This window comes from Culex pipiens, chromosome 1, assembly GCF_016801865.2.
Source record: "Culex pipiens pallens isolate TS chromosome 1, TS_CPP_V2, whole genome shotgun sequence".
NCBI classification, from domain to species: Eukaryota; Metazoa; Arthropoda; class Insecta; order Diptera; family Culicidae; genus Culex; species Culex pipiens.
In genome coordinates, this window is record NC_068937.1 from 3,197,599 (window position 1) to 3,341,475 (window position 143,877).

Below are 143,877 nucleotides of genomic sequence, written 5' to 3' on the forward strand. Positions count from 1 at the left end.
ATTTAATTTGCTATCAAAAAACGCTTAATACATAATTACAGTTACATAATAATATTCTTTAAAAAAAATCTAAACATAAAGGAATTAATTTTTTTGTGAAAAATCTATTTAATGGGAATTAATGTTTTACTTCTTATTTTATCCAACATTTTCAAAAAAGAAAAATTCTAAAAACATTTTCATAACAGCTTAAATAAAAACTTCTTGACTTTTATTTTGTCCGTTAAGCTATTCAAATATATTCTTTAATGGTAAAAAACGATCCATTTTTTTCATTAAGTTTTTCCGAGAATCAAAAAAGGAGAAAGCAACTCGCGACAAAATTTTGAGGCTAGGAATTTTGACAGGTATGATTTTCATAAAGTATCCGCCTCCATTTGTCTCCACAGAAAACTGGGGACAATGTAGCTGTCAAACTAGGCCAAACTGTTAAAGACACTCACAAAATAAACTTTGAGTGATTTGAGTTCATTTTTGACGTCACGATTTTCTCCTCTATTAGAATTTGAATATCTAAAATATTCCATTAATTCGCAAATGTATCAAAATCTTGATTAAAATAGTGAAAGGAACTTCCAAATTTTGAGTTAATTTGAAATAGTTTGAAAATTTTACAAAATATTACAGAATCAATCAAGAGCAAAAAAATATTTTTTTCGGACAGGTATGCTTAAAATTCTTGACTTTTCCAGACTATTTGACGAAAAATCCCAATTCCCGAATGTTTCCCGATTTTTTTCCGAATTTTTACGAATTCCTGACTTTTTCCCGACTTTCCCGAATTCCCGACTTGAGTGGCCACCCTGCTTGAGTAGGATAGACTCTTTGTTTACACTTCCGCTTCAGCCCAATCACATTATGATACCAGATTTTTTTCCGGGAGAGATCAGTAATAATTTCTAGAGTTTTTTTATTAGGTCCTATAAACATATGAAAGACAATAGCTTATAGGTCCTTCTTAAAAAAAACTCCGGATTTGTACTAATTTGACGTTTGCTAAGGATGCCGAAAAGTTTGGTTATGTTACTGCTTGCAAAAAAATACAATGCAGTTGCTTCAATTTTAATTTCAATTTAAATTTTTAATTCAAAACCCAACATTAGTTACTTTCTGACATTTAATTTCATTACATGACTCAGAAAAGTGCACCCAACACTCAATTATTAACACCCCCCTCAAACGTCAATCCTCGACTTCTGCACCACCACCAGATGGCGTCCCGATGGCGCGCGCTTTTGCAACCTGTTGAGCCACGCCCCGTCGCCGGAATTTCCCACCAAATGCATCGTGGAGTTCCCGTAATGCACTTTCACGATTCGACAAGTAATTATCCGAGGTTGGCCTGCTTGGATGACGGCGGGGGGTAGACCTGCTCAACGCGGGAGAAATTCGGTCTTGTTTTGGGTTGTAATCAAGTAGTCATTAATTAATTATTCAGCGAAAGTTTGTTTTTCCCTTAATGTCCAATACTTATCCTAATGTCAGGTGTCATTAGCTGGAGGAATGTACGGCTTCCTCGAAATCAAAGTAGCCATCGGTGAACCGTTTCGCTGTTGAGTGACATCTGATAACATGTCGTCGCCTGCTGCAGTACTGCTGAAAAAAGAGGGATCGAGGGAAGGGAGAAAAACATTCTGGTGTACACACGGCTTGCTTCGATTCTACCCTTTTCTAATGCTATGCAGAGAATGCACGGTGTAAACAAACCAAATTAATATTGCATGGAACTTTTCACGACAAATTGTAGCCGTTGGAATTGGAAAACGACGCGATACCGTTGAATGAAGTGTGTTTTGAATTAATTTAAAATTCAATTTTAACTTCTAAGACAAATTCAGAATTTTTCATGACATTTCAAAGTAATGTTCAAACTACCCTGAAGCGACGGTTCAGAATCGTCACACCTCAACGTAATTTTAGTCCGATAATGCCCAACACCACGAAACTCCACCAAAGAGTTCGTACACAAAAAAAACTCCGTCAGTACACATTGGCTTACCCTTTTTCGAACAGGTACACATGCTATCAATACCGCTCAAGTAGACGCACCAGATAAGACTTCGGACGCGCGAAGTCCGATTTATGAGTTAGTCGCGGCCGGAACATCGCATCGAACCCATGCGCTTTGTTTTTTTTTGCCAGTCGATTAGTCATTTAGAAATAGTAGGCGTCGAAGTGCACTAGAACTCGGCAAATCTGAAACAACTCGAGATGCAGTAGTAGGCGGTGACGCGATCATTCTAGTCTCGAGCGATGTGACTCATCCAAGTGTGCCGATTTGATCACCTGCGTTCAGTGATTTCAGTCAAAGCCTACCATGATTAGGAGGATGAAGAGAAACCGAGTGGTGCTGTACGCGACAATTGCGGTGCTTTGCCTACTTTTGGGCGTTAGTTTCATAGTTCACACGCAGTGTCTTAGGCCGTCAATCAGTTATTATCAAATCTTGCGGGAAAACATCGCAAAAACTAGTCTGATGGAACCCCGCACGAAAACCATCCTACTCTACACCAACTTTTTCGACGTCAAAAATTGGAAACTCTCGGCGGAAACCGTCGGTCCGGACTACTTCCGCTCCCTCAACTGCCCGGTCACGGACTGCGTCCTCACCAACAACCGGCACCACCTGGACTCGATGACCGACTACGACGCGCTCGTGTTCCACATCGCCGAACCATGGGCGTACTCACTGTTCGAAAAGGTCCCCTCCCTTCGAACCCCGTCCCAGATTTACGTGGCCGCCAACATGGAGTCGCCGGCGCACACCAAGCACCTGCTGGAAGGGGACGCCAACTTCTTCAACTGGACCATGACCTACCGGCTGGACTCGGACGTCGTCTGGAACTACAACAACGTGGTCGAGCTGGACGCCGATGATCGCGCGTTTGTGGGCCCGTCCCAGCGGCCACAGTGGCGCCGCGGTGCGGACGACTATCGAAACGAGACGCTGGAGGAGCTGGCGCGGCGCAAGGACAAGATGGCGGCCCAGTTTGTGTCGCACTGTGAAACCTTTTCCGGTCGGGATCGGCTGGTTCAGGAGATTCAGCGGCTGATGCCGGTCGATGTGTACGGGAAGTGCGGAACCATGGAGTGAGTATGATCATCGAAGCAGGCTGACGGTTGTTAGCTTGCTGCGACGAATTTAGACGATTGTAAAACTGTTGTAAAACTTTTAACAGCTGAAAAAGTCAAGTACACGAGCACGAAGCTCAAGCGTTCAGACGGACAGCGGGGCGATCCCTCTTCGTTTCCGTCATAAGTGGCTCATAGTTTACCTTCGATAAGATATCGATAGTTTAACTTCAGATAAGGGGGCCGGAGTTAAACCCGATTTGCAACTCACATGACACTCAGTTGCACCGAAACGTCGGAGTTCACCTCACCGGTCGCTCGTGTTCTCACAGTCAGCCTACTGCGATGAAGAATACCCAACGCGGTCGATTCGCGATCTTGCTAACCTTCACACTCTCGCTGTTTCTCCTCGTTTTGACCTACCTCATCAACACCAACTGTCGCAAAACCTCCGTCAGTTACTACCAAATCGTGGACGCCAAACTCGCAAACAACACAACAACCAAGTTCATCCTCACCTACACCAACTTCTTCGGCAGCAACAACTGGGACCTCAAAGCGGAAACCGTCGGTCCGGACTACTTCCGCTCCATCAACTGCCCGGTTACGGATTGCATAGTCACAAACCGCCAAGATCTCCTACCCTCGATCGCACACTTTGACGCGCTGGTCTTCCACGCCGCCGAGCGGTGGTCCCAACCGATCCCGACGATTCGGTCGCCATCTCAGCTGTACGTGGCGGCCATTTTGGAATCGCCGGCGCACACCAAGCATGCGCTGGAAAGGGAGGCCGGCTTTTTCAACTGGACCATGACGTACCGAACCGATTCGGACGTGCTGTGGAGTTATGCGAGGGTTGTTGAGGACGGTGGCGATCAGAGGGTGGTTGCTCCGGCGGAGCGGGTGCACTGGGTGCAGAACGGGTTTCGGAATTACTCGAGTCAAGTGTTGCTTGGATTGGTGGGGAAGAAAACAAAGATGGCGGCGCAGTTTGTGTCGCATTGTGGGTCCATTTCGAGGAGGGATCGATTGGTGAAACAAGTTCAAAAGTTTATTCAAGTTGACGTGTTTGGAAGCTGCGGGACGATGGAGTGAGTTTGTTTGATGAATCAAACTAAGAAATTCTGGTCTTCTGGTATTAATTTGCTTAAGGGGATAAAAAACCTGCTATTTAACAAAAATTCTAGAGTTTTTTTTAATAGGTCCTATAAACATATGAAAGACAATAGTTTATAGGTCCTTTTTAAAAAAAAAAACTCTGGAATTGTTTTATTCATCGTCTGCATTAAGGACAACAGAAAAAACACTGACAACCACGTGCTTGTGGTTTTTTCACTAGAGAGCCGCGCGGGAGAAATGACAAATCTTTTCTCTGCGACGGCAGTGCCACTCTTCCCACTGTCGATAGGGACCATCCATAAACCTCGTGAACACGTAAGGGGGGGGGGGGGGGTTATGGCGATTGTCCACGCTCCATACAAAAAAGGTTTTTTTTGTATGAACAATTGTCCACGAAGTGGGGGGAGGGGGGGGGGTACGAGATTCCCAAAAAAGTGTCCACGTGGTTTATGGATGGTCCCATAAAGTCATTGCGGTTTTTTTTACACATGGTGGTTGTTGTTATTGCGCGAAAAAGGCGGAAATGGCGTTCGAAAGGTGAACGCCCGAAATGGCAAAATCACGCAGTGGTACCAACATTATGAAAAAAGTGTGCCATGGCATGACAGCCACTTTTTTTCTAATGTTGGTGCTACTGCGCGATTTTGACATTTCGGACGTTCACCATTCGAACGTCATCTTCGTTTAAAAACCTCGATAGGCTTAGAAAGGGTATAGTTCCCCTACATGGTGGTGATCGAACCAAAACGACTGTTGTCTTTGGTAGAAGTAAGGCCGTTGCAAATATTTTTTGAAATTTATGTCCCTCGACTATGATCAATGTCGAGGTGGGGGCAAAAAAATAAAAATAAATAAATTACAGGCTTCCGTATCAACATTTGAATGAAAAAAGTGTTTTAAAATGCATTATAGGGGGAGAGGGGGTAATATGCACCCCCGGGGCAAAATGCACCCCCTGCTTTTCTCGGTATTTGGAAGAATTTTTCGGGGAAAAAATCATAGAAATTGGAAGCTTAACACTGTAAAACTATGCTGGAAAAGTTTGAGCATGGTTGTATAAAAACAGCCAAAGTTATTTGCAAAACTTTAAAATGTTGTGTTTTGACGAGGGGGACGTCACTCCGCGATAATTCACTAAAACGCACAAAAACGAGCTCGAATAACATCAACGCTACTCATCGTACCGAGTTTTCACCTATCGCCACCAAAAAGCAAGTTATCGCAAGTTAACGCGCGTTAAAGCGAGTTAAAGCGGTCAGCGTCTGCTCGACTTTTGAACCAAACGAAATCGATCTTGCAACCTTGCCGTCTTGAATCGAGCAGTTTTTGATCGTGTTTGGCAACTCGTTTTTTTGTTTTGATTTTTTTCCTGCAGTTTTCGTGGAGAAAATAAACACAGCAATCTGTAAGTTTTTTTTATTGCTAACGATCGGAAATGTGGGAAATGTTTACTTCTGTGTGAATGTCGGTTTCAGCCCACTCGGTGGCAAAATCGCTGAAAATTTGTGCCGCTCCGCTGGGAGTCCCCTGGAGCAGATCAAGAGCAGGTGGAATCGTTCCGTTTGCTGGCACCGACGATGAACCAGTTAAGTTAAAACCCGCGGAGTGGAACTTGCAGAACCGGAACCGGAAAGACATACAGGGATTTTTGGACCATGAGGCAAGAACGAGGATGGCGAACTTGCGTCGAGGCCGAATGGGACCGAGCGGATTAAGATCGAGAAGATGATGTCCAAGAAGCAGTAGTGGAACCGCGTTAAGATCGAGGAGAAGTACGTGCTGCACATCAAGAACTCGGTCGATTATCTGGGTCGATCGTTCCTGCAACAGCCGTACGACGTCGGGGTCAATCTACGCAAAAGTGGTGCCACCGACCGGTGCTTGCTCCCGTAGGCTCACATCCACACCTGAACCGGTCACACCAAGGACATTTCTGCCATCCAGTGGTTCCTCAAAATCGGCCCACCTGTTGCTGTACTGCAGCATGGACGACCGGATCATAATCTTGAAGGTTTACTACCAGCGGCATTGCTTGCGAACCTGCTCGGGGCAGGTCGTGCGGGAGGACTCGGAATACAAGAGCTTCTGACTGGAAGACCAACTGAAAATAATTGGATAAGAAACCTCAAATTTCTTTCTCTTACAGTGGGACACACGCAGTTTGGGCTCGGTAATCACGATCACCTTCGTCGATGATAACCGGCGCTTCATGACAACCTCCGACCTCACCTCCGACAACGAATGCTTGCGAGACATTCCGGTGGACATGGACACGCCGATCCAACGATGTACTAGATGCCCGCAGGTCAGCCTATCCCCGAACGGCTAGTGGCTCGCCTTCCAGAGCTTGGAAAACAAGAATTGTCGTGCTTCTCCAGCTCCTCGCGCATACTGTTGGCCACACGGGTGCGTCCAATGGAGGTCCGCTGTTGAATCTGGACTTCCGCGAGGACATCACCAAAAGGAACAGCTTGTCAGCACCGGTGCTGGCGGAATTTAACAAGGGGGCCATTCCATAGCCACCGGCACTCATCGAAGGGACCATTCCGCGCAACAAAGATGACCCAAGTCCAAAGATCTGCAAAGTGCTGCTGCAGTTCCGTCTGTGCCAAGGTGCCGACCTTCCTAAAGTTAAACAGGGCCAAATAAATTCTGCACTTCACCGATCCGTACTTCACATACGGCTACCTCTCGCTCAAGACGATCCACAGTCCGGCTTCGTCAAGCACCGAAAATGCTGCAACACGATCACGGACAACTTTAAGATCAAGCGCTGGACGCACCCAACCAGCTGGGCAGTATTCCGAGAAAGAATCGAGCAGCTTTCAATAATGGTGGCAACTCCAAGCTGGACGTTCCCGAGTCACTGGTCTCGCGCATCAACTTTCGCACCCGATTCCGCTTCCGATCTACCACGGCCCCGGTCTGACCGGTTTTCTCCTCGAATAAAACTGATGTTTTACAAAATAAATCAAACCAATTATAAATGAAGAATTATTTATTTTATTTTATTCAGCAAATGATTAGTTTGTTAATAGAAAACGCACCATATCCATCATATCATAATTTACTATTGTCTGTTGCAATTACAATACTTTGTGGGGAGGGGAGGGGGCGTTAATAGCCACCACGCCCGGCAGTTCGATGCAGACGCTTCTTCCGCCGTGAACCTTCTGGTGTTTTTGCCGGATGTTGTTTAAGGAACATCCGCTTGGCCGATGTTTGAACCGAGCTTCACAATACCAAGAGAAGGTTAGACAGCAGCGACGGATTAATCAAATCCGCGTCCGCGAAAATTCTTGTGATTCTTGGGAATGTGGTACGAGGACACGTGCGGTTCGTTCAGCAACAGTTGACTGCCAATCGTATCTATCTGGTTCGCTCCAGGAAGCTTTGACAGGACATCCTATCCGATTTTTGGGCACCGTGCACCGTCCAGAACCCACTAACACAATCTGTGGCTTCAACTCCTTTCATGTGACCGGTGGGCTGCAGGTTTTGCCCTCCGCAGGTTCATCGTCGTACATCACCGTTGGCAGGCTCTTCGAACTCAACACCGGCCCCATCGTGCGAAACAAAGCACGTCAGTTTTCATTCATGTTCCGTCCGGAAGTTGCACTCGCTGAAGCCAGGCCGCTGGTGTCCCTCTTGACCAGCACAACCCGGCGAGAATCTTGCTTCCTCCACTCCGGGCGCCAACGTTTTTTTGACCACCATCCGTCCGGTGACGGAGAAAAATTGAGCAAAACAAACTGCTCGACTGATTTGACAACGAGAACTGTCATTTGCTCTTGACAGTTCTCGCTGTCAAAAAAATCGAGCAGTGTGAAGCGAGAACGCAAGAAAAGGTAAGCCAAAAAGCAAGTTATCGCGGTTAACGCGCGTTAAAGCAAGTTAAAGCGGAAAGGTGAAAGTGAACGCTGCAAAGGTTTGAAAAGGAAGCTTTATCGCTCGGTTAGCGCGGAAGTGACGTCCCCCTCGTGTTTTGATCTAATTTTTATTGAACTTTCAATATGATTTTAGAACAATACAAAAAGCATTTATTGATATTGTAAGTATTGAGGTGTATAGTTTTTGTCATAATTTTCATTATTCTGAAGATAGATGAGTCCAAAAACATAAAAAATGTATTTTTAATTGAATTTTCTGCAAAAAGCGTGGTCGGGACAAAATGCACCGCTGAGAAGCTCCTTTGTAAAAACAGCGGTGTCATCTAGTGGTGACTAGTGAAAATTGATTTTACCCAGTGCATTTTGCCCCATGTTGTGGTGCATTTTGCCCCAATGTTGCGGTGCATATTGCCCCGCATGGTTATTTGAAATGAATCAAAAATGTTTTTAGAAATTTGATATTTTCAAACAATTTTGAGGTTTCTTAAGACTTTTTTCATATGGATGACGAAGAATAATAGTTGTTTTAGAACATCGAACAAAATTCTTCCACAGTAATGCTGTAATGGTTGAGAAATAACAGTTTTCCCTTAGGGGGTGCATATTACCCCCTCTCCCCCTACATCTGTCCAGTTGTTTTGCAATAGGGGTGACCAAAGTATGGCCCGCGGGCCAAACATGACCTGCGAGGTGATTTTTTGTGGCCCGCGAACCCATTTTGAATGACCATGTAAAATGGCCCTTTGAAGCATCTGAAAATGATTTTATAATTCCTGAAAAAAAATTTGAGAACCTTTTTAGTTTATTATAATATAAAATCAATAATTTTTCCAAACATTGATCCCGATTATATGAAACAAATATTGTGTTGAAAAGTCTATCTAATTAAAACAATGTAGGTAACACATTTCAAAAGAGTAAATTTTGTCAGAATTTTTATCAAAGATTTTGCGAAATGACTTATAGATCGTTCAAATTTGATTTAAACAGGAAACTGTAAAGATAGCTAAATATAGGTAGAAAACAATTTAAAAACTATTACGTACGATTTTTTATTATCTGGGCCTCAAACTTATTTTGCACTTAAAAACCTTCAACCTAGTGATTTGAACTCATACGTGTGGGTTACGAAAACATCTGATTAGGGCAGAATTGAATATATTGAAATTTTATTGAAAATGGAGGAAATTTTTTAGAGAAAATCTCAAGCAATGATTTATTATTAAACTTGCACATTTTAAATGATAAAAAAATGATGCACTATTAAAAAGTCACCCCTTATAAAATATATTTTTAAAATAAATATAAAAATCAAATTAAATACAAGTGCATTCTACTAAATACTATTTGATTTTCAATATATTTCTGAATTCACGATTGTTTTCAGTCAAAAATAATTGTATTTATTTCAATGATTGTTGAGGCACGAAAGATGCAATGAAAAGCAGATGACTAATATTTGTGCGGCTATTTTTTTTTTTAATTTTTTAATTAAAACAAAATTTTGTACAAAACCCCAAAAGAAGAATAGTTATTGGTTTCTAATATTTAAATGACGAAAATGTTCCAAATATACCTGAAATTTCGAAATACTTCAACCGATAGATGTTTTTCTTATCAAAATTTTTTTTTTTGTTCGGCTGGACTCCAAACTCATGTGAGCTTCAAATTTACCCCCGCAATTCAAAAACTTTGAGCACCCCTGTTTTGCAATCATTAATTTCCAAGTTTTCTAAGTATTGACGAAAATTTTATTTTGCGAGAAAAAAAAGGTTTTGCGGTGCTTTTTTACCCGACCCTCTCCAATTTCAATGCGGGATGGAGAAACTCTCCTAGAAAATACAAAAATCAATTATTAAAATTATTTTATTTTTAAAAGTGGTCTAAACGAAAAAAAATGAAAAACAAAAAGCGGGAATAGATTCTCCAGAAAATTTTACATAAAGGTCTCCAGATTGACCATGGTACCAAGTTCAATTTGTCCCGCCCGTGTGGATCAATCGGACCGCGCAATGGACTCACAATCCAGAGGTCGCCGAGCCCAGGGCGGCGAAGTCCTTGTAGATAAAAAGGAAGACACTAGTGGTTGGTACTAGCAATGGTGGCCGACAGCTATAAAGTCAACTTCGTTTTACCAAGTTCAATCCTTGCAAAGATACAGAGGTTTTAAAAATAGAAATGTAGAAAAAACTGATATTTTTGCATTTTTTTTTGTTTTTGGCAATTTTTATAAGAGACTTGATTTTTCAGACTCGAAAATGATTCCACCGGAAAGCTCGTTCAATTACGCATAAATTTGCCTTTGACACCATTTAAATTTAACTCGTTTTATTATTTATGTAAGCTGATTTACTATCCAAGTTTCTATCCTCCAACTAACCACACTGAAATAAAATTCTTGTTTTCAGCTATGAGCAATTATGCTTATATATGAGCAATTCTCTACGAAATCGGACTTATTTTTTTAATTTTAATTTTTGCAATTTTTAATCCATCTGGATCTTTTTTTGGTGCCTTCGGTATGCCCAAAGAAGCCGTTTTGCATCATTAGTTTGTCCATATAATTTTCCTTGGCAGCTGTCCAAAATGATGTATGAAATTAAAAAAAACTGTATCTTTTGAAGGAATTTTTGATCGATTGAGTGTCTTCGGCAAAGTTGTAGGTAAGGTAAATGTAAGCGGCAAAAAGGTTGATTTTTAATTTAACTTTTTGTCACTTTAATTTGATTTGCAAAAAAACACTATTTCTAATTTTCTTTATTTTTTATATGTTTAAGTGGATGTCAAATGCCAACTTTTCAAAAAAAATCCAGGTTGTGCAAAACATCTTTGACCGAGTTATGAGTTTTTTAATCAATTTAATTAAAAAAAATCCAATTATTGGTTGCAAACATTTTTCAAAATCGTTTTTCGATGTAAAACGAAATTTGCAATCAAATAGTACCTTAGTGAAATTTTGATAAAGTGCACCGTTTTCGAGTTATATTCATTCTCAGGTAACTTTTTTGAAAATAATCGCAGTTTTTCATTTTTTTAAAATAGTGCACAAGTTTCCCCACCTTTGAAAAAAATATTTTTGAAAAGCTGAGAAAATTCTCTTTATTTTTTTTTGAACTTTGTTGATACGACCCTTAGGCCGATGCAAATATTTAAAAAAGTTTTTGTCCCTCGGCCCTGGCCGAGGTCAAGGGGGGGGGGGGGCAAAAAAATAAAAAAATATAAAAATTTTAATAACAAGCCATAGTCTTCACATTTAAATGAAAAAAGTGTTTTAAAATGCATTTTACACTAGTTCAGTTGTTTTGCAATCATTAGGTTTCAAAAAATCTAAGATCTGACAAAAACAAAAATTGTATCGAAAAAAAAGATTTTGCATCGAAAATTTTCAAAAAATATTAAGATTTTTTTAATAAACCCAAACATGCTAAAAATGATTTTAAACGCAGGAGAATGTATTTTAATTTGATTTCAGTTGGTTGCACTTGAATGTTCATTGAAATTTTGAAGTTTATTGTAAAAATATTTTTTTGCCCCCTGATTTTTCGGGCCAATTTTGAAGGGGGGGGGGGGGTGACAAAAACTTTTAAAAATATTTGTACCAGCCTTAGTTGCTAAGATATAGCCATGCAATGGTTTAAAAACAGGAAAATTGATGTTTTCTAAGTCTCACCCAAACAACCCACCATTTTCTATCGTCGATATCTCAGCAACTAATGGTCCTATTTACAATGTTAAAATATGAAACATTCATGAAATTTTCCGATCTTTTCGAAAACAATATTTAAAAAAAATTAAATCGAGATTAACATTTCAAAAGGGCAAAAGTTTGAAATCTTGTATCTTTTGGGTAAATTTTCTGATTGATTTGGTGTCTTCGGCAAAATTGTATGTTTTGATTAGTTCTTAGGTTAGGGTTAAGAAGGCCCCTTACAAAGTTTGAGCCAAACAAAAAAAAAATACAAATAAAATTCATTTCCAAAAATGAAAACAAGAAATTCTATGATACGAAATATAATCAAAATATATTTAAACTGCAAATTTCCTCTTCATTTCAGATGCCCCCGCGGATCTCCCCGCTGCTCCCGCATGCTCACCGACGAGTACCGGTTCTACTTCGCCTTCGAGAACTCCCTGTGCCGGGATTACGTGACCGAAAAGATGTACAACGCCATGGATAACTACATCATCCCTGTTGTGTTTGGCGGCGTGGACTACTCCAAGTTTGTCCCACCCCATTCGGTGATTGACGTTCAGCAGTTTGGCACGGTGGAGGAGTTGGTGGACTATTTGAAATTTTTGGCGGACAACCCGGAAGAGTACGTGAAGTACTTTTGGTGGAAGGAACACTATCGGATCACGGGGAGTCAACCGTTCTGTGAGTTGTGCCGGAAGTTGCACGATATTGGGACGCGGGAAAAGTCCCAGCACTATAGGGACATTAAGGCGTGGTGGTTTGACGGTGCGTGTCAAGCTAGGGCGAAAATTGAGTTTTAAGAAGTGTGATTTTTTGTGTGAAATATAGCTTTTTAATTCGCAACAAAATTAAGTGCTGATTCTTTGTTATATCACATGTCCGAAAGCACCAATCATTTGAAGCATCCATCGGTTTTGAAAATCTAAGCTTGCTGCGATGAACTTACCTGAACGTGACTATTTATCTCTTTTTTGCTGTGCAGTTTAGAAATTGTTTTCAATGGGGAACAACGATCGTGCTAGTTCAATGTTTTAAAAGTATGTTTTGATAACTGTGTTGAAAATTTTGTTCAATAAATATGCACAAGAATAAAACGTTTAGACTGTTAGAAAAGGTTAGCGACTTAAGAGCCTACTGCGATGAAGATCGTTCAACGTGGTCGATTCGCAATCGGGCTTGCCCTCGGAGTTTCACTGGTCCTATACTGTTATTACAATGTTGTTTTCGATAACTGTGCTGAAACTTGCGTTAGCTACGATCAACTTGTGGATGCAAGGCCGGAAAAGAACAACACCAAGTACATCCTCACCTACACCAACTTCTTCACCAGCAACAACTGGTTCCTCAACGAGGAAACCGTCGGCGAGGACTTTTTCCGCTACCACCAATGTCCGGAAACGGACTGCGTCGTAACGAGCCGCCAAGATCTCCTCCCCTCGATCGCCTACTTCGATGCGCTGGTCTTCCACGGCGCCGAGGAGTGGCGGCGACCAGTCCCAACAATTCGATCGCCATCTCAGCTGTACGTGGCGGCCATTAAGGAATCTCCGGCGCACACCAAACGCGATCTCGCGCAGGACGTCGACTTTTACAACTGGACCATGACCTACCGGGCCGATTCGGACGTGCTGTGGACCTACGGTCAGCTGAGTGAGATCGGTGGCGAGCGGAGGGTGGTCGCTCCGTCGGAGAGGACGTCGTGGCCGCAGGATGGGTTTCAGAATTATACGAACCAGGCATTGCTCGGGTTGGTGAGGAACAAAACCAAGATGGCGGCGCAGTTTGTGTCGCACTGTGGAGCCGTTTCCGGAAGGGATCGATTGGTGAAGGCGATTCAGAAGGCCGTTAAGGTCGACGTGTACGGGAAGTGTGGAACGATGGAGTGAGTTGTTTCTTAAAATTCTTAAAATTCCTAAAAAAAATTAAATTCTTAAAATTCTTAAATTTTTAAAAATTCCTAAAATTCTTAAAATTCTTAGAAATCTTAAAATTCTTAAAATTCTTAAGATTCTTAAGATTCTTAAGATTCTTAAAATTCTAAAAAATCTTAAAATTCTTAAAATTCTTAAAATTCTAAAAAATCATAAAATTCTTAAAATTCTTAAAATTCTTAAAATTCTTAAAATTCTTAAAATTCTTAAAATTCTTAAAATTCTTAAAATTTTTAAAATTCTTAAAATTCTTAAAATTCTTAAAATTCTTAAAATTCTTAAAATTCTTAAAATTCTTAAAATTCTTAAAATTCTTAAAATTCTTTAAATTCTTTAAATTCTTTAAATTCTTTAAATTCTTAAAATTCTTAAAATTCTTAATATTCTTAAAATTCTTAAAATTCCTAAAATTCTTAAAATTCTTAAAATTCTTAAAATTCTTAAAATTCTTAAAATTCTTAAAATTCTTAAAATTCTTAAAATTCTTAAAATTCTTAAAATTCTTAAAATTCTTAAAATTCTTAAAATTCTTAAAATTCTTAAAATTCTTAAAATTCTTAAAATTCTTAAAATTCTTAAAATTCTTAAAATTCTTAAAATTCTTAAAATTCTTAAAATTCTTAAAATTCTTAAAATTCTTAAAATTCTTAAAATTCTTAAAATTCTTAAAATTCTTAAAATTCTTAAAATTCTTAAAATTCTTAAAATTCTTAAAATTCTTAAAATTCTTAAAATTCTTAAAATTCTGAAAATTCTTAAAATTCTTAAAATTCTTAAAATTCTTAAAATTCTTAAAATTCTTAAAATTCTTAAAATTCTTAAAATTCTTAAAATTCTTAAAATTCTTAAAATTCTTAAAATTCTTAAAATTCTTAAAATTCTTAAAATTCTTAAAATTCTTAAAATTCTTAAAATTCTTAAAATTCTTAAAATTCTTAAAATTCTTAAAATTCTTAAAATTCTTAAAATTCTTAAAATTCTTAAAATTCTTAAAATTCTTAAAATTCTTAAAATTCTTAAAATTCTTAAAATTCTTAAAATTCTTAAAATTCTTAAAATTCTTAAAATTCTTAAAATTCTTAAAATTCTTAAAATTCTTAAAATTCTTAAAGTTCTTAAAATTCTTAAAATTCTTAAAATTCTTAAAATTCTTAAAATTCTTAAAATTCTTAAAATTCTTAAAATTCTTAAAATTCTTAAAATTCTTAAAATTCTTAAAATTCTTAAAATTCTTAAAATTCTTTAAATTCTTTAAATTCTTTAAATTCTTTAAATTCTTAAAATTCTTAAAATTCTTAATATTCTTAAAATTCTTAAAATTCCTAAAATTCTTAAAATTCTTAAAATTCTTAAAATTCTTAAAATTCTTAAAATTCTTAAAATTCTTAAAATTCTTAAAATTCTTAAAATTCTTAAAATTCTTAAAATTCTTAAAATTCTTAAAATTCTTAAAATTCTTAAAATTCTTAAAATTCTTAAAATTCTTAAAATTCTTAAAATTCTTAAAATTCTTAAAATTCTTAAAATTCTTAAAATTCCTAAAAAAAATTAAATTCTTAAAATTCTTAAATTTTTAAAAATTCCTAAAATTCTTAAAATTCTTAGAAATCTTAAAATTCTTAAAATTCTTAAGATTCTTAAGATTCTTAAGATTCTTAAAATTCTAAAAAATCTTAAAATTCTTAAAATTCTTAAAATTCTAAAAAATCATAAAATTCTTAAAATTCTTAAAATTCTTAAAATTCTTAAAATTCTTAAAATTCTTAAAATTCTTAAAATTTTTAAAATTCTTAAAATTCTTAAAATTCTTAAAATTCTTAAAATTCTTAAAATTCTTAAAATTCTTAAAATTCTTAAAATTCTTAAAATTCTTTAAATTCTTTAAATTCTTTAAATTCTTTAAATTCTTAAAATTCTTAAAATTCTTAATATTCTTAAAATTCTTAAAATTCCTAAAATTCTTAAAATTCTTAAAATTCTTAAAATTCTTAAAATTCTTAAAATTCTTAAAATTCTTAAAATTCTTAAAATTCTTAAAATTCTTAAAATTCTTAAAATTCTTAAAATTCTTAAAATTCTTAAAATTCTTAAAATTCTTAAAATTCTTAAAATTCTTAAAATTCTTAAAATTCTTAAAATTCTTAAAATTCTTAAAATTCTTAAAATTCTTAAAATTCTTAAAATTCTTAAAATTCTTAAAATTCTTAAAATTCTTAAAATTCTTAAAATTCTTAAAATTCTTAAAATTCTTAAAATTCTTAAAATTCTTAAAATTCTTAAAATTCTTAAAATTCTGAAAATTCTTAAAATTCTTAAAATTCTTAAAATTCTTAAAATTCTTAAAATTCTTAAAATTCTTAAAATTCTTAAAATTCTTAAAATTCTTAAAATTCTTAAAATTCTTAAAATTCTTAAAATTCTTAAAATTCTTGAAATTCTTAAAATTCTTAAAATTCTTAAAATTCTTAAAATTCTTAAAATTCTTAAAATTCTTAAAATTCTTAAAATTCTTAAAATTCTTAAAATTCTTAAAATTCTTAAAATTCTTAAAATTCTTAAAATTCTTAAAATTCTTAAAATTCTTAAAATTCTTAAAATTCTTAAAATTCTTAAAATTCTTAAAATTCTTAAAATTCTTAAAATTCTTAAAATTCTTAAAATTCTTAAAATTCTTAAAATTCTTAAAATTCTTAAAATTCTTAAAATTCTTAAAATTCTTAAAATTCTTAAAATTCTTAAAATTCTTAAAATTCTTAAAATTCTTAAAATTCTTAAAATTCTTAAAATTCTTAAAATTCTTAAAATTCTTAAAATTCTTAAAATTCTTAAAATTCTTAAAATTCTTAAAATTCTTAAAATTCTTAAAATTCTTAAAATTCTTAAAATTCTTAAAATTCTTAAAATTCTTAAAATTCTTTAAATTCTTTAAATTCTTAAAATTCTTAAAATTCTTAATATTCTTAAAATTCTTAAAATTCCTAAAATTCTTAAAATTCTTAAAATTCTTAAAATTCTTAAAATTCTTAAAATTCTTAAAATTCTTAAAATTCTTAAAATTCTTAAAATTCTTAAAATTCTTAAAATTCTTAAAATTCTTAAAATTCTTAAAATTCTTAAAATTCTTAAAATTCTTAAAATTCTTAAAATTCTTAAAATTCTTAAAATTCTTAAAATTCTTAAAATTCTTAAAATTCTTAAAATTCTTAAAATTCTTAAAATTCTTAAAATTCTTAAAATTCTTAAAATTCTTAAAATTCTTAAAATTCTTAAAATTCTTAAAATTCTTAAAATTCTTAAAATTCTTAAAATTCTTAAAATTCTTAAAATTCTGAAAATTCTTAAAATTCTTAAAATTCTTAAAATTCTTAAAATTCTTAAAATTCTTAAAATTCTTAAAATTCTTAAAATTCTTAAAATTCTTAAAATTCTTAAAATTCTTAAAATTCTTAAAATTCTTAAAATTCTTAAAATTCTTAAAATTCTTAAAATTCTTAAAATTCTTAAAATTCTTAAAATTCTTAAAATTCTTAAAATTCTTAAAATTCTTAAAATTCTTAAAATTCTTAAAATTCTTAAAATTCTTAAAATTCTTAAAGTTCTTAAAATTCTTAAAATTCTTAAAATTCTTAAAATTCTTAAAATTCTTAAAATTCTTAAAATTCTTAAAATTCTTAAAATTCTTAAAATTCTTAAAATTCTTAAAATTCTTAAAATTCTTAAAATTCTTTAAATTCTTTAAATTCTTTAAATTCTTTAAATTCTTAAAATTCTTAAAATTCTTAATATTCTTAAAATTCTTAAAATTCCTAAAATTCTTAAAATTCTTAAAATTCTTAAAATTCTTAAAATTCTTAAAATTCTTAAAATTCTTAAAATTCTTAAAATTCTTAAAATTCTTAAAATTCTTAAAATTCTTAAAATTCTTAAAATTCTTAAAATTCTTAAAATTCTTAAAATTCTTAAAATTCTTAAAATTCTTAAAATTCTTAAAATTCTTAAAATTCTTAAAATTCTTAAAATTCCTAAAAAAAATTAAATTCTTAAAATTCTTAAATTTTTAAAAATTCCTAAAATTCTTAAAATTCTTAGAAATCTTAAAATTCTTAAAATTCTTAAGATTCTTAAGATTCTTAAGATTCTTAAAATTCTAAAAAATCTTAAAATTCTTAAAATTCTTAAAATTCTAAAAAATCATAAAATTCTTAAAATTCTTAAAATTCTTAAAATTCTTAAAATTCTTAAAATTCTTAAAATTCTTAAAATTCTTAAAATTTTTAAAATTCTTAAAATTCTTAAAATTCTTAAAATTCTTAAAATTCTTAAAATTCTTAAAATTCTTAAAATTCTTAAAATTCTTAAAATTCTTTAAATTCTTTAAATTCTTTAAATTCTTTAAATTCTTAAAATTCTTAAAATTCTTAATATTCTTAAAATTCTTAAAATTCCTAAAATTCTTAAAATTCTTAAAATTCTTAAAATTCTTAAAATTCTTAAAATTCTTAAAATTCTTAAAATTCTTAAAATTCTTAAAATTCTTAAAATTCTTAAAATTCTTAAAATTCTTAAAATTCTTAAAATTCTTAAAATTCTTAAAATTCTTAAAATTCTTAAAATTCTTAAAATTCTTAAAATTCTTAAAATTCTTAAAATTCTTAACATTCTTAAAATTCTTAAAATTCTTAAAATTCTTAAAATTCTTAAAATTCTTAAAATTCTTAAAATTCTTAAAATTCTTAAAATTCTTAAAATTCTTAAAATTCTTAAAATTCTTAAAATTCTTAAAATTCTGAAAATTCTTAAAATTCTTAAAATTCTTAAAATTCTTAAAATTCTTAAAATTCTTAAAATTCTTAAAATTCTTAAAATTCTTAAAATTCTTAAAATTCTTAAAATTCTTAAAATTCTTAAAATTCTTAAAATTCTTAAAATTCTTAAAATTCTTAAAATTCTTAAAATTCTTAAAATTCTTAAAATTCTTAAAATTCTTAAAATTCTTAAAATTCTTAAAATTCTTAAAATTCTTAAAATTCTTAAAATTCTTAAAATTCTTAAAATTCTTAAAATTCTTAAAATTCTTAAAATTCTTAAAATTCTTAAAATTCTTAAAATTCTTAAAATTCTTAAAATTCTTAAAATTCTTAAAGTTCTTAAAATTCTTAAAATTCTTAAAATTCTTAAAATTCTTAAAATTCTTAAAATTCTTAAAATTCTTAAAATTCTTAAAATTCTTAAAATTCTTAAAATTCTTAAAATTCTTAAAATTCTTAAAATTCTTAAAATTCTTAAAATTCTTAAAATTCTTAAAATTCTTAAAATTCTTAAAATTCTTAAAATTCTTAAAATTCTTAAAATTCTTAAAATTCTTAAAATTCTTAAAGTTCTTAAAATTCTTAAAATTCTTAAAATTCTTAAAATTCTTAAAATTCTTAAAATTCTTAAAATTCTTAAAATTCTTAAAATTCTTAAAATTCTTAAAATTCTTAAAATTCTTAAAATTCTTAAATTCTTAAAATTCTTAAAATTCTTAAAATTCTTAAAATTCTTAAAATTCTTAAATTTTTTAAAATTCTTAAAATTCTAAAAAATTCTTAAAATTCTTAAAATTCTTAAAATTTTTAAAATTCTTAAAATTCTTAAAATTTTTAAAATTCTTAAAATTCTTCAAATTCTTAAATTCTTAAAATTCTTAAAATTCTTAAAATTCTTAAAATTCTTAAAATTCTTAAAATTTTTAAAATTCTTAAAATTCTTAAAATTCTTAAAATTTTTAAAATTTTTAAAATTCTTAAAATTCTTCAAATTCTTAAAATTCTTAAAATTCTTAAAATTCTTAAAATTCTTAAAATTCTTAAAATTCTTAAAATTCTTAAAATTCTTAAAATTCTTAAAATTCTTAAAATTCTTAAAATTCTTCAAATTCTTCAAATTCTTAAAATTCTTAAAATTCTTAAAATTCTTAAAATTCTTAAAATTCTTAAAATTCTTAAAATTCTTAAAATTCTTAAAATTCTTAAAATTCTTAAAATTCTTAAAATTCTTAAAATTCTTAAAATTCTTAAAATTCTTAAAATTCTTAAAATTCTTAAAATTCTTAAAATTCTTAAAATTCTAAAAATTCTTAAAATTCTTAAAATTTTAAAAATTCTTAAAATTCTTAAAATTTATAAAATTCTTAAAATTCTTAAAATTCTTAAAATTCTTAAAATTCTTAAAATTCTTAAAATTCTTAAAATTCTTAAAATTCTTAAAATTCTTAAAATTCTTAAAATTCTTAAAATTCTTAAAATTCTTAAAATTCTTAAAATTCTTAAAATTCTTAAAATTCTTAAAATTCTTAAAATTCTTAAAATTCTTAAAATTCTTAAAATTCTTAAAATTCTTAAAATTCTTAAAATTCTTAAAATTCTTAAAATTCTTAAAATTCTTAAAATTCTTAAAATTCTTAAAATTCTTAAAATTCTTAAAATTCTTAAAATTCTTAAAATTCTTAAAATTCTTAAAATTCTTAAAATTCTTAAAATTCTTAAAATTCTTAAAATTCTTAAAATTCTTAAAATTCTTAAAATTTTAAAAATTCTTAAAATTCTTAAAATTTATAAAATTCTTAAAATTCTTAAAATTCTTAAAATTCTTAAAATTCTTAAAATTCTTAAAATTCCTAAAATTCTTAAAATTCTTAAAATTCTTAAAATTCTTAAAATTCTTAAAATTCTTAAAATTCTTAAAATTCTTAAAATTCTTAAAATTCTGAAAAATTCTTAAAATTCTTAAAATTCTTAAAATTCTCAAAATTCTTAAAATTCTTAAAATTCTCAAAATTCTTAAAATTCTTAAAATTCTTAAAATTCTTAAAATTCTTAAAATTCTTAAAATTCTTAAAATTCTTAAAATTCTTAAAATTTATAAAATTCTAAAAATTCTTTAAATGGAACACTTCTATTCGAGTAGTTTTTGCTTTTTTCTACAATGAATTTCTTATGGAGCGAACTGTCAAAACTGCTCGACTGCGGGTGCTCCATTCTTAAAATTCTTTAAATTCTTTTTTTAATTCTTAATATTATTAACGTTTTTAAAATTTCATCAAATCTAGATGTCCCCCCGGATCCCCCCGCTGCACCCGGATGCTCACCGACGACTACCGGTTCTACTTCGCCTTCGAGAACTCCCTGTGCCGGGATTACGTGACCGAGAAGCTGTACAACGCCATGGAGAGCTACATCATCCCGGTAGTATTCGGCGGGGCGGACTACTCCAAGTTTGTTCCGCCCCACTCGGTGATTGACGTTCAGGAGTTCGGGACGGTGAAGGAGCTGGTGAACTATTTGAGGTTTTTGGCGGACAATCCGGAAGAGTACTTGAAGTACTTTTGGTGGAAGGAGCACTACCGGGTGACCCGGAGCAAAACGTTCTGCGAGTTGTGCCGGATGTTGCACGGAATTGGGGCAAGGGAGAAGTCTCAGTACTATAAGGACGTTAAGTCGTGGTGGTTTGAGGGAGCTTGTCAGGTTAAGGCGAAAATTGCGTTTTGAAAGATTTATTTTATGGCACAAATTAAAAAATATGGTTAAGAAAATAAAAAGTCTGTATTCACTTCTAAAATGTCTGCCATTTTCCATTCCAAAAAAGAGCGCGTCCAACAAACAAGTTGAACACCCCAACCGCAGACACAGCCTACTTTGTTTTCACGCTCAACTCACAGCAACAGACAGCAACAACTTGTCACTCAGTCAGTGTCGGCGTTTCAAGTGGCAAGACGCGTCTACCTCTTTTTTGCTTATCGCCTACTGTTCTGTTTGTATTTCTTATCGGAAGAACCCTCCAAAATTGACACTTTCTTTTCCAACCAGAACCGGTTGCGACCTTCACATTGGTTCCGATTCTTGACCAGGAAGGAAGATGATCTCCGCCAGAGCGCTGCACTATGTCTTTAAAATTGGAAATCGAGCGGCGAACATTAACTTTTTTCGCGACATTCTTGGAATGAAGGTGGGTAATTAGCTTGGATGACGAATCGTTTTGATCGTGAGTTAGCTAAGGTCGGATGCTGCGCACCTGTTGCTAGTTGATTGATTTTCTAATGTTTTCAATTGCAGGTGCTGCGTCACGAGGAATTCACCCAAGGTTGTGATGCCGCTTGCAATGGGTAAGTCATGCATAAGCTTTGCAAGGTTGAAATTTTCTTACATTGCTCCAGTTGTGGTGTAAGAAATTTTCTCTATAAATTGACAATTTGACAGATTGACAGAAGTACTTACCCTTACAAAAATCAGCTTTCACAATTCCACTAAAAACTTACCTTTGCCATAATAGAAACCACTAACACATCAAACCTCCTAAGAAACCCTCAAGGGGTACCTCGACTATGACGTCCGTAATCGGGAAATGCACTTTCTACCAATCTTCACCCCACAGCCCGTACGACAACCGCTGGAGCAAAACCATGATCGGGTACGGTCCGGAGTCGTCCCACTTCGTGATCGAGCTAACGTACAACTACGGCGTCAAATCGTACGAGCTGGGCAACGACTTTGGCGGCGTCACGATCGCCTCGGCCGAGATCGTCGATCGTGCCACCAGGCACGGCTATCCGGTGGTGGCCGGCGCCGGCCATTCCGTGCTGACCTCCCCGGACGGGTACAAGTTCTTCATCGTGAACGAGGCGACCGGGGAGTCGGATCCGGTGCGGAAGGTCACGCTGAACGTGACGGATCTGGAGCGATCGGTCAAGTACTGGCACGAGACGCTGCAGATGAAGCAGGTGACGAAGGGAGCGGATTGGGCGGAACTTACTTACGGAGGATTCGTGCTGAAGTTGGCCAAGATCGAGGGGGCGCTGGATCGCGCCAAGGCGTACGGACGGATTGCGTTCGCCGTTCCGTTCGAGGTTCAGCCGAAGATCGACGAGATCATTAAGGCTGCGGGAGGGACGATTTTGACGCCGTTGATTTCGCTGGACACGCCGGGGAAGGCCACCGTCAGGGTGATCATTCTGGCCGATCCGGACGGGCACGAGATCTGCTTCGTGGACGAGGAGGGTTTTTCGCAGCTGTCCCAGGTTGATCCGGAGAGCAACGGGCAGCTGGACAAGTACATCCAGAAGGATCCCTTCCAGGACAAGTGATATTTTAAAGATATTTAAAGATGTTAAGTTTTTAAAGAATAATAAATAACACACCTCCTAAAATTCAATCTTAGCCTTAACCTGACAAGCATCCTCATACCACCACGTCCTAATGTCCTCATAGTACCGAGGCTTCCCCCCAGAACCGTGCAACACCCGGCACAGCTCACAAAACGGCAGGTTCCGGACGACCCGGTAGTGCTTCTTCCACCAAAAGTACTTGACGTACTCTTCCGGATTGTCCGCCAAAAACTTCAACCGATTGACCAGCTCTTTCACCGTCTTGAAGTCCTGAACGTTGATGACCGAGTGGGGCGGCACAAACTTGGTGTAGTCCGCCCCGCCAAACACCACCGGAATTACGTAGTTGTCCATGGCGTTGAACAGCTTCTCGGTCACGTAATCCCGGCACAGCGAGTTCTCGAACGCAAAGTAGAACCGGTAGTCGTCGGTCAGCATGCGGGAGCAGCGCGGGGATCCGAGGGGGCATCTGGGGAAGGGTTAATTTTTGAATTCAAAAAAAATTGAAGCAGAAGAAATCCTAAGAAAATTCCAAGAATTGGCAGATTGAACCAAATTCAAAAACTGGCAAATCCAGCTAAAAATTTTGTTGAGTTTTTACATTTTCAAGCTGAAAAGCTGTCAGTTTTGAAAGTCTTTAATTTAGCTTGTTGTCCAGATATTTTTGCTAACAGAAATAAAAACAAATGACAAAAAAATACCACAATGACTGAAAAACAACAAAACTACCAAAAAGGCAAAACTGCCAAAAATAAAAACAAAACAAAAATGACAAAAAAATACAAAAATTACAAAATATGCAAAAAATACAAAAAAAAACTAAATTAGCAAAAATAACCAAAATTTAAAAAAAAAACAAAAACTGAAAAATAAATCAAATTTATAAAAACTGCAATAACACAAAATATACAAAAATAACCAAAATAAAAAAAAAAACAAAAATTTCAAAAATTGAAAAGAATACAAAATTACAAAAATAACTGAATTCGTGCTTGCCATTTCATTAGGGCACATAACTTTTTTAACCAAGGGTGTGTCCCTTTCACACCTTATGTAAACTGTCATTTGAGTGAAAGGGATACACCATTGTTTACAAAAGTTATGTGCCCTTTTGAAATGTTAGGCTCCAATTGGCCCTATGAAATGCCAAGCACGAATTGATAAAATCGATATAATTGACAAAATTTACAAAAATTACAAAAAATTACAAAATATTTCAAAAACAACAAAAATCATAAAAAATTACAACTCTACAAAAATTACAAAAATTGCAAAAAATTACAAAAACTACAAAAACTACAAAAATTACAAAAATTACTAAAAATTACAAAAACTACAAAAATTACAAAACTTACAAAAATTAAAAAAATTAAAAAAAACAATAATAACAAAAAATACAAAAATTACAAAAACTTCTAAAAATTACAAAAAAAAACAAAATTTACCAAATTAACTAGAACAACGGAAATAACTAAAATGAATAACTGAAAATACTAAAATTACTTAAAATTACTAAAATTACTAAAATTATTAAAATTACTAAAATTACTAAAATTACTCGAATTACTAAAATTACTAAAATTACTAAAATTAATAAAATTACTAAAATTACTGAAATTACTAAAATTACTAAAATAAATAAAATTACTAAAATTACTAAAATAACTTAAATAACTAAAATCACTAAAATTACTAAAATTACTAAACTTACTTAAATTACTAAAATTGATAAAATTATTAAAATAACTAAAAATATTAAAATAATAAAAAAAACACAAAAATTACTAAAATTACTAAAATTTCTGAAATTACAAAACTTAAAAAGTTTACTATTATAAGACAAATTTCAAAAATTACAAACTTTACAAAAAATTAAAAAAATACAAAAAGTTACAAAAAGTACAAATATTACAAAAAAAAACATAAAATACAAAAAAACAGAAAATATAAAATTACAAAAAATACAAAAACTTTGCCAAAACGACGAAAATGCGCAAATTCAAAAAAAACTTAATTAAAAAAACGACCAAATAACCAAAATGACGAAAAAGACAAAAATACCGAAAATGACCCAAAATCAAAATTACCAAAATCACCAAAATTACCAAAACGACCGAAATTACTAAAATGACCAAATAACCAAAATGACCTAAACTATGAAATTGAGCAAAATGACCAAAAAGACAAAAGTGACCAAAATTGTCTAAATTGTCATTATTGTCAAAACTGTCAAAATTGTCAAAAATATCAAAATTAATAAATTTGATAAAAATTGTCCAAATTGTCGAAATTGTCAAAATTGTCCAAATTGTCGAAATTGTCAAAATTGTCAAAATTCACAAAATTGACAAAAGTAACAAAATTGTCAATATAAGTAAAATTAGTAAAAAGTGACAAATTTGACAAAATTGTAAAAATTGTCTAAACTTTCAAAATTGTAAAAATTGTAAAAATTGACAAAATTGTCAAAATTGATAAAATTGATAAAATTGACAAAATTGACAAAATTGTCAAAATTGACAAAATTGACAAAATTGACAAAATTGACAAAATTGACAAAATTGACATAATTGACATAATTGACAAAATTGACAAAATTGACAAAATTGACAAAATTGACATAATTGACATAATTGACAAAATTGTCAAAATTGACAAAATTAATAAAAATTGACAAAATTGACAAAAATGACAAAATTGACAAAATTGACAAAATTGACATAATTGACAAAATTGACAAAATTGACAAAATTGACAAAATTGACAAAATTGACAAAATTGGCAAAATTGACAAAATTGTCAAAATTGACAAAATTGTCAAAATTGTCAAAATTGACCAAATTGCCAAAATTGTCAAAATTGTCAAAATAGTCCAAATAGTCCAAATTGTCAAATTTGTCCAAATTGATAAAAATAAAAAAATAAACAACAAAATTTTCAAAATTAACAAAATTGACAAAATTGACAAAATTTACAAAATTTACAAAATTTACAAAATTTACAAAATTTGCAAAATTTACAAAATTTACAAAATTTACAAAATTTACAAAATTTACAAAATTTACAAAATTTACAAAATTTACAAAATTTACAAAATTTACAAAATTTTCTAAATCGACAAAATTGACAAAATTGATAAAAAATAAAATAAAAACTACAATTTTTTTAAAATTGGCAAAATCGACAAAATTGACAAAATTGAAGAAATTGACGAATTTGACAAAATTGACAAAATTGACAAAATCGACAAAATTGACAAAATTGACAAAATAGGCAAAATTGACAAAATTGATAAACTTGTCAAAATTGTCAAAATTCACAAAATTGTCAAATTTGTCCAAATTGTCAAATTTGTCCAAATTGATAAAAATTTAAAAAAAACTACAAAATTTTCAAAATTGACAAAATTGACAAAATTGACAAAATTGACAAAATTGACAAAATTGACAAAATTGACAAAATTGACAAAATTGACATAATTGACAAAATTGACAAAATTGACAAAATAGACAAAATTGACAAAATTGACAAAATTGACAAAATTGACAAAATTGACAAAATTGACAAAATTGGCAAAATTGACAAAATTGTCAAAATTGACAAAATTAACAAAATTGTCAAAATTAGCAAAATTAGTAAAACTGTCAAAATTGTCAAAGATGTCAAAATTAAAAAAATTAAAAATAGAAAAAAAAAATACAAAATAAACAAAATTGACACACGATAAAAACACTTGACTGCTTTGTTGACAAACAATAATCTCACCTCATCGGTCCACAGTTCCCAAAAACGTCCACCTGGACGCTCTTCTGAATCTCCTTAACCAGCTTATCCCTCCCGGAAATGGCCCCACAGTGCGAAACGTACTGCGCCGCCATCTTGGTTTTGTTCCTCACCAACCCGAGCAACGTTTGATTCGCGTAGTTCCGAAACCCGCTCTTCAGCCAAAGCGCCCTCTCCGATGGACCAATCACCGCTCCGTTAATTTCCGCCAGCTGACCGTAGCTCCACGGCACGTCCGAATCCAGCCGGTACGTCATGGTCAGGTTGAAAAAGTCACCGTCCTTCTCGAGCACGTGCGTGGTGTGCGCCGGCGATTCCAAAATGGCCGCCACGTACAGCTGCGATGGCGACCGAAGGGGCGGGATCGGCTGGGGCCATCGCTCGGCGGCGTTAAAGACCAGCGCGTCGAAGGAGTCGATCGAGGGGAGCAGGTCCGGTCGGCTTGTGATGACGCAATCCGTGACGGGACACTTGGTGGAGCGGAAAAAGTCGGGGCCTTTGGTTTTCTTGCTGCGGTCCCAGTTGATGAAGTCGAAGTAGCTGGTGTAGAGAAGGATGTATTTGGTGTTGTTTTGTGACGGGGTTTCCTCTACAATTGGATCGTAGCTGGCGGGTGTTTTATCCGAGTTGGCGTAGTGTCTAACGAAAAGAAACGTCGAGATTCCGGAAGTGAGCAAGATTGCTAGACGACCCCGGTGAATGTTCTTCATCGTAGCAGGCTTCGACGAGAATTGCTTCTGTCACTAATCGCGTTTGATAGCTTGAAATTTGTACTCATTCATTTAAAGCGAATTTCTGAATTTGAAAATTTAAAGCTCAACCGATTTGTCACGATCGGTGTTCCCATTTTACTATCGAAAAAGCTTTTGTCACGATCAAAGCCAAGATAGCACGTTTCACAAAGGTCATTGCAACATGCTTCAGCTTTAAAAAAGTGGTTTTCGGAATGACAGCGGGAAAACGAAATTAATCAAATTTAATTAGAGGGGGCCTTATAAAAAAGGTGAAAAATGTGACAAAACATGACGTGCGTGCGCATCATAGTATCCATGATCCCCCCACGTGATCACCATGGAAACGCGCGGCAGTTTGTTGATTTCGAGTCAACAACTGTCACTCAACAAAAAATCAGGTTTTCTGAACTTGACCAAAACCCACACAAATTTTCGAAGAAAATGGCCAACAAACCGAAACGCCTGCTGGAAAAGTACGACCTCCTGCTGGAACATCTGGACTTTGGCTACATCGGGCGCTGCTCGGACGGCGTCGAACTGGAGCGCATCGTGAAGGTGCTCCGTTCCGGCGAGGAGGGCTTCTTCCCCCAGCTGACGGAGTTTGCCGAGCAGCAGCTGCGGCGGGTTAAACCGGGCAGTAAGCTGTTCCGGCGGGACACTCCGCTGGTGACGAGGGATAGTGTGGCCGGGTCGAGGTGGGAGGAGCACTGCCGGGAGATGGAAAATTGGGAGGAGTCGATGAGGAGCTTGAGGAAGGACATGCTGGAGGGGAGCAGGGTGGTTGTGGACGATGGGGAGGATCTGTTGCCACCGGTGAGGAGTGTTCCGACGGAGAGTTTCGGGGGAAGTTCGGGTAGTTCCGGAGGGAAGCAGAGGATCAAGTCTTGTGATTACGAGAGTTGGAGTCGGTACGATCCGGATACGGAGATTCTCAAGATGGATTTGGAAGAGGAACGGTACAAAGATTTTGTGAAGGAGCAAAATGAGAAGAATTCCAAGAAGGCGATCATTGAGGAACTTCCGCCGGATGGGACCAAGAACCTGACCGAGAGTGAGCGGAAGGTTTTGGCAACTAAGTTTAAAGAGAAGGGAAATGATCACTTCCGGGCTAAAGAGTACGAACTGGCACTGGCAGAGTACGGGAATAGTGTCAAAATGTGGCCGACGGCAGCGGGGTTCAACAATCGGGCCATGGCACGTGAGTTCAGAAATCAAATGTTGATGATACTACAGTGAAACAATTTTAATCAAAATTTCAGATATCAAACTGTTTCACTTCAAAGATGCCATTGCGGACTGTGACGAATGTTTGAAGTTTGAACCAGAGAATATCAAGGCACTTCTCAGAAAGGGACAGGCCTTATGTTCTGATGACAAGCGGCGGGAGGTTAGTATAATTTCTGAGCTTATTCTTCCGAACTTTTTTTTATTGCAAATAATATTGCAAAGTTTAAAGAAAAACGCTGCATCTTAGAAAGTTTTCTGTTTGGCAGAAGGTAAATGAGCCAAACAATCTGTCGAATTTGAAAATTGATTTAAGCCGCATAGAAGTTATTTAATGGCCGACGTCCAGGTTCATTTTGAAGGAGGCATTGTACTATGGCAAAAAAAACAAACAAACTCGCAATTTTTTGTGCTTTGCAAACTAATCTCGCAAACTTGTTTGCGGCAAACTGCCAAACTGTTACAAAATTTGTGTGTTTGTCATAGTCTAATATGTCCTTAACACTTTCAGTTGAAATTCATTCAAAAAATCACGTTGTTTGATACCTCAAATGTTGCGAATCATGAACGTATGAGATGTTTTTTAAATGTGAAATTTTTGAAATTTTTGAAATTTTTGAAATTTTTGAAATTTTTGAAATTTTTGAAATTTTTGACATTTTGAGTTTTTTTTTTAAATTTTGGAAATAATTATAATCACCACGATGAATATTTCTGGGGAACGGTAGGTACATTCTGGGGAATGGTTTTCTGGGGAATAATACATTCTGGGGAATGGTTTTCTGGGGAACGGTTCATTCTGGGGAATTGATTTCTGGGGAATGGTATTCGGTGGAATGGTTTACTGGGGAACGTGACACAATCCAAATTCTAAGATAAAGTACACAGCAGAAAAAAAAACCATGGTAATATTACATTTGGAAAGGGGTACATTTTTTATGTCAGAAAAAATGTGTAATTTTACCTCTAAAAATGTGTAATTTTACGACTATTCTGGTGGAATGTCGCATTTTCAGTCTGAATTCAGGTAAAATTACATCATAAAAGAGGTTATATTCAACCTTCTAAAATTACACCTTCCAAATTTACACTTTTTTTTGCTGTGTAATTTACTGAAAATGTATGCAAAAGTATGCTTTGTTTGACACAAATGTCTCGCAAAATACAGAAATTTTAGTATTACAAAAAATATCGGTACAGTCCAGGTCCAAACTCGGTTATCCATAAAAGGCCTTGAACAAAGTTCACTTAGGATAATAAAATCTTTGGCTAACCTAATCATGAAAAACAATTTTTTGTTATTATCTTATTTTTTTATTGCCGAGCACGTACTCTAAAATGATGTAGAATTTTTAAATCCAAAATGACGGTGATATAATACTGAAAAAATGCATTTAGTAATGTGATAAGGAATCAACTATTAAAATTTCACTAGCATATGTTGTTGTAAAAATTTGCATGACCCAATGACACCCCTGATAACGGTATCCACAGTCTAATACAAACCTTCGTGCAATCGAGTCTATTTAATATATTACACTTTAGAACTTAAATGTGTGAGTGTTGTGTATTTTATGAAAATTTTCAGTAGTTTAGAGTCGATTGTGAGCAGTGGGGCTGCGCGCTTGCCTTGCTGGTTTAATCGTGTTTTGAGCGTCATTTTTGTTAAGTAATTGGTGTTTTTTTGATTTTCAAAGCCCTTCCTATATCATCGTTGATCGAAAGGCACGGCGTCGTATAAATTGAGCATTCATATTTCGATTTTTTTCGGTGAAAAATTCCTTTCTATATCATCGTTGATCGAAAGGCACGCTGACGGTTTTAGTCGTCGCGGTAATCGTGGTTTAAAATTACATTTATATAGTTTTGAATTATTGTGTGCTAATTAGAAAGACCTTCGCATAGCATTGTAGCTCGGAGGGCATCTAAAATCATGTACCTTATCCTACTAAACCAAAAAAAAAAAATCAAACAAATTTAGCGTCGCTTTATGTTCTTAATGTATATTATGAAAATTTAATGTTTCAAAAAATACGACATTTTATGAATTTTTTAGTAATTCACATAGAAAAATCTAATGTAGAGACAACCTACAGAAAGGAAAAGGAATTGGTATTTACAAAAATAAAATATTTGGTGAACATTTCAGCTAATTATAAAAATGCTACTTCGTTATTGACCAGAACCTCCAAAAATTGCTCCGTGGACCATAGATGAAAAGTAGGAACCAATCATCACCTACTCGCAACTTTCAAAGGTCCCTATTATGCTGATCAATACCGACGCCGGCCACGACCAGTGGTAAGACACGGGGAAGTGGATGGGAATGTTAGTCCAATACTTTAGTGATGGGACCGCTAAATCGGCTGCGTCTCCGGTAAAGTATCATATGAGTTTTGAGGGTTAGTAAGATGGGTATGAGGTTAGGATTCACTTTAAAAATCTTAGGCAGCCGGCTGCGAAAGATATAAAATTAATTATTTAAAAATGTTTTTAATCGAACGCGTGCCAACTGAGCAGTAGTGCTATGGGATGGACTTATCAGTATATTCTTACTGTTTAGATGACGCGAGCAAATTCCAAAAATAGTAAATAAAAGACACTTTACGCTTCATAAAATGGATAGTTTGATGAGTTAATACTAAAACTGCCAGTTGGAATATTAAATTATTACGATCAACGAATTTGAACGCAAAGAAAACAGGGCACCGCGTAAACGTTTGTGATGAAATTAAAACAGTAACTTAAACGAACTAAACCGGCGGCGTGCCTTCCGATCAACGATGATTAAAGAAGGACTTATGAAAAATAAAGTATCAAATAAAAGGCTCCGAAAAACACGATGCAGAGTAACCGCGAGGTCCCGCTACTCCCAATCGAATCTCAACAGCGATACAACGAAAATATAAGAGATGGAAATGCAAAAACGAGCTTGGGCGTGCAAAGCACAGTAGTGGTCTATCCTAAATGGCAGCAGGTCTAACTTTTTCATCGTGAAAATTTAACACATTATTTGAAAAATTTATGCAAAATTTACCCGATGCCGTGCCTTCTAATCAACGGTGATATAGGAAGTGCGTTTAAAATCACAAAACAATTGATGTTATCTTAATTAAAGCACCAAAAACACCAATCATTGAAAAAAATGACGCTCGAAACACGAATAATCCTGCAAGGCGTGCGCGCTGCCCCACCGTCCACAATCGACTCATTAGTAAAAATTGGAGAATTTTACTCTGAAAACTCTAATACCTGGAATTTGACCAATTAAGAAATTTTTTGAAAAATGAGGTACTTTGGGAACTAATGCGTTTTTTTTTTTCAACATCAGGACAGATGCATAAAATTTGGCATTTATAACATTTTTTAAAAACCCATCAATTTTCTGCCATATTCAACTCTTCACCTCATAATTATTCTGCCAGTTAACCCACCGGCAGTCGCGTACGGGTACTCACTTTGCAAGGACGAATTGTAAGACACGCCAAAACACGCGGTATTAAATATGTCATTTAATTTTTCTACTGATCAACTTTCTGCCATTTAATTTTTCTGCTCTTTAGTTTTTCTGCCTTTCGATTTTTGGACCTTTTTGCCTTTCTTACTAGAGAAAGGTATTGGTTTTACTTTATGGCTGGACATCATTTTCATCTTCGTAAATATGACGATTCTGCATGACTTTTATTTTCTGCCGAGTGACCAATGCCTTCGACCTGTAAAGAAACCACTTTTAAGACCCGCAATCCCCTTTTCAGGCTTACCAAATCTACTCCCAGGTGCTTCTCCTGGACCCGTCCAACAAACTCGCTCTGAACGCCATCGCCGATCTGCGCCGCCAGCTGCCGGACCTTCCCCCGCCAAACTCGTTCCAGCTGCCGATCGAGGAGGTTGGCGGTTGTTGCAGCTCGGACGACTTTGCCGACCTCATCAAGCCGAAAAAGCTGGTCAAGGACAAACTTCCGGACGCGGTCAAGGCGCTCCAGACGGAGACGGCGCGGATCGTGAGGAACTCGTCGAAACAGGACCAGCAGGGCAGTTCGAAGAAGGTTCTGATTGAGGAACTTTGAAGGGGGTCAATTTTGTTTGAGTTAATTATAATCAGCAGACACAGTATAATGTATAAAATTATGATAACGGGGATGCTAAATAGTTACACATTTGACGCAGCATATATAAATTGGGTTTCTTTTTCTGGAATGACTTCCCGCCCCCCCATCATTCCTCGTGGGGCAGATTCCGGTTGTAGATGAGTGCCATCTCGCCGTCGGTTCCGCGCCGCCCGAGCGTGGCCAGCACGTAGATGATGCACACGAAGCCGATGCAGCCGCTCAGCACGAGGAACCAGGTGCGGCGCCAGGGCGGTTTCGACGAGGGCGCGTAGAAGCGGCGCGACCAGCGCGAGAAGATTTCCTGCGGGGTGCGGCGCTTGTACTTGTTGTCGTCGCGGTCGGAACCGCCGATGGGGGACTCGCGGGCCAGCAGTGGCCGCCGGCTGCTTGCTGTAAGGAGGAGGTTCAGTCTTGGTTTTGAGGAGTTTGACGACGCGTGGATTACCTTGAAAGTCTAGCGCCGAGGACGCGGCCGCGCCGCCTCCGTAACTGTCCATGTTGACGATCGAGTGGGGGCTCTCGGGTCGGCTGTTGTTGGTCGAGTTGTTCGTAGCGCTGCTGGCGCTCGCGGCCAGCAGCGTCGATCGGCTCTGGGCCATGCTGTTGGCGAAGATGTTACCGTTGTTGTGAACTCCGGCGCTGGAGCTGGTCGTCGTGGTCGCCGTTGAGAAGCCGGAATAGTCCTGTTTGTCCTCGAGTAACTGGAAGAATAACCATTTTTAGACTTTCTCAAGTTCAGAATCGACGAAAACGCCTTACCAACGGAAGTTCCAGCACGTTCCGTGCCCAGTTGGCCTGCCCGAGGCGCGTCCGCAGCACGTCGGCCACGGGCGAAACCAGATTCGCCGGCGGAAAGATCGGATCGTTGCAGCAGGGGCAGGTGTGCCCACCGGGGGCCGTATTCGCCGGCAGCGACTGCTGCCTCGCCGCTAGACACTTCCAGTGAAAGACATCTGAAGAAAATAACCGAAAACTAAGAAATGGTTCCCCCGAAGTAGATCCGAAACTTACGGTAGCAAATCAACCGGACGCAGTCCTCGTCGTCCAGCAGGCTCCCGCAAAGGGTGCACGACGAGTCAAAGTCACTGTCCTTGAGCCACTGAATGTAGGACTGAACGGTGCACTGGAAAGATGACCACACAAAAAAATCAATCCGGAATTCCTCCCCGAAAAAAACTAATTTATCTACCTTTGCGTGATTCACGACCATGCAGTTCTCGCACACGTTGACCCGGTGCTCGAAGCAGAACTGGGTCGTCACCTGGCGCTTGGGACACTTGCACAGACCCATTTCGGCAACTTGGTTTTGGCCGGAACAAAGTTTCCTAAAATTTAGCAACAGCAAAACATTCGCCACGTCCGATCGAAAAATAATCCAATTTGACAGATGACTAAACCCATAAAATACCCCATCAAGTTTAGCCGTGCACTACTGCGACTCGCGATGCCAGCTCCATCTAGATGTCGCCTCGGAATGTGAGACTGTGTGAGTGAGAATAAAGTTGGGTGAAAAAGACCAGCTTTATTCTCACGCACACCGCTAACTTTTTGTGGTGGGAGAACGGGCTGTGAGGTGAGTGCTGGTTAGGTGGTTTGCGTCTTGGGAGAGGTGAATTTTTGGGTGTTGCCTACACTGCGGAGTAATTTTAGGTTAATCCAGAGCTGATGTGACTGCATTAAATTTTGTATTGCTTTTCAACTGCCGACTTCACTTCCCTAGTTTCGGTGGAATTTTCACATGCTCTTCAAGTACTTAATTTAAATGCATCTTTGAGTCTTACGATAAGTTTTGTAAATTTAAACAAACAACATATATTTTTATTACAGAATCAAATTTTTCAACACGCTTTAAATTGGAGTCATGGGGGCTTAGTGGTCTAAAATAGACGATTTATTTTGCGTTCTCCATCTTCTTTTGCCTTAGCGAAACTTGTTGATTTTTCCAATAGCATTCAGCACGTTAAGAAAGCAGAATAGATTGAACCTGATCTCCAGCAAACTTCCCGAGTTTTGGTGCTGCGTTAAAATCCTATGTTATACAGAAAAGACGTTTTAATCTAACACAAAAATGTGCGTTGGCATTCAACGTACCGAAATATCCGAGAAAGTCGGATTCGGAAGGAAACATGCTGTTTGTTTGCTGGTAGAAATAGAAGTGAACGAGTTCCGCGCATTATTCATTTCCCTTGATTTACATGTTTAATAGTTAAAGTGAATAACACGATAGGATAGCTATATCATGTGGCTACATCACGTACTTGAAGTTCACGTCTGTGTTTGGGAAATGCGTTTTAGGAGGGATAGTTCTAAGATATTCGAGAAACTAGGAGTTCATGTCAACACTACCCTCCCCCCCCCCCCCCATCCATTCCTACCCCTTATAATTAGTTCACGAAATCAAAAGGGGAAAAAAACTTGATAATTTCAATGCAAATATAAGTCTAATTAACAGAAAATAATCTGAAATGCAATTTTCTGCATTGCATTGGGCTTAATGAAAAATATTTTGATTTTTTTTTTAAATGAAGTTCCAATGTATAGCAATCCTCAATACTTAGATATTTTGGAAACTTATGATTGCAAAACAACTCGACAGGTGCATAATGCATTTTAAAACTCTTTTTTTATTCAAGTGTGGACTGTAATTTTAATTTAAAAACCTTTTATTTTTTTTTCGAAAAGATATTTAGCATAAAGAATATATCGAAATAAACAAATGAATTGCAGAAAAATCTAAACATTTTCAAGTGTCACTTTGAAGCCTCTTTTCAACTTTAGATATTTCGTTTTAGATTGGTTCGATTTTTCATAATTATTATAGAAACATTCTAATCATACAATTACTGTTTCTAATTCTTCAAAAAATTAGGCATATTTTTGAAATTTTTAAATATATTTTTATTTAAGTGAATTGAAATTAAATAAAAATACTTTTAAAATATCAAACTTAACACATTTTGTGCATAAGAAATAGTAATTTTATTACTAGAATGTTTCTGTGTTTTTTTAATTTTTTGAATCATCAATTAATCAATTTATATTTTTAATTCTTTGGTACTTCAATTTGCAAAAATTTAAAAATTTATTAACCTATTTATTTTTATACATTTTAAATTCAGTCCAATAGTCCATTTTAGATTATCCGAAGTATTTTAAAGGACATGGGATACCAGAATCAGGAACAAAAAAAAATCTTATACAATTAACATTAAATTCGAGTTCTGCTATCAAATTTAAGTCAAATTTAATTGGTTGATTGCCTATCAAAATACCAAATACATTTTCTCAATATTTCACCACCGCCGTTTTGCCCGTCAATTTGAATCTAAAAATTTTGAAACACTTAATCGGACCTTCGGATAATCGATTCAGGACTTTAATTATAAATTCTCACAATCTTAAAATTCTTAAAATTCTTAAAATTCTTAAAATTCTTAAAATTCTTAAAATTCTTAAAATTTATAAAATTCTTAAAATTCTAAAAATTCTTAAAATTCTTAAAATTCTTAAAATTCTTAAAATTCTTAAAATTCTAAAAATTCTTAAAATTCTTAATTGAGCAATTCCATTCAAATAGGGAATCGGTTGTACCCGACCCTCTCCGATTTCAATGAAACTTTGTAGACATGTTATCCTAGGCATATATAAGCCATTTTTGTGTATATGGAGCCAGTTACACTCGATAATGACATTTGAGAAGGACGTAAGTGTTTTAAATATTTTTGTATTTCGTAATTTAAATATGGCTATATCTCGAAGCCGTTGCATCGTATCAAAAAGTGGTCAATGCAAACTTGTAGGAAATTTGACGGGCTTTCCGAAAAAATAAACTGAAAGAAAAAAACACTCCACTTTTATGAGATTTTTTGATTTTAAAGTTTAAAAGTCAAATTTGAAGGTGAGTCCACGATTTTTTTTTTCGTTCAAAATTTTTGTGAAAATTGCCTAAGATGTTACAAAAAGACTCACGAAAAATGCAGAATGGCTTATATCTGTAAGCCCATACATCCAATTGAAATGTGGTCAAAGACAAACTTATGGGAAATTGGACGAGTTTTCTGGTAAAAATATTTTCGAGACTGAAAAATCAAGTCTGTCATATAGAAATTGCCAAAAACCATCAAAAAACCTATTTATCCAACATTTTTATTATTAAAACCGCTGTAACTTCACAAGGATTGGACTTAGGACAATGGTTGATATGGAGATCTTTATGTAAAATTGTCTGGAGAATCGACTCTCGTGTTCGGTTTTTGAAAATTTTGACGTTTAGAGCACTTTTCAAAAAAACAGTTTTAGTAAATGATTTTTGAATTTTTTAGGGGAGTTGCTCCATCCTGCATTTTTCGTGAGTCTTTTTGTAACATCTTAGGCTATTTTCACAAAAATTTTGAACGAAAAAAAAATCGTGGACTCACCTTCAAATTTGACTTTTAAACTTTAAAATCAAAAAATCTCATAAAGTGGAGTGTTTTTTTCTTTCAGTTTATTTTTTCGGAAAGCCCGTCAAATTTCCTACAAGTTTGCATTGACCACTTTTTGATACGATGCAACGGCTTCGAGATATAGCCATATTTAAATTACGAAATACAAAAATATTTAAAACACTTACGTCCTTCTCAAATGTCATTATCGAAGGAAACTGGCTCCATATACACAAAAATGGCTTATATATGCCTAGGATAACATGTCTACAAAGTTTCATTGAAATCGGAGAGGGTCGGGTACAACCGATTCCCTATTTGAATGGAATTGCTCTATTCTTAAATATTCTTGAATCATCTTAAATATTCTTAAATATTTTTAATTTTTTAAAATATTCTTGAATATTCTTAAATTTAAAAAAAGATTGTTTTATTAATTCTTAAAATTTGAATCTTTTTTAAATTCTTGAAATTTTTAAATTTCCTGAAAAATTTCAAAATTTTAACATTTTTATTGCTTTGTAAATTCTTAAAATTTTTGAAATGTTGAAAATTCTTAAAACTTTTTAACTTTTTTAAAAATTTATCAATTTTTAGGAAAGTTCAATGCTGAAATTTTTAATGATTTTATAATAGTAGTTTATGCAACAAGTTGCAAAAAGAGGATTTTTTCAGCACGAGTCGGACATTTATCCAACGAGGTTCACCGAGTTGGATAAATACGACGAGTGCTGAAAAAATCAAGTTTTGCAACGAGTTCCATACAACATTTTTTGCAATTTCGAAAAACACCCATTGAGTGAAATTTTAAGTCGAATATTCATGTATTTTGTCAATAAATCGTTTAAATCAAAAAAATGTTGAAAAGTGTTACTTTTCGAAACAAGTGCTGAAAAGTTCAACTTTTCAGCACCCATTTGAGTGCTGAAAAGTAGAACTTTTCAGCATTTATTTTGAAAAGTGTTGCTATTCGATTCTGTTATTTTTGGTACAGAAAAGTAGGCTTTTTCGTCGTTCAAGAATGACAGGAAAAGTAAGTAGTTTCACGACGGAATTGCAAAAATATTTTTTTATAATTCCTTAAATTTCAAATTGAAACAAAGACAGTGAAACAAATTCCGTTTCATTTTAAGATATCGTTTATTGAAACACTTTATTGACAATTTCTAAATATTTTTCTCTAACGTTTAGCTTTCTTTAGCTCCGCCGACGTCGACCTAATACACTTTGTAACTCTTCAACAAGGCAGCTTGACTCAAAGGCCTCCACTTCTTCATCACTCTTTTTGCGAATTCTCAATCTACTGAAAGCTATTTTTTTAATTTCACATTTTAAAGACACTTGCGCGATGCTTGGCGGGCAGTTTTTTCTTCGCTTCTTAATTTCCTCTTCCTTGACACAAAATCCTAATTACGAGCTAGAATCGATTGACTCGATTTAAAATATATGGCAAATATGGTTCTTCCCTTACGATGCTAACTTCTTTGAGAAACACTTACCATTCTAACAGACTATTTCTCGTGGTAAAAATTCCGGGCACGCTGAGTGGAACGCACACACTCAGTTAAATTATTACGCTCGCTTGATGAAATAAAAGTTTCGTTTTGTTTAAATAAATACTGATAAATGGACCTAATTCGAACGGGTTTGCGCCTTTTTTAATCGCACGCGCACGCAAAATTACGTTGCGGGGGCGTTCTTTACCTACGTAACACAAATGTCATCACGTAATTGAAGAACGCTCCCTTGGTGGTACTTTTTTGGGTTCAACTAAATTTCTACATAAAACACAGCCAGAAAATCCGTTGTTTTGCGATTTTCAACCTCGAAATAATTGTCCGAAAGCGCGCCAAAATAAATTCTATTTTCTTTTTTGCTGCCTGCGAGGCTGGATTCGTTTGTTTTAAGGAAAGTCCCCTTTCTAAATTATCATTAATAGTGGGTTCATTAGTTAAAAGTAGTATTTACAGCATTTTACTCGATATTTTTTTTAACTATAACTTTTTGACTGGGAGTTTTTCTGCTTTCCGAAAGCGGCTTTTACATGTTCATGTGCAAATCCCGAATCAGCTGGTTGAGGAACTCCTCCAGCTTGTAGTACGATCGTGACCGCCAGTGGATGTTGTTGAGGATTTGCTCCTCGGCCAGGTGGATCGCCTTCTCGATCGTGCCGAGGCCGTGCTTGTGGGCCTTGCGCGCGAACCGGTCGAACTGTTCCTTGTGGTGCTTCTGGTTCATGAGCGACGTGACGGAGTCGATCATCTTGGAGAGGGTGGAGAAGCCATCGCCGAAGCTGGAAGGGGAGGGGAATGAAAAAAATAAAATTTATTCGCTAAAAATATCAAATTCCAAAAATCTTAAATTTCTTACGATTTTTCAAATATGTCAATATTTTCAAAATTCCTAAATATTCTTAAATATTCATAAATATTTATAAATATTCATAAATATTCTTAAATATTCTTAAATATTCTTAAATATTTTTAAATATTTTTAAATATTCTTAAATATTCTTAAAAAATTCTTGAATATTCTAAAATATTCTCAAATATTCTTAAATATTCTTAAATATTCATAAATATTCTTAAATATTCTTAAATATTCTTAAATATTCTTAAATATTTTTAAATATTCATGAATATTCTAAAATATTCTTAAATATTCTGAAATATTCTTAAATATTCTTAAATATTCATGAATATTCTTAAACATTCTTAAATATTCTCAAAAATTCTTAAATATTCTTAAAAAATTTTAATATTCTTAAATATTCTTAAAAATTCTTGAATATTCTTAAATATTCTTAAATATTCTAAAATATTCTTAAATATTCTAAAATATTCATTAATATTCTAAAATATTCTAAAATATTCTTAAATATTCTTAAATATTCTTAAATATTCTTAAATATTTTAAAATAATTAAATTCTTAAATATTCATAAAGTATTTCATTTTCTTAACATTTTTAAAATTCTTAGAATTCTTATTAATTGTTATGACTTGAAAAATTAAAAAATATTAAATAGAAAAAAAGACTATTCCCTCAAAAATCATTAGAAGAACTAGAAAAATGTAAATAGGTTGGAAGCTCGAAAACTTTAAAAAATAAATGGCAATTATAACAATATATTTAAATATTTATAAAAATCTTGAAATAATTGAAAATTTTGGAAGCAAAATGTCAAACTTATACAAATGGAAAACAAAATGAAGCTAAAAATCTTAAGCATTTAGAAACTTATGAAAAAAAATTACAACACATAAAGAAAATCTTTGGAAACTCAAAAAACATGAAAATTATCAAAAGAACTTAAAAAACCGAAAATCTTAAACATGAAATTTTGGCAAATTTTATAAACTTGAAAACTTATTCAAAACATAAGAATTCAAGCAAGAATTCCATGATATTCAATCATTATTAATTATCTTCAAAATGTAAGGTCACCAAAATTTATAAAATCAAGGAAAAAAATATTAAAATGAAAAAAAAAACTACGTCAATTATAAAAATCTTGAATATTTTCAAAACCTTGGATTATTTTAAAGGTAAAAAATTAAAAAATATCTTTCAAAAATAAAATTTCTGCATAAAATCAGGTCTATCTTCAAAAAACATGAAAATCTTTAAAATCAGAAAAACTATGAATATCTTAAAATTCGTCAAATGAGTAAAATCTCTAAAAAATCTCTAAAATTCATGAAAATCTTCAAAATATTTAAAATAGTTACTTGAAAATCTTCTAACAATCATAAAAATCATGAAAAGTTAAAAATCTCACAAATGTTAAGTTCTAAAAAATCTAAAAAATCTTTAAAATCTCAATATTTTTATTTTTTAATTTCTCACAAATGTAGAAAAACTGTGTTTTAAAATTTATGAAAACCTTGAAAATTATAAAAAATGATATTTTTGAAAATCTTCAACTTTTTTAATATCAGAAAATTTTGGTAAATCTCAAAATTTTTAAAAATCTTGTACTTTTTGAAAATCTTTTTATTTTTAAAAAGCATAAAAATTTTGAAATCTTGAAATTGTTGAAAATCTTTTAAAACTTTAATTTTTAAAAATCTTTAACTTTTTGAAAATCTTAAATTTTTTAAAAATCTTAAAATATTCAAAAATCTTTAAAATTTGAATTTGAAAAATCTAGATTTATTTTTAAATCTTAAAATTTAAGAAAATCTTTACAAAAAATTAAAATCCTGAAAAAAAAGTTCTTTTGAAATATACTGAAAAAAATTCATAACTTAAAAAATTTGAAGTGTTGAATTAATTATAAAAAAAAATATTTTAGAAGTATTAAAAATGTTGAAGAAATCCTTGAAAATCAAAAAATGATAAAAAGGGACTTAAAATTAAAAAATAGCCTTAGATCATAAAAAATCTTAAACATCTTAAAATATTGATCTTTTTTCTAATTCAAATCAAAACATTTTTTTATGAAATGCAGTTTGTTTTTTTAATTTAAAAATATAAAAAAAATGAGAATCCTTAAAATATTTTTTTTATATTAAATGTTCGCAAAAATATTTGAAAAAAATTATAAAAATCTAAAATGCTTGAAAAAGTATGATAATTTTCAAAAAAAAATTTTTTTTGAAATGTTGGAAAAACTTGACTTTCTAATCAAGCAAATCTTTAAAACCTCGAATATTTTAAAAATGTAAAAAAAAAATCGTATAGTTTAAAAGTTTTTAAAGCCTTGAAAATCTTTAAAACTGAACTATTGAAATGCAGTTTGTTTTGAAAATCTTAAAAGTGAATAATATTAAAAACTTAGAAATCTAAAAAAATGTTTTTTTTTTTTAATTTTGGATTCCTCAAAAATATTAAAAAGTCAATGTTACCTTGAAAAAAAATTTTTTTTTTATACAATTTTTTTAAATCTTAATAAGTTAAAAAAATCCTGATTTTTATTAATTTTTAAAACATCGAGAAATTTGAAAAAACTGGAAAACTATAAAAACTCGGAAATTTATTAAAATTGAAAATTTAACAAAATTTCAACCCTTGAAAATCTTAACGCTTAAATATATTATAGAATAACTTAAATAAAAAAAATGAAGAAAAGGCTTAGACATCTTGAAATTTGTAAAATTCTTGAAAATTTTGAAAATCTTAAAAATTCAAAATTCTTTACATTGTAAAAATATTACAAAGAAATTTCCAATATTTTTTTTTAATTTTTGCATAATTTCTAAAGACTATTAAAATCCAACTTTTTTTTTGAAAATTTAGAAAAAGAATAAAACTTTCAAAACTTACTATTTCGAAATCCGATCAATGTTCTCGTACAGGAAGTTGAACGCAATGTCGTTTCCGACGTAATTTTTCGCCACCGACTGGAAGGCCCGAGCACCGTCCTGTTTCAAAATTCCCGACGACGGATCCAGCGTCATGTTGAGGTATCTGAAAATTGAAAATTAATTACAAACAAATATTCCACAAGGAGTTTCAAAGTCCAACTCACTTGGACAACAACCACGGCTTCACCGTACACCCGAGCGCACTCAGAATCAGCTCCTTCTCGGACGCCGAGTCCGTCTCCTTGTACCGCTTGTACGCAAAGTTCCACTCCGGGACGCCTCCGTCTCGCAGCGAGGTGCAGTAGATGACTTGTTTAAGATTTGGTGGGATCTGATTGTCCCGGAAGTCGGTCATCCACCGGCGGTAGAGCGTTTGCGCCCGCACCGAACACTTGTCGATGCCGAACTTGCAGGCCAGGCCGACGATCCGCTCGCGGTGCATCATCTGGAGGTGGTCGTCTTCGGGCCGGTCTTCGAATCCGAGCTGCTCGAAGGATTTTCGCAGGATCGATCGCATGACGGCGAGGAAGGCTTCGTAGACCGGTTCGCGGGACATCATGTCGTTGAGGTAGTTGAGGCCACGGGTGAGGGAGGACCAGGCGGGGATGTCCTGGGGGTATTGGGAGACTAGGATGATCAGGGTTAGGGGGATGTCGTACTGGATGAACTCGGCCCGGGCTAGGTTGAAGGCGTCGTCGACCAGTTGGGATCGCGTCACTGGGGGAAGGTTGGGGAAGTTGTTGGTGAGCTTCTTCCAGGAGGCGTAGTCGTAGTTGACGCGGTAATAGCCGGTACGATCAACGTTCAGGTAGACGTAGTCGTCACGATCAGCCTCGATCTCCATCTCGATCGTGCGGTTTTCGAAGCTCAACCAGCGAACCTCAACGGGTTCTTTCGACTCTTTGGTAGACTCGGTGACCACCGTGATCGGAACGTACCACCTCGTCTCGTCAGCCGCGTCCTTCGTCGGCAGCATGTACCTCTCCTGGGTGATCCTGATCGTACGCTCGCCAACCCTCTCAGCCGTGATCACCGGATAGCCCGGCTGCAGCGTCCACGTGTCCATGATCTCCTTCACATCCAAACTCTCCGGCAACGTCCCGTACTCGTGCCCGTACGCCGTCAAGATCTCCCACAAATCCTCCTGCTCAGCATTGTCGTACTGATACTTCTCCAAATACCTCGTAATCCCCGCCTTGAACGCGTCCCCACCCAAGAAACTGTTCATCATCCGGATGATCGACGCCCCCTTCGAGTAGGAAATCGGATCAAAAATCCTCCGAATATCCGACGCGTGATCAACCGGAAACGAAATCGGATGCGAACTCTTGTCCGAGTCCTTCTCGAACGCCTTCTGCAGCTCGTTCTGGATAAACGTCTCAAACACCCGCCACTTCTTCTCCGCAAAGTTCAAACACTCGTAGCTCATGTAGGTCGCAAAGCCCTCCTTTAGCCAAAGGTCGTTCCACCACCGCGGAGTTACCAAATTTCCGAACCACTGATGAGCCAGCTCGTGAGCGACCACGAGGGCAACCCGCTCCGTATGCTTCGCTGACGAGCTCTTGTTGTTGTCCTCCGGAACCAGGAAGGCAGATTCGCTGAAAGGGAAAGTGAAGTTCAATAATAACCTTGGAAAAGCAAAAAAAAACTTATTCAGAGTAATTATTACTCATACACGTTTTACTCAACACGCAAAAACGTGGAAAAAGACATAAAATTAGAGGGGGAAACTGCGCGTCGCGTGTTTGAGGATAATTTATATTTTATGTCCTGAAAATAAGAAGGGGGAGAAAACTCCCCCCCTTCCGTTCAGACAAACATGTTGCAAGAGTGGTCGCCGACAAACAGTAGCGTTTCGTGCGACGGGGTCAAGAGGTCAAATCGAATATTTGTTTATTGTTAGTTGTTAAGTGAAATCTAAATGAAATTCATATTTCCAGAAAATAGTACCTTCTTCAAATAAATCTAATTTTTTTGCTCAGAAAACAGAAACGGAAAGGGAAAACCATGATTAAATTTCATGACAAAAAAAAAAACAGAAATGTCAAACCAAACAAAAATTTAAAAATTAAAAACGATTAAAAACTAAATCACTAATAAATTCACTATTATTTTTTATTCTAAAATATTTAAATCAACATCAAAAATTGAAAAAAAAATAAAAAAATTAAAAAACAAAATAATAAAAAAATCACCAAAAACAGTTGAATTACCAAATAAAATTTCAAAAATATCCACTGCTTTGGAAACTTAGAAATTCAGAATATAAAAATAAAAAAAATACATCAATTTTAAAGTTTAAATTTTTGAGCATATAAAAATACTAAAATTTAAAAAATCTAAAATTTTCATATAAAATTGTTTAAAAATTCATGATTTGTGAATCTTTGATTTAAAAAATAAAAGTTCATTGTCATCAATTTCTAAAATTTAGAATTTTGAAATTCCTGAATTTTGAAATTACTGAATTTTTTAGTTTTGTAATTCGAATTTGAAAATCCTTTTATTTTGAATCAAGTATAATTCCAAAATTTTATTTTTATGTGATTTTTTCAATATAAAATTTCTAAAATTTTAAAATACCTAGAATTGTATAATTAAAAATTTAGAAACTTTTAAAATCCAAAATTATATAAATTCTCAGGTTTCATGATTTTACACTTTCAAGAGTTAAAAAAAATCAAACAACAAAATTCAAATAAAAATTAATTTTGAAATTTTATAACTAAAAAACTAAAAATCAGTAATCCTGAAATTTGAAATCTCAAAAATCCTGACATTAATTTCTGCACAAATAAATACAAAAAAATCCAAAGAAAATTTAAGTTTTTTAAAACTTAAATTATCAAGAATGTACAAATTTTTAATACAGAATTAAAAAAAAACTTGAACTTATTATGAATAAAAAAAAAATCTGGAATCCCAAAACTTCGAATTAAAAACGACAGAAATTTATTGAATTTTTGATTATGATTTTTTTTAAATCTTTTGTTTTTGTTTTCTTTTTATAGAAAAAAATTGCTTTTTTCTATATTCTTAAAAATTGAAATTCAGTGACTCAAAAAATTTTGAAATTGGAAAAAAACAAGTCAAAAATCACTAATTCAAAAGTATCAAAATCATAAATTTAAGGGAATCAAAACATAAAATTTCAAAAATTCTAAGGATCGATAATTCTAAAATTAAAAAAAAAAATCACCGATTCAGAAACTAAGAAATTTGAAAATACAAAAAATTAAAAATTTGACAATTCAGAATTTCTAAAATTCACAATCTGTCAATTTCAGAATTAAAGATTTTTGAACCTTGAATTTAAAATAAAAATAAAAATTAAGTATGATGATTTTTATTTATTTTTTTTCCTAGTTTCAATATTATCGATTTTTTTTCAATATTAACTTGTATTTTGAATTATTGTTTCCAATATGAAAATATGAAAATTTTAAAAAAAATAGAACAACAAAATTTAAAAAAATCTTTGATATGGAATTAAAAAAAAAATCAAAATATGCAATTTCACAAATACATTTTAGAACAAAATAAAAATAACCTCTAAAATAAAATTAATTAGTATTTTCAAAAATTAAAGATACATGCGTTATTCCAAAAAATCTGTATTTTGATATTTAATAAATTTAAAATAAAAAAAAAATCGGGAATCCATCAATTTAGATATAAATTGAGAAGCTTATTTCGGAATCAAAAATTACCAATATTTTAAATTATTATATTTTTTTTTTAATATGAAAAAATTAAAACGCGGGATTTGAAATAGTCTTAAATGGAAATTATATAATTTAAAATTGAAAAAAAGTAACTCAAATTTTCAATAATTAATGAATTTAAAAACATAAGAATAAGTGGAATTTACAATTTAGAATTTCATTAAAATTTAAATTTTGAATGTTTAGAATTTTTGCAACTGTTGATTTTATTATTGTTCTCCGAATTTCTAAGTTTCCTAATCAGAGATTAGTTTAATTTCAGAATTCTTATTTTTTAATTTTATATTTTTTAATTTCTAAAAATATAGAATTTGGAAATTTATCATGATTTAATAATACAAATAATTCTAAAATTTAAAGGTTTCAGAATTTTAAAATTGAAAAAAAATCAAAAGTCCATTTTTTTAAGTTTAAGAAATCATTAAATAGTAATTAAAAAAATCAAGTTTTAGAAGAGTTTAATAATGTAGAAAATCCAAATGTAAAAAAATACAAAATTCTAAATTTTTAAAACTCATATTTTCAAGAAAAAAATCATGTATCAAAAATGTAGTTTGAAAATACGGATATTTAAACATTTCAAAATACAAATATTTGCCAGTTAAAAATAAAAATTTAAAAATTTTCTATGTTATTTAAAACTTTAAGAATTAAAGCATTTATAATTTTAAAAATGTCAAATTTAAAAAAAGTGAATTGTTAAAAATGGTAATGGAACAATTTAAAAATTCAACAATAAAAAATCGAAAATAAATCATTTAGATACTCATAAAATCAAAAATACAAATATTAACAAAAAATCTTGATTTTGAAAATTCAAAATTTCAAGCATTAAGAAACATATAAATTATTGAATTAAAATTCAGGAGATTAAGAATTTAAGGATTAGGAAAATTAGGAATTTAAGTAAAAAAGAATTAACGCTACTGTTTCCTCGCCACCACCATAATCCCTCATAAACCTCCCCTCCCTACCTCCCCATCCCCCACACTCACCGGAACGTAATCAGCCCCCAGTTCTCCATCGCGCTAAAGCCAAAGTCCGGCACCGCGACCATATCGATTTTCTTCATGTTGAACTTCAAATCAAAGTACCGCTCCAAGTAGGGCAAAATCCGGATCGTCAACCGCTGCACGTAACTCGTCATCCGACCCACTTCCGGCCTGCTCCAGATGTTAATCTGCGGCGTGAAGCCCTCCGACCGCTGAACCAGCTGCAAATCCGAAATGACAAACGCCACCAAGTACGTACTCATCCGCGGCGTCGTCTCGAAGTCCTCCCTCAAAAACCCGGACCGCACCACCGACGTCCGGATCACCTCCGTGTTCGAAAGCACGCTCTGCTTGGCCGCCGGATGGACCAACGAAATCTCGAAGGTCGCCTTCATGTCCGGACTGTCGAAGCAGGGGAACGCACGGCGGGCGTCGATTGGCGAAAATTGCGTGCTCGCGAACCAGCTTTTGTCCTCGGTGGAACCTTCCTCCAGGAAGAAACCCTTGTAGAAGCCCTGCAGCGTGTCACTGAGGCGGCTTTCGAACTCCAGCAGCAGGGTTAGATTGAGGAGATTTTCACCTTCGTCGCGTTCCTTGATTCGGAAGTGGTACGACAGGTTGTTGCGGCCGTAGTAGGCGTCGTACGCGATGTCCTGGCCGTCGGCGTCGAGGACTGAAGAAAAAGAAATTAATTGATTAGATCCGAGTAGGCGAGTGGATGGTTACTTCGAAATTACCTTGGGAAGTGAGGATTTCAATTTGGTTGATGTCCAGAATGATTGGAAGGAGTTTCTGGCTGTAGGACAGATCCCTCTGGATGTTGATTATTACGGTGCCGTTGTTGATTGACCGGTCAAAGTTGGGTTCGATTACTAGCCTGGAAATAATTTAAAAAAAAGGAAATTATAGAACAATGTTTTAAACCGCATGACATTTTTTTAAATTTTTATATGGTTCTAAAAATGTTACCAAAACTTGTTAAAATTGTTCAAATCGTTTAAATTTTTGTATTACCCGTTTTTTTTTTCAAAATCATATTTTTGATAAATCAAATCATAATTCAAAACGCCCCAAATATCATTACATTATAAAAAGTATTCCTGAAATATTTAAATCTAAAGATTAATCCCTATATTTAATAAAACGTATTAAAAAAATACATTATTTTTTTTATTCCTGATATTTTTATTTTTAACATTTTTTTTGGGAAAGAAAGAGGTTGAGAAGAGGGTTCGCTCATCAAAAAAGAGCAAAAAGAGGATTTTTTCAGCACGAGTCGTACATTTATCCAACTAGGTTCACCGAGTTGGATAAATACGAAGAGTGCTGAAAAAAATCAAGTTTTGCAACGAGTTCCATGCAACATTTTTTGCAATTCCAAAAAAACACACACTGAGTGAAATTTTATGTCAAATTTTAATGTATTTTGTCAATAAATCGTTTAAATCAAAAAATGTTGAAAAGTGTTACTTTTTGAAACAAGTGCTGAAAAGTTCAACTTTTCAGCACCCATTTGAGTGCTGAAAAGTAGAACTTTTCAGCATTTATTTTGAAAAGTGTTGCTATTCGATTCTGTTATTTTTGGTACAGAAAAGTAGGCTATTTCGTCGGTCAAGAATGACAGGAAAAGTAAATAGTTTCACGACGGAATTGCAAAATGGCTATTTTGAAGCGTGAAGTATTGTTTTCAAAAGGACCGAGGGTCTTTATTTGTTTGTATAAGCCCTTTTTTACCATGCCGTTTTTTATCCTACACAAGGGGACAATTTTGACAAATTGGGCATTAGCCTTGAAATATTTCGAACAATTTTGATCCTCAATAACAAATTTAATTACACAATTTCCACAATTCCAACAAATTCATCGAATTATGTTTTCACATTAAAAATTTAATATGTTTCCATTATGGAACGGATTTTTCAAAATAACAGCTCTTTTGAGGGGCTCGTTCTTTTTTGTTCCACCTCTAGTAAAATGCAATTTTTCAGCGTTGATAATCATATTTGGGTAATTCTCCGCCAACTCACACAGCAGTTGCCCCGACCCCTCTTCGATTTGCGTGAAACTTTGTCCTAAGGGGTAACTTTTGTCCCTGATCACGAATCCGAGGTCCGTTTTTTGATATCTCGTGACGGAGGGGCGGTACGAACCCTTCCATTTTTGAACATGCGAAAAAAGAGGTGTTTTTCAATAATTTGCAGCCTGAAACGGTGATGAGATAGAAATTTGGTGTCAAAGGGACTTTTATGTAAAATTAGACGCCCGATTTGATGGCGTACTCAGAATTCCGAAAAAACGTATTTTTCATCGAAAAAAACACTAAAAAAGTTTTAAAAATTCTCCCATTTTCCGTTACTCGACTGTAAAAAATTTTGGAACATGTCATTTTATGGGAAATTTAATGTACTTTTCGAATCTACATTGTCCCAGAAGGGTCATTTTTTCATTTAGAACAAAATTTTTCATTTTAAAATTTCGTGTTTTTTCTAACTTTGCAGGGTTATTTTTTAGAGTGTAACAATGTTCTACAAAGTTGTAGAGCAGACAATTACAAAATTTTTGATATATATACATAAGGGTTTTGCTTATAAACATCACAAGTTATCACGATTTTACGAAAAAAAGTTTTAAAAAAGTTGGTCGTCATCGATCATGGCCGTTCATGGTCACCCGCGACAGACACGGACGACGAAACAAAGAGAAACGCAAAAAGTAACTTTTTCAAAACTTTTTTTCGTAAAATCGCGATAACTTGTGATGTTTATAAGCAAACCCCTTATGTCTATATATCAAAATTTTTGTAATTGTCTGCTCTACAACTTTGTAGAACATTGTTACACTCTAAAAAACAACCCTGCAAAGTTAGAAAAAACACGAAATTTTAAAATAAAAAATTTTGTTCTAAATGAAAAAATGACCCTTCTGGGACAATGTAGATTCGAAAAGTACATTAAATTTCCCATAAAATGACATGTTCCAAAATTTTTTACAGTCGAGTAACGGAAAATGGGAGAATTTTTAAAACTTTTTTAGTGTTTTTTTCGATGAAAAATACGTTTTTTCGGAATTCTGAGTACGCCATCAAATCGGGCGTCTAATTTTACATAAAAGTCCCTTTGACACCAAATTTCTATCTCATCACCGTTTCAGGCTGCAAATTATTGAAAAACACCTCTTTTTTCGCATGTTCAAAAATGGAAGGGGTCGTACCGCCCCTCCGTCACGAGATATCAAAAAACGGACCTCGAATTCGTGATCAGGGACAAAAGTTACCCCTTAGGACAAAGTTTCACGCAAATCGAAGAGGGGTCGGGGCAACTTTTCCCGATTTCGTGTGAGTTGGTAGAGAATTACCCATTTGGCATCTATGGGCTGGCTAAAAAAATATTTTGAATTTTTATGAAATTCCGATGTACAGTACCGCAAAAACTTTGTCGCAAAAAAAAAGTTTAATATTTACTATGATATTTTGGAAGCTTATGGTTGCAAAACAACTGGGCTAGTACACAGCATTTTCAAACACTTTTTCTTATTCAAATGTAATTTAATTGTGTATACCTATTTTATTTAAATAAATAATACTAATAAAGTTAACTATTATAAATACATTGTATAACGGTTATTTATGCAATTTGAAACCGAGTAATGACTTTTGAACCTTTCTACAAATTAAATATTTAGGACCACAGGTCGGAAAAAGACATTAAACTTAGGCCATTGCATTTTTTTAAAATGTTTATGACTCTCGACTTTTAACACATCACAAGTTTTCAAAATATCAAAGTATTGGGGATTTTTTTCTGCCGAATATTTTTTGCTGCGGATCGAAATATTTTTTATTGAAAAGAGCAAAAATTTTCAAACAAATATTAAAACAAGAAAAACGAAGTTGACTTTATAGCTGTCGGCCACCATTGCTAGTACCAACCACTAGTGTCTTCCTTTTTTATCTACAAGGACTTCGCCGCCCTGGGCTCCTAAGTGTATGAAAGTATGGCACGGATCGACGGCGCCGAATACCCATATTTACACAAAGAATTTTAGAGCACCCGCCGCGGGATTCGAACCGGCGACCTCTGGATTGTGAGTCCAGTGCGCGGGCGGGACACAAGAGCACTATTTAAAAAAAATCTAAAAAACTGAGATTTTTTTTTCCAAAAAAGTTACTTTAAATTTGCTATATCTTCAAAACACTTCATAAAAATTTCACTAAAGTACCTTACAAATTGAAAACCTTCCTACTTCAAAATACATTACGTGGCTTAAAAAATGAAGTATTTTTCCCCCTTTTCTGGGTTTCACTATTTTTTCAAAAAAAAAAAAAAATTAATCGAAGATTTTTAACACTTTTTCAGATTTTTCAGGAAAGATGGCAGTTTATAAAAAAAACAAAGGTAACGGTTTTTTGGAAATATATTTTCTGGGACAGAAACTGACTTTAAAAATCAGCTCAATTTTTTCCTATGCCATGTCATAAAATAGATCATTATGTTTAATGCTTCAAATATTTGAATTTTTGTATGGACATATTTGTATGACAAATTATATGGACAAACTGATGATGCAAAATGGCTTCTTTGGACGAACGGAATGCACCCAAAAAGTTTTATCTGGTTTAATAATAACAAAAACAATATTTGAAAAAGACTTTGTTCGCAGAGAATTGTTCAGTTTAAGTTAAATATTGAAATTGGTTTTAAAATTTAGATCAAAATAAAAATTCCGGAAATCTAAATACAAAAAAATGGGGGTTTCTATACCAATTTTCATATAAAAATTGATTGAAATTTTGTGAGTTTTTTCTTTGCGGCCAAAAAAGGCATCCAAAAACCTAATGCTGTTTTGATTTTTCCATACAACGACGAGTCGGTCTAGTTCTGTTCATGTAGTATAATTTGTATCTATGTGTTGCGATACTAGCTTGCAAGGAACTATTTTCGGGAACAAATAGTTTTTCTCTGTTAATAGTCAAAATCGTTAGAAATGTTTGATTTTAAAACATGATTCCAGAAAATTCTCAAATCTCATCAACAATAATGTTGTGTGTGCTTCACATGCTTTTCACCAATACGAGTCTCCTTGCTGCACAAACACAGTATGGCGGGGCCTACTTTGATGTTTGGTGACATGGTAACTTGGTTGTGCCCTACTTGCATTCCGTCATAAAATTCGGCATATCTTTAGTAGTTTATTGCAACTGTAGTGAGTAGTTGTTTGTATGGCTGGGATAGGTTATGTATCAAACTTGAAAAAAAAAAAAATGTTTGGTTCAAGAAAAGTTTTGCTTACAAACATGGCAGGATCTAGGACAGTTTCCAAGTATCTCGAAAAGTTGGTGATGATTTTCGGGAATTTTTAATTTTGCAACTCCGAAGAGGAGTTTTTTTCTAGGAAATCTTGTCAAAACTTTTTGCAAATTTAAACATGGAAAATCGCATTGCGATAATAGATTTTGACGTAGGACTACGCGTATGTTTTGATAAACATTTACCACATTTTTTTGTTTGCTCAACAAATTACGCACACAAAAAATTCGAGAGCCACGTGGACCGTGGCCGTGTTTGCGCGTGCGCACTTACTTGAACTGATCAAATATCAGTTGTGAATGTGAGGACGCAAAATAAAAGATAAGATAAAACACCTTCTTCGCACTACCTGGTTGGGGTGGAAAATACCTCTGTTTAATTACTATAGTCAAGGTTTCCCCAAAAGCCTCTAAAGAGCAAACACTTGTGAACTACTTGAATTGGAATTTTCTGTTAGTTTTTCCCTTCTCCCTCGCCAATCAATTAATGCAAATATCATGTTGGACTGCGCGCGCATAACTCAGACAAGTGAGCCAGAGCAAAACTCACATAATCCATCACATTCAATTAGTGAGCGGCACTTGCTGCAGCACTCAAAAGTGCATTCGATCGTGCTTCGGCACTGTATGTGATGTCATGTCGTGTAATGTATTTGTTCAAAGGAGAGGGAACGCTGTTTATTATAAATTTCCCTCGAGCAGATCGAAACGGGGCGGCTTAACCCCAAGTGACGTAAACACCGACCGATTAAACCACTTATTAAAACAGAGGGAAATTTGTCTTGAAAATTATTTAGAAGTAGTTTACGCGTGCCATCGCCACCGAAGCTGAAGAGAAGCTATTTTTAACGACCTTTTTTATGTTACAAAGTGCATCAGATGAGCGATGATGAAATGCATCGGGCTCCCTCACAACTGAGTTGCAATGTGTCTTCAATTGTGTTTACTCTTCAATTGAATGGCTGTGGTGGCGCCAGCTTGACTGTAATCACGTGGCCGGTTTGTTGATGTTTGTTTTTGTTTCTTGTTGTACTTCCGTGAGGTGCATTTTAAATGTTTTTATGATTTTTGTTTACTTGGTTTAGATTTCATTTTTAAAGAAATAAAATCTGTCTTAAAAAAAATGACTTAACAAAAATTAACTAAGTCAATCAACAAGTGTTGAAAAATGTACACCAGATTGTATAACGCAACCACCCTTAAAATGACCTACCATAATTAAGTAGTAAAAATTTGAGCGATTTTATGACAAAACGCAACCAGGGCATGATCTAGTTACTGTTTCATCAAAGCAGACCGCTGAGAATGCTGGAGGGTGAAACTCTCGAGGAATCCGAGAAATCTCCGGCTCCAGATTGCTTGGATTGGATTTTGACAGTAAAACATGGATTTGGAAACAGTTTTATTTGGGTTTCGGTCAGATTTCGATTGCTCTGAAAGATTATCATATTAGCTGTGTTTCTTTTCATGATAATGTTAGATTTTTCAATGTTTTCCACTTTGGCCAGTCCATACATTTTTCTGAGCTTTAAAAAAGTTCAAATCCCATTTCACCTTTATCAATTTCTTTTACACTCCAGACTCGATTATCCGAAGCCTCGATTATCCGAAGGTTTGTATGGGACTTCGGATAATCGAATCACGAACAAAAAATTTTTCTTTTCGTTTATTCTTTTTCTTGTTTTAAACATCAAATTCGAGTTCTGCGACCCCATTTTAGTCTTATTAAATTATTAAAATGCATTTTTTATAATATTTCGTCACCGCCATATTGGCCGCCATCTTGGATTTAAAAAATGTAAATGTAAGCGTAGTTTAGGGGTCATACTTAAGCTCGACAATAAAAATAAGACAGCGAAAAAAAAAAAAATGTTTTTCGTGATTCGATTATCCGAAGTGAAATTTTTCCGAGGCCTTCGGATAATCGAGTCTGGACTGTATTTGGACTATGTATTAAGGTGGTATTCCATTATGAGAAACTTTGGTTTCAAACTAGACAAGGCACGAGCAATTCTTCACCGAAACCGGAAATGCATTTTATTTACATTTTTTATTATTATTTTATCTGTTGATTTTTGAAGTTTTTTTTTATTTTTAAGAAGTATGGACAAAAATTCCCCTCGCATTTTTTTTAATTGTGTTTTTTGAAAAAAATCCAATCGAAAAATGTGTCCAAAAATTAACTTTTTTGCGTTACATAATAAAAAAACGGTGCACTTTATAAAAAAATCTGTGAAGTACTTTCGACTGAAAATTTGATTTTACATTAAATAGAAGTAAAACAAAAATAAAACCAAAAAATTCTGAGAACTGCTCACACATCTTTGACAAAACAGTTTTGAATAAAATTGTAAAAAATAATACTCCAGTTTAAAAACTAAAATACCAAAAAATCATTTAAAATTTAAAAAATAAATAAATTTTTTGTTATTTTCTAAAAAAATATTGCATTCAAATATTCATATCTCAAGAAAGGGTTGCCAATTTTTTAATACTCATCAAATAGATGATTCAAAAGCATAGCAAAATATTGACAAAAAGACTATTCCGATTGTATTTTAAACCAAATTCATAAGGCTTTAAAAAGTAAGTTTTTCCCTATACGAGACGATATTTCATGGCCAGGGGGTTGCCAGATCTTCAATGTTTAAGGCCATATTATTTAATTTTGTTTAAATTAAACTAGTAACTAATTTTTAGAGATTTTTTATTATTAGTTTCTTTAGAGTTTTTTTTAAATTGTTATTTTGTTCAAAACAATTTACATCTTTGAGAAAAAAAAGTAAAAAAAAAATTTCTATGAGCTTTGCAAACTGCTAATATTTCTTTTTGTCAATAAAACAGTTTTGTAATAAAATCGATAAATTTCATATCCAATCAATGTTTGTCCCACTCAAAACAAAGCTCAAAAGCTGGGCAATAAAGATAAGAAGATAACATTGTTCCACTATCACTTCCATGACCTAACCGTTATTTTCCGTACTCGAAACGATAACTCTTGCGTTTTTTTATGAGACAGAAAATTGTGTTGGCTTCCAAGGTTGATATATCTAAATTTTAAAGAAAAAATTGAAAAAAAATGTTCCCTTAAAAAAAAATCTTTTACAAAAATCTCAAAACTCTATTAATTGTTCTATTTTAACCCCATTTTATCGCACCACCTCCCCTTCAAACACCATATCTAACATGCCCTTCATTCCAGTTGATTGACTTTTGCTATCATAAAGCACACATCAACGGTCCAGAATCCACGCAATTACGCAACTCTGCCCTGCAGGGGAACCCTTCGTCCACCCCGTCTTCTTGTAACAAAGTAGGAAGTCCAAGCAAATTTATTTAATCTTCCCCGCCTTATCTTGATGAGAACTCGACTTCTTTTGCCTGCGCGGCAGCAGCACTGGGAAAATTAAATGAGTTTCATAATTACATAACTTGCTCCTTTGTCTGAACGCCGCCCGATGTCGGAACGTCCCCCAGATTCAATAAACTGGGCGGATTTAATGCTCTGGAAGCGTAAAGTTTCCTGATGGAATGCACAGGCGTTCCTTTGCGAAAATAAAATTAAAATCGAGTGTTGAAAGACATAAGTTCAAAGTGACGATTTGTTTCAGTGTTGTGGTTTTGTATGAAACTACACTGAAACAAGTTGCCACTTTGATTTTATGACGTTCGCTCAATTATTAAAATTTAATTTTTTCATCAAATCCGCATCAAATTGGGGACGACTATCCACAATCCAGACCAACTGGCATGGCAGGAACGCGCTCGACAACATGTGAAGCGTAAGATATTGATCATAAAAAAGTCTGCCACCCTGGCGGTCGCCACCTCGCCGGAACGACGCGATCCGGCGAGGTGAAACATGGCACCAATTTGGAAGATTGAATGGAGGGGGGTTGTCTAGCCATAGAACTTGTGATAAAGAGCGAGTGATTGTCATCTTGAGGTGGAGCTGTCAAAATGATAACGAAATGTTGAGTAATTTGGCAACACGGAAATTGAAAAAATACTGTTTTTTAATGTTTGTGAAACGCTTTTTGAAGTTTAAGTTCCGCTACTCTCCGCTGCTTGCGCTGCAATCACTGAAGAATACTAGCCTACTTTATGATTTGCTTTTTTCAAATAAAATTTTGTTGGACGAATTAAATTTATGTTTTTTTTTCAAACAAAAAAAAAAATCAAATCAAATTGAAAAAATGTAACGTCTTCAACTCCGTCTATGACCCAGCATAGTTTTATTGGACGTGAGGCCACCCTCCCAGTCGCTCCAATTTACAAATTAGAGGCGTTTAATCAAAACTCTGTCCGGGGCGTTACGAAGCTGCAAGTATTTATAGCTTCCGTAATAAAAAAAAGAAGAAGAAAAAACCATATCTAATAGAGGAAGGGCAAATCAATCCGATTTGTAACGAATTCTCGACAGACATTAACCATTCACAAATCGGTTTTTTATTCACTTTCTTAGTTCTCCTCTCATCATGTTCAGCTTGAGCTTAGTCGCAGACGCGTTTGTAGGTGTTTATCTCGAGAACCCATAACTCAAACACACATCACACGTGTGCGCGATGCATCGTAAATGAGCACATAATTTGTATGCTTTTTATGCAGATTTCGCCAGAACACACCAGATCCGAGACAAATTTCCGGAGGATGTCACGTTTATTGTTTGTGTGTGTTGTTGTGCAAAAACAAAACATCGAGATTTGTGCAACAAAAATGTAAATTACAAATCGGCCTTTATGCTAATAATAGTCCCGCGGGAACATTGCTCAACGAAAACAACAGCGCAGCTAGTGTAGCAACTAATTGGAAATTGCTAAACCAAATTGTATAAAGAAACTAGAAAATTGAGGTAAAATTAGCTCACACAAGTCTTTTAATGCACTCACAAGGATCACACAAGTCTTTTAATGCACTCACAAGGATCACACAAGTCTCTTAACGCACTCACAAGGATCACACAAGTCTTTTAATGCACTCACAAGGATCACACAAGTCTTTTAATGCACTCACAAGGATCACACAAGTCTAAAAATGCACTCACGAGGATCACACAAGTCTTTTAAAGAACTCACTAGAATCACACAAGTCTTTTAATGCACTCAAACGATCACACAAGTATTTTAATGTACTCACAAGGATCACACAAGTCTCTTAATGCACTCACGAGGATCACACAAGTCACTTAATGCACTCACGAGGATCACATAAGTCTTTTAATGGTCTCGCAAGGATCACACAAGTCTTTTAACGCACTCACAAGGATCACATAAGAGCAATTCTCTACCAAAACCGGAAATGGATTTTATTTGTATTTTTTGATTTGACTCAAACTTTGTGGGGGCCTTCCCTATGACCAAATAAGCTATTTTGTGTCATTGGTTCACCCATACAAGTCTCCATACAATTTTGGCTGCTGTCCATACAAAAATGGTATGTAAATATTCAAACAGCTGTAACTTTTGAGTGAATTTTCTGATCAATTTGGTGTCTTCGGCAAAGTTGTAGGTATTGTTGAGGACTTTTGAGAAAAAAATTGGTACACGGAAAAAAAAATTTGCAGATTTTTTTATCAACTTTTTTTTCACTAAAACTCAATTTCCCAAAATACGTATTTTTTGATTTTCGAGATTTTTTGATATGTTTTAGGGGACTAAAATCCGCAACTTTTGAGCCATAGAGAAACATGGTCAAAAAATCTGCCGCCAAGATATGAATTCCAATGTAATATCCAATGTTTGGCCCTTTTAAAATGTTAGTCTTGATTTAATTTTTTTCAAAATATTTTTTTCGAAAAGATCGGAAAATTTCACGAATGTTTCATGTATTAACATTGAAAATCGGACCATTAGTTGCTGAGATATCGACATTAGAAAATGGTGGGTTGTTTTGGTGAGACTTAAAAAACTTCAATTTTCGTGTTTCTTTTTCTTAAAGCGGCTGTATCTCAGCAACCCGAGGTCCAATCTTCAATGTCTCTTAGACAATTTTATAGCAAATTTTCTGAAATTTTCAAAAAAAATATTTTTAGAAATGGTCGCTCATGGTCACTATTTTAAAAAATCGAAAAAATGCAAATATTTTGCTAAAATCAAACTTTCGGTGCCTATATCTTGAAAACGAAGCCCTTTATCAAAAAAATGTAAAGTACTTTTCGATTGCAAATTCAATTTTGCATTAAAAAATAACTTCAAATTTGTTTTTGCATGAAATTTGGATTTTTTTCCAAAAATCACTATTTTTCAAAAATTTATATCTTGGCGGCAGATTTTTTGACCATGTTTCTCTATGGCTCAAAAGTTGCGGATTTTAGTCCCCTAAAACATATCAAAAAATCTCGAAAATCAAAAAATACGTATTTTGGGAAATTGAGTTTTAGTGAAAAAAAAGTTGATAAAAAAATCTGCAAATTTTTTTTTCCGTGTACCTATTTTTTTCTCAAAAGTCCTCAACAATACCTACAACTTTGCCGAAGACACCAAATTGATCCGAAAATTCACTCAAAAGTTACAGCTGTTTGAATATTTACATACCATTTTTGTATGGACAGCAGCCAAAATTGTATGGAGACTTGTATGGGTGAACCAATGACACAAAATAGCTTATTTGGTCATAGGGAAGGCCCCCACAAAGTTTGAGTCAAATAAAAAAATACAAAAAATAAAAATGGTCGAAATCGGCCGATTTCGTAGAGAGTTGCTCATAAGTCTTTTAATGGTCTCGCAAAGATCACACAAGTCTTTTAATGAACTCACAATGACCACACAAGTCTTTTAATGAACTCACAAGAATCACACAAGGCTTCTTAAGCACTCACAAGGATCACACAAGTCTTTTAACGCACTCACAACGATCACACAAGTCTTTTAATGCACTCACAAGGATCACACAAGTCATTTAATGCACTTACAAGAATCACACAAGACTCTTAAGGCACTCATATGAATCATTCAAATCACATAATGCACTCACAAGTCTCTAATAGAACTCAATAGGCAAATCATGCGACATTTCAAATATTAGAAATTCAAGAATTTGTAGTAATTCAAATAGTTTGAAAAAAGCTGATTTTTTTAAGTTCAAGTAACCAATCCTTACCCCCTTCAAACCACAACCTTTCTCCAAAACCACAGAAAACCATTCAATCATTTGCATGTTTTTCGCACAGCCCATGTTCAACCGCAACTAACCATCCGTTTGTGCACAACCCGATACATATCTATGCTGGCAACCAACGACGTGACCTATTCATCTATTCCAGCGAAAACCAACAACAGTACAATCAGCCTTATTCAAGTTACACTCTCGCTTTTTTGCACCCTGCGTCTTGATTGAAAGATTGCTCGGCATTTCCAATCAGCCGCCGCTGGACGCAAATGTTTTCGAAAATATAGGTTTCGGGTGGCAGGTCAACGAACCGCTTCTAAGCCGACCTCTGGCTTAGAGGTGGTTTTGTTTATACTTGGGTTTAGATGCGTTCGCGTTGGTTTATTTTTAGAAGCCGATTGCCGAACAAGGTGAATCACTTTACGCCTGGAATTCCAAACAAAAATATACACGCAAAACCACCAATGCGAATTTCTTGAGCATTGGTACCAGAATTTTGAGCATCGAATGGTCATAAACGATCATGACAATTCGATGCTCAAAGCGCTCTGACCATCCGATGTTCATCTTTCTTTGTTCGAGATTTGACAGTTCGTTTGAATGTGTGCGTGTCGTCGCGCGCAGCTTTTGGTTGTTTTCACTATTCACCATGGGCGGCGCCACCGTACATTGCCGCTACTGGGCTAGTACCGCTTTTCGCCACTAGGTGGATTTATTCCCCCAGGACACAAACCAAGTATGTTGGAAAAATATTAAGATATTTTTTTACTGCTTGAACACTTTAAATAAAACATAGCTTAGCATTGAATACTGCAATTACGCTCAACTAAGTTTTATTTGGTGTTCAAGCAATAAAAAAATGTTTTGATTTCTAGGACTCCTCCTAAGAATATGGGAATAAAAAGCAAGTGGTATTTTGTTTTATTGCTTCAACAGGAAATATCGATTTGTAATGTTTTCCATTAATCTAAGTCTATTCTGTAACTGTAGAGTGTGGTAGGTTTTTCTAGCTCTGTGTCACCATTAAGATAAAGGCGCCAAGCCCGGACACTTTTTACTTCCTCTGTTTCTTCTCCTTCTTGGCCGCGCTAGAATCGCCGTCTCTGGCTTCCTCTTGGACACCTCATTCTCGGCTCCGAACGCTCTGTCCTTCTTCACGATCTTCTTTCTTTCTTGTCCCCGGCGGAATCCTTGCTGCCTCCTTCGAACTTCTTGGTGGTCTTGGCCTCGTGGGGTTTCTTGGCGGCTTCGGTCACCTTCTGGAGGAACTACTCAGCAGCGTTGATAACAGCCTTGTTCTTCTTCTTCTCGAATCCGACTGAGCTGTGCGATTCACGCATTGAAGACAATCGGGTCCGGCACCCACATATGCCCCGACGGCACAGGGCCAGAACCTGGCCAGACGATGTCTTTAGTGCTGCAGCACCACCACGCCGGTTGTTCTTGGGCGTTTTGGACTTGTCGTCCTTCTCCGGCAGTGTGGGCACTTCATCACAAACTGACGAACGGCTTCCTCCTTGGTAAGCTTCCTTGACATCCTTGCGGATGTTGGTCGCAAGCTTCGGTCCGAGACGGCGCGGCATAGTCGTAACCTTCAGTTCGGGAATGCTCTTCTCACCGTCCCGCCGGATGTTCAGCGCCAGCACTGACAGGAACAGTGGACCGATTTTTGCTCACCGGTTCACCGGCCCACAAAGCCGACTTTGTGCTTTCCTAGCGGTCGCCGCCCGTGCCAGTGTTATTCAGCATTCGTTAGCCGATTTAGTCCGTAAACTGGAACGGTTTGGGCGGAGTCTGCCAGCGATCAGCGTAGAGATTTTCGAAGAGTTGTCCACGTTGCAGCTACCAGGAGGTCGGGTTGATCTGGAATTAAATTTTGAAATCATTTTGAATAAAACTGCCATTTTTTTTGTTGATGTGTAACTGTAACATAAGATAAGTACATAATTGAAATAAGAAAGTCAAATTGAGTTGATTCACTGCAGTTAAGCGACTGGTGTGTGAATGTTCAGAAAGGGTTTGATCTTCAACGGATTCTCCGTGGATGGACATTTGTGGAGCGAGTGCTTGGTGTGAAATTTTCGAGAATAATCGAACCATCACATCATCCCGGACAGCGTCAAGGGACAGCGCTGCCGACGCCACGGAGTTCCCGGAAGGTGTCCCGCAGTTCCCAAAGAATCACACGCTGCAGGGTGCACTTTACAAGTACCACATGAACGCATCTGACGAACCTGCCGTGATGGCCAACGGATGCGTTCGAGACATTTGGGAGATCAGAAGAGTCAAGTGTACCTTTATGTGCTGAAACCGTTTGCTGCACGTGGGCTACTTCCAGAAGCACATCGCCGAGTACATGGAGTCTACTGTTTGTCCACCTGCGGCCGCTGGAGTTCGGTGGCACCATTCAGCACCAGAAAGATGTACAGTTGTTGGCCACTTGTACCAAAAAGAAAAGAAAACAAATCCAGAGGAATAGAAAACGATATTAGAGAAATAAATAATAAAATTACAAAAAGCTCACCTGATGCATTTCCGCCGCACCAACCAATGCACTTCTTCCATTTAGGCTTGTTGCAATATTCGAACGACACACGACAACGACAGCCGGAACAAAAAAGCCCCCAACTTCCTCAAATCTGGCGTGACACCGTGACAACTTTCACAAGTACGAAGTTGCGAAAGTCCTCGGGCTTGTTTCGGTGCTGTTTGACTTCCGGCTAAACTCTCAGTGGACGTCAGGAACAACGGCGGACAAGCCGGAAGATTAGCACATGCGTGCGTTGATGAGTTGTTCTGTACACGGGAACAAAAAAGATCGCATTATCTTGCAAATCCAACGCAGCCACTTCGTGGGGTATTCGGGAAATGGTCAAACTTACCTTGGCCGGCTTCTGTGGACCGGTTTTTCCTCAATTTTGGGGTTTTTAGCTGATAAAAACAGATAAAAACTATTTTTAAGGTAAATTCCCTGCGACAAAAAAAAAAATGCGCGAGAATAAAAACCAAAACAAACTGCAACTGTCAAGCGCTAGCGAACAAGTCTCGCTATTCAAATAATGTAAAAGAAGAAGCTCGCTGTTCAACGGAGCTCCGCATTCAAACACACGCACACTTTGAAAATTGTTGAGATGGTGTTAGTGTAAATTTCCTAATCTGACCATTCGATGCTCAGAGTTGTGAACATTGGATGGGACAAGCTGTTTGAGCATTGAACGTTCACCGGATTTTCTTTGCGTGTAGGGATTTTTCGCTGGAATTTAGAGTGGTGCGACTGACTTTGAATTTGACTGAATTCCAAACTAATTCTGACTAACCCCAAATCAGCGTGTCTTTGACAGCTCACAACCCAGTCGAGGAAATCAGCCCGAAATCCGATCTAAAGTCGCGCTCACCCCAAACTTACTTGTAATGCACCGGATTCCACCCGAAACTCCGCGTAATAATGTCCTGCTCGTCATCCTGCGCCCCCTCCCTTCCGCCGCCACTGTCATCATCAATGTAGTCATCGTTCCGCATCGATCCGGAAGGCTGCCGGTTCGTATTCAACCTTGGATCGTGCGAGCACCGATTCCGGTTCGAGTTCCCGTTGGCCACCGCCGGTTCCGGCGTACCCTTCCCGTTACTACTGACCGTGAAGATGGACCCCGTCGCTACCAAGCTGGAGGAGTTCCCATTTGTGTGGCCGTTTTCGCTGGTACATAACCTAGAAGACGGAAAAAAAGAGCAAAGAAGAAGAAACAATTTAATAATGATACATTTTTCGCGGCGCGAGCGTAACAAATTGAGACATGATAGAAATAGATCCCCCTCTTAAACTAACGAGAGACGCTTTGCCGCTGTCAATCAAGCTCGGCTTGACAAAGAACATTCTTCGTGCTATTGTGAGTTTTTGAGGTGGAGATGTTATTAGGCGAAAATGTTTGCAAAAATGATCGCAGATTGCGTTTCAGCGTGACTTCAAGGTCAAGTTTTGCTACTGTCCGCAGCAGCGCGCTGCTGTCGCTCAAGATAAAAAATCATTCTACATCGTTAAAATACTAGACTGTAATATGATTTGCACCTTTTCGATATCGCGAATTGAAGCTAACTTGTTATCATTAGTTCAGGTACTCTCCACCGCAACGCTGGCGTCGGTGAAAAGAAAAATCGTGAATCTTGGTAAAAACAATAAAAAAAGTCAAATTCAAGTTCTGCTAGTCTCCACAGCTGGCGCTGATGTCGCTCAAGAGAGACCATTTGGTCAAGTTAGTCATTCCAAGTCACTAGCCTACCTAATGATTTGCAGGCTTTGACGTTGCCATTTCATGTTTAAATCTGGGGACCATCCATAAACCACGTGGACACTTTTTTAGAAATCTCATCCCCCTCTCGAGTCGATCTGGCTCGAGACATTTTTTAAATATTAAAAAAACTGAAAATTTCAAAAATTTAATTGAAAATTAAAAATACATCAAAAGCATTAAAAATAAAAAAAAACATTTTTTTATTTCAATAACTTTTAAAAATCCCTATTTCAGAAAATCGAAAATTTTATAAATAATAATTTAATAATAATTTTTATGAACAAGCTGAGTGCCTTTAAGAAGAGCTTTTAGTGCCGATGCATGTCTGACTGAAATGTCTGTTATCTAATTTAAAAAAATGAGGCTTTAAGTTGTGTTTTAAAAAAATGCCTCGAAAATTCAGGGGGCTTAAAAATATTTCATTTAATAACTTTCGATTTTCAATTAAAATGCAAATCTTTTGGATTTTGTAAAATTCCTATGTATTTAGCCGCAAAAAGTTTATTTTAGGGAAAAAGGATTTCGTCTATACTTGGATGTTCAGGTATTTATAATCAAAAAGAAAATTAAAAAAATGGATTTCCAAGTTTTGCAAGAAAAATTTTAAAAGTTTTTTTATTTTAATTTTGTTATTTTTAAAAACTTTTTTAACTTTTTAAATTTAGGATTTTTAAATTTTCTTAAGCAATACTTAAAATAAATTCTAAATTTTGGAATTTTATTTTTTATGTTTCGAATTTTAAGTTATTAAAAATCTCTCAACTTTTAATCAAATATTTTTCTTATTTTTTGAAAAAAATTCAAGATCATTGAAGATCTTTAAAATTTTTATTTTGTGATTTTTTTTTAAATTCATTATTTTCAAGTTTTAAATTTTTATTTTTTTTGTTTCGATTTTTTTAAACATGCTTATTTTTATTTATTTGGATTTTTGTATTTTTGATCTAGGTTTTTTTTTTGACATTTTTAACTTTGAATTTTGTATTAAAAATTTTGGATTTTCAAGTTATGCAATTAAGATTTTTATAGTTTTTTTTTTATTTTGTTTTTAATTTTTTTTTAAATTTCAAACTTTTTAAATTTAAGATTTTTTGAATTTTCTTAATAATACTTAAAATAATTTCTGAATTTTGAAATTTTTTGCTTTATGTTTCGAATTTTAAGTTATTGAAAATCTCTTAACTTTAAAATTAGATATTTTTTTTAATTTTAAGAATTTTCAAGATCATTGAAGAATTTTCAGTTTAATTTTTTTTTAAATTTGTTATTTTCAAGTTCCAAATTATAAATTTCTATGTTTCGAATTTTTTAAACATTCTTATTTTTATTCATTAAGATTTTTATATTTTTGAACTAGGTTTTATTTGACGGTTTTGAACTTTGAATTTTGTAATAAAAATGTTGGATTTTCAAGTTTTGCAATTTAGGTTTTTATAGTCTTTTTATTTTAAATTTTATAATTTTTGAAATTTCAAAATTTTTAACTATTCAAATTTATGATTTTTTCAATTTTCCTTAATTATACTTAAACTAAATTCTGAATTTTGAAATTTTAAGTTTTATGTTTCGAATTTAAAATTATTGAAAATCTTTCAACTTTGAATTATATTTTTTGAAATTTTTGAGAATTTTCAAGATCTTTGAAGAATTTAAAAAAAAATATTTTTGGATTTCAAGTTGTAAAAAAATGTTTTTTGATTTTGTTATTTTCAAGTTCCAAATTTTAAATTTTTCTGCTTCGAATTTTTTAAACATTCTAATTTTTATTCATTTGGATTTTTGTAATTTTGAATTATTTTTTTTTACATTTTTGAACTTTATGAATTTTGCATTCAAAATTTTGGATTTTCAAGTTTGGCAATTTATTTTTTTTTATTTTAAATTTTTAAATTTTTGAAATTTCAATCATTTGATTTTTACAATTTTAAGATTTTTTAAATTTTCTTTTTCAATACTGTTTTATTTATTTATTTCTATTTGGAGTTTTAAAATTCTGAATTTTGAAATTTTTAGTTTAATTTTTTAAGTTTTAACTTACGAATTTCAACATTACAATTTGAAAATCTCTCAACTTTTAATAAGTTTTTTTTTAATTTTGAGAATGTTCAAGATTATTGAGGAGTTTTAAAAATGTTGTTTTTGGATTTTATGTTTGAAATATTTGATTTTTTAATTTGTTATTTTAATGTTCCAAATTTTAAATTTTTATGTTTTGATTTTTTTTAAACATTTTATTTTTTATTTATTTGTATTTTTGTATTTTTGAACTATGTTTTTTGTGTTTTTTAACATTTTTGAACTTTCAATTTTGTTTTTTGAAAGTTTTGAATTTTTATATTATTGAAGAGTTTGAATTTTTATACCTTTTGAACTTTTGTTTAACATACCAACAGATACAATTGCTACGAAGTATTGCATTGTTTTCAGTAGTTCTGTTATTTTCCAACGTAGTAAAAAAGAGAAAATCTGGAGTTTTTTTTTTAAAAGGTCCAAAAAAACCCAATTTTTAGTTTTTGCTTTTTGGGTGTTTTTTATTACCCCTAACTCAAATAGGTTTCAAAAACACCCAGAACGCAAAAACTGTAAATTTGGTTTATTTGTTTTTCAAAAAAAAAAACTTCAGAAATTATGTTCAAAAAAATCATAAATTGAGGTAAAAAAAATAAATTATCAAAAGTTTACAGAATTTAAAAATATACAGTTTAAAATAAAAAAAAAATTGTAATTTTTATTATTTTTTAAATTATTTTCAGTTTTGATAAATAAATTGTAAAATTTCAAAATTCATTACTTGGTATAACTTATTAACTTATAATTTTTTGATTGTTTATTTTCGTTTTTGCAATTCTGAGTTGAGATACCACATAGTTATGTTATTGAAAATGGCAGATTGTGTTATAGGGTTTTAGAAGACTTTTAGTTCAAGTACTGCTATTCTCCACAGGCTTTCTCCATGTCGCTGAAGAGAAAACACTTGAATCGATTTAAATACCGAACCAAAAAAAATCAAGGACAAATCAATTACCAAACTGTGTTAATGACAGTGTCGTCTATCGATCTATCGACCACTCTAGCCCGTACCTCGTCGGTAGTCATCACGTCGCTGCAATTGGAACATGATTCATCGCACGTTCACCAAATAAAATACCAAGAAACAGGTGCTTGACTCAAGACGCCGCCACCTATGTTTACTGAATGCCAATCCGCGCTTGAAAATCCGCCATGAATGAGACACGACACGGCACCGGCAACTTAAAAATAACCAATTGCAGAAATTACTCACCGCGGCTGGTTGAACAGCAGCACTATCAGCACGATCGCGAGCAGCAGCAGGGCCGTGACCAGGAAGATGGTAAAGTACCAGCAGAAGCTCGAGATGTACTTGCCCCGGGGGGCATTGTTGATGACGTACTTTTGGCCGTTTTTGGTTTTGAGCTGGCCACCTGGTGGGGAAAAAATTGAGAATTTTGGTTTAGAAATTGGAAGCAACTTTGTGTATTTTTTGGAGGTTTATGAGTTGATGGAAATGTTGTTAGAATATTGAATTCATGCAGAACAAAATTTCATGCAATACGTTTCGCGTTTAATTTAGTCTTTCTGGATTGATACTAGCCTACAATCTGATTTGCCTTTTTGTTATTTTTAAGAATTAAATAGACATGCTTCCAATAAGGCAAAACAAAACAAAATTATGATTAAAAATAGCCAAGAGCGAAATTTTTCATTGCATAAACAGTTTCACTATTCACCGCAGCAAGCGCTGCAATCGCTAAATAGAAAGCTTCTAATTTATTTAGTCATTCTTGGCTGGTTACTAGCCCGAAATATGATTTGCAGGTTTTCATGTTTGTTTTTTACGTGCAATAAAGCATAACAAAAATTAAGATTAAAAAAAGATACCTTTAATTAAAAATAACGTAGGACTACGTCGTTCAAAACATCTTTAAGTTTGAACAAATTGCTACAAGCATATTTTTTGAAGGTAAAAAAGGTAAAATAAATATTTTCGCTGCAGAAAAACAAACAAAACCCACCTGACCTGAAAAAATGTTTCTTTTTCCCTCCCTTTAGTCACCAGAAGTCATGTGAGGAAGGTCAGGACACATTACAAACCAAACAGACCGATGTTGTCACCGCTGTCAACGTTCGAAAATTCGCACCTGCTGCTTCTAGTTTCTGGCACGGCATGTTGTTAGATTGAACTACACCGTATTGCAAATACAGGTTGCCCTAGCAGTGTACTAACCACCTACGCAAACTTTGATTTAGGGGCACAGTTTGAAAATTTATTCGGAAATTTAGATTTTTTGTCGTCAAGTTATAAAAAAAAATATTTTAAATTTTTACAGTTGACATTTAATTTGTAAAATCTTAACCTAAATAACCCAATTTTCGATGTTGTCTCGTGACTCAGTCCAAGCAAATCGCCCCTTCTGTTAAGTCGGTTAAGTCTCCGGCTGAGCATGAATGAAATTTGATACGCGTTTTCAGGCGGGGGCGTCTTACTACAACAAATCCACTTAGCTTTACGCAGTCCGTTCAAAGAGAATACAGGTTTTCGCCTCAGAATTTATGAATGACTGTCGCGAGCGGGCTTTGTCACATGCCATGTTCGGGGAGGCCGGTTGATTCTCGAAAAAAAAAGATATACTTGTGATAACGCACCACGGTGCGACTTGAAGGTGGGAAGGTGTCACGTGTGGTGCTTTGGAGGGTTACTAAACGAAAAATCACGAAAAGAAAATTGTAATTCTTCTTGTTTCATTTAAAAGATCTAATTGAGCTACTTTTGCTAGTCACCGTTGAGAGCGCTGTCGTCAATGAAAATAAAACTTTTGACCCGTTAGTCTTGAAAAGTAACTTACTAGCCTACTACATGATTTGCCTTTTCGAAAAAAAAAACTTTGTTGATATTAGTTGCACTTTTCACCACAGTAAGCGCTACCATCAATAAAGAGAAATCACCTGTTAAGTTAGTCTATAATAGTAGGTTACTAGCCTACTAAATGATTTGCTACTCTTTGAACTTCAACTAGGTATTGTTATTTTTTGTTCCGCTCTTCACCACAAAAAGCGCTATCATCACTAAAGAGGAAGGGCGTGGTAAGTTAGTCTTTTAGAGAGGATTTGCAGCAAAGCTCAAAGACACATGTCGCCACCTATGAACAAATAGCGTAAACCTATGATTTTTTGAAAAAAAATGTGTTTTTTCCTTCATAATCAACATTTTTATAAAACTTATGCCGGATTCGGATGAGAAAAATTATTTCCAACAATTTGGTGTACAACTTTCCAATATTTGTTTGATTTTTCTATGAGAAATTTGTATATTTAGAAAAAGATAGTAATTTCGACTATTTGGCAAGAAAGTCTGTCAAAAATCAATAAAAATGGTTGAATATACACAACACATCTTTTATCAACTATATAACTGGTTATTTCATTGATATATACGGGGAAACTAATTTTTTCGTTTTCCAAAACAAGTTTTTTAAAGAAAAAGTTCACAATTTTTTGTGCGCCCAATAATTTGTGAACTTTTTATTTAAAAAACATGTTTTGGAAAACGAAAAAATCAGTTTCCCCGTTATATAGTTGATAACAGATGTGTTAGGTACATTCAACAATTTTTATTGATTTTTGACAGACTTTGTTGCCAAATAGTCCCAATTACTATCTTTTTCGAAATGTACAGTTTTCTCATAGAAAAATCAAACAAATATTGGAAAGTTGTACACCAAATTGTCGGAAATAATTTTTCTCATGTTGATTATGAAGGAAAAAACATAACATAAAAAATCATAGGTTTACGCAATTTGTTCATAGGTGGCACATGTGTTTTTTAACTTTGCTGCAAATCCTCTAAAGTTTACTAGCTTTAAACATTTTTACAATTAGTTTCACTACTCGCCGCAAAATGCGCTGTCGTCACCAAAAATAAAACTCGTGATCAATTAGTCCTAAATAGTAAAGTTACTAGCCTACTTCATGATTTGCCTCCTTTTGACATAAACTTCATTTTGATGATATTAGTTCCACTCTTCACCACAGCAAGCGCTATCATCACTAAAGAGGAAGGGCGTGGTAAGTTAGTCTTTTATGGTAGATTACTAACCTACTAAATGATTTGCTTCTTTTTGAACTTGACCTAGGTTTGATAACTAGACTTCTACAATTAGTTCCACTACTCGCCACAAAAAGCGCTGGTGTCGCTGAAGAGAAAATGCCTTCAATCGTTAATCTTAATCAGTAAAAATTAACCAAATTATTCCAAAAAATCAGAAAATTACTACCAACTGACCACCATGTCAACACCTCAATTTGTAAGCAGAAAAAAACCCAAGAAGAGACAAGCGTTTCTCGCGTAGGAAGATCCACTGAACCGGAATGCCTTGAATTAATCACCCATTATACGTGCAGCAGCGGCAGCGGCAACTTAAGTTTACACGCTTAATTTAAACGCGAGACACGCTGGGTGAACAGCGCGTTAAGAATTGGCAAACGCTCAAATCGCCACCACCAGCACACTAACTGTTTCGTATAGGTGGAAATAAATTCCGAAAAGATCACATTCTATGGTCACGAGAAACAGAAATTAAGTCGCGCTGAGGTAAGCGATTTAAAAATAGCGCAACGCATCAGTTGCTCTTATCACAAGCAGGGTGGAATTGGGATCGCGTTTTGTTTGTTTTCTGGCAGAGTGTATACAGTGAGTGAGAGGAAGGGGGGTTGTCCGTGAATTACGCGGTTGAAATTCTGCAATTTTTGAGCAAATCTCTTCCGATTTCAAAATTTCCTTGAAAAACTTTGAGAAGTCATCACGTAGTTCGGGGACGACCCCCCCGCTCAGCGCTCGGGAAAGGTGTTTTTCATTACAGCTTCATTGTGGTACTTGCGAGTTTGCACAAGTTACACGTTATCATCGTGTCGTGAGCTCGGTTCAGCAGGGTGCTGTGAAATTAAGATAAACGAGTGTGTTTTCTGTTTCCAAGGCAGCTGCTTCTTGAGATTTTTTTTTCGAATTTGCCTAAACCACGTCAGAATACGTATTTTGTTTCTTAAAATTTCAGATTTTTAAAAAATTAAAAAATTAATATCAGTAGCAAGTTTTAAGTTAGTCTTCATCGGTAGGATACTAGCCAACAACTTGATTTGCCTAATTTTTTTTATTTCGAAATTTTTAGCTCAGCTATCCACCACATTATGCACTGTCGCCACTGAAGCATTTTGACACTAATAGTTCTGCTTTTCACCACAGCAAGCGCTGCCATCTTCGGAGAGAAGTCACGTGATCAGATTAGTCTTGCTCAACAGCTTACTAGCTTGCAACATGATTTGCATCTTTTCTTAAAACAGTTTTGACATTTCTTGACAATTAGTTTGACTACTCTCCGCAGTAGGCGTTATCGTCTCCGAAGAGACAATTTGCAATTAAATAGCCTAATTATTGAAAAATATTAAACAATCTACAGGATTAGTTTTGTTTTTTTTTTAGTTTCAGAAAGTGTTACCTAATTTTCCTTAATTTTATGCAAAAAAAACTTGTTTCTGTTCTCGACAGAAGACATCATCGCGGCAAATCAAATGTGACCTTGTACCACAACAACTCACTGATTGCATTTTACGCCCCTCGCGCGTTTGTTGTCAAATAAAGCTCAACAGCTCGTATGGCGCTTATCGCCTAATGGAGTCTGGAGTACCTAGCCCTAATCGATTCTTCACACTGCTTACAGCAAAAGAACCATAAAAACCACTTCACCCAGATCGATCGATTCCGATAGGATTTGACCCACTCGTCACACTTCAAATTATATTGCCCAAGATGACGCTCAGATGCGACACCAAACGGCACTCTCTCGAACTAATAAGAACAAATGCGAAATTGATTATTAACACCCGGGTGATCTCTCCCCCTTGGGTTTAATAGCGCCCGGCTTCCTTATTGCCTCCAATAAAAGCGCTGATACGAGAGCTCGGACCATAAACGATCTCTTCGCGCTCATCTCGCTGCATATTTAACGACGATGAAACAACGGGGGAAAATTGAGGCGGAGAAAGTGGCTGGGTCAAAGTGTGTAACGATGCGTAATCGGTGGCGAGCCTCTTTGAGAAGTTGATTGGTGAAATAACCATTAATTTTATGGTAGGAAACGTAGTCCTACGTCAAATTTGGTCCAAAATCAATTTTTAAAAATATTTAATCATTTTTTCAAACATCAATAAAACGTAGTCTTACGTCAACTCATGTTCTAGGTTTTGAAATTGGAACGGTTGGTTTCACTACCCACCGCAATTGGCGCTGTAGTCGCTGCAGAGAAATCTTTGGGTAAGTTAGTTCAATTTTGTTTGTTACTAGCCAACTGCGTGATTTGTCAAAATTAGTTCTACTACTCTCCGCAGCATTCGCTGGCGCTCTAAAGAGAGTAGCGAAAAATTCGCAATTTATCAAAAAATTCCATAATATCTGCTTTTACATAGTTACAGCCAATGAATGGTACTTTTACAAAAATCTTGTATGGTTCTGAACGGTTCTCCGTCGAAACCTTCCTGCTCGGCCACAATTCACGACCAATTAAGTCCCAGTGAAAGGTTGACGAGCCGTCACTGCGCGTGATGCACCCGGCGAAGCCGGAATCTTCCCGGGCAAGACAAACAAGAAGAAGAAGAAGAAGATCAAACTGCCGTTAATCAACGCACCACTTCACCAATCAAATCCCGATCGACGATCAGACTATTGAGAAATCTGTGAAGCTGTAATTTCGAAAAATTGTTTTGTAATTTCCCCCTTCGTCTTCCCGCGACGCGGACCATTAGCAATCAACGGAACTATCATCGTCAGGGAATTCTAGAAGGAAATAAGACGGTCTGGACCAGCGCAACCAGCGCGGAATTTTCTCTATTTTGCCATGTGCGTTCCGCACAATGCAGTTGGGACGGAAATAGCTTCCCCCTTTTTAGGGTGAAAAGTGATAATATTGACTAACCTTAAAATTTAAATTCACTTCAAAAGACAAAAAATACTTAAAACTTCAAATCAAAAATATCAAGTCAACAATACGCCCTCCTACCCTAGGCTATAGTAGTTGCGCGCTCAACCAACCAAAGCCGAACATATGAGATGGCTTGATGTAGTGCCGAAAAAAATGTTTTCTTTTGCGCATACTTGAGATTACATGGCGGGGAAAGAAATATGTTTTTAAATGCTCCCACCTCCTGTCTTCCAAGCTGGGAGTTCCCTTCACCGCAACGCGTGAAACACACGTTGCGTTGCGCGCTTGTTGATCGATCGAGCTAGCAGTGATTGACTGGATGTTTGGAATATATTGCGAAATTTTGGAAAATTAAATTAAATTAAATTAGTGCTAGAGGCACTCAAAATGTAGATTAAATCGGTTATTAAATTGAACTAGTCCTACGTCAAAAAGGTTACATTATTTTTTGGGAACTATTTTCAAAATATAAAATTATATAATTATTCAGCAAGAATCAGTTTAGAAATCTCAGTATAATTTTTTTCACATTTTTGTCCCATTTTTTATTGCATCATAAGCAATCTTACTTCAAATAAGCAAGCATTTGATTTATAAATAATGACAATTTGTGTTTCAACAAATAAAAATTAAATTAGGCTTGAAATATGATTTTTTTAATTATAATTAAAAAAAAAAATGATTCGATTTTAAAATAATCTCTGAAGCGTAGTTCTACGTCAAACGTATTTATTTCCAAAGTTCAAGAATAGTTCCACTATTCACCACAAAAAGCACTAATGTCACTTAGGAGAAAGCACTTAAGGCAGGCTTCTTCTGTCAGGCCTGCTACATGATTTGCATCTATTTCAATCCCTTGTAAAGATTTCAGACTTGTTAAAATAACTAAAAATAAGGCTTTCTAGTCAGAGATTTACCAATACATTCAAAGTATGTTTACGTTACAGCTGGACGTTTGTTTGCATCAGGTTTCCTATCTCTTTCTAGCAAGTTCTAGTTTTTTGTCAGGCGACTTCTAGCTGGTTTTTTTGACTGGCCGCCCGATATGTCAGAAAACATACTTCACAGGGCAGTGACAGCTCGAGCTCGATCAATAATAACTATTTTTTATGACCACAGCTCGCAAAATACTTTATATTCAAAAAAAAACAGTGATTTAGTCCTAGCTTAGATAGGGTGGTCTCAAAAATTCAAATTCCATAAGAAAGTTACAACTCAAAATTTATGAATGTCCCTAATTTGGACAGGTGGATCCTTGGTCCAAATCATTAGACAAATATTTTTTTTTCAATTTAACTGTAAGGATGGTCCTAGCCAAGTTAGGGTGGTTCCCAAAATTTAAATTCCATAAGAATTAATCACCGACACCGACGTAACACTCAAGTAAAAAAGATGACCCTTCTTTACATCACCCCTCCAGTAAGTCCGGTGAGCTGTCAAACGGTTTTTCGAAAAATGTATTAGCAAGGCAACACTGATTCTATTTTGTTTGTAAAGACAAATCAGCTGATTCATTCATAAACTACGTTTTGTTTGCAAACAATGGGTTGAGCAGTGTTGCGAAATATATTTTTATCGGCAAGGGGTGATTACAAGGAAGTAATTGGGGTGAGTCGTGCTGGGACACATTTCAGCAGATTTTTTACATGGAGTGTTACGTCGGTGTCGGTGAATTAATATTTCCCTAATTTGGTCAGGAAGATGCGTGGCCCAAATCATTAGTTACATTTTTTTTTTGTTCTTGAATTCAAATCGAATATGAAATTTTGAAACACAAGAGGCCCAAATTATTAGACTTGTTTTTTACCAATTAGGGTGGTCCTATTTATGATAGGGTGGTTCCAAAAAATCAAATGCCATATGAAAGTTAAAACACAAATTTTAATATGTCTCCAAAATGGTAAGTAGGATCCTTGGCCTAAATAATTAGACAAGTATTTTTTTTTTAATTTGACCAATTAGGGTGGTCCTAGTCATGATAGGCTAGTTTAAAAAAATAAAATGCCATATGAAATTTAAAACTCAAAATTTTTAAATGTCCCAAATTTGATCAAGATGATCCTTGTCCCAAATTATTAAACACGTATTTTATTTGACCAAAACCAAGGGTGTTTAGATTTGCCAGATCAAATTAGAAAAAAATTGCCAAGCACCGAAAATATCCTGGGAGACAAAAATATAACAATTATGAATGGAGAATGGGAGATGGGAGATGGGATATGAATTATTCCAAAAGCTTACAAAATTCTGATTGTTGAATTGATTTTCGGCCTCAGAAAATCTGAATTTAAATTTTCATCATCTTCTTGATCATTTAAATCAAAAAGTTTTTCATAATTGTCAAAAAAAAAAAAATCTGTCGAGATCTGTCAAAATCTGGCACAGATAACGATAAACGATCTTTATTCTGACTGACACTTGAACAATCTGGCATTCCCAGATTTATCTGGCAACCCTGAGGATGATTCTAGTCAAGATAGGGTGGTTCCATGAATTCAAAGTCCATAGAAAAGTTAAAACTCAAAATTATAAAATGTCCCTCAATTGGTCCCGAGGATCCTTGACCCAATAGCTAGACATTTATTTTTGTATTATTTGACCAGGGTGGCCCTTAATTTAAATTTATTTAAGAAAAAGTAAAAATACTTTTTCGAAAAAAAATCCGAGATCCTGCAATATTTTTTTTGTGTTTACTCTATTTGGCTAAAATTTGTTTGTTATTTTCCCTACGGCAATAGAAGCCATTTAATGACAATGCAACATACAAGTCTTCTTAAAATTTTGACAATATAGTGGACTCTCTGGCTGTCGATCATCTCGATATCAATATTTCTCCAGCTGTCAATAAATTTTTCAGTCCCTTCACATAGATTGCTTTGATTTTTTGTTCTATAATTTGATAATTCCCGCTCTCGATGGTCCCTTCAATATTGACAACGAGAGAGTCCACTGTATTCGAAAATCTGTAAATTTTGAAGGAATTTTTGATCGATTTCGTATCTTCGCCAGAAGTGTAGATATTGATGACTGTTTAAATAAATTTATCGACCTGAAAAATAAAAAAAAAAGTTTAAATTTAATTTTCAAAATCCAAATTTCAATAATTTTTATTTATTTTTAATGTTTCAGGGAAAAAACGCGCACTTTTTAAGCCAAAGAGAAGCAGACGTTATTATTTTTTGGAAAAAAAAATCATAATTTTTTTGCGGATAATTTGATAAATTGAACCGCTTTCGTATATGGCCACTTAAACTCAACTGAAAATTAGCGTTTTTAGATTTTTTTAAATAGTGCCAATCACTGACCATTTCCGAAAATATTTTTTTTATAAGAGTTCAGAAAATTTGTTGTACCTATGTCTTAAAAAGATTGATTCGTTCAATGATTTTGTATTATTCTGACATTCGGAAAAGGTTACTTTTTGAAACTTGTCCAATTTTGTGACCTACACCTATTTTGGGTTCATTTCACCAAGTTTCGCCCCATAAAAATCCAATTCAAGCTTCTAACAAGTACCAATAACCATCTCCTATTTTTATTAGTCCACCCTCGAGCACCCATCTTAATTTTCTGTCTCGCCTCGAAATTTTTACGCACGATTTTATCGTTTTTCACATCGTTTTCGTTGGACTCCCCCATTGAGGTAGGTGCAACAGTCCGGCCGTCTGCCCTAAATATCGCGCAAACTGACTGTTTTTACAACCTCACACATTTTTGCGTCTCCTAACACCGAGCTCCCCTTAAGCAAACATAAGATTCACCTACAAGCGTCAAAATGGTCCTATGTAGAAGGTGTCAATTGGACTCGCCGGACTCGATGAACCATGGGACTCATTGTGCATGACCGGATCGCGCTACCGACGAACCTTTTTCCGAAATAAGGTTGGAGCATTGCAAATATAAAAACATGATGTCATCGCAGCAACCATTGGCCACTGTGTCACACACTTCTGTCAGAGTGTCAGCGTGGCGGCGTGGGTGAATAATAACTCTATGTAGGACGACAACGCTGTGACGATTGTTGTTTCTTGTTTTCGATGGCCCGTTTTGAATTAATTTTATGAATTGACACTATCTTTGTCGTATCTAACTGTCACCGTTTCGTCATTTCCGCGGAATTTATCGGCGGTTCCAAACTAGCTTGTTTGGGGAAACATCTCAATTACGGACTTCAGAATTGAGGTACCTCTTGGTGATCGTAGTAGCCTTTGCTGTGGATTTAGTGTTTTAAAGTGGATTCCAGTGTGACAGCAGGTAAGTACAATAGTGGTGATAGTGGTGAATCGGTGCCAGTGTGGTGAGTACATCTGTCAATCTGTCACTAGCCTAAGCAAGCTTCGTTTTTGCGATCAAACCGATTAGTTTGATCGCAAGTCGAACCTTTCCTGCCAGCCTCAAATTACGGAAAACTGTGTCCTCTTTCGTTTGATTGTGGTCGCCGACCATTTGAGTCCGACAACTCGGTCAGTTTCCCACCATGTGCCAGCTTGCATAAAAATATCACATGGCAAATGCACATCAAACACCGACTGGGACTGGGAAGAGAATGCATTTCTCTGCTCCGATCTGCCAGACGACCGGCCGGGGAAAAACGTTACCACGTTACGCATCGCGAACGTTTGTTGGCTTCTGGGTTTTGTTGGCTGAGCCGAGTTGGTCAGCTTAAATAAATGCAAACGGCGAGAGGGTAGTAAAAAACTGTTTAGTTCCTCGTTTTTTCAGCTGACTTGGTGGTGGCAGATTTGTGTGATGAATGCAAGGGATTAGGGTGGATCATCGTCTTGGGAGATCGAATAAAATGCTTGCTAAACGTTTTGGAATCACCTAATTATAAACTTTGTATCATTGGTACCGCCACACAAGTCTCCATACAATTTATCAAAAAGTTCTAAAAATTACCTGACATTCAGTCTAATAAACATAGAAAATTGAGCATCTAGATTATCAGCCATAATTTTGTAAATTTTTGTCAATTTTGCTAATTTTATGAATTATGTCAGAATTTGTCAGCATAAGTAGAAATCTGTCAGAATTTGTCAAAATTTATTAGAATTGGTCAGAAGATGCCAGAATTGGTAAAAAATTGTAAATTTTGTCATTTTTTTCAATTTTGTCAATTTTGTCATTTTTTTTCAATTTTGTCATTTTTGTCAATTTTGTCAATTTTGTCAATTTTGTCAATTTTGTCAATTTTGTCAATTTTGTCAATTTTGTCAATTTTGTCAATTTTGTCAATTTTGTCAATTTTGTCAATTTTGTCAATTTTTTTCAATTTTGTCAATTTTGTCATTTTTGTCAATTTTGTCAATTTTGTCAATTTAGTCAATTTTGTCAATTTTGTCAATTTTGTCAATTTTGTCAATTTTGTCAATTTTGTCAATTTTGTCAATTTTGTCAATTTTGTCAATTTTGTCAATTTTGTCAATTTTGTCAATTTTGTCAATTTTGTCAATTTTGTCAATTTTGTCAATTTTGTCAATTTTGTCAATTTTGTCAATTTTTTTCAATTTTGTCAATTTTGTCATTTTTGTCAATTTTGTCAATTTTGTCAATTTTGTCAATTTTGTCAATTTTGTCAATTTTGTCAATTTTGTCAATTTTGTCAATTTTGTCAATTTTGTCAATTTTGTCAATTTTGTCAATTTTGTCAATTTTGTCAATTTTGTCAATTTTGTCAATTTTGTCAATTTTGTCAATTTTGTCAATTTTGTCAATTTTGTCAATTTTGTCAATTTTGTCAATTTTGTCAATTTTGTCAATTTTGTCAATTTTGTCAATTTTGTCAATTTTGTCAATTTTGTCAATTTTGTCAATTTTGTCAATTTTGTCAATTTTGTCAATTTTGTCAATTTTGTCAATTTTGTCAATTTTGTCAATTTTGTCAATTTTGTCAATTTTGTCAATTTTGTCAATTTTGTCAATTTTGTCAATTTTGTCAATTTTGTCAATTTTGTCAATTTTGTCAATTTTGTCAATTTTGTCAATTTTAAGAATTTTAAGAATTTTAAGAATTTTAAGAATTTTAAGAATTTTAAGAATTTTAAGAATTTTAAGAATTTTAAGAATTTTAAGAATTTTAAGAATTTTAAGAATTTTAAGAATTTTAAGAATTTTAAGAATTTTAAGAATTTTAAGAATTTTAAGAATTTTAAGAATTTTAAGAATTTTAAGAATTTTAAGAATTTTAAGAATTTAAGAATTTTAAGAATTTTAAGAATTTTAAGAATTTTAAGAATTTTAAGAATTTAAGAATATTAAGAATTTTAAGAATTTTAAGAATTTTAAGAATTTTAAGAATTTTAAGAATTTTAAGAATTTTAAGAATTTTAAGAATTTTAAGAATTTTAAGAATTTAAGAATTTAAGAATTTTAAGAATTTTAAGAATTTTAAGAATTTTAAGAATTTTAAGAATTTTAAGAATTTTAAGAATTTTAAGAATTTTAAGAATTTTAAGAATTTAAGAATTTAAGAATTTAAGAATTTAAGAATTTAAGAATTTATAATTTTAAGAATTTTAAGAATTTAAGAATTTTAAGAATTTTAAGAATTTTAAGAATTTTAAGAATTTTAAGAATTTTAAGAATTTTAAGAATTTTAAGAATTTTAAGAATTTTAAGAATTTTAAGAATTTTAAGAATTTTAAGAATTTTAAGAATTTTAAGAATTTTAAGAATTTTAAGAATTTTAAGAATTTTAAGAATTTTAAGAATTTTAAGAATTTTAAGAATTTTAAGAATTTTAAGAATTTTAAGAATTTTAAGAATTTTAAGAATTTTAAGAATTTTAAGAATTTAAGAATTTTAAGAATTTTAAGAATTTTAAGAATTTTAAGAATTTTAAGAATTTTAAGAATTTTAAGAATTTTAAGAATTTAAGAATTTTAAGAATTTTAAGAATTTTAAGAATTTTAAGAATTTTAAGAATTTTAAGAATTTTAAGAATTTTAAGAATTTTAAGAATTTTAAGAATTTTAAGAATTTTAAGAATTTAAGAATTTTAAGAATTTTAAGAATTTAAGAATTTTAAGAATTTTAAGAATTTTAAGAATTTTAAGAATTTTAAGAATTTTAAGAATTTTAAGAATTTTAAGAATTTTAAGAATTTTAAGAATTTTAAGAATTTTAAGAATTTTAAGAATTTTAAGAATTTTAAGAATTTTAAGAATTTTAAGAATTTTAAGAATTTTAAGAATTTTAAGAATTTTAAGAATTTTAAGAATTTTAAGAATTTTAAGAATTTTAAGAATTTTAAGAATTTTAAGAATTTTAAGAATTTAAGAATTTTAAGAATTTTAAGAATTTTAAGAATTTTAAGAATTTTAAGAATTTTAAGAATTTTAAGAATTTTAAGAATTTTAAGAATTTTAAGAATTTTAAGAATTTTAAGAATTTAAGAATTTTAAGAATTTTAAGAATTTTAAGAATTTTAAGAATTTTAAGAATTTTAAGAATTTTAAGAATTTTAAGAATTTTAAGAATTTAAGAATTTTAAGAATTTTAAGAATTTTAAGAATTTTAAGAATTTTAAGAATTTTAAGAATTTTAAGAATTTTAAGAATTTTAAGAATTTAAGAATTTTAAGAATTTTAAGAATTTTAAGAATTTTAAGAATTTTAAGAATTTTAAGAATTTTAAGAATTTTAAGAATTTTAAGAATTTTAAGAATTTTAAGAATTTTAAGAATTTTAAGAATTTAAGAATTTTAAGAATTTTAAGAATTTTAAGAATTTTAAGAATTTTAAGAATTTTAAGAATTTTAAGAATTTTAAGAATTTTAAGAATTTTAAGAATTTTAAGAATTTTAAGAATTTTAAGAATTTTAAGAATTTAAGAATTTAAGAATTTTAAGAATTTTAAGAATTTTAAGAATTTTAAGAATTTAAGAATTTTAAGAATTTTAAGAATTTTAAGAATTTTAAGAATTTTAAGAATTTTAAGAATTTAAGAATTTTAAGAATTTTAAGAATTTTAAGAATTTTAAGAATTTTAAGAATTTTAAGAATTTTAAGAATTTTAAGAATTTTAAGAATTTTAAGAATTTTAAGAATTTTAAGAATTTTAAGAATTTTAAGAATTTTAAGAATTTTAAGAATTTTAAGAATTTTAAGAATTTTAAGAATTTTAAGAATTTTAAGAATTTTAAGAATTTTAAGAATTTTAAGAATTTTAAGAATTTAAGAATTTTAAGAATTTTAAGAATTTTAAGAATTTTAAGAATTTTAAGAATTTTAAGAATTTAAGAATTTTAAGAATTTTAAGAATTTTAAGAATTTTAAGAATTTTAAGAATTTTAAGAATTTTAAGAATTTTAAGAATTTTAAGAATTTAAGAATTTTAAGAATTTTAAGAATTTTAAGAATTTTAAGAATTTTAAGAATTTTAAGAATTTTAAGAATTTTAAGAATTTTAAGAATTTTAAGAATTTTAAGAATTTTAAGAATTTAAGAATTTTAAGAATTTTAAGAATTTTAAGAATTTTAAGAATTTTAAGAATTTTAAGAATTTTAAGAATTTTAAGAATTTTAAGAATTTTAAGAATTTTAAGAATTTTAAGAATTTTTAAGAATTTTAAGAATTTTAAGAATTTTAAGAATTTTAAGAATTTTAAGAATTTTAAGAATTTAAGAATTTTAAGAATTTTAAGAATTTTAAGAATTTTAAGAATTTTAAGAATTTTAAGAATTTTAAGAATTTTAAGAATTTTAAGAATTTTAAGAATTTTAAGAATTTTAAGAATTTAAGAATTTTAAGAATTTTAAGAATTTTAAGAATTTTAAGAATTTTAAGAATTTTAAGAATTTTAAGAATTTTAAGAATTTTAAGAATTTTAAGAATTTTAAGAATTTTAAGAATTTTAAGAATTTTAAGAATTTTAAGAATTTTAAGAATTTTAAGAATTTTAAGAATTTTAAGAATTTAAGAATTTTAAGAATTTTAAGAATTTTAAGAATTTTAAGAATTTTAAGAATTTTAAGAATTTTAAGAATTTTAAGAATTTTAAGAATTTAAGAATTTAAGAATTTAAGAATTTTAAGAATTTAAGAATTTAAGAATTTTAAGAATTTTAAGAATTTTAAGAATTTAAGAATTTAAGAATTTAAGAATTTTAAGAATTTTAAGAATTTTAAGAATTTTAAGAATTTTAAGAATTTTAAGAATTTTAAGAATTTTAAGAATTTTAAGAATTTTAAGAATTTTAAGAATTTTAAGAATTTTAAGAATTTTAAGAATTTAAGAATTTTAAGAATTTTAAGAATTTTAAGAATTTTAAGAATTTTAAGAATTTTAAGAATTTTAAGAATTTTAAGAATTTTAAGAATTTTAAGAATTTTAAGAATTTTAAGAATTTTAAGAATTTTAAGATTTTTAAGAATTTCAAGAATTTTAAGAATATTAAGATTTTTAAGAATTTTAAGAATTTTAAGAATTTTAAGATTTTTAAGAATTTTAAGAATTTTAAGAATTTTAAGAATTTTAAGATTTTTAAGAATTTTAAGAATTTTAAGAATTTCAAGAATTTTTTAGAATTTTAAGAATCTTAAGAATTTTAAGAATTTTAAGAATTTTAAGAATTTTAAGAATTTTAAGAATTTTAAGAATTTTAAGAATTTTAAGAATTTTAAGAATTTTAAGAATTTTAAGAATTTTTAAGAATTTTAAGAATTTTAAGAATTTTAAGAATTTTAAGAATTTTAAGAATTTTAAGAATTTTAAGAATTTTAAGAATTTTAAGAATTTTAAGAATTTTAAGAATTTTAAGAATTTTAAGAATTTTAAGAAATTTAAGAATTTTAAGAATTTTAAGAATTTTAAGAATTTTAAGAATTTTAAGAATTTTAAGAATTTTAAGAATTTTAAGAATTTTAAGAATTTTAAGAATTTTAAGAATTTAAGAATTTAAGAATTTTAAGAATTTTAAGAATTTTAAGAATTTTAAGAATTTTAAGAATTTTAAGAATTTTAAGAATTTTAAGAATTTTAAGAATTTTAAGAATTTTAAGAATTTTAAGAATTTTAAGAATTTTAAGAATTTTAAGAATTTTAAGAATTTTAAGAATTTTAAGAATTTTAAGAATTTTAAGAATTTTAAGAATTTTAAGAATTTTAAGAATTTTAAGAATTTAAGAATTTAAGAATTTTAAGAATTTTAAGAATTTTAAGAATTTTAAGAATTTTAAAAATTTTAAGAATTTTAAGAATTTTAAGAATTTTAAGAATTTTAAGAATTTTAAGAATTTTAAGAATTTTAAGAATTTTAAGAATTTTAAGAATTTTAAGAATTTTAAGAATTTTAAGAATTTTAAGAATTTTAAGAATTCTAAGAATTTTAAGAATTTTAAGAATTTTAAGAATTTTAAGAATTTTAAGAATTTTAAGAATTTTAAGAATTTTAAGAATTTTAAGAATTTTAAGAATTTTAAGAATTTTAAGAATTTTAAGAATTTTAAGAATTTTAAGAATTTTAAGAATTTTAAGAATTTTAAGAATTTTAAGAATTTTAAGAATTGTAAGAATTTTGAGCATTTTAAGAATTTTAAGAATTTTAAGAATTTTAAAAATTTTAAGAATTTTAAGATTTTTAAGAATTTTAAGAATTTTTAGAATTTTAAGAATTTTAAGAATTTTAAGAATTTTAAGAATTTTAAGAATTTTAAGAATTTTAAGAATTTTAAGAATTTTAAGAATTTTAAGAATTTTAAGAATTTTAAGAATTTTAAGAATTTTAAGAATTTTAAGAATTTTAAGAATTTTAAGAATTTTAAGAATTTTAAGAATTTTAAGAATTTTAAGAATTTTAAGAATTTTAAGAATTTTAAGAATTTTAAGAATTTTAAGCATTTTAAGAATTTTAAGAATTTTAAGAATTTTAAGCATTTTAAGCATTTTTAGAATTATGTTTATTTATTTATTATTTAAGTTATGAAAATTAAAGAATTTTAAGAATTTTAAGAATTTTAAGAATTTTTAGAATTTTAAGAATTTTAAGAAGTTTAAGAATTTTAAGAATTTTAAGAATTTTACGAATTTTAAGAATTTTGATCTCTATTACGGACTTCAAAATAATGATACCCAATGGTTATTCAGGAATTTTTTTGCGGTGTTTGTGTATTGTGAATTTGATTTAACGGTAAGTACAATAGAATTAAGAGTGTTCAAATGCAAAATGTCTGGTTTCCCGGATACGGAAGGTAATGTTAAGGTCAATGTGCAGTTAAGTGTTAGTGATTTTTTTTTGTGTTTTGGGAAGTACTTTAGACTGGTTAATCTGTCAACCTGTTAAGCTGTCAAATTATCATAAAAAAAAAGTTTCAAGAGAACTCTGTCATTTTTATAAGGAATGCTGCTTAAATTGCACTTCACCTAAGGTCGGTGATCTCTCCTAACGAGTTTATTTATAAACAACCCAACAAAAAAAACCGGCTCCCATCCCCAAAATCATCTCGACTGACCATTCAAAAACAACATTCGCCACCAAACAGTTTTTGTGTTGTTGTGCAGAACAAAACCGGCTGCAGAAGCAGCAGCAGCATCTTCGGCGGAGAGATTACGTTTAATGTTGCGATCGCGACTTCACGCTGGGCATTTTATTAGTCTTTCTGGTGCCTTCATTCTTTCGTTTCGATGTTTGTGTTGTGACTCCCAGAAGTCAAGTAAACACAGCGCACGACTTTTCACTCGAGAGTTGGCGTAACATAATAACTTGACATGGTCGGATTTTTTCTTGTGTTAAGGGAAAGGAACCGGTTAGGTCTTGGATCACCCACGCACGATCGCGTGTGATGATGAGGGCTACAAAATAAATAAATTACTACCGATATTGGTCGAGGGTGGAGGTGTTTTTCTCTGAAAATGTCAAGAACCGATTTCGAATCGAGAAAGAGAGGAACTTTCATTAATTAAACGCTTTGACTTGTCGAGGTGGGTGTCGTCTTCCAAGTTTGTCCAGAACTAGCCTTTTCTTCTGGGGTCTATATCTTAATGCGAATCGTCTACCGAATCGAAAAGCCATAATGTCTCGACACGACAACGACGAACGAGCAAATGACGCTACGATGATGGTTTCGAGATGATCTGAGCCGAAAAGGTGAAGGTGAGAACCTGTGACCAAGTGAGAAGGAATTTTTCGGTCGTAAAATGTTCTCATTTTCTAGAATTGGTTGAGCAAATTTGAAAAAAAATGAACAAAATTTGAATGTTTGAAAATTCAGCAAATCTGGCAACACTGCCAGAATAAAACTTGACCAAAATTCTTCACGAAAAACCATTTAAAAAAACAAAAATTGACAAATTACCCTTTTCCCCGAAGGTCGGAAATTTCCCCCCACCGAGAGAGTCGGTGTTCAACAAACACCTCAAAATCAGATTAAAAAAACAGAGCATAACAACATAAAAGGTGCCAACACGATCGGGCTAAACCGTGGATGATATCATCAGACACTTTTTTTTTCTTCCTCTGACTCTGTTTTGCCTTGGCAGCTGTGCAAAACGATGGGCTTAGAGGAGTTTCTCGGAATTCCATAACTCAAAAAAATATGGGATGCAGGTTGCAGCAGCAGTTCCCTAATGATTTATGGCCATTTTGTAAACGTTTCACGCAGTGGTGTGTTATGGGTGACTTTATTAGGATTACTCATCGCGGTAGTGGGATGCAAAAAGGGCACTTGGCGGATGTTTTGGGGACACTTGGGGTCAGATTTTTATTTTTTTTCAATTTTTTCTAATTTTTTTTCTATTTTTTGTCTCATTTTTATCTTATTTTCATCTCAATTTTATCTCAATATTATAACAATTTTATTATTATTTCGTCTCATTTTTGTCTTAATTTTGTCTCAATTTTTTCCCTTAATTTTGCCTCAATTTTGTTTCAAGTTTGTCTCACATTTACCTCTAATTTGTCTCAAGTTTGTCTCAATTGTGTCTCAAATTTGTCTCAATTTTGTCTAATTTTTTTCTTGATTTTGTCTCGAATTTGATTAAATATTTTTTCTAAAGTCTGTCTTAATTTTGTCACAATTTTGTCTTACTTTTGTCACAATATTGACTCATTTTTGTATCAATTTTGTCTTAATTTTTTCTCAATTTTGTCTCATTATTGTCTCAATTTTTTGTCAATTTTGCCTCAATTTTGTCTTAATTTTATCTCAATTTGCTATTAACACTCAAACGCTCGGGTAGTCATTTGACCCTTATTTTTTTTCTTAAAAATCTCATAACTTTTGGTAGAATTGACCAAATTAGATGCTTCCGGTTGCAAAAGATCCAGATTTGTCTATATTTTGAACTGTCAGATGGGGGACAAATATGGTCCACTTTTACCGGAGATATTCCGGATTCCATTGGGGTACCTCGGCCCTCTTATTTGGGGTTTTGGTCAATAGAACAAAAACCATTGCACAGAACAATGCCGGAAATGATGCAAAACTTCAAGGCATAATTCTAATACATCATCTAGCAAAAATAATGTACATGGTAAAGTCCTACGGGGCACCGGAACCGGTTTCATTTGGGCACCAATCGACATCAGCTCAGTAAACCGTTTCCGGTTGGAACCTGTTTCGGTGACCGAAGGTCTTGGCCATGCCATGTATCTATGCAGGATGATGTATTAGAATGATGCCTTGGCGTTTTGCATCATCTCCGGCATTGTTCTGTGCAATGGTTTTTATTTTTTTGACCAAAACCCCAAATAGGAGGGCCGAGGTACCCCAACGGAATCCGGAATATCTCCGGTAAAAGTGGACCATATTTGTCCCCCATCTGACAGTTCAAAATATAGACAAATCTGGATCTTTTGCAACTGGAAGCATCTAATTTGATCAATTCTACCAAAAGTTATGAGATTTTTAAGAAAAAAAATAGGGGTCAAATGACTACCCGAGCGTTTGAGTGTTAATACGGTTTATATTTTCTCTGTTTAATCTAAATTTTTCTCAATTTTGTCTCGATTTTGTCTCATTTTTTTAATCAATTTCGGCTAAATTTTGTCAATTTTGTCTCAAAGTTGTCTCAATTTTGTCCTTATTTTGTCTCAAATTTGTCTTCATTTTGAAATAATTTTGGCTCAATTTTGTCTCAAATTTGTCTTAGTTTTTACTCAATTTTGCCTAAATTTTGATTCAAATTTGCTTATATTTGTCTCAATTTTATCATAATGTTGTCTCGATTTTGCCTAAAATTTGTCTCAATTTTGTTTCAATTTGGTCTCAATTTTGTCTGAATTTTGCCTTAAATTTTGTCTCAATTTTGCCTTAAATTTTGTCTCAATTTCGTCTTAAATTTGTCTCAATTTTGCCTTAATTTTGTCTTAATATTGCCAGTTTAATCTAAATTTTGTCTCGATTATGTCTCATTTTTTTAAATCAATTTCGGATAAATTTTGTCAATTTTGTCTTAGTTTTGTCTTGCATTTTTCTTAATTTTGTCTCAATATTGGCTCAAATTTGTCTCAATTTTGTCTCAATTTTGTCTTAATTTTGTCTTAATTTTGTCTCAATTTTGTCTTAATTTTGTCTCAAATTTGTCTTAATTTTGACTCAATTTTGTCTCAATTTCGTCTAAATTTGTCTCTATTTTGCCTTAATTTTGTCTTAATTTTGCCAGTTTAATCTAAATTTTGTCTCGATTATGTTTCATTTTTTTTTTAAATCAATTTCGGATAAATTTTGTCAATTTTGTCTTAGTTTTGTCTTGCATTTTTCTTTATTTTGCTTAAAATTTGTCTCTCAATTTTGCCTTAAATTTTGCCTCAATTTTGCCTAAATTTTGTCTCAATTTGGCCTCAAATTTGTCTCAATTGTGTCTCAATTTTGTCATAATTTTGTCTTATTTTTTCCTAAAATTTGTCTCAATTTTGTTTGAGTTTGGTCTCAAATTCGTCTCAATTTTGTTTTGATTTTGTCTCAATTTTGTCTCAATTGTAACTCAATTTTGTCTCAATTTTATTTGGTCTCAACTTAATCTCATTTTTTTCACAATTTTGTCTCGATTTTGTCTAAATTTTATTATTCATCTTTGACTAAATTTTGTCAATTTTGTCCGAGTTTGCCTTAAATATTGTCGCAATTTTGTCTTAATTTTGTCTCAATTTTGCTTAAATTTTGCCTCAAATTTGCATAATTTTGCCTCAGTTTTGCCTAAAATATGTCTCAATTTTGTTTAAATTTGGTCTCAATTTTAGTAAAATTTTGTATCAATTTGGTCTTTATTTGGTCTCAGCTCAATCTCAATTTTTTCAAAATTTTGTCTAGATTTTGTCTAAATTTTATTATTCAACTTTAACTAAATTTTGTCAATTTTGTCTGAGTTTTGTCTTGAATTTTTCTATATTTTGTCTTAATTTTGTCTCAATTTCGTCTCAATTTGGTTTCAATTTTATCTAGGTTTTGTTCAAATTTTGTCTCAATTTCGTCTTAATTTTATCTCAGTTTTGTTTCAATTTTGTCTAGGTTTTGTTTAAATTTTGTCTTAATTTTATCTAAATTTTGTCTCAAAATTTTCTCAATTTTGTTTAAATTTTGATTCAATTTTGTCTCAAACTTAACTCAATTTTGTCTCAAATCTGTCCCAATAATTCAATTTTGTCTCAATTTTGCCTGAATTTTGTCACTTTTTTGTCTTAATTTTGTCTCAATTTTGTCGCAATTTGTTCTCATTGTTGTTTCATTTTTGTCTCTTTTTTGTCGCATTTTTGTCTCATTTTTGTCTTATTGTTGTCTCAATTTTGTCTCAAATTTGTTTTAATATTGTATTTTTTTTTAATTTTGTCTAAATTTTGTCTCAATTTTGTCTCATTTAAGTCACAAATTTGACTAATTTTTGTCAAACTTTTGTCACATTTTTGTCTCATTGTTGTCTTAATTTTGTTTCAATTTTACCTTAATGTTGTCTCACTTTTGTCTCAATTCACCTCAATTTTGTTTCAATTTTGTCTAATCTTTGTCTCAATGTTGTCAATTTTGTTATCATTGTCATTTTTGATTAATTTTTGTCATTATTATCATATTCGAAGCGTCGATTATCCGAAGTTTCGTTTATCCAAAGTTCGATTATCCGAAGGTTTGTATGGGAATTCGAATAATCAAATCACGGTTGTTTTTTTTTCGTTTTATTTTTTTTCTTGTTTTAAACATCAAATTTGAGTTCTGTGACCCCATTTTAGTCCAATTTGAATAGTTGATTGCCTTTCAAAAAATAAACTGCACTTTTTCAATATTTTGTCTTCGCCATAATGGCCGCCAACTTGGGTTTAAATTTTTTAAATCACTTTAGCGTAGTTTAAGAGTAATACTTAAGCTCAACAATAAAAAATAAGACAACGAAATAAAATTCTTAATTCGATTATCCGAAGTGAATTCTTTCCGAGGCCTTCGGAAAATCGAGTCTAGACTGTAGTGGTAAATTGTGATAATTTTGATAATTTTGATAATATTGATAATTTTGATAATTTTGATAATTTTGATAATTTTGATAATTTTGATAATTTTGATAATTTTGATAATTTTGATAATTTTGATAATTTTGATAATTTTGATAATTTTGATAATTTTGATAATTTTGATAATTTTGATAATATTGATAATTTTGATAATTTTGATAATTTTGATAATTTTGATAATTTTGATAATTTTGATAATTTTGATAATTTTGATAATTTTGATAATTTTGATATTTTTGATAATTTTGATAATTTTGATAATTTTGATAATTTTGATAATTTTGATAATTTTGATAATTTTGATAATTTTGATAATTTTGATAATTTTGATAATTTTGATAATTTTGATAATTTTGATAATTTTGATAATTTTGATAATTTTGATAATTTTGATAATTTTGATAATTTTGATAATTTTGATAATTTTGATAATTTTGATAATTTTGATAATTTTGATAATTTTGATAATTTTGATAATTTTGATAATTTTGATAATTTTGATAATTGTGATAATTTTGATAATTTTGATAATTTTGATAATTTTGATAATTTTGATAATTATGATAATTTTGATAATTTTGATAATTTTGATAATTTTGATAATTTTGATAATTTTGATAATTTTGATAATTTTGATAATTTTGATAATTTTGATAATTTTGATAATTTTGATAATTTTGATAATTTTGATAATTTTGATAATTTTGATAATTTTGATAATTTTGATAATTTTGATAATTTTGATAATTTTGATAATTTTGATAATTTTGATAATTTTGATATTTGTTTTTAGAACGCTTCTCTATTACGGACTTCAACATGAAGGTACCTTCTCGATTTGTTAGTAATTTTCGAAGTGTGGTAAATTTTCAACAAAATGGTAAGTACAACAGTGTTAAAAGTGTCAACCAGTTGTGTTCCAAAACTTGGTAAGTACTTCTGTCAATTTGTCAATCTGTCAAAATCAAGATCTGTAGATTAAGTTAGCTAGTATTAATTATTGAATTTTGCCAACCCAAATCTCAGTGAAAGGGATCTGCCCTTCTCCCAGGCAGTAATTTATCATTCTGCCTTTTTACCCTCAACTGCCCATCTTGCAACGTCGCAGCAGAGGAAAAAACCTGCGCCCAAACTCGTTTGTTCTACCATGACATACGCAAACGAGTTCCGAGGAAACTGCATCCTGCAAGCATTTCAAGCATAAACCTTTTTTCAACGGGCACTTGAGTTCGTTTCAAGAGTGCGAAGGTAAAGAGAGACTCTGGGTCATTGCGAGTGTAACACATTTAATGCATGCAGAATTGCGTCACCACTGCCTGCGCGCGAGACGGAATTAATGAGGTGCAGATTTTTGTAAGTTGAAATTCTGAGGGGAAGTGTTAATTATTTGAGGTTTTTGAAACCAACTTTTCAATTAAACTGTCATCGAATCCAAGTTCAGAAAATGTGTTTGCACTCCCAGAAATCATAGTCACGTGCTCAAATTCGACACCATCGAGAAAGTTTGGCACGCACTTTTTCCCCCTACTCTAGACTCTAAACGTGATCAAACAGAAATTTAATCTGCCTTATGATGACGATGACGATCGTGACTCGGATGACGATGCTGGGGCTAGTTAAGAGTCGAACGGGTCGTGGGAAGCGCAAACATTTTAACGCATCTCATTAGTCTAGTCACGGCACGGGGAGTAGTCCAGAAAAAGCGAACGAAGAGTTGATCTAGTCGGAGACAGTCTGCCCTTGGGAGTACACGCGCACGGCGTGATTAATGTTGACTCTGACAAAATAGAAGCATGTTTGTTTAAGGGGGAGGCAACCTAGACTAATGATAACACCGCCAGTGGCATTGATTGGAAGCTCCCCGTCTTTTGTTGACATACCTTGAAGACCCACGAAGTGGTCACACTCGATTGAGATAGTATTGTAGATTTGATGGGTGACATTAGAGTTTTCGCAAACACTTTCAACCAAAGGTAAACAGAGGATTTTTTCCAGTGCAGAACGAACCTTTTTTATGGTTTTTGCAAAATATTTTTTTCTCCAAGGTGGTCAAACGGAAAATGACTCAGTGTGACAACAATTACACCCAACTGGAGCCATCAGTATGCAAAACATCTCCATAAACAGTTTTGCACAAAGGGCCATTTTGAACGTGCCCTAAACGCGACGATGAATGGCAATTTGTCGCGTTATGATGAATGTTTTGCAAGCAGGAAACTCGTTAGTGTTTATCTTTGTCGTCTGAAATTAAGTAAGTTTGAACTTCCCAATCACGGACGTCAGAATCAAGGTACCCCTAGTCAATTTTGACAATTTTGTCAATTATGTTAATTTTAACAATTTTAACAATTTTGACAATTTTGACAATTTTGACAATTTAGACAATTTTGACAATTTTGACAATTTTGTCAATTTTGTCAATTTTGACAATTTTGACAATTTTGACAATTTTGACAATTTTGACAATTTTGACAATTTTGACAATTTTGACAATTTTGACAATTTTGACAATTTTTGTCAATTTTGACAATTAAAAAATTTTAAGAGTTTTAAAAAAATAGGAATTGGAATTTTTTTAGAATTTTTTTTTTTTAGAATTTTAAGATATTTAAGATTAAATTTTAAGAATTTTAAGAATTTTAAGGATTTTAAAAATCTTAAGAATTTCAGGAACTTTAAGATTTTTAAGAATGTTACCAATTTTAAGAATTTTAAGAAATTTAAGAATTTTAAGAAATTTAAGAATTTTAAGAAATTTAAGAATTTTTAGAATTTTAAGAATTTTAAGAATTTTAAGAATTTTAAGAATTTTAAGAATTTTAAGAATTTTAAAAATTTTAAGAATTTTAAGAATTTTAAGAATTTTAAGAATTTTAAGAATTTTAAGAATTTTAAGAATTTTAAAAATTTTAAGAATTTTAAGAATTTTAAGAATTTTAAGAATTTTAAGAATTTTAAGAATTTTAAGAATTTTAAGAATTTTAAGAATTTTAAGAATTTTAAGAATTTTAAGAATTTTAAGAATTTTAAGAATTTTAAGAATTTTAAGTATTTTAAGAATTTTAAGAATTTTAAGAATTTTAAGAATTTTAAGAATTTTAAGAATTTTAAGAATTTTAAGAATTTTAAGAATTTTAAGAATTTTAAGAATTTTAAGAATTTTAAGAATTTTAAGAATTTTAAGAATTTTAAGAATTTTAAGAATTTTAAGAATTTTAAGAATTTTAAGAATTTTAAGAATTTTAAGAATTTTAAGAATTTTAAGAATTTTAAGAATTTTAAGAATTTTAAGAATTTTAAGAATTTTAAGAATTTTAAGAATTTTAAAATTTTTAAGAATTTTAAGAATTTTAAGAATTTTAAGAATTTTAAGAATTTTAAGAATTTTAAGAATTTTAAGAATTTTAAGAATTTTAAGAATTTTAAGAATTTTAAGAATTTTAAGAATTTTAAGAATTTTAAGAATTTTAAGAATTTTAAGAATTTTAAGAATTTTAAGAATTTTAAGAATTTTAAGAATTTTAAGAATTTTAAGAATTTTAAGAATTTTAAGAATTTTAAGAATTTTAAGAATTTTAAGAATTTTAAGAATTTTAAGAATTTTAAGAATTTTAAGAATTTTAAGAATTTTAAGAATTTTAAGAATTTTAAGAATTTTAAGAATTTTAAAAATTTTAAGAATTTTAAGAATTTTAAGAATTTTAAGAATTTTAAGAATTTTAAGAATTTTAAGAATTTTAAGAATTTTAAGAATTTTAAGAATTTGAAGAATTTGAAGAATTTGAAGAATTTGAAGAATTTGAAGAATTTGAAGAATTTGAAGAATTTTAAGAATTTTAAGAATTTTAAGAATTTTAAGAATTTTAAGAATTTTAAGAATTTTAAGAATTTTAAGAATTTTAAAAATTTTAAGAATTTTAAGAATTTTAAGAATTTTAAGAATTTTAAGAATTTTAAAAATTTTAAGAATTTTAAGAATTTTAAGAATTTTAAGAATTTTAAGAATTTTAAGAATTTTAAGAATTTTAAGAATTTTAAGAATTTTAAGAATTTTAAGAATTTCAAGAATTTTAAGAATTTTAAGAATTTTAAAAATTTTAAGAAATTTAAGAATTTTAAGAATTTTAAGAATTTTAAGAATTTTAAGAATTTTAAGAATTTTAAGAATTTTAAGAATTTTAAGAATTTTGAGATTTTTAAGAATTTTAAGAATTTTAAGAATTTTAAGAATTTTAAGAATTTTAAGAATTTTAAGAATTTTAAGAATTTTAAGAATTTTAAGAATTTTAAGAATTTTAAGAATTTTAAGAATTTTAAGAATTTTAAGAATTTTAAGAATTTTAAGAATTTTAAGAATTTTATGAATTTTAAGAATTTTAAGAATTTTAAGAATTTTAAGAATTTTAAGAATTTTAAGAATTTTAAGAATTTTAAGAATTTTAAGAATTTTAAGAATTTTAAGAATTTTTAGAATTTTAAGAATTTTAAGAATTTTAAGAATTTTAAAAATTTTAAAAATTTTAAGAATTTTAAGAATTTTAAGAATTTTAAGAATTTTAAAAGTTTTAAGAATTTTAAGAATTTTAATCATTTTTAATCCAGAGGTCGTGATTTAGGTTCTCGCAACGGGATGATAAAGTTTAAAATATGAATTTTAGGGAATTTTAAATTTTTTAAGTTAAGTTCAATTTAGTTTTAAGAATTTTGGTATTAAATTTTTGACAATATCATTTTTTTTTTGATAATTTTGAAGATTTTGATATTATGGTAATTTTGAAGTGAGTTCCTGCAAAGAAGGAAATGTTTTTAGTGATAATTCGAAATGAATGTTTTTCGAGTAAAATGGTAGGTACTTCTGTCAACTTTCAAAGGGGCAATCCATAAACCACGTGGTCATTTTAAGCTGGTGTTTGACGAATTCCCACGCTCCATTCGAAAATTTGTTTTTCGGGGGAAAATTGTCTACAAGGGGAGAGGGGGTCTGAAATATCCAAAAAGGCGTCTACCTAGTTTATAGATGGCCCCAAACTGTCAAAACCTAGTTGAAAATTGTTTCAACTTTCGCTTAGTCGAGACTTTGGCTCCCAGATTCAAATTCAAGGCAAGTTTCAAATTTGAGCTTCTCTATTACGGACGTCAGAATCAAGGTACCCCTACACTGTTATAGAAATTTTCAAGTGTTTAAAGTGGATTCCAGTAAAAAGGGTAAGTTTTTGGTGAGTTATTTCGCAGTGATTAAAGTGGTTTTCAATTACGGACTTCAAATTTGAGGTCCTATTGATGCTTCGTGATACAATCTGAAGTGTTTTTTAGTGAAATAAAGTGAGTGTTGTTCGAGCAAAATGGTAAGTACCTCTGTCAATCTGTCAACTGTCAAAACCAAGTCAAAAATTGCTTCAACTTTGGCTGTATCGACAGTTTGGTTCCTAGAACCAAATTGTTATCGATACAGCCAAGACCGGAGCAAATTTCTTCCAGCCTATCTTGGAGCTGAGTCAGGTTCATTCTCAACCCCGAGCTACAGTTCCGTTACCCGGCGAATAGTAAACATCATGCTGGAATCCACGGCTCGTACACGCATTCAACCCAACCAGAACAATCAAATAATTGACCCGCACCGCAAACCGAGCCATAAAACTTCCAAAACCGAAAAATTCGCTGCGTTCGCAAATTCTTCGAATGTGTTTATGTTTTTATTGCTTTGACTGTGGTAGCAAAAATTTACGACCATCTTCGGAACCTGCTACAAAAGATTAATTGTTGGTACGAAATTTGACACACGTTTGTCACAAATGGGGCTGGAATATTTTGTGTGCGAGCATAAACAAGATTTAACAAAAACACATGCCGCGCGCGCTGCTCTACAAAAGTGAGGTTAACAAAACAAAAAATATCAACGGCAAGCTTTGTTTGGGAGTTCGATTCGTCAATAAATCTGCCAAACTTGGGTGAAACAAATAAATATTCATGCCGCGAACAAGCACGTGTCTGGACTGCATGCTCAACATAAAAGGAAAAGGGTCTAATGATCGATAAAGTAACGATAAGTCATGCTTCGAAAATAAGTCATTTTCAAACTCTACTCTAGCAAAAATTGATTGAACTTTAACGCCAGCATCGAACCAGCAAGCAAGACAACAGAGCAATTCTCTGAGATTTCGGTCATTCGATTTTTTCTGTATTTTTTAATCCGGCTGAAACTTTTTTGGTGCCTTCGGTATGCCCAAAGAAGCCATTTTGCATCATTAGTTTGTCCATATAATTTTCCATACAAATTTGGCAGCTGTCCATACAAAAATGATATGTGAAAATTCAAAAATCTGTATCTCTTGAAGGAATTTTTTGATCGATTTGGTGTCTTCGGCAAAGTTGTAGGTATGGATATGGACTACACTGAAAAAAAATGATACACGGTAAAAAAAAATTTGGTGATTTTTAATTTAACTTTTTGTCACTAAAACTTGATTTGCAAAAAAACACTATTTTTAATTTTTTTTTATTTTTTGATATGTTTTAGAGGACATAAAATGCCAACTTTTCAGAAATTTCCAGAATGGGCAAAAAATCTTTGACCGAGTTATGATTTTTTGAATCAATACAGATTTTTTTCAAAAAATCGAAATATTGGTCGCAAAAATTTTTCAACTTCATTTTTCGATGTAAAATCGAATTTGCAATCAAAAAGTACTTTAGTGAATTTTTGATAAAGTGCACCGTTTTCAAGTTATAACCAATTTTAGGTAACTTTTTTGAAAATAGTCGCAGTTTTTCATTTTTTAAAATTAGTGCCCATGTTTGCCCATCTTTGAAAAAAATATTTTTGAAAAGCTGAGAAAATTCTCTATATTTTGCTTTATTGAACTTTGTTGATACGACCCATAGTTGCTGAGATATTGCCATGCAAAGGTTAAAAAACAGGAAAATTGATGTTTTCTAAGTCTCACCCAAATAACCCACCATTTTCTAATGTCGATATCTCAGCAACTATAGGTCCGATTTACAATGTTAAAACATGAAACATTCGTGAAATTTTCCGATCTTTTCGAAAAAAATATTTTCGAAAATTTAAAATCAAGACTAACATTTCAAATGGGCGTAATATTGAATGTTTGGCCCGTTTGAAATGTTAGTCTTGATTTTAAATTTTTGAAAATATTTTTTTCGAAAAGATCGGAAAATTTCACGAATGTTTCATGTTTTAACATTGTAAATCGGACCTATAGTTGCTGAGATATCGACATTAGAAAATGGTGGGTTATTTGGGTGAGACTTAGAAAACATCAATTTTCCTGTTTTTTAACCTTTGCATGGCAATATCTCAGCAACTATGGGTCGTATCAACAAAGTTCAATAAAGCAAAATATAGAGAATTTTCTCAGCTTTTCAAAAATATTTTTTTCAAAGATGGGCAAACATGGGCACTAATTTTAAAAAATGAAAAACTGCGACTATTTTCAAAAAAGTTACCTAAAATTGGTTATAACTTGAAAACGGTGCACTTTATCAAAAATTCACTAAAGTACTTTTCGCTTCGCTTCGCTAGGAGACGGTGATTTTAGCGGATTGCAGACTGGATTTTCGCCATGTGATGTGATGATTGTCTAAGCCCAAGTTGCCTAGGAATCGATAATTGGGAATAGAACCAATTCCACCTGAACCAGATTCTCACCACCATGGCAGCCGTCCATTGCCGGCCGCTCCCATCTCCACCGCGCACCAGGGACAAGGAAAGGGAATTGGAAGACGGGAAGTGTTGATGCTACACTTTTTTAAGAGTATTAAGGGAAAATCTCCACGGTATCCTCAAGTAAGTTTCGCTTGGAGTTGGACGGTTTTTGGGAAGGTGAATGGTCTAAGGAGCCACCCTAGGCGAGTGGTAACGACCGTTGGCATTGTTGTTCGAATTTTTCGTGTGTTCTCATTTCTAATGGGAATGCTTTCAATTCTTCTCATCTCTTATTGGATGAATTCTAGCAGTCGCCCAGGCTATTTATAGCGAGGTAATGTAGGTTCATTTCAAATGCGCCTGCATGCATGCAATGCAATGCATTCTTGTATGTTCTGATATTCAACTTGCATTCAACTTTATTCTCGTCCGTTTCTTGGATTCAACTATATCAGTCTAAGTCCTACTAAAGCTACTAATGCTCCATGGTAAAGTGGAAAGCATTTTGCTTGCCAATCCTAAGGACAGGGGATCAAACCCCGCCGTGAGCTGAAGTTTTTTCATTAATTCCAAATTCAATGAGTCCAGAACTTTCTCGTTGGGAGCAGATGGGTATCGAACCCAGAACCATTCGCTTATAAAGCGAACATCGTAACCATTCAGCCACGACCGCTCCTATTAAAAAAAAATTCACTAAAGTACTTTTTGAATGCAAATTCGATTTTACATCGAAAAATGAAGCTGAAAAAATTTTGCGACTTATATTTCGATTTTTTGAAAAAAATCTGTATTGATTCAAAAAATCATAACTCGGTCAAAGATTTTTTGCCCATTCTGGAAATTTCTGAAAAGTTGGCATTTTATGTCCTCTAAAACATATCAAAAAATAAAAAAAATTAAAAATAGTGTTTTTTTGCAAATCAAGTTTTAGTGACAAAAAGTTAAATTAAAAATCACCAAATTTTTTTTAACCGTGTATCATTTTTTTTCAGTGTAGTCCATATCCATACCTACAACTTTGCCGAAGACACCAAATCGATCAAAAAATTCCTTCAAAAGATACAGATTTTTGAATTTTCACATATCATTTTTGTATGGACAGCTGCCAAATTTGTATGGAAAATTATATGGACAAACTAATGATGCAAAATGGCTTCTTTGGTCATACCAAAGGTACCAAAAAAGTTTCAGCCGGATTAAAAAATACAAAAATTAAAATTAAAGAAAAAAGACCGATTTCGTAGAGAACTGCTCAACAGCAAAAAAAAATGTTAAGAGAACAATCGTCAAAAAAAAAGAGGTGGAAAGAAGGCCAAGAACGCCGCACGCCGCGGCGTAACTCAATTACCTTCGTCTTCCATAACCGGCTCCAATTCATCATCTTCGCGGTTGGTCAGAGGCAATTTGTTTTTGTTTTAAAGGTTGATCACCGAAAATTTCGAAAGTCGCGCGCAGGAGCGTGTCCAAAAGGGCGTCGAAAAGGGAAAGAAAGAGGAAGAGAAGAGGAAAAGAAAAGGTATTTTAATATTACTCTTTCAACTCAATCTTCTTCACCTCTAGGGAGGTGGAAGTTCGATTTGGAGGAAGATAAATTGATTGATTCAAAAGAGTGGAATTAGACGTTTCCTTGCGGCGGCACACTCGGCTACCCGTTCTGCGCGATTTAATCAGCTTAATGGTATCGGGGTTACCTAATTCAGGGTTATCAATTATTTTGAGAAACTTTTCACGATTCTGTTGCTCTTTATTTTGGTTGTAGAAAGCTGAAAATCCATTTGGCTTATGATACGCAAATTTTGGGAAAACTTCCCTATCACGGACGTCAGAGTTGAGGTACCCCTGCTGATAAGGTTGTCATTTTGTTAATTTGATCTAAATTTTGTCTCAAATCTGTTTCAATTTTGTCTCAAATTTGTCTCAATTTTGTCAATTTTATCAATTTTGTCAATTTTGTCAATTTTGTCAATTTTGTAAATTTTGTCAATTTTGTCAATTTTGTCAATTTTGTCAATTTTGTCAATTTTGTAAATTTTGTAAATTTTGTAAATTTTGTAAATTTTGTAAATTTTGTAAATTTTGTAAATTTTGTAAATTTTGTAAATTTTGTAAATTTTGTCAACTTTGTCAATTTTGTAAATTTTGTAAATTTTGTAAATTTTGTAAATTTTGTAAATTTTGTAAATTTTGTCAATTTTGTAAATTTTGTAAATTTTGTAAATTTTGTTAGTTTTGTAAATTTTGTAAATTTTGTAAATTTTGTAAATTTTGTAAATTTTGTAAATTTTGTAAATTTTGTAAATTTTGTAAATTTTGTAAATTTTGTAAATTTTGTAAATTTTGTAAATTTTGTTAGTTTTGTAAATTTTGTAAATTTTGTAAATTTTGTAAATTTTGTAAATTTTGTAAATTTTGTAAATTTTGTAAATTTTGTAAATTTTGTAAATTTTGTAAATTTTGTAAATTTTGTAAATTTTGTAAATTTTGTAAATTTTGTAAATTTTGTAAATTTTGTAAATTTTGTAAATTTTGTAAATTTTGTAAATTTTGTAAATTTTGTAAATTTTGTAAATTTTGTAAATTTTGTAAATTTTGTAAGTTTTGTAAATTTTGTAAATTTTGTAAATTTTGTAAATTTTGTAAATTTTGTAAATTTTGTAAATTTTGTAAATTTTGTAAATTTTGTAAATTTTGTAAATTTTGAAAATTTTGTAAATTTTGTAAATTTTAACAATTTTGTAAATTTTGTAAATTTTGTAAATTTTGTAAATTTTGTCAATTTTGTAAATTTTGTAAATTTTGTAAATTTTGTAAATTTTGTAAATTTTGTAAATTTTGTAAATTTTGTCAATTTTGACAATTTTGTCAATTTTTTTCAATTTTTTCAATTTTGTCAATTTTGTCAATTTTGTCAATTTTGTCAATTTTGTCAATTTTGTCAATTTTGTCAATTTTGTCAATTTTGTCAATCTTGTCAATTTTGTCAATTTTGTCAATTTTGTCTATTTTGTCAATTTTGTCAATTTTGTCAATTTTGTCAATTTTGTCAATTTTGTCAATTTTGTCAATTTTGTCAATTTTGTCAATTTTGACAATTTTGTCAATTTTGTCAATTTTGTCAATTTTGTCAATTTTGTCAATTTTGTCAATTTTGTCAATTTTGGTCAATTTTGTCAATTTTGTCAATTTTGTCAATTTTGTCAATTTTGTCAATTTTGTCAATTTTGTCAATTTTGTCAATTTTGTCAATTTTATCAATTTTATCAATTTTGTCAAATTTGTAATTTTTTTCAATTTTGTCAATTTTGTCAATTTTGTCAATTTTGTCAATTTTGTCAATTTTGTCAATTTTGTCAATTTTGTCAATTTTGTCAATTTTGTCAATTTTGACAATTTTGTCAATTTTGTCAATTTTGTCAATTTTGTCAATTTTGTCAATTTTGTCAATTTTGTCAATTTTGTCAATTTTGTCAATTTTGTCAATTTTGTCAATTTTGTCAATTTTGTCAATTTTGTCAATTTTGTCAATTTTGTCAATTTTGTCAATTTTGTCAATTTTATCAATTTTATCAATTTTGTCAAATTTGTAATTTTTTTCAATTTTGTCAATTTTGTCAATTTTGTCAATTTTGTCAATTTTGACAATTTTGACAATTTTGACAATTTTGACAATTTTGACAATTTTGACAATTTTGACAATTTTGACAATTTTGACAATTTTGTCAATTTTGACAATTTAGACAATTTAGACAATATTGACAATATTGACAATATTGACAATTTTGACAATTTTGACAATTTTGACAATTTTGACCATTTTAACAATTTTGACAATTTTGACAATTTTGTCAATTTTGTCAATTTTGTCAATTTTGACAATTTTGACAATTTTGACAAGTGTGACAATTTTGACAATTTTGTCAAATTTTTCAAATTTATCAATTTTGTCAAGTTTCCCTATCACGGACGTAAGAGTTGAGGTACCTCTGCTGATAAGGTTGTCATTTGATGTGTTAGTGAAGTGGAAAGTGAGTGATTTTCAGTGTCGGTGAAATATCAACATGGTTAGTACATCTGTCAAACTGTCAATTTTTCAAGGTCAATATTTACCCGTATAGACATCAACCATTTAAGTTTTAATTATATAACCATAATAATAATCAAACTTTATGGGAAATGGTTGATGTCTTTGTGAGTTACTACATAGTTTCACAGTTAACTTGAAAATATGCGTATTTGATGATGATCTTCCCTATCCCGAACGTCAGAATTGAGGTACCACTGATAAAACTAGAGAATTTTTGCTGTGTCAGTGAAGTGTATCAGTGAGTGATCCAGTAATCAAAGGAACTTATTTCAAACAGGGTAAGTACATCTGTCAATCTGTCAAGCAATCTGTCAATGTCAACAAAACAATTAGTTATAAAACAGTAATGACTAGACGTTCACTGATTACTTGAGCTCAGTCTCGCTTTCCGTAACTCTTATTAGCTTTTGTTAGGGCCCAACGATAAATCAATGCTAATTTATTCCAAATCCGTAAGCCTGTCCATCAATTAATGGGCTCCCAAAAAGAAGTCAAACAATTGTACCAGATCATGCTGCTCAAAATAGCTTGAGTAGCTTACAGACAAGCCTCTCTTGAATCGTTCGTCGAAAACAAGAAGGGGCGTTTGATAGGCCCATTTTACACACTTGTCTGCGCAGAACCTTAAAACACAAGCTAGAAGAAACGCCCGGAAACTTCAATCGACGAAGGTTATAAGCTTGTTTCGGGTGATTTGTCTAAATTTAGAGGTAGAATGGGTTCGCTGTCAATGGCACTGTCACGATCGTCGAGATAAGAGACCCTTCCACAGATAAAAAAAAACCTACCGAAACAGTTTGGACGTTGCAGTGAAAAGAGATGTTAGTAGAAATGAGTTTTTGTTTTCTCGTTGAAGGGTTAGTTTGATAAATGATAAGAGGTTTTCCACGTGGAGAACAGAAAAAAAAACAACAGAGCATGCATACCCTCATTTATATATCCACCTGTATCCATTTCGTGGTGATGTGACTTCATTGTGGATGGGCTTCCTGAAATCAAGCAAAGAAAGAAAGAAAAAATTAAACTTTAAATCGAGGTCAAATATGTCAATAAATTTTCATTTCCACAACAATGTATATTCAAAGCAAACCACCACCGCCACACACTGAACTTTTGTGTTCAGTGGGTCTGTCTTTTTTTTATTCGTTCTCACAACAGTGGGTTCTATTCAGTAGAGTGATAAAAGAGTGGCGTTGGAAGAGTGTTTAGTGAGAGGGGGGAACTAGTGCTGATGAAGAAGATTAGTATATTGAGCTATAAACTGGCTGCACAATTTGTAATTTTTTTAGGGGAGTGTGATAAATCACTGAAAGAGTATTTTTAAGTCACCTTCGTGCTGATTAAAAAATGTCTACGATCATAAATATCACCTTTTAATTAAAACATTTTCATAATCATTTGAATAATTCAAACCAAAAACTCGAAAAATTTTGCGTTGCTCTACAAATTATATATATTTCAGTATTCTACAAACACAAAAATAAGGTTAGTATCCATTCAAAATTTTATTTCAAGGAACGATAACACTTCAAAATTTGGAAATTTTACTTTACAAAAAGTACATAATTTCTTTGAATTATTTATTTTAAATTGTACATTAAAATTGGCTTTTTTAAGCTTTATATTGCGCAATAAAAATAAATGCGTATTTCTATTTAGTATTTTCGATTGAAAAATAATTTCTGTATAAATATAAACTATTATGATTGAAAAATTAATTCTATTACATTACGATTGAGAATATTTAAAAAAGATAAACTTAAAACAGAAGACTTTTATGGTACAAAGTTTTTATGATATGAATAAATGTAAACCCCTTCGACTAAGTTTACTTCAATAAATTTTAAAAATCTGAGTGTTTTCTCTTGAATATCTTGTAAAATTGTAAGTAACTACAAAAACTTCATTATTTTAAAAAATCATTCCAAAGCCTTAAAGACCCAAATTACAATAATTTCCAATGTGGGTATCGAACAACGAAAAATTTTGTACAGATTTGCACTGTGAAACAACATTTAGTTGAAAATACTCTTAATTTCAAAAAGAGTTATTCTTAATGATTCCATATTTTAAAATTAGATTTCGCTGCATGACAATTAAAATACAATTTTTTTCGAGAAAAAATCGTTTAAAAAACTAAAAAACATCAATGACACAATCAATCAAAAAGTTTTACAATTTTTGAATTTTATTTGGCCGTCGCAAATATTTTTCAAAGTTTTTGTCACCTCCCGCTACAAAACCGGCCCTAAAAATCAGGAAGCAAAACAAATATTAAAAAAAAAACTTCACATTTTAATGTAAACAGAAGTCTAATCGACTAGAAACAATTTGAACTGTTTTTTTTTGAATAATTTAGCTGGTTTAAAAATATTTTTAAATTTTGTGAAATTAGTACGGCAAAAAGTTTTTGCTACGGCCTAACATTTTTTTTTCTACGTAAAAACACTATTTTTTAAGATGCTAAAAATTACGTTAAACAACGCCAATTTGGAAATAAAATGTCACTCCGTCACATATTTTAATGTTAAATAATGTTTTTTATTAACATTTTTTTTATGTGTTTAAATTATTATAATTCGTGGGCATAACAGACGTTAAATTTTACGAAATTTTCACCATTTAACATTTTTTTACTTAAGGTACTACATTTTTTCATAAAATATCGCATTTTTTTAAAATAATTTTAGTATTCAACAAAATTTTAATATTGTCAAAATCTTGAGTTTTTCATTTTAAAAATTGTTAGCAAATCTGTACAATACATCGCGTCATTACTGCAAAATATCAAATTTAAAAAATAGCAATGAGTGTTTTGTTAAAATTTAAGATCTTAAAACATAAAATTGTAATTACGCGGGATTTAAAAAATTATTAAAATTATAAGTGATATACAATGCAATACTTTGTAATTTTTTTGGAGTATTTTTCCCTTTAAAAGTAATTAAAATTAAAAAATATTTTTTAACTCTTTGGTTAACGCTGATAAAATTATCGTAATTCGATATCGATAATCCTATTGTTAACGTCAGACAACAAAATTTTCGGCGATAACTTTATGGTTTAACAACGTTGGTTTTGTAATTTATCGTTTATTATGTTTCTCATCAAATTCAATCAAAACGAATGTATGACAAAAGATCGAAAGAAATAAAGTCGAATGGACAAAAGGTCGAATTCCAAAAGGTCGAATGTTTTCAACAACAAAATTTTCAATTTCAATTCGGTTTTAATGGTGAATTATCAATATATAATAAGTTCTTTTGGAATGCATAACAGAGTTTTGTAGTTCCTTTCAGCTGTGTGTTACATCATAATCCATTTTCGAACAATTGTTGCTTGTAGTTAAGGGGTTACCGAAAGTAAGAAAAAGTTAAGAAAAAAAACTTACTAAAAATTCAACAACAACAAAAATCTTAAATGAGCTTAGATTTTTGAGACATTTTTGATCATAAACATATTTTTTTCAAGAGCTTTTGCGACGAAATATATGTTTAAGAAAGGTTAGAAAACTTGCTATTTTTCATTTCAGACTTTCAGACTTATATTTTCTCTTTTTTTTGGAACAGAATATGTATATAAGAACGGAAAAAAGTCACTAACATAATCCAACCATCAAGAATCAATTGTGTTTAAAAAGTAGATAAACTAACAACATATTTTAGAAGAACGATTTTTTAAAGAACTGGACATGTTAAAAAAAATGGAAAAAACTCTCAGAAAAATGTTACAATAATCATGAAATAGCTGTTTTTGAAAAAGAATAAATTAACTTAAAAAACAAAATATTCTAGAAGTTTCACTTGAAGAAGAAGGAAAAAAATGGAAAAAATATTTTTTGTGCTTTGACTTGTTCTGCACATGAATATGTTAGAAAGTTCACAAATACATACAAGAATTTTGTTTCCCTTTTTCCAAATTCGCCTTTCTGTCCTTTCGCATTTTTTCAATCAAAACTTTTGTCCATTCGAACTTTTATGTTTCGACTTTTTGTCGCACGTTCCCCCAAATCGATTATGATTTACATTCATTCAATGAATTAAATATTGATGTTGCTTTTGATGTTATTCAAATGAGAATCGAGCTTTTCCGGTCCATAGTTTTAGTGAACCAAGTGTCCTATTCCAACAAGCCCTTTTTAAACAGGAGATTAAATAATTGTGTTTTGGAATTTAATAAAAACTAAGTGAACTACCCACTTATTCAAATATATTGCTAAAACCAAAAAAAAAAATAAAACAGACAACAAAATGCCTCATAAATTTGCCCCTTCTCCCCTAAACCACATAAATTAGTAGTAATAAAGCAAAAAAAAAGCGCAACACCCTGAAGAAGAGGCCTCTCCGTTGATGCCTTTTTACGATCAAAACGCGCCCGTCGTTTTCTGTCTGTGTCTATTTCGCGCTCTATGACACCATGTAGTACAAGCCGGGTAGAAACAAAAAAAAACATAGCAACCATTGACAACGCGATCGTGATAGGGTGACCCGGCATCCCTGTCACCACCGCCTGCCTCGATCATCATCATCATGAATGGGATCAATTACCACCAACCAGCGCTCCAAAACGGTAGTGAGGAGGCGTCGTCGTTACACCCTCGGTCTAAGCAGGCGCACATAAACGAGATTATAATTACAGTTAAGCAAGTTTAACTAGACAACTAGACGTATTGGTCGCATGCATTAAGAGCATAATCAAGCAATTTAGTCGCGGTCACCCCACTAAATAAGAGTATCAACAATCTGTTTGAAAAAATGCTCAAAACACGGCTAATCGTCGATGCGGTGGTTTTCGAAATAAATCCTCCTCTTAACTGCCGAAACGAAACGTCAAATCGCATCGAAAATATCTTTCTAATCCTGGGTGGCTCTCGAAAGACCGCGGAAGACAGTGACAATCATTAAAGAAATTTTTTGTTGTTGTTGTCCTCAATTTTGCCGACACTCGCTCGCAGCAATTAATCGAGTTATTTTGGGTTGTTTTATTTCTTGTTTTTGGCTACATGCGTTCAACGTACACTGAGGTCGCGGCTTGCTGCGAGTGACAAGAAGAAACGCCTTGCTTTTAATGACGAAGCACTTTCTGTCGGTGTCAGTTTTGCATTTATCGATCTTAAGATGAATTGATTGCATGTCGCATTAAATAAAAAAAAGTCTTTTTGGACAGTTATGTCAGCAGTTGCAAGTCACCTAAAAGGGTTGAAGGAACTTGCTGTAATAATTGATTTTTCGAAACTCTTTCTGAAGACCTACCAACGGTACCTTCGTATGTGGGGACTGCAGCCAAACCCGCGACCCGCTATCCAACCGACCAGAAAGTGCGATAAAAATCGATCCGAAAAGCAGCGCAAAACGGATTGCAGCTCTGCATGCAAACCGTCGATTTAGCTCGCAAAGTCAGTCCACCTTATGGCCAAGTTCTTTAGCTCGAAGTGGACCTGCAGCAGAAGCAAAAGCCAAAGCCAAAGAACCCAGCGGGACAGGAAATGAAATGCACTTTTATAACCCCGAAACATTTGAAACATATGCAGAAATAAGCAGGGTGATACTTTTTTGAAAGGGGTTGCAATCTTGTTTGGTATAATTTTTAGAAAAACTAATGATTCAACACATATAATATTATAAGTGCATTTATTTTCAAAATCAAACCAAAAAATGCTTCAAACAAAACCTATTTTGGCCTATTTTGGCCGATTTTGGCGAAAATCTACAAAAATGGAAATTTTTTGGATCACCCTAACACGGAGTAGGTCACCTTAATTTATAAATGTTTGAGTTTATTTTAAAAAGAGGTCATGTTCAATGGGTTCTATAGTAAAAGGACCTTTTTTGAACAATTTGTCAAATAAACATTTAAATTTGATTATTTCAAGTGAAACATCATTATAATTTCACAATAATTTTTCAAGAATTTTTATTAAGCTTTTTTTTGGAAAAAAACATATTCATACATTCCTATGTCAAAAGAAGCAATTTTGCACTATAAGTTTTCCATACAAGTCTTCATTAAACAAATTCGAGCTGGTCTTACAAAACGGGCTTGTGAATTTTCTGATCGATTTAGTGTCTTCGGCAAAGTTGTAGGTTATAATAGAGACTTTTGTGAAAATAAATTTCCCATTTTCTAGTTTTTTTTTGCTCAATGTGGTATTACCAAAATACTTATTTAAAGACTTTTTTTATATGCGAAATCAAATTTCATTCGAAAATCCCTTTACAACTTTATTGATAATTGTAGCTATTTTCTAGGCATAAAAATTCTCCAAAACATTATTTTCGAAAAGCTGCGAAAATTTCCTGAAATTTTGTAACATTTTGTTGAAAATAAGGTTTTTTCAGTGTCACGTAATTAGAGCTCATTTTTAGCTCGCGATATCTCGAAAATTATTGGTTCAATTTCCAGAGTTTAAAAAAAAATGTTAAGGTAGGATGGACAAACCTGTATGAAAGCTGATTCAAGCATGCACAAGAACGAGGCCAATAATTTTGGAAAGATCTCGCTGAGACTGTATTAATATAAGTTTCAAACTTCTTGAATTCAATTAGTAAAATTCTTGTAACCAATTTGTGATGACAAATGATTTTTTTTGCATTTTCTCAAAGTATTCATAAGGTCAGTTTTTCCTTACCAATTTTTATCATATAGAATTTTGAATTTTCCAAATTTTAAAAATATAATAAAAATCATTAATTTACTGACCAGTTGATTTTTTCGCTTGTTTTCTTGTCTTTTTTTATTGAATTAGATTGAAAGTAATATTAATCCAATTATCTCGATTACTGATTTCACTTTTATTGAAATATTCTTGCTTCAAAATTAAATTATTTGCTGCTCCAGGATTTTTCAACGGGTTTTTTTGCTTTTGAGTAGGGCTGGTGATTTTTCGCGATTTCGTGGAAGCCGCGTAATCCGCGAAATTTGCCCCCGGCCGTGAAACTTGGTAAATACCGTGAAATGCCACGTAATTTGAAATATTTAATTGATAGATCGCTGCTAATTGCATTTATGCTTAAATTTTTCAATTCAAACATTTCTCATGGTTTTAAACAAGCTTTTTGGAAGCAGTTTCCGATTTAAAAATATTGCCTGTTAGATTTAGAACTATTTGTTGAAGATAATGTTTATAAGGATATTCTACGAAATGTAGAAAACTGATCATACATTTCCAGCAAAATGTCTTTATTTCACAAAATTACAAAAAGGTTGTTAAAGAATATTATTCAACTCTACAATAAAAGACAACGTGAAAAGTTTAAACTTTGTAATTTTTAAATCATTGTAAAATTGATTAAAATAACGATGAAAAGTTGCATTTAATGTGATTTTTTTCAATATTTTGATTATGAATTATGTATTTTTGAAATAAAATTCAAAAAGAATTTTGCAATGCATTATTATTTTGTGGAATTATCACTAGATGTACAAACTGCATTTTATGAAGTTTTGCCAAAACTTTATTTAAATACTCAAACAAAATTTAAAACACATTTTTCACTGATTCTACTTTTTACGATTATGACGTTTAGGATGTGCTTTGTTTCTGAGATATTTTAGCAAATCCAATTTTGAAAATCTCAATAAAATTAAAATAGCTGAAACATGAATGACACTGATGGATTTTTATTTAATTTGCCTAAATTAATCTAATATAACTATTTTTTAAATTAGTATTTGGTGTCAGGTGATTTATTTTGCATCTTGAACTAATTTTTCAAGACACTTTTTTGTTCATAATTATGCTAAAAGAACACATATTCTGATTCATTTTTGAGCAGTTTTCAGAGTACCGTGAAATTGCCGTAAAATTCCTATGTTTTGTAATTGGCATGCCGCTAAATTTCTCGAAAACTTAACACATATTGCTACGTGAAAAACGGATTTTTGAGGGGTTTGCTCTTTTGACGAAATTGGTAGTAGAAGGCGTAAATTGTGAGTTAAAATTCGGGTTAAATCTTCGACAAATTTGCTTGGATTGGCATGTCCAATAGCTACTTAGATGAAAAAGTAATCCCAAATATACCCTATTTGTCAACCAAACCAAAAAGTGTCCCTTCCCTCTTGCAACAACTCTTTTAAAAATACCAAAGCTCCAAAAGTTAACGACTTTTCATAAAATCAATTTTCCACTTAATTCTGAGATCTGGACCACTGCACATTATAACAGTCATGCCACCGTCCAAATTTTTCAACATATCATCCAATTCATTTAGATATTTAAATTTTCCCAAAATATGCCCCTAAAATTTAAAAAATTCTGGAAAACTAAAATAAACGTTTTTCAAATGTATCCTAAATAGCTCACAATGGATTGTGCTAGCGTTTTCAATGATAATGAAATTTTTAAGAAATAATTATAGTTATATATCGCAATTTTGAGGAACTTTGAAAGATTTTTTCAAAATAAATTTATAAAAGCGAGCAGAAAGTTTTTTTTTTTACTTGATGAAACATCTAATTTTCAAAAAGATTTTTTGTTTAAATCATATTTGTCTGTTACTTGATTTCTCGGAAAAATAAGCAAATTGTTTGCAAATATTTTTTGAAGTTTATGTCCCTTGACCCTGAAAAAAGTCAAGGGGAAGGCAAACAAAATCGAAAGTTAAAGATACATACGAGAAGCCATGGTTCAACATTTGAATAGAAAAATTGTATTAAAATGCATTTTGCACCAGTCTCGTTGTTTTGCCATCATTAGTTTTAAAATACCTGAGCATTGAAAGTTTTTTTTCGCTGCTTTTCAACTTGTCTTCAGATAATTAGACTTCGTTTTCCAATAAGATTTCGATGTTTTTTTTAAGTTTTTTTTTAGGCCGATTTTAAAGGGTGTTGGGGATTTAAAAAAACATTTACGCAATCAAAATGAGGTAACTACACCAAAAATGTCAAACCTTACCTTCAAAAGATTGATGAGGGGAGGAAAAATCAGCTCGTTCGTATTTACTCAGGTTCTCCAAACACTAGCACCAAACCAATCACGAAATCAGAGTCAGCCAGAACCAGCTGGAACTCCTTCGTCGACTCGAAAAAAAACTTTTCTGCTCTTCTAAGCAGTTATTTTTTACTTCCACAATCACGACCGCGCAAAAATAGGCCAACTCGCGATCGAAACAATGAAAAAAATCGTGCTAAATTTGCAAATTTGTTTGTTTTGTTTTTATCGCGCGAAACTCGAAAAATTCTGCAAACTCGAGCGTCAGCTCGGGTATCGGATTCAAAATTAAGGGGAAATCTTCTTCCAACACCGTTCCGGTGCGTCCGGCGTCCGACTGGCGACTGAAAGTGATTTGTGGCCACTATTTTATGACCACCTCTCCTCGGACTAAGTAGTAGTATGTAGTAGTAATCACTATTCAATTGATTCCAAGTCTGCGGCCGCAGAAGCTCGACTGTGGTGTCACCACCAATTCATTCATGCTGACACAAGCCACTCTCCACCCACACTCCTCGAATGCACACACGTGCTTCACCTTGCCTCCACTTCTTGCACTTATTTTAAGCGGTAGTTTAAGTGACTAGACTTAACGCACCAAAACAACTTGAAAATATTTTTATTTGCACGGCAATTTGTCGCGACCAGCAGTGAAGCGCAAACAAACAAAAAAAATCTCACATTCTTTCAGCCCCAAAATTTGCCGTTTTTTTTTTTGTTGTTGCTTCTTTTTCCCACACACAACCCCAACGCAACGTGAGAGCGCGCAAAACTCCGACCGCGACTTCGAACCGAATTCCGAGAGCTCCTGCAATCAACTGAGCAGCGGCTGGCGTGGAAATTCGCGGCAAACCGCGAAACCGACAAAGTAGGCGCGCACGGCGTGCGGTGAGAAGAGAGAATTGGGAGAGAATCAAAATGCCTTGTGGTTGTTGTTGTTGGGAGAGCGAATTTCGATCAAAATTATCTTCTTCCTTGGCGGTGCGGTGAGATCTCAATCGAATGCAAAGAGTGGGAGAGCAACGATCTAGTGGGCCATGCTCGAAATTTTATGCTCTGATATGCTGTGCGTGCGCCACGCGCGTCTTTCTGTTGTTTTCGGTGGTTTCCAGGGGTTGACAACCCCGGTAAATATACATGACGATCAATAAAAATTTAATTTATTTGTCCAGAATTGTTTAAATGGCAAATAAACGGCAATTTTTAAGTACTATCAATCCTTTTCTTCCTGATTGGAATTTTAGTCCCACTGCCTAGAATAGCCCATTCGCCAGAAATATTTAGAATATTGAAAATAAAAAAGTTTCCATTTGTCATGCTTCCATTATGCATTTGTAAATACTGCAAAACAGTTTTCCCTTCTATGAAGTAAAAAATGAAGTATATAATAATAAAAAGAAACAAAAACATTTTTACTAAGCTATGGTTTCAACATTGCAATGGAAAAAGTGTTTTAAAATGCATTACACAAAGTTCAAGTTCTGTTAAAGTCAGGAGGTCAGGACTTGTTATCAAAATATCCAGATTATCTGTTATAATAACACAAAATAATATCAGAGATTTGCTCGAAAAATAACTCAGCTTGTTATTAAGAAATAGTACAAGAAAATCCATAACAGAGAAATTATAACAAATTTAATGTTTAAACCTACCCTTTCCAGTTGAAAGAAATTCGCATTAGACAACCAATTAAAAGAAATTTAAATTGGGATTTAATTGAGAAAGAATGAGTCCTGAACTCTATTTTAAAATGTATGAAGCAAGTAAGAAAACGAAAGGGCCATTCAAATATTACGTAAAAAAAAATATTGTGATTTCCAGTCTGTCATGAAAGTTTGAATTTGTACCATATTGTTTGTCTAGATTATAGAACCATAATGAAATTGCAGGCAAGTTTAAAAAAAATGATTTTTGAGTTATCAGGCCTAAAAGGTTTTAACACTGGCCTAGAAATTCAGTGGACAAAACATGTGTTTTTTAGGTCCAGATTATAAAATTGAGTAGAAATTGTTTCATTTCAAAATTTAGTTTAAAGTTTACAAAAATGTTTCTGTCCCCTGAATTTCTGGGCCTGTGTTCAAGTAGTATTTGAAAAATTTAGAAAAATTAATGTCATGAATTGGAAGTCATTTAATATTGCAGAATCTTCAAATAAAAACAGATTTATAGAATTGAACAAAACACAAATCACCAATTTTTAATGAATCCAAATCAGTTTGATGTTGGTTTAAAATAATTATTATTCATTAAAATTATCAATCGTATAAAACCATTTCACATCCCCAACCTCCTTTATTATTTTCTACCAAAATCAAGAGACAATTTTTTTTTTGAAAAAATTTAAATCGATTATAAAAAACGTAACGCTTATTCAAGAATTTTTATTCAAATAAAGACTTTTTAATCTTTCAACGAATTTTAAATATTGAGATTAAAGACTGTTGAACTTTAAGAAAAAATGCTTACATAAATTCATAGACATCATATAAGTTTTTTGAGGTAGCATAACTGTATGTAGTATTTTGTGATATTTTTTGTTGCGAAATTTTAAATAATCATGCTTGAAATTGGATATTTCATTTCGTTTCTTAGCTGAGGCCGATGCAAATATTTTTTTGAAGTTTATGTCCCTCGACTCTGGCAAAAGCCATGAGGGAGGGGAGACCAAAAAAAATAAAAATATATAAAAATTGAAATTACAACCAAAGATATCAACATTTGGATGAAAAAAGTGTTTAAAAATGCATTTTACACCAGTTCGGTTGCTTTGCAATCACTAGTTTCTAAAACATTTTAATTTTTTTAATTTTTTTTTTTGCGAAAAAACTTTTTTCGGGACTATACATTGGTATTTCATAAGAATTCAACATGGAAATGCATTTCAAATAGTTTCTGATTAAACTTCAATTTCCATTAAAATCTTGAAGTGTTTCGAAAAAATATATATTGGCCCCTTAAGGGGGGCAATTCAATTGATATCAATTGATAATTATAAACTTTGAACAATATTTGCATCGGCCTTATTGTATTCAATCAAATCAAAGCAAAACAAATTCTGAAAATTTTAGCAATTTTTCACTGAGCTTGTGGGAAATCAATCAAAATTTGTATAAATTATACATTGTTTTCTGCCGAGCACTCAGGTGTTCATATTTCTGTAGAACTCTGCACAGAAATTTGAGATTGTAGACCACATCCTTGTTTCCAATTACCAAACTCCTCTAAAATTTGATCCTACAAAAATAAAAAATAAAAGTTTGTTTTTGCGTTTTTTATATTTTTTTTTTCATGTGACATTTTACTTTCAATGAGCTTTTTTTCAGGTTTTTATTTCAAAATATTTTTTAAACTAAATGCTGTTAGAACAAAAGTGATTTGTTTCAAAATTCTAAAAACTAAATATAATTACTGATTTTTTTCTTAAATTTCCTGGCACAGAAAAAATCATATTTGATTTTCGAGCATGGCATTTTGTACATACTGATTAAAAATTATTTTATTTTTTGAAGCATCATGGTTCTCAAGATCAAATCTAGATCTGAAACTGAATTTGAGTAACCGAAATCAGGAAAGACCATTTTTTTTTGGTAATAAAGATAATACAAATTTGAAATTTATTTTTTCGCCGTTTCGATGTTATTTGGGAAAATAGGTTCGAATGGGAAAACGGACTGAACAATCGGATTCTTTAGACAATTTAATACTAAGCACAGTTCAAATCAGTCTCTAGATCAGTGTTTCTCAACCGGTGAGGAATTCCCCCCTGGGGGGAATTTGGTCATTCCAGGGGGGGGGAATGAGGATTCAATAGAAGTTCAATGGCTTAAAACGAATTTGCAAAACAAAAAACATAAATCATTATTTGACAATTCTATGCAATATTCATTTTTTTTTATTAGTAGGAACGACATTAGTTTTTTTTTCCTAAAATTTCATTTTTTAAAGCTTTAATTTATGTGAAGTTTGACATTTCGATGCCTCTGTGCTCTCTTATGCTAACTAGATAGGAAAACCAGCAGGCTTAGTACAAGAGAGCACAGAGGCATGGATTTACTGAAACAATACAAAACGATTTTTTCAATATTTCTCTGGCATTTGTTGTTTTTTGTGAACACAAGCAATAATTTGACAGTCCTCCAGAAAATGTTGGGTTTTCAATTATAATTTTAGAGTTTTTATTTTTTACATTTTTGGGATTACTATTCATAAAAATCACTGTGAATTGTTGCGACCTTCAAGCTTAAAAAATAAACATAATTTTCAAGTAATATTTTTTGTGAGTTTTTGTCTTATTCGAAACATTCCAAGCATTTGGGGTTTGGAATATAGTTCTTGAAAATCAGCCAAGGGGGGAATGGAACGCAAAAGGTTGAGAAACACTGCTCTAGATTAACATTATTGAAATAAAAATCAAAAATTCATGCAGATTGCTATGCTTCTTCAGTAGACGATTTTATAAGTAAATTTTGATTTTTTTAGCATGCATAAAAAACTCGGTTTTGGTGGCATCAACAATTGATATTTTCAAGAGAATAAATTTCAAATGAATATTCATCAAACTTGGAGCATTTTTTTTACTTAACTTTAAAAACCTTATTTGTGATTTTTTTCGAATAAAACACTAAAAGTTACCTCATGGTTTTTTAAAAAGCAATTTTCATCGAAACTGTCTTCGAAAGCACAATTGACAAAACCTTTTTGTAAAAACGTACATGGAAATTTGGTGGCTTACTCCAGTTCATGTTTTGAAAATGTACATCTGTAGACGAGTCTTACCGATCGAATAATATTTGAAAAATGAATTGAAATAAAGTAAGTGCTGAAAACTGATGCTTTTGTAGTTACTCATTTGATGATTTGGATTACTAATTTCTCTGAAAAGTAGCACTTTATTCTGCATAAATGCAGTAGCAATAAATTAATCGGGTGCTTCCCCCACCCGTTAATCCCACATGTTGCTGCTGCCTCAAAACTTGAAGACCAACCGAGTGTGTGACAACTTTATAGACTAAAGATTTATGTCACAATTTAAGCTTCTCCTCTCTTCACTGTCTTTCACACTTTCAGCAGAATTTGCATTCACGCAGATGATTCACTCTGGAAAAAACATGACTTTTTTTTTGTGTATGAATTTATCTCGAATGTGATGACTGTGTTTCAGACTGTATGTAAATTTAGATAAAAGTAATGAAACATCAGCTTCCAACCATCCACGACGATGGCGGCATTGTCAATGTCAACCGTTCGGGGTACAAATGGCGGTAATCCGTCTTGTTTCGGGGACTAGAAACGTCATGCTGGTGTTTCGATTTGGTCACGCGCACTGACTTCTAACCTTCACCCATCGAAATCTGTTTCAATTAGGCCGAAACCGGCGAGATATCACAGCAAGACTCCGGGCGCCGCCGTTCAAATAACCGTTATTTCTTGCTTCTGAAGGGAGGGTGGTCGGAAGAGGGTCTAGGGCATAATTTGAATATCATTATGGATATTATGTCACATTATGCCACATTCAAATGTTAATCTAGAGAAACACCCGACAGATTATTTCATTTGTACTATCTAATCAATCAAACAATCTACAAATCTACCGTTTAGATTCACTGCTCTCGTGTCGTCGTGCCAAAAGCAACAAAGTATCAGGTTTCTTCCTTTCCCTCGAATCTCTCAACTATGCTGCTTTTGTGTACGTTTTATGTTGTTTGTTCCTTTTACAGCATCATTCTGTTATGCTTTTCAATCAACATATGCTTCCGTTGTTTCTTCTTTTTCTTGAATTTCTCTTTTTTTGTTCCGAATCATGTTGAAAAAATCAGCTGTAATGCGTTAAAAAAAGAAGTCTTTCAAATGATAGCTTTTCTTGTATCATTTCTACGAGACACAATTTTGATCAAATTTTCGCGCCAAATGCGTGACTCAAATTGTCAACTCTGTGTCGCGTCTGCAGAGCAGATCGACGCGACGCTAGTGTCGCGTTATCTTGTTTGTTTCTCTTTTAGAATTCCGCGAAATACATAAATTTATTCACCGCGTGTTGTAGTACTGCTATCGCTGTAAGGTAAATAAATTACGTAAATGTTTGAACGAACTCAACGCGTGATACAGAGTAAAAGTAATTGGATATGAAGGTTTCTTGGCAATCATTTATTGGTCGAATAATTTCAAAAAAATACTAATCAAAAAAACAACTAACGAACTCTAACAAAAATGAATAAAATCAAAATGATCAAAATGATCAAAATGATCAAAATGATCAAAATGATCAAAATTATCAAAATGATCAAAATGATCAAAATGATCAAAATGATCAAAATGATCAAAATGATCAAAATGATCAAAACGATCAAAATGATCAAAATGATCAAAACGATCAAAATGATCAAAATGATCAAAATGATCAAAACGATCAAAATGATCAAAATGATCAAAACGATCAAAATGATCATAATGATCAAAATGATCAAAATGATCAAAATGATCAAAATGATCAAAATGATCAAAATGATCAAAATGATCAAAATGATCAAAATGATCAAAATGATCAAAATGATCTGACAAAATTGACAAAATTGACAAAATTGACAAAATTGACAAAATTGACAAAATTGACAAAATTGACAAAATTGACAAAATTGACAAAATTGACAAAATTGACAAAATTGACAAAATTGACAAAATTGACAAAATTGACAAAATTGACAAAATTGACAAAATTGACAAAATTGACAAAATTGACAAAATTGACAAAATTGACAAAATTGGCCAAATTGGCCAAATTGGTCAAATTGGTGAGTTTCCGAATATTTATGATCAATTTCAAAGGAAATTTACGTTTGTTTGTCTGTGTTTTGCTATTGTGACTGTGAATGTCCTGGAAATCGATCGCACAGAAAGTGGAGCAAGGACAATTTATTACATATCAAGTACAATGAACTTTCCACCCCTACGAAAATATAAACATTTGCCCAAACTGCTTCCAAATCCATTCATAATTATATTTCTTTCCTCTTTTGCCACTAGAATTGTCCATTTTGCCATTCTCAATTCCATTTCGTCGCCTATTTGACCCAGTTTATCGCATTTACTTTTGGCAAATCGAACTTGCCCTCTCAACTCTTCTAACGGATTTTCGCAGTTTCGTCATCGCACCACACTGCAGATGCAGTGCAGATGGCCTGTTTCCTTTTGTCTGCAGAGAAATAGAGAGTTTTTAGATTTGCAGTTTGTATGCTTCCCTTTGTAACCCAACCATGTGCGATGAATTTTCTTCAATCAAACGTTTTGTTTTCTTCACATTCAAAAATTTCATCTCGAAGAATGTGTTTAGATTAATGGGTGCATGTGAGTCTGCACTGGCTGTCTGTTTTTCGAGAAAATGACGAAACGACGTCATACAAAAACGTATAATTAGTCCCGATTTCCTTTTGTTGACTTGTTTTTTTTCGGTTTGGTTTGTTTAAAAGCTGCAGACAAATAATAGCCTGGAAGCTTGTTTTTTTTTGCTTTCTGGACAAAAAAGTAGGTGAATGCCGGTGCCATCGTGTCTGGAATTCAAAACTAGCCAGTAAGAGAATGACCAAAATAGATTCTCCACACTCTTCCGCCTGTTTTTGCTGGCAAAACTTTATGAAAATCGATAGACACTCGACATTTGGCACTGAACAAACTTCTCAGAGAGGGAATCCGGTGCAATGCGCCGAGAGGTAGGCAAATTGCAATGCGCGCGCGAGCACTTGACACTGGTTCGTATGGGAATGACCCCCAAAAGTATGTCATTCTTTGAAATCTCGACGATTTCACACTGTTTTGACAGTTTGGCGCCAGCGTGGGTGCCAAACATATGATTTCAACACTTGCTCCAAAGAACCTTTGATCAAACCGCTCAAACGGTCGAAATTCGGGACAATTTCGCTCGGGCCAGTGTAAACACATGTTGTCGAAATTGAATCGTTCAATTTTAAGGTTTCCCCCGATTTCCCGTGGCGCAATGCTCAACCTTGAAATCTGGGCGTTTTGTTTATTCACACGTTTGGTTCCAATTATTACCCACATGGTGGTAATTTTAGACAGTGACAGTTACACCGCAATTGTGGGAGTAATTTGCTGTAAAAATACACCCGCCTTGCGTAACGGTTGTAAATTTGCCGAAAATAACAAATTGTTTTATTTCTAGTGAAAAGTGATTTCATATAACATTTTAGAATGACTAACTCAAAATGATAAATATTTGAGCTGTTTAAATTTGCATAAATATTATTCATACACCTTCTTGCTCATTCATGTAACGAGTCACCGTAACCGTCACGAGTTGGCGCAAATAATAAAAAATAATATCACAGTCCATTCAGCTGTCCCGGCTGACATCATATTTGAAGTATAGATAAATTTATGTTTATTTTTCAAACCCGCGCGGACGACCGACGATCGTCAATATACGTGCTAATTTCGCGCGCGAAGATCGATCGCGATCGGGTTCTAGTGTCAATAAACACCAATCTGTCGTATTTTTTTTTTTCAAACTTTGGTTTGAGTTAACCCTTTGATTATTTTCTAAACAAAAAGAGCTTGAGTTTTTTTTAATTGAAATTTCAAATTTCAAAAGTAATTATATAAATTGAAATTAGCTGAAATATTCAATTCGAACGAAAATATCAAAAATATAAAAATAATTATAATTTATGATGAAATAAATTCCAGAAATGGCAACACTATTCAAAGTCGTTGAGCACACACTTTTATCATAAAAGCATAAACACAGCATAACAAATTTCAAAAAAAAATCACGAATTAATCTACGAAATAAATACGAATTAAATTCAAAGGAACGTTATGGAACCATACTGACCTTGGTAGAGAATTGTTCAAAGTAGCTCAAAAAGTAGATTTTAACAACTTTTGAAAAGTTTTGAAACTTATTTAACTTTGGAATACTAAATCTAGTTAAATGCATCTACTTTTTTTTGCAATGGCCTAAATATCATTATTTAACACTCTCAAAGTGTCATGTCTTTCTCAATGAAAATTAGTTAAATCGAAAACGTACTGCATCATCGAATGCTTTAGTTTAAATAGACCCTCTCCGATTTCCATAATGGATATGGATATGGAGTTAGTTGCACTCGAGAATAACATTTGAGAAGGGCGTTTGTTACTTAAATAATTGTGTATATCATAATTTAAATTTTGCTGTAACTCGAAGCCAGATCGGAAAGTGGTCACAGGCAAACTTATAGGAAATTGAACGGGCTTACACTGAAAAAAAAAAATAACACTCCACTTCTATGAGATAAATTATTTAAAGTCAAATTGGAACGAGAGCGTACGATTTTTTTCGCTCAGCATTTTTATGGTAAAGCTTAAGATGTTACAAAAAGACTCACAAAAATGCAGGATGGAGCAACTCTCAACCTAAAAAAAAAAATATAAAAATTATTTACAAAAACTGTATTTTTGAAAAGTAGTCTAAACGTCAAGATTTTTGAAAATCGAATGCGGGAATCGATTTTCAGACAATTTTACATAAAAGTCTTCATATTGACTATTGTCCTAAGTCCAATCCTTGTGAAGATTTTTCAGTCTCGAACACATATTGACCGGAAAGCTCGTCCAATTTTACATAAGTTTATCTTTGACAGCATCTTAATTAGATTATCCGGAGATCCTAAGAAACCTTCCGACAGTCGGACTTCGGTAAATCGATTCTGGAATGTAGCACGTGTTTAAATCTTCAAGCAAAATCCTTATCGCTAGTTTTTACTGTTATGAGTTTTGCGTGCACGTCCAAAAACATCGACCACACACATGCTAACACAAAGCGTCAACAATAGGCAAAAGTTTATTATACGAATATTTTTTGCATCTTCGTTGAAAACTATGTGGTTTTGCAAAAAAAATGTAGTTCGACTTTCAAACTTATAATATGTTGCTGATTTGTTCAAAATTTGTGAAAGTTTTTTGCAGCAACCCCTTTTGGACCGACATTTCTGTTGATACCTTTCGGATCCTTGAATTGCCTGAAAATAAAATGATGACAGATTTTGTGTCAAAAAATGTTTATTATTGCATCAGGAACTGGTGAATTGTCATCAGATTTTGGTGAACTTCCATCAGGTTCTTATATTCTATATCTAATATTTTTGAAAAAAGAGGTAAAATTCACAATTTTTTCTATGTGGATAATTTCACAGTGTAATAAATAGAGATGCTACCACCACGTGGCGCCACCGTCTTTAAGGAGAAATGATACAGGTTTTTCAGATGAGTTTCAATTCCGTGAATGTCCATTGAAAGTAGAGACGAAATGTTTTATAAATTTAAAAAAAGCCTGCAGAGGGTTAACTGCGATAGTTGTTTGATTTGTGGCACGGCCAAAGTTAGTTTTTTTTTTCGCTATCTTCACTATTTGCCGATGAGAATTAGTCGTCGACGAAGGCAAATGTTTACTCCTTGACACCATCATCAGCGTGATTGGATTTTTACGATACAGTTCAATGGGAAATGGGTTGTCACGAGGCGAGTGTTTGCTGGTGTTTGGGAATTGGGAATAATTTATTGGTTTTTGAATTTGAGGCTTCCGGTGTTTGGAATTTTTTTTATGAACTTACAGTTTTGAAAGAGTCAAATTGATATTTTGATTTTTTGAATGTTTGAATGGCACACTAAAATCTTAAAAAGTTTTGTTTTACAGTCCTCACTCGATTATCCAAAGCCTCGATTATTCGAAGTTTTCTTAGAAACTTTGGATATTGGAATTATTCAAAATTCAAAACAAAAATGTCGTACTTTTGATTTACGAGTATACGTTTGACCCCCAAACTACGCTAAAGTGATTTTGAATTTTTAAATCCAAGATGGCGGCAAAATAACGGAAATAAAATATTGAAGAAAAAAAAATGCATTTGAGCAATTCTCTACCAAAACCGGAAATGGATTTTACTTGTATTTTTTTATTTGGCTCAAACTTTGTGGGGGCCTTCTCTATGACCAAATAAGCTATTTTGTGTCATTGGTTCACCCATACAAGTCTCCATACAATTTTGGCTGCTGTCCATACAAAAATGGTATGTAAATATTCAAACAGCTGTAACTTTTGAGTGAATTTTCTGATCAATTTGGTGTCTTCGGCAAAGTTGTAGGTATTGTTGAGGACTTTTGAGAAAAAAATAGGTACACGAAAAAAAAAGAAGATTTTTTATCAACTTTTTTTTCCTAAAACTCAATTTCCCAGAATACGTATTTTTTTATTTTCGAGATTTTTTGATATGTTTTAGGGGACAAAAATCCGCAAATTTTGAGCCATTGGTCAAATGGTCAAAAATGTTTTTGTGTTTTTTGGAAAAAATCAAAGTTTTATGCAAAAACAAGTTTGACATTATTTTTTAATGCAAAATTGAATCGAAAAGTACTTTACAGATTTTTTGATAATAGCCACCAAAAGTTTGATTTTAGCGAAATATTTGCAGTTTTTCAATTTTTAAAAATAGTGACCATGAGTGACCATTTCCAAAAATATTTTTTTTGAAAAGTTCAGAAAATTCGCTATAAAATTGTCTAAGAGACATTGAAGATTGGACCTCGGGTTGCTGAGATAGAGCCGCTTTAAGAAAAAGAAGCACGAAAATTGAAGTTTTCTAAGTCTCATCAAAACAACCCACCATTTTCTAGTGACCATATCTCAGCAACTAATGGTCCGATTTTCAATGTTAATGCATGAAATGTTTGTAAAATTTTCCGATCTTTTCGAAAAAAATATTTTGAAAATTTTTAAATCAAGACTAGCATTTTAAATGGGCGTAATTTTCAATGTTTGGCCCTTTTAAAATGTTAGTCTTGATTTAAAAGTTTTCAAAATATTTTTTTCGAAAAGATCGGAAAATTTCACGAATGTTTCATGTGTTAACATTGAAAATCGGACCATTAGTTGCTGAGATATCGTCATTAGAAAATGGTGGGTTATTTTGGTGAGACTTAGAAAACTCCAATTTTCGTGTTTCTTTTTCTTAAAGCGGCTCTATCTCAGCAACCCGAGGTCCAATCTTCAATGTCTCTTAGACAATTGTATAGCAAATTTTCTGAACTTTTCAAAAAAAATATTTTTAGAAATGGTCACTCATGGTCACTATTTTTAAAAATTGAAAAATTGCAAATATTTCGCTAAAATCAAACTTTTGGTGGCTATATCTTGAAAACGGAGCCCTTTATCAAAAAATCTGTAGAGTACTTTTCGATTGCAAATTCAATTTTGAATTAAAAAATAATGTCAAACTTGTTTTTGCATAAAACTTCGATTTTTTTTCCAAAAATCACTATTTTTTCAAAAAATCATAACTCTGCGGCAGATTTTTCGACCATGTTTCTCTATGGCTCAAAAGTTGCGGATTTTTGTCCCCTAAAACATATCAAAAAATCTCGAAAATCAAAAAATACGTATTTTGGGAAAATGAGTTTTAGTGAAAAAAAGTTGATAAAAAATGCAATTTTTTTTCCGTGTACCTATTTTTTCTCAAAAGTCCTCAACAATACCTACAACTTTGCCGAAGACACCAAATTGATCAGAAAATTCACTCAAAAGTTACAGCTGTTTGAATATTTACATACTATTTTTGTATGGACAGCAGCCAAAATTGAATGGAGACTTGTATGGGTGAACCAATGACGCAAAATAGCTTATTTGGTCATAGTGAAGGCCCCCACAAAGTTTAAGTCAAATAAAAAAATACAAAAAATAAAAATGGTCGAAATCGGCCGATTTCGTAGAGAGTTGCTCATTTTGTAATTTAATAGACATTCAACTATTCAAATTTGATGTAAATGTGGTCGCATGACTCGAATTAAATATGAAAAAAAGTTCGATTATCCGAAGTCCCAAAAACACTTTGGATAATCAAAACTTCGGATAATGTAGGCTTCGGATAATCGAGTCTGGAAAATATTTCATCAAAGCCAATTTTGACCACCATCTTGGCTTAAAAATTCCTCTAGAGCTATTTTTTCCAGGATTCGATTATCTAAAGTTTCGATTATCCGAAGATTTGATTATCCAAAGTGAAATGTTTTCGAGGACTTTGGATTTGGAAAATTGAGTCTAGACTTTACAAGAACAGCTCAAGGCAGCCGTGGCAGTTCTCAAAACACAAAATTTCACCGTTTTTAATAACCATGATTTTTTAAATTGTTCAACTATTTTAAAAATAAACCTCCATTTAAAAAGTGATACTTTCACCAAACACGTGCTTTAAATAATTACGCATTTTCCTCACTAGTCCGACTATGAAAACTAGCACATCTGGTCCCAGAACCACACACAGACCGTGTGTGGTCGCATCTCCAGACTTCTTCGTTCCGGTCAGATCGCACCACGTGTTACGAACCATTTTCCCTCAGCTGGACAACTGGGGAACTCTTGTGAATGAATGAAGTAATGAGATGCAAAACAGAGGAAGTATGATTATGGCAAAATGCAGAAAATTGCATTTCTTGTGCCACGTTTTACGATGCCCCCTTTTTTTTTAGAATTTTGCCGACTTGCCCCGGAACATCTGATGCAATTACAAGTGGATTATCTTTTTTTCTGAATGGTTAGATTTGCGGTTTGAATCGGTCCGAAAAATTGTCTTCCAAATTCTGGTTGGTGAAACTTACTCACCACTGTGAATGCAGCTTGATTCAGTTGGTTGCCTACTTGCAGGCGATTTAATGATTTCAAGCTTCCCTCTTGATTTCTTGGTGCGTTTTTCCACAATTTTCCACAAGATTATTATTTTAGGGATTACAACAACAAACTCAAACCAATAAAATTCAAATTTATCTGTGTTTTCCAAGCTGGTGAGAACTGCTTATTTTGCTTCCCAAGCAATAAATTGTGCGTAAGATTTATTTGAGAAAAAGTGTCCCTTCTGACTCAACAGTTATGCTCCCATCGAAAATCTCCCAAGATGATTAGATTTCCAGATATCGCGTCCGGCTCAAGATAAAATGTCAAGGTCTTGCCCAACTTCGTGACTTGGACGACGACGATCTATTCCAAATTGGTCCCAATCGTTGCCCCTTCTAGATTCTGGGAAAGTTTCTCGGCCGCAAACATTTATGAATGAAAAAGTGTTTGAAATAGATCCGCTCTGCTAGATTAGAACTCTTCAGAAAGTGCCGCCCCCTCGCTCGTTGATGATCGCGAATGATTTGCCGGTCCGTTTGGGATTTCCTTCCAACGGCTTTTTTTTCTCTAAACCTAACCTATAACTTGAGCCGCAATCAACCGGAAGGAAGGCTAATTACCCTCTCGTTTGTTTGAAATTTACCGCGCGCGCAATTCATTCAAATTAGTCCAGCTGGGTGCACGTGCCACTTTGCGCGTAACGGAATCAAAGTAGGCCATTTGTCACCGACCGTCGCGTTACAAGTTTCTCAAGTGGAGCGATGTCAGCAAGGTGCAGTGTTGAGCAAGGACATGTGCGCGCTTGCAGCGCACTTGCCTACTGCGATGCGTCCTTAACGCTTGTTTATTTTTCTTCGGAGCTGTTATCTTGGCAGGGGTGGGTGTCGGTTTTCCGTTGAAAACAAACCTTCCTTTTTAAAACCTACTTTCACTCTTGACGTGAGTTATTTGCCACTTCCTTTTTCCTTTTTCTGCTGCTATGTCCTTAACGATATGGTGAGTGGAAAGTGAAAACAAACAGGGCCGATCCCTTTGGAGAGGGTGGAAAATAACACCCTGGAAGAGTGATGATTTGTTGGCGGGTTCGGAATCACAACACAAGCTGGGCGTGAAATTTATAGCGCTTGAGTGCATAAATTAGGTTAAAAAATAAACTGATCTCGATTTTGGAATCAGGTGCAGGGTTTGAAGAAAAATGTTTTAAGCAAGCTTATTAACGAGTAGTATTTTTACAACAAAGATAGAACTCTTGTAAGCGAATCTGTAAAATGGTTGATTCCAACCATTTTGAACATCGACATCGTTGTTTCCAATTTTAAAGAAAAATGTTATCGTTAACTAAAACAACAAATAACTAAACATAGATTGTACGGAATCTCTCACAAGAAAATAAATTAATCCCAAAACATTGAAGAAACTTCGGGAAATTTAATCTTAAAAAAAATTTCGTTGTATTTTCTAATTCATAATATCAAAAGTAAGTCCAGAGCGGTTGATCAGATAACCAAATGAATGTTTTCAATATTCAATTACCATACTGGCCGCCATCTTGAATACACACAATCAGATCAGTTTTTTTCTTTCGTGAATCAAATATCGGGAGTTAAATTTCAGCATGGACTTCGGATAATCGGACAATCGTTTTTTTTTCGTTATTTTATTCATGTTTGTCAAGATTAAGTATGACCCCTAAATTACTCTGAAATGATAAAATCCAAAATTGCGGTGATGCAATATACAGAAATGCATTTTGTTATATAAGGGTGGATTTTCATGGATTTTTCGATGACCGACATCGAAAGCGGCTTTCGATGCTCGTGGTCGAATTTTGCCGAAAACTCCTTTTTTTCAAAGAAATAATGTTCCAAGATAATTCATATTGATGTAAAATGACTTTACAAGTAATAAAACTTACCACTCATTGCGGGAAAGTCACGAAAATACGATTTTCCGACTTTTCATTTTCGATGCTCGAGCATTTTAAACCGACCGACATCGAAAGCATACTCACGATCATGCTTTGCTAAAATGTCAGTGCATCGAAACACGATGCTTGTCCGCGTCGCTTTGATGCCACCGCCGCACCCCGGACACAAACCAGAATAACGCTTGGTAACTGGCGGGAACATGTTGGAAATGAAACTCAACGAAGAAAATAATCTGACTGATCTGTCAAACTGGTTTTGGCAAAATCAAAACAGCTGATTTGGTTGCTGTCAGAAAACTTCCAAATTTTATTTTTTGAGGCCAACAAAACGATTTTAGATTGATTGGCCAATTATAAAGCGAACAGTTTGCTCAATCTTTGCAATGGTAAGTATTCGTTGCGTCCAGGGAATATTTCGGATGCCAATAATTTTCCAAATAAGTATTTTTATGTGTTTATTTTTATATTCTATTGCAGAACAAAAAGCAAAAGGATGCGATGGATTTCCGGGACCACAGAGTCTGTCCCTGGAAGGCAAGTTCCAACCATCCTCAACGAAACTATTTAGGAATTCAGGCGGAATATTTCAAAACTGGTCCGAACCAGGATGATGCCTCCCAACAAAATCAACTCGTCACCACCGTTCCCGGGTTGTTTGTGAATCTCCGGCGCGCTTCCGTTCAAACGTCGCAAACAATACGAGACATTGATGCAGTGTTGAAGACGCACAAATTGATTGAATAAAACCGAAACATTCCAAACGTATATATGTTTCACGATAGACAGAACTGGAAACGAAAACAAAACTTAAGCTTGATAAATAGACAAAAAAACATAATTACTCTCAGTTTTGCAAGAGAGCAAAAAAAATGATAGGGTAATCAAGTATGAAGCGAACCAGCCGAGATATTAGGGAGCGTTCTTTAGTACGCAACGCAGTTGGCGAGAGAGAGAGAGAGAGAGAGAGAGAGAAAGAGAGAGAATAGGGGGGGGGGGGTGGAGGGGGTCGGTTTCTTTGATAATCTTAACCCCTCGATAGTCACTTTTTCTTTGAAACTTTTTAGTTTGATTCTCAAGATTCTTAAAATTCTAAAATATGTATACTCAAAAATTATGAAATTCAAAAATTCTAAATAACATGAACTAAAATTCAATAATTATAGAATTGTATTATTCTTAAATTCAGAAGTTACAAAATTCAAAAATACCGTAACGACATAATAACTAAAATTCTTTAATTTTAAAATACTAAACATTATGTACTTAAAATCAGTGTTAAATTTATAAAGTTCTAAAATTCTTAAATTGTCAAATTGTAAAATAATAAAATTCTTAAATATTAATTTACATGTATCCAAATTCTACAGTTCAAAAATTCCACAATGTATTTTTTAAATTAACGTTCCTCATTTGGGTCTTGAAATTAAGCTGAAATTTGAGATATTATTGTTCACAACGATAAAGCTTATTTTTCTGAGTACAATAACCCTTAGTACAACCGCAATGGATTTAAAATGGATTTTTAAATCATTTTTTAAATAACTTCGCGGCCCTTCATTACAGAAAAGGTCCTACTTGACAGCTCGTTCCAAGAGGACCATAGTTGATCCGTCGAAAAAAAATTGTCTTGTCAATTTAAAATTTATAAATTTTATAAATTCTATATTTTTATAAATTTTATAAAGTTTAAAAATTTTATAAATTTTATAAATTTTATAAAGTTTAAAATTTTTATAAATTTTATAAATTTTATAAATTTTATAAATTTTATAAATTTTATAAATTTTATAAATTTTATACATTTTATAAATTTTATAAATTTTATAAATTTTATAAATTTTATAAATTTTATAAATTTTATTTTTATAAATTTTATAAATTTTATAAATTTTATAAATTTTATAAATTTTATAAATTTTATAAATTTTATAAATTTTATAAATTTTATAAATTTTATAAATTTTATAAATTTTATAAATTTTATAAATTTTATAAATTTTATAAATTTTATAAATTTTATAAATTTTATAAATTTTATAAATTTTATAAATTTTATAAATTTTATAAATTTTATAAATTTTATAAATTTTATAAATTTTATAAATTTTATAAATTTTATAAATTTTATAAATTTTATAAATTTTATAAATTTTATAAATTTTATAAATTTTATAAATTTTATAAATTTTATAAATTTTATAAATTTTAAAAAACTTAAAAAAATCATAAAATTCATAAAATGTTTATAACGAGGTATATAATTTCTAGAATTCTTCCTAAATTTCTTAAATTTCCTATTTTTTTGATTTTCTTAAATTAAAAAAAATGCCTTAATTTCTTAAATTTTCTAATTTTTTTCTTATTTTTTTTTTAAATTTCCTAATTTTTCCTAATTTTTTTTAATTTCCTTATTTTTTTTTGAATTTCTTAAATTTGCAAAAATTCTCGAGTCTCTTAAATTTCCTACATTTCTTAAATTTCTTAAATTTCTTAAATTTCTTAAATTTCTTAAATTTCTTAAATTTCTTAAATTTCTTAAATTTCTTAAATTTCTTAAATTTCTTAAATTTCTTAAATTTCTTAAATTTCTTAAATTTCTTAAATTTCTTAAATTTCTTAAATTTCTTAAATTTCTTAAATTTCTTAAATTTCTTAAATTTCTTAAATTTCTTAAATTTCTTAAATTTCTTAAATTTCTTAAATTTCTTAAATTTCTTAAATTTCTTAAATTTCTTAAATTTCTTAAATTTCTTAAATTTCTTAAATTTCTTAAATTTCTTAAATTTCTTAAATTTCTTAAATTTCTTAAATTTCTTAAATTTCTTAAATTTCTTAAATTTCTTAAATTTCTTAAATTTCTTAAATTTCTTAAATTTCTTAAATTTCTTAAATTTCTTAAATTTCTTAAATTTCTTAAATTTCTTAAATTTCTTAAATTTCTTAAATTTCTTAAATTTCTTAAATTTCTTAAATTTCTTAAATTTCTTAAATTTCTTAAATTTCTTAAATTTCTTAAATTTCTTAAATTTCTTAAATTTCTTAAATTTCTTAAATTTCTTAAATTTCTTAAATTTCTTAAATTTCTTAAATTTCTTAAATTTCTTAAATTTCTTAAATTTCTTAAATTTCTTAAATTTCTTAAATTTCTTAAATTTCTTAAATTTCTTAAATTTCTTAAATTTCTTAAATTTCTTAAATTTCTTAAATTTCTTAAATTTCTTAAATTTCTTAAATTTCTTAAATTTCTTAAATTTCTTAAATTTCTTAAATTTCTTAAATTTCTTAAATTTCTTAAATTTCTTAAATTTCTTAAATTTCTTAAATTTCTTAAATTTCTTAAATTTCTTAAATTTCTTAAATTTCTTAAATTTCTTAAATTTCTTAAATTTCTTAAATTTCTTAAATTTCTTAAATTTCTTAAATTTCTTAAATTTCTTAAATTTCTTAAATTTCTTAAATTTCTTAAATTTCTTAAATTTCTTAAATTTCTTAAATTTCTTAAATTTCTTAAATCTCTTAAATTTCTTAAATTTCTTAAATTTCTTAAATTTCTTAAATTTCTTAAATTTCTTAAATTTCTTAAATTTCTTAAATTTCTTAAATTTCTTAAATTTCTTAAATTTCTTAAATTTCTTAAATTTCTTAAATTTCTTAAATTTCTTAAATTTCTTAAATTTCTTAAATTTCTTGGTTTTGGGGATCATAGATAAGCTATATTTTACAAATCCCGTAACTTGTCATATTCCGGGTTAAATCGGAGTACCAGGAACCGGTCCCAAAGTAGCCAGATCATCCCAAAAGTAATTTTTGGGGATCATAGATGAGCTCGATTTTGAAAATGATGAACTTTGACTCCCATATTGCCATGATAGAAATCGTTTAATTTCTGACCGTCTCTGACCGGTCCCTTCCCCCGGGGTAGGGAACCTGTCCGCCCAATCCGGAACATCCCCGGTGGTTCAAAATCCATGGTCAGCACTGTCTGTGGGTAGAACAAAGATCGTAACATGAAAAAATTAAATTTTCCAAGTTTTTTGTTAACAAAATTGTGCGGGACAAAAAATAGAATTTTTTTACCCAGTGACCCACCAGAATATATCCGGCCACCGGAACATTTCCGGGATCTACGGGTCATTTTTGGAAAATAGCCATTTTAACGAGTCCAACCTAGAGTCCAACTAACAAAGAAGTATGCAAAAATTGGTTGAGTTTTCGCTGAGTTATGGCCATTTTAGTGATATCAGTTTCACCCATAGGACGCTAGTCTACTCATACGACCTTTTGAAAAAGATTTATTAAGCAACATCAGCTTATTTCAAAAGTTGAGCTGGAATTCCGACCGCCACGCAATGCTGCTTTGTTTATGTTTGAATATGTCATTTTCCATCCTTCGTTAACTTGCATGCAAGTGTTCCTTATTCCGGAAAGTCGATTTTGGGTTTGTGTCCAAGCTAAATGAAGTAACGTAAGCAATGAGCATCGAGTTGGTTCGATGCTCGTGCTTTCGATGTCGTTGCATAATCCATGAAAATCCAGCCTAATAGGCAGTCAAAAATGCAAATTTGACAAAAATTAGTTGCATAACACGAATTAAATATTAAAAAGAAAACGAAAAAAAAGCGAAAAAAATATTATAAAAGATTTTTCAAAGATTAATGAACTTCGGATAATCAAGATTACAATCAAATGTTGAGACTTTTAAAAAATTATGGCAGGACAACTGATATCTAATTGTAAGCATTTTGAGATATACTTATATAAAAAGTATAAAACTTAGAGTTGCTAAATTTTCAGAAATCCGATTAAAAGTCGCTTAAAAAGGTAACCGACAACGTAGCCCTTCAAAAACAGTGTCAATTTTGAAAATAAAATGGAAGAATTTAATGTGGTCATAAAGGTCTTCAATAATTCCAAAAACCTAAAATTTAAAAAAAATCAATGACTTTTTCATAATTTTCAAAAATGCCTACTGAATTTTTGGTCAAATATGACAGACAAAAACTTCGAAAAACTTGTCAAAAAACGTTTTTATTGGTGTCACTATTTGAATAAATCTTAAATGTTTAGAAAGAAATATGGTAACAAAAAATATTTTTTGCAATTCCGTCGTGAAACTTCTTACTTTTCATATCATTTTTGAACGATAAAAAAACCTACTTTTCTGAACCAATAATAACAGAATCGAAAAGTAACAAAAAAATGCTGAAAAGTTCTACTTTGTTGCACTGTTATGGATTCTGAGAAATTGAACTTTTTAGCACTTGTTTCGAAAAGTTATACTTTTCAACATTTTTTATTGATTTAAACGGTGTACTGACAAAATATATGAACATTTAACTTATAATTCCACTCAAAGGATGTTTTTCGGAATTGCAAAAAATGCTGTATGGAACTCGTTGCAAAACTTGATTTTTTCAGCACTTGTCGTATTTAGCCAACTCAGCGAACTTCTTTTTGCAACTTGTTGCATTAACTTCTATTTCCTTACTGAATATTGAGATCTTCTTAAACTTTTCATACAATAAAGGCGCAATATTTCTCAAGGTAGTTCTAGCTAAAATAATTTTATTCGTTTTGATTAGGCTGGTACAAAAACTTTTAAAAATATTTGTACCAGCCTTATTGAGAATGGATTTTCGGATCAATTTTGTGTCTTCAGCCAAGTTGTAGGTTATGATTGGGACTTTTCTGAAAAAAAGAACACGGAAAAATCCCGATTTTATCATTTGATTATTTATCTTTCCCACATATTTTTTTATTTTTTTTTTTTTATTAAATTTGATTTTTTGAACTAAAAAAAATAAGGTTAGTGCAAAATCTGGTAGCGGTGTTATTAATTTAAATATTTTTTTTTGAAAAAGCTTTTTGAAATTTCAAAACTATTTTTTTTTAATTTGTGAAAATTTTGTGAAAAATATTAGTTTTTCTCAGTCAGTTACCTAACTACCCCTCATCATTCAAATTATGATATCTCGTAAACTATTTTTGCGATTTTAAATTTAAAAAAAAAATAAGTTTTTTTTTTACATTTTCAGCTCTTTCAATCAAAATGAAAAATCGGAACTTTATCCCAGCTTTTGAAAATGTCAAAAATAAGTATGTTGCTCTTTCAAAATGTTTTTAAAATTATTTCAATTGAAGAGAGCAGAATATTCCACAAATGATATAGTTTTTAACATTAAAATCCAACCAATAGTTTAAGAGATATTACGAGAAGGCAATTGGCAATAATATGAAACTGAAAAAAAAAAATCACAAAAATGTAAACATTATTCGGCTGTATTTCAATAACCAGCAGTTGGATCAACGAATTCTGAAAAGTAAAATTGTAGGAAATTCTCTCAGCTTTCAGAAAATATTGTTCTCATCACAGCAATTTAAACTAAAAACTGGAAATTTGAACTCTTTTTTTCTTTTCTTTTTATTACTGATAGGACATTTTGACAATTTAATCCAGAATAAATCTTTAAAAAAATAATCTTCAAGTTCAGCGTGTTTTCCGATCAGAGACTTGAGGTTTCAAACTAAAAATAGTAAAGCCTAAAAGTACTCTTTCTAATTAAAATTGCAACGGAAACGATGTAGGTACAATGTTTCTAAATAGTTTAAAACGAGTTTTTTTTTTCTCAATCAGACAAAAAAAATTTAAAATGTCAAAATCATGATCGAAAATAAATTTTTGCTATTCCGTTTTTCAAAAACTGATAACATACTTTTCTTGTTATTCCATAATGACCTACTAATTATCATTCAAAATATCATAGCAGCTCATTGTAGAACTCAATTGAGTGTTGAAAGGCTCAACTTTTCAGCACTTGTTTCGAAAAGTGGCACTTCTCGACATTGAAAAAAATCTATTCAAAATTATTTTTTGGAATTGTAAGAAAAATATTGGTCTCCTTGCAAAACATGATTTTTTCAGCACTCGTCGTATCGTTGGTTTGGTGCTGAAAAATGACATTTTTCAACTTAGTAAACTATTATTCTGAGTTTTTGTTAAGTTTCATCAGTTTCATGTTTGATTCATTTTGTAATATATATTTTTTTAAAGTAAAATTTACATTTTTCTCCTTTTTGCAAAATTCCCCTCTTTTTACCATCCCTGGAAAAAAATCGTGGACCGGAAATTTTCCAATATTTGCTGAGACAAAGCTTCGTAAAATAAGACAAAAAGAAGAAATTATGTTTTAGAAACTAGCGTCTCATATTCAGATCCGATATCTCAGCAAATAATTGAACTATTGTCGATGCCCAAAATTGTTTTTTTTTTTGTTTTTCAAAATAAAAATATTTTTGGACTTTTAAATTAAGCTTTACTTTACAATAGGTTTAAACACTGATTTTTTTTTAAATTAACACAAAAGTTGATTGGACTAGACATTAAACAAAAAACATTAATAAAATGAGATTGGTTGATCTTCATTGTTCAGAATTTGCTCAAATTGTAACAAACCAAATTGCTACATTCTCACAATCCCCTTCCGTCTTATAATAGTCTAAGAACTACCACCCGTCATAACGCGTCACAAAACCGGCCCAAATATCCGAAATATCCACGTCCACACTCCAACAGTGCTCTGTGCAAACAGGAAAATATCAATATTCGGAGTGTTATTCCAGTCGGCATGCAGTCTTGGGTTACAACAATCACAACAAAACAACTCGAGGCGGTTAAAAAAGTGTCTCCGACGACACTTTCCATTTGGTCTCAGACTTTTTTGTTCCTCCCGTTAAAATAGCATCATCATTATTTCTGGATCCCGCATCCTCTCAGCGAGTTTGAGAGTTTTCAGCCCAACTAAAGATTGCCAATTAATGTGATAATTAGCGACCATTAAAATAACAAATTGTACTCCGGTCTTATGTAAGGCAAAGTTGGTTCGAACTGAGCTTAACTTGTGCGGAAATATTAAAACTGCACTAAATTAATCCATCAACAGTTGAGTTTGAACCCCTCTCAACGCTTGAGTTCAAAATGATCGCGATCGTGAGAGGAAAAAGAGGGAACAAAATTTAAGCAACGCCTACTCTCCAACTGAACGCTGCATTACCGTAAAATTTCACAATCTTAATATCGAATTCTTTCTGATTTAAGCAAAACTTGATAATCAGTTAACTGTTATATCAGAACAGCTGTGACATTAAGTTTCATTTGGTTGCGTGCAATATTCATTTTGTTGCGTACAAGTACATAAAATTTTACATAGCGAAGATCACATTTTACTTATGTACGTAAAATTTTACCATGGGGATGATAAAATTTTATCTACCAAAGATCAAATTTAAAAAAAATAAAAAATATAAATTCACTCCTATGAACTGTCAGTCTGGGTTCAGCCTCTCGTTCAACCACTCAACTCTTAAACTGAACGCCGATTGGTTGATCCTCGTTTACCCTCCGACTATGTGACGACTCTGACTAAGCTAGTCTAAGCGCAACTAACTTTATTTGCTCAACGTGCGCGGTCGCGATCGGTTGTGCGCTCGATCTTGGTTAGTTTGCAAAATGGAGTCGCCACGTGATCACTTTGTACCCTCGGGAGGAACCCCAAACTACCCCCATCACCATCACAGTGTTTACAACCCTTCGCGAGAGCCACTCTACGGCGAAGAATCGCACTACGATCATCACCACCACCAAGCAGGCTTTGACCGGCTGCTGCACAGCATCTACAGTGCCCAGCAGAAGAGTTACCATCCGGAAGAGTACACCAACTGTTGGATTACGAGACCCGAGCAGCACGAGAGCCATCACCTCCAGCAAGATCAGTTCCATCTTTTACCTCCTCAGCCTCAAAGTTACCAAGAAGTGATCAACCAGCTTCCGGAAGAGTGCCCAGGTTACGGCAACCATAGCGTGAATGGTTACGGTTACCAGCATGAGCCTTCAGCCGTAACAAACCCTGTTATGTTTGAGCAGTTTGATCGTGGGACGTCGGTGTTTAACAGTTCTGGCAGTACGGTGTACAGTGGTTGTGGGGAGGATGGGGGGATGTTGTACGATAGTTACCAAAGTGGAGTGTTGACCAGGATTGTTGGATCGGCGGATGAGCGGAGTGCCGACGGGTGTGGTCAAGAGGAGGAAGAGGACGATGAAGAAGGGAGTTTTGCGGAGGGTGATGAGGAGGAGGAAAGTGGAGAGACGGAGATGGCGATGGCGGGAATCGGAAAAGGTAAGAAAACTGGTAATTAAGGCTGTGAAAGGTGTTATTCCTAGAAGGCCATATTTAACTCCTCCCTCTACCGTGGTTTTTCTCTCCATACATTTTTAAAATGCAACGTGCAAACACGTTCGTATAAGCATTTAATCATCCCGGTATGACAATCGAACCCACGACCTATGGATTGGAAATCCAGCGAAATGGGCGTATTATTGAATGTTTGGCCCTCTTTAAATGTTAGTCTTCATTTCAAAGATTTTTTATTTATTTATTTTTGCCTTTCTTACAAAAGAAAGGTTTAAGGTTTGCTTTTGGAAAAACGCTTTTTTTCAGAAATCTAAAAAAATTCGTGCATGGCGAGGATTCGTCCCAGGAAAAAAATCCTATTACTAAATTGAAGGTTTAGATGCGTTCTTTCGATTGAATTTTGGCCCGAAACCCGGAACTCAAAGTCTGATTTCTGAGAGCTCTTTTTCTGAAATACATGGCCGATGTCTGTATCCGCTCTTAAAAATTTGTGTCTTCCATCACTGGAAAACCGCTCGTAAAACCCACAATTTTTAAAAGCCAGATCTGTAGCCGTGGGGTCGGAGACGAACACTTTTTTTTCCGATTCACAATTTTCGACCAGTAAATGTGGTCAAAGCCATTTTTGGAGGTATTTTTTGGACTATTTTACAGATAACACTATCAAATTTAAAGAATTCAGTTTCAAACAAAAAGCCATTCCAAAACATGCGCCATAAACTGTTTGGGCCCAAAATTTGAAGCTTTTCCAAAATGTATTTCCAGAGATAAAGCGATTTTAGTGTTTTTCGTCTTATTTTTACCCTATTTTTTCCTATTAAATTTTTGGATTTATACAAAATCATATACTGAACATCAAATTCGAAGTTCCGGCTCGTTCTCTCTCGAAAGCTCGACAAGTCGTCAAGTCGAAGCTTCAACGCCAGCGCTTCAACGCCAGCGCTTCAACGCCAGCGCTTCAACGCCAGCGCTTCAACGCCAGCGCTTCAACGCCAGCGCTTCAAAGCCAGCGCTTTTACGCTGCGCGTGAATGTGTTCTTTCTGGCTTCTCATAATTGATCGACAAAGTGCAATAGCGATACATATTTTTTTAAGTTAATCATAGACTAACATTATAGACTGAGTACCCTTTATTTTTTTCTAATAATGTCAATCCAATATGTTTTTCTTAATTAAATTGAAATGTCTTGCGACAAATAATGTACTTCTGAAATTAAAAAAAATTACATTTGAGGTTTAGCCTTAAAAGATTCGAAGCTTTTGGTAAAATTCTCACTGGATGGTATCATTATGTTTTTGAAAAAATAATTGCACCAATATATTTCTCGGAGTTTCATCATTTTGTAAGAAAGGCTCTATTTCACCTCTGGTGATATTAAATCGGGTTTTTTTGAAAGATGTCTTGATAACGGTGCACTTAAACCAAAAATCATTAATGTACTTTTCGATTGTAAACATATGTTAGATAAAAAAACTGAAGCCAAAAATGTATTTTGACTAATATTTCTATTTAAAAAAAACGCAATGTTTTCAAAAAAACATAACTTGTCGGCAAAGTTTTGGCTATGGCTCAAAATTTGCGGTTTTTGTTCGTTAACGAATTTTAGCATTTTTTCTGTGAACCTTTCTTCTGAATAGTCCTCATCAATACCTACAACTTTGCCCAAGAACCATTTTTGTATCATCAGCTACCAACATTTGTATGGAGCATCCATTTACGGTTTTGGTGGAGAATAGCTCACTTTCATCACAACTTATTTGTTTTTAAATTAAATGAATTATATAAATTCTAGGAAAAATAATAATTATAATTAGGGCTACTGAAATGTAAAAAAAATGGTAAATTTTTTGTAATGGTTTCATTTGGCCAAAAAGGCCAAAAATTTGTGGAAGACTTTCTGTTATTTTTGTTCAGGTGTTTAAAACGTGGATTTTATAGAAAACCTCGATCATTGAGTACAAATAAAATGCTGTCAAAAAAATAATAAATTAAAAGAAATGTATTATTTTTTTACTCATTTTTTTTTTCTTTCCGTGGTCTCAAAAATCCAAAATTTCCAAAAAGTTTTAAATTGCTCCATTGAATTTTTAATGCAAAAATAAATGTTTAACAATGCAATGTTAATGCAATTCTCTACCAAAACCGGAAATGGATTTTATTTGTATTTTTTTTTATTTGGGTCAAACTTTGTGGGGGCCTTCCTTATGACCAAATAAGCTATTTTGTGTCATTGGTTAACCCATACAAGTCTCCATACAATTTTGGCTGCTGTCCATACAAAAATGGTATGTAAATATTCAAACAGCTGTAACTTTTGAGTGAATTTTCTGATCAATTTGGTGTCTTCGGCAAAGTTGTAGGTATTGTTGAGGACTTTTGAGAAAAAAAAATAGGTACACGGAAAAAATGCCGATTTTTTCACAAAAACTCAATTTCCCAAAATACGTATTTTTTGATTTTCGAGATTTTTTGATATGTTTTAGGGGACAAAAATCCGCAACTTTTGAGCCATAGAGAAACATGGTCAAAAAATCTGCCGCCGAGTTATGACTTTTTCAAAAAATAGTGATTCGAATCGAAATCGAAATTTCATGCAAAAACAAATTTGACGTTGTTTTTTAATGCAAAATTGAATTTGCAATCGAAAACTACTTTACAGATTTTTTGATAAAGAGCTCCGTTTTCAAGATATAGCCACCGAAAGTTTGATTTTAGCGAAATATTGCAGTTTTTCAATTTTTAAAAATAGTAACCATTTCTAAAAATATTTTTTTAGAAGTTCAGAAAATTTGCTATAAAATTGTCTAAGAGACATTGAAGATTGGACCTCGGGTTGCTGAGATACAGCCGCTTTAAGAAAAAGAAACACGAAAATTGATGTTTTCTAAGTCTCACCAAAACAACCCACCATTTTCTAATGTCGATATCTCAGCAACTAATGGACCGATTTTCAATGTTAAAACATGAAACATTCGTGAAATTTTTCGATCTTTTCGAAAGAAAATATTTTGAAATCAATTAAATCAAGACTAGCTTTTTAAATGGGCGTAATATTCAATGTTTGGCCCTTTTAAAATGTTAGTTTTGATTTAATTTTTTTAAAGAAACTTTTGTTTTTCAGCTTTAAAAAATAACAATCGATTGTAAACTATAAAGAACACATGAGAAACTCTCTACGAAATCGGCCGTTTTCGACCATTTTTATTTTTTTGTATTTTTTGATTTGGGTCAAACATTGTGGGGGCCTTCCCTATGACCAAAGTTTTGTGGGAAAAAAAAAATTAAGGAGGAGTCAGCGAAAATTTACAAATTAAATTTGCATTGCCCTAATTGAAAATACAAAATACAAAATTGGAGTATTTTATAAGTTAAGATTGATGAAATAAAAGTGAAACAAATTGATCTGTTTTACTTTTTTTGCAAAAAAAAATTGCATTTCCTTAAAATCAACAACCTTCTATGCTGTGTTTTTTGCTTCCAGTAAGTAAAACAAAGGCAAACTAGGTAGCAAACTAAAACACTTAAGGTTGCTTTTAGACAAAAACAAACTCGCACTTTTTTTCGTTTGACAGTTTTCCAAACTCGCAAACAAATGCAGGCAAACAAACAACCCGCTGAGAAATTAAACGCCCTGATAGGCCTTCGTCAGGCTGATTTTATTCTAGGTACTATCAGACTAATCATTTCATTTCTTAGAGGGAACGCAAGCTAACTGCCAAATTGTCAAAAAGTTTTATTGCGAGTTGGTTTATCGTAGTCGAATGCGTGCTTAAAATTGTTGAAAAAATCAAAATTTCGGAAAATTTTAGAAAAAAAAATAGCATACCAAATAAGGTATTACGCAGTTCTCACTAACTTCGTCTCCGCACCAAATTATTGCTATTGAAATTTCTCTTATAAAATGATCAAAGCGAGCCGATGGCAAAACTAACAACTACTGGTTGCCTTGTTTTCCGAAAAAATCGTCATTAATCAAGGATTGCCAACTAGGACGTCAATGGCTGTGCCACAAAATTATATAAATTTCGAAGCACAATTGATTTGGATCAAAAATTCCTTCAGTGGCTTCAAAAAGGCAATAGAAATTCGTTAAATTAAATGAGATACAGAGTATTTTAGACTGATGATCATTTTTTTCGAAATTGGTCAGCGGCTTCACCTTGAAATCGTAAAATTACTACTGAGAGATTCCTATGAATTTAAAAACTGTCACGGCACTTCTTGGGATTGGTCAAATTTCCCGACCCAGAGCAAATTTACCGGATAACGTGGCTTCCGCAAAAAAATCACTTGTCTTATAAATAATGTTTGAGAAACTTATAAATTTCGTCAAATTTTGTATGAATTTAAAATCTTTGAAAAGTATTCTAACATACAATTTTGTTCTTTTACTCATTCTTATGCAACGTGGCCTAAAAGCGACGAAAAGACACGTTCCTTAGTAACATTTTAGGATTTAATGAAGCCATAAAAGGCTTTTCAGAACCCTAATAAAACCTGTATGTTTAAAAATGTTACTAGGGTAAGACTTTCTTCTGAATGCATTAATTGAGCAACACAGAAAAAAATGATGGTAATATTCATCAGGAAATGGTGACAAATTTTGTGTCAAAAAAAAAAAAGATTAATTGTACCCCAGAAAATGATGAATTTTCATCATATTTTTGATGAATATTCATCAGGTTCACATTTTTACACATTTTTAATGTAATATAACTCAAAAAAAGAGGTAATATTCAACCTACCAAATTCTCAACATTCCAAAATTCAACTTTTTTCTGTGAAGCGATTCGCTTAAAATTAAATATTATCTCTCAAATGCATACCACTATTTTTTATCCAGATTTACCAACATTACAAAAAAAATGTGCCATGGCATGACAGCCAAACTTTTTTTCTAATGTTGGTACCACTGCGTGATACTGACATTTCGGGCGTTCACCATTCGCAACGCCATCTTCGCTTAAAAATCTGGATACATTTGGAGCCTAACATTTCAAAAGGGCACAAAACTTTTGTAAACAATAGTGTATCCCTTTCAATCGAATGACAGTTTGCATAAGGTGTGAGAGGGATACACTCTTGTTTACAAAAGTTTTGTGCCCTAATGAAATGGAAAGCACGATTTGTGTACTGAAACGTAGTTTGGACCTGTTTTTTGAAAACTTTTTTAAATCATCGCTATCTAGTTCCACAGACAACAGACGTTTGGGCTCGATTCTTCCCTTGTGTAAATCATTGCTACAGTTTTTTTAGTTGTGGCAATCCGTTTGTGGCGCTGCAGTCGCTTTGTCTTGACACATTGCCCGCTGTCAAAATATCGCTTTCCGCCTACTGTCATTTTCCATTTTGTTTGTTTTCAACGTTTGTAATCGTTTGTTCTGGATGAAAAGTTGATTTCGGTCGATTTCAACCAAATCTCTCGCGCTTGCAGCTGCTTGACAAATGTGAGGCAACCAAAGTGGCCAACCTGATTCCTGAACCGATTTTAGCCCCGACAGATTACCGATTGTGTTCCTTGTCAGCATGATTCGCAAAATGACCTCTATGATGGGGCTACGCTTCTTGAACCTGGTGCCACTCATGGAAGAGGATGGGAAGGGGAAGGTGTGGGGGTGTTTGAGGATCGCTTGCACTGGAAATCCGATGGGGGAAACTGACGCACCGGGGAGAACATTCAAGATTTAGGCCTTTGGTATGGCGATTAGGGTTCGCCGGAAGTGGCGGCACTTGAAGGTGGGGTGGGTTTCGAGGGCATTGAAGAGGTTGGTGTCTTGGAGGTGAGGGTTGAAGTGATCGTGGTAGCTGGTTTGTCGGTTCCGGAGATAATCTTCGGAATGCGGTCGTTTGGGGTCAAAACGTTTACGGGGTTGGCCGTGATAATAGCTCTTGCTGACGGCGCCGATGGCTTTCAGAATTTATCGGAACCAGTTCCGGATTGTTTCGTTTCTGGTTCCGGATCTTTTCTCCTCCAAGAAACGCTTGCCCATCCTCCCGATTTCCACCGGGTCTCCTCCTCCTTTTTGCTCTCCTCTGTTGGTTTTGTTTATAAACACAACCAGCAAGAATTTGACAGCCTCAAGCGCGGCCTTGGTTGCTGTGTTTATAAAAGCATCAAACTAGACTATTTTTTTGATATCGATAATTACACAGACAACAGACGTAGCGGCTAGAACAAAATAATTTGAAATTCGTGTGTAAAAACATGGCAGCCGCATCCTGCTAATCTACTAGCGCCATCTGTTAGCCTATTGCCACTCACTAAAGCAGCCATGATGGTTTTCTGAGAAGGTGTGTTTGAAAATGCATCACCCAGAAATATTTGAAAAATATATTATTTCAATTTTTCGAAATAAATGTAAACAGGTAATGATTATGTTTTTATGCTATAGTAAATCTACTTTAATTGTTAATTAATACGGTTTACGAGCACATGGAAGTTTTTTTTTCATGTAATTATCGATATCAAAAAAATAGTCTAGTTTGATGCTTTTATAAACACAGCAACCAAGGCCGCGCTTGAGGCTGTCAAATTCTTGCTGGTTGTGTTTATAAACAAAACCAACAGAGGAGAGCAAAAAGGAGGAGGAGACCCGGTGGAAATCGGGAGGATGGGCAAGCGTTTCTTGGAGGAGAAAAGATCCGGAACCAGAAACGAAACAATCCGGAACTGGTTCCGATAAATTCTGGAAGCCATCGGCGCCGTCAGCAAGAGCTATTATCACGGCCAACCCCGTAAACGTTTTGACCCCAAACGACCGCATTCCGAAGATTATCTCCGGAACCGACAAACCAGCTACCACGATCACTTCAACCCTCACCTCCAAGACACCAACCTCTTCAACGCCCTCGAAACCCACCCCACCTTCAAGTGCCGCCACTTCCGGCGAACCCTAATCGCCATACCAAAGGCCTAAATCTTGAATGTTCTCCCCGGTGCGTCAGTTTCCCCCATCGGATTTCCAGTGCAAGCGATCCTCAAACACCCCCACACCTTCCCCTTCCCATCCTCTTCCATGAGTGGCACCAGGTTCAAGAAGCGTAGCCCCATCATAGAGGTCATTTTGCGAATCATGCTGACAAGGAACACAATCGGTAATCTGTCGGGGCTAAAATCGGTTCAGGAATCAGGTTGGCCACTTTGGTTGCCTCACATTTGTCAAGCAGCTGCAAGCGCGAGAGATTTGGTTGAAATCGACCGAAATCAACTTTTCATCCAGAACAAACGATTACAAACGTTGAAAACAAACAAAATGGAAAATGACAGTAGGCGGAAAGCGATATTTTGACAGCGGGCAATGTGTCAAGACAAAGCGACTGCAGCGCCACAAACGGATTGCCACAACTAAAAAAACTGTAGCAATGATTTACACAAGGGAAGAATCGAGCCCAAACGTCTGTTGTCTGTGGTGAAATCCCGAAGAACTGAGAGCAAATTTGCTACCGTGACAGGTACCGCGATGGGGTTGACGTCGGGTGCAAATTAGCTTTGCTTCGATGTTTGCACCCAGCGCTGGAGATGCACTTAATTAACAATTAAAGTAGATTTACTATAGCATAAAAACATAATCATTACCTGTTTACATTTATTTCGAAAAATTGAAATAATATATTTTTCAAATATTTCTGGGTGATGCATTTTCAAACACACCTTCTCAGAAAACCATCATGGCTGCTTTAGTGAGTGGCAATAGGCTAACAGATGGCGCTAGTAGATTAGCAGGATGCGGCTGCCATGTTTTTACACACGAATTTCAAATTATTTTGTTCTAGCCGCTACGTCTGTTGTCTGTGCTAGTTCCCCGTACAATTTAAGATGGAAAACAATATTGCGCGTATTGAGAAAAAATCTGTTTTGGTGATTTTCTTGTAGGGGTCCCAAAGATACGAGCGCAAGCGTTTTTCAAATTCATCGCAGCAACCGTGCTGATTTTAATTTTCCATTGCTGTCAATTTACAAAGGTTAAGAAAATTATGATCAGGAATTCCGCCGGATGCAACGGTTCCGTGGCCTTCGCGGAAGGCATGGCGATCCTCGGTCTCCGTATCGGGTCGGATGGAAGCACTGGGGGTGGTGATGGCTTTGTCGGGCCGAATTGTTCCTCGTTGGTGAATCGGCGGCACCTTCATCCATTATTCGAGCCCACAACCAGATCACGCGATGCTAGGGCTGCCGATTCAACTCCGAAGATATCTGCCGGAAGAAGCCACAGCCAGCCAGTACGGATGCCATAGAGCCGGCCTAGAAGATCGCAGAACCGCATATTCCGTCACCAAAACCAAATAAGCAATCGACAGCCAGCACCAAAATCCCTACGATTTTTTAAGGTGAAATTCCAAAACAACAGAAAAATGGCGGAAAAGGCTGCCGTCACTGCCCCTTAATTCTCATTAATGATTGGTTGTTTCACCTTAGACCCCAGCAACGAAAAATTTCCACTGCTAGAAATTCGACTCTAGACTCACTATTTTGCCACCTACCTTTTCCAAACGTTATCACCAACCAAGTATGACCATGATTTACCTTCCTCACTAAGTTTGGCTCCAAATTTTGTCCAAAAACTTCCAAAAACTCAGTCTAAATTAGAGTCACTAAAAAATTGCACCACGGTTTCTTCTTTTTCCCGAAAAATACACTTCTTCTTCTCAAATCTGAGCCCCACTTTATTTTATATTTTTCTGCCTATCTCTCTGGGCGGATCGGTCTGGTATCACTAAGCACATCTTTTTATGGTAAAAACTTTCCGAAACACTGGTTTTGACGAGCCAAAAAAGTACAATTTTATCACAATTTGCCGACTTTACCAGAACCCGAGCAACCGACCGAAAATATTATCTTTGTATTTGTCTTTATCTGTACGCATCGTACACACTACTCTTTCAAAGTGTGTGTGAATTATTTGGTAAATCATCATTTCTCACTGCACATTTGAAAAAGGCGTGCTAAAACAAAGCCTCGTGCCTCAGTTTAATTTGGCACAAGCCCTATCCAAAAGTGTATGAATCAGTGTGCTAAGTGTTGCCAGTCAAATAAATCAGCAAAATTTACCCAAGAAGTTTTTTTTTATTCTAATTTCAACCAAACACAAACATTTGAGTTTGGAAAAAAAGAGAATATATTTTTTATGATATAAAAAAATATTTAGGCAGCATTCAAT

General features: G+C 32.4%; 9 protein-coding genes and 1 long non-coding RNA gene across 15 annotated transcripts in view; 6 read left to right on the top strand and 4 right to left on the bottom strand.

Moving 5' to 3' along the window:
- Positions 1-2,140: 2,140 nt before the first annotated feature.
- Positions 2,141-12,591, top strand: LOC120432251 (alpha-(1,3)-fucosyltransferase C-like). Of its 2 annotated transcripts, XM_039597425.2 has the most exons (3): positions 2,141-3,090; positions 3,531-4,163; positions 12,137-12,591. In XM_039597425.2, the coding sequence occupies exons 1-3, from the start codon at positions 2,318-2,320 to the stop codon at positions 12,573-12,575; spliced, it is 1,845 nt and encodes a 614-aa protein (XP_039453359.1). In that variant the 5' UTR covers positions 2,141-2,317; the 3' UTR covers positions 12,576-12,591. The 2 variants fall into 2 exon arrangements, with proteins under 2 accessions (XP_039453359.1, XP_039453360.1); XM_039597426.2 differs by lacking the exon at positions 3,531-4,163.
- A 308-nt stretch (positions 12,592-12,899) lies between these two features.
- LOC120432258 (alpha-(1,3)-fucosyltransferase C-like) lies at positions 12,900-21,235 on the top strand. Its single transcript, XM_039597439.2, has 2 exons — positions 12,900-13,657; positions 20,797-21,235. Exons 1-2 carry the CDS (start codon positions 12,915-12,917, stop codon positions 21,233-21,235), a joined length of 1,182 nt encoding a protein of 393 aa, XP_039453373.1. The 5' UTR covers positions 12,900-12,914.
- A 193-nt stretch (positions 21,236-21,428) lies between these two features.
- Positions 21,429-22,895, top strand: LOC120432232 (glyoxalase domain-containing protein 4). Its single transcript, XM_039597408.1, has 3 exons — positions 21,429-21,692; positions 21,800-21,849; positions 22,119-22,895. Exons 1-3 carry the CDS (start codon positions 21,603-21,605, stop codon positions 22,825-22,827), a joined length of 849 nt encoding a protein of 282 aa, XP_039453342.1. The 5' UTR covers positions 21,429-21,602; the 3' UTR covers positions 22,828-22,895.
- On the bottom strand, positions 22,648-27,593 carry LOC120432229 (alpha-(1,3)-fucosyltransferase C-like). Its single transcript, XM_039597406.2, has 2 exons — positions 26,614-27,593; positions 22,648-23,317 (listed from the first exon to the last, which is right to left on the bottom strand). The coding sequence occupies exons 1-2, from the start codon at positions 27,339-27,341 to the stop codon at positions 22,885-22,887; spliced, it is 1,161 nt and encodes a 386-aa protein (XP_039453340.1). The 5' UTR covers positions 27,342-27,593; the 3' UTR covers positions 22,648-22,884.
- A 118-nt stretch (positions 27,594-27,711) lies between these two features.
- LOC120432228 (sperm-associated antigen 1) lies at positions 27,712-32,760 on the top strand. 2 transcript variants are annotated; one of them, XM_039597405.2, is made up of 4 exons: positions 27,712-28,563; positions 28,625-28,752; positions 32,345-32,424; positions 32,458-32,760. In XM_039597405.2, exons 1-4 carry the CDS (start codon positions 27,807-27,809, stop codon positions 32,654-32,656), a joined length of 1,164 nt encoding a protein of 387 aa, XP_039453339.1. In that variant the 5' UTR covers positions 27,712-27,806; the 3' UTR covers positions 32,657-32,760. The 2 variants fall into 2 exon arrangements, with proteins under 2 accessions (XP_039453339.1, XP_039453338.1); XM_039597404.2 differs by having other exon boundaries at positions 27,720-28,563; positions 32,345-32,760.
- On the bottom strand, positions 32,663-34,081 carry LOC120432230 (zinc finger protein-like 1 homolog). The gene is made up of 5 exons (XM_039597407.2): positions 33,888-34,081; positions 33,710-33,821; positions 33,458-33,651; positions 33,144-33,399; positions 32,663-33,088 (listed from the first exon to the last, which is right to left on the bottom strand). Exons 1-5 carry the CDS (start codon positions 33,987-33,989, stop codon positions 32,805-32,807), a joined length of 948 nt encoding a protein of 315 aa, XP_039453341.1. The 5' UTR covers positions 33,990-34,081; the 3' UTR covers positions 32,663-32,804.
- Positions 34,082-38,243: 4,162 nt separating this feature from the next.
- On the bottom strand, positions 38,244-110,733 carry LOC120432217 (aminopeptidase N). 3 transcript variants are annotated; one of them, XM_039597382.2, is made up of 10 exons: positions 109,914-110,733; positions 101,965-102,009; positions 98,285-98,317; positions 67,129-67,288; positions 62,966-63,265; positions 47,885-48,024; positions 47,151-47,820; positions 42,595-44,028; positions 42,390-42,533; positions 38,244-39,415 (listed from the first exon to the last, which is right to left on the bottom strand). In XM_039597382.2, exons 2-10 carry the CDS (start codon positions 101,993-101,995, stop codon positions 39,163-39,165), a joined length of 3,165 nt encoding a protein of 1,054 aa, XP_039453316.1. In that variant the 5' UTR covers positions 101,996-102,009; positions 109,914-110,733; the 3' UTR covers positions 38,244-39,162. The 3 variants fall into 3 exon arrangements, with proteins under 3 accessions (XP_039453316.1, XP_039453318.1, XP_039453317.1); XM_039597384.2 differs by lacking the exon at positions 98,285-98,317 and having other exon boundaries at positions 109,914-110,732; XM_039597383.2 differs by lacking the exon at positions 98,285-98,317 and having other exon boundaries at positions 101,947-102,009; positions 109,914-110,732.
- On the bottom strand, positions 60,162-62,791 carry LOC120432218 (uncharacterized). Of its 2 annotated transcripts, XR_008211983.1 has the most exons (4): positions 62,442-62,791; positions 62,084-62,355; positions 61,855-61,998; positions 60,162-61,422 (listed from the first exon to the last, which is right to left on the bottom strand). XR_008211983.1 is itself a non-coding variant. In XM_052707320.1 (3 exons), exon 3 carries the CDS (start codon positions 61,140-61,142, stop codon positions 60,828-60,830), a length of 315 nt encoding a protein of 104 aa, XP_052563280.1. In that variant the 5' UTR covers positions 61,143-61,422; positions 61,855-62,355; positions 62,442-62,791; the 3' UTR covers positions 60,162-60,827. The 2 variants fall into 2 exon arrangements, 1 of the variants encoding a protein (XP_052563280.1); XM_052707320.1 differs by having other exon boundaries at positions 61,855-62,355.
- A 14,636-nt stretch (positions 110,734-125,369) lies between the features above and the next one.
- Positions 125,370-126,319, top strand: LOC120432286 (uncharacterized). The gene is made up of 2 exons (XR_005608045.2): positions 125,370-125,916; positions 126,008-126,319. It is a non-coding gene; the product is annotated as an uncharacterized LOC120432286 (long non-coding RNA).
- A 7,556-nt stretch (positions 126,320-133,875) lies between these two features.
- Positions 133,876-143,877, top strand: part of LOC120432315 (homeobox protein Hox-A7-like) — a 14,160-nt gene continuing 4,158 nt past the window's right edge. Inside the window, exon 1 of the mRNA XM_052708436.1 lies at positions 133,876-134,703. Coding sequence (XP_052564396.1) covers positions 134,037-134,703 — 667 coding nt within the window. The 5' untranslated portion in view covers positions 133,876-134,036. The remainder of the gene's footprint in view (positions 134,704-143,877) is intronic.

Coding starts and splice junctions, on each gene's coding strand:
- LOC120432230 (XM_039597407.2), bottom strand. CDS start 33,989: ATGGGTCTGTGCAAGTGTCCCAAGCGCCAGGTGACGACCCAGTTCTGC. Junction 33,822..33,887: donor TGGTCGTGAATCACGCAAAG/GTAGATAAATTA, acceptor TCATCTTTCCAG/TGCACCGTTCAGTCCTACAT. Junction 33,400..33,457: donor ACGTGCTGGAACTTCCGTTG/GTAAGGCGTTTT, acceptor TTATTCTTCCAG/TTACTCGAGGACAAACAGGA.
- LOC120432251 (XM_039597425.2), top strand. CDS start 2,318: ATGATTAGGAGGATGAAGAGAAACCGAGTGGTGCTGTACGCGACAATT. Junction 3,091..3,530: donor GGGAAGTGCGGAACCATGGA/GTGAGTATGATC, acceptor AACCTCCGTCAG/TTACTACCAAATCGTGGACG. Junction 4,164..12,136: donor GGAAGCTGCGGGACGATGGA/GTGAGTTTGTTT, acceptor TCTTCATTTCAG/ATGCCCCCGCGGATCTCCCC.
- LOC120432218 (XM_052707320.1), bottom strand. CDS start 61,142: ATGCCGCGCCGTCTCGGACCGAAGCTTGCGACCAACATCCGCAAGGAT.
- LOC120432228 (XM_039597404.2), top strand. CDS start 27,807: ATGGCCAACAAACCGAAACGCCTGCTGGAAAAGTACGACCTCCTGCTG. Junction 28,564..28,624: donor CAACAATCGGGCCATGGCAC/GTGAGTTCAGAA, acceptor TCAAAATTTCAG/ATATCAAACTGTTTCACTTC. Junction 28,753..32,344: donor CTGATGACAAGCGGCGGGAG/GTTAGTATAATT, acceptor TCCCCTTTTCAG/GCTTACCAAATCTACTCCCA.
- LOC120432217 (XM_039597382.2), bottom strand. CDS start 101,995: ATGAAGTCACATCACCACGAAATGGATACAG. Junction 48,025..62,965: donor TGGAATCCGGTGCATTACAA/GTAAGTTTGGGG, acceptor AATTATTTCCAG/GCTAGTAATCGAACCCAACT. Junction 39,416..42,389: donor ATTGATCGGATTTCGAAATA/GTAAGTTTTGAA, acceptor CTCCCCTTCCAG/CTTCGGCGATGGCTTCTCCA.
- LOC120432258 (XM_039597439.2), top strand. CDS start 12,915: ATGAAGATCGTTCAACGTGGTCGATTCGCAATCGGGCTTGCCCTCGGA. Junction 13,658..20,796: donor GGGAAGTGTGGAACGATGGA/GTGAGTTGTTTC, acceptor CATCAAATCTAG/ATGTCCCCCCGGATCCCCCC.
- LOC120432232 (XM_039597408.1), top strand. CDS start 21,603: ATGATCTCCGCCAGAGCGCTGCACTATGTCTTTAAAATTGGAAATCGA. Junction 21,693..21,799: donor GCGACATTCTTGGAATGAAG/GTGGGTAATTAG, acceptor TTTCAATTGCAG/GTGCTGCGTCACGAGGAATT. Junction 21,850..22,118: donor TGTGATGCCGCTTGCAATGG/GTAAGTCATGCA, acceptor TTCACCCCACAG/CCCGTACGACAACCGCTGGA.
- LOC120432229 (XM_039597406.2), bottom strand. CDS start 27,341: ATGAAGAACATTCACCGGGGTCGTCTAGCAATCTTGCTCACTTCCGGA. Junction 23,318..26,613: donor GGGAACTGTGGACCGATGAG/GTGAGATTATTG, acceptor ACCCTTCCCCAG/ATGCCCCCTCGGATCCCCGC.